The sequence below is a fragment of the Myxocyprinus asiaticus genome, chromosome 16 (genome assembly GCF_019703515.2).
Source record: "Myxocyprinus asiaticus isolate MX2 ecotype Aquarium Trade chromosome 16, UBuf_Myxa_2, whole genome shotgun sequence".
Lineage (NCBI taxonomy): Eukaryota > Metazoa > Chordata > Actinopteri > Cypriniformes > Catostomidae > Myxocyprinus > Myxocyprinus asiaticus.
The window spans coordinates 18,418,475-18,528,948 of record NC_059359.1 but is presented as its reverse complement, the minus strand read 5'-3'; the positions used below and the strand labels follow the sequence as shown (position 1 = coordinate 18,528,948).

The following is a 110,474-nucleotide window of genomic DNA, read 5'->3' as shown; positions in this document are numbered from 1 at the left end:
TTGCTAGGGAGGGTAGAGTCACATGGGGTAACCTCCTCATGGTCACTATAATGTGGTTCGTTCTCGGTGGGGTGCGTGGTGAGTTAAGCGCAGATGCCGCGGTGGATGGCATGAAGCCTCTACATGCGCTATGTCTCCGTGGCAACGCGCTCAACAAGCCACGTGATAAGGTGCGCGGGTTGATGGTCTTAGATGCGGACTGGCAACTGGGATTCGTCCTCCACCACCCGGATTGAGGCAAATCACTACACGACCATGAGGACTTAAAAAGCGCACTGGGAATTGGGTTTTCCAAATTGGGTGAAAAAAAATAAAATAATTTGTTGTTTGGTAGGATACCACATAATGTAAATTACACTTTAATGTAAAGTGTTGCTAATACTGTTTGTGCTTTATAATTGAGCATTTTTCAGCCATTGTCCATTATTCAGTGTTGATACTGAATATCTTACACCTCTCCACATTGTTGCCTCTGAAAAATTTTTAAATAATCAGCCAGATTTTTTCAAAGCGATCCTTCACTTCTAAGTGCGATGTGTAGAATTGGTTGAATCGGATGCTGTTTGAGTCTGATTAAGATCAACAGATTTTCTGATAACACTTTACAAAAGGTTCCATTCATTAATATTAGTTAATGCATTAGATATCATAAACAAACAATGAACAATATAGTTTTTACATAATTTATTAATCTTAGTTAATGTTAGATAACTCCTTAAATGCATTTTCGGGCAGCTGCCCGCAATTTTTCACACTCAAATTTAAAAGCTCACCATTCACACATACTGTGGACTAATTGCTAAAAAACTGTCATTTTTCAGATAATCTCCCCCCTCCATATAATAAAAAAGACTCCAATTATTCATAAATAATATTGTATATATGTATATAATCTTATGATAAACAAAATGATTGTTTGCAAAAAAACAACAACAAAAAAACTTTTTTGTTGTTGTTCTAAATTTATAAAAATGTAATTCTGGTTCTGTTCACTCTACCTCTCCTAGTCTCATTTTATTCCACTAGGTAGGCAGAAAGCACTGGAAAAATATTTTTTTTCTCTATCAAATTCCATCACCATATACAGATCTGAAATATAGGTGGCACTCTAACGCATTTTAGCCCTCACAGATGTGCTCAACCATAGACATTCAGACACATTTTTTAGTTCAAGCACCATCCTCGATGTTTCATAGAAGCTCAATCTAGGTGTCATTAGAAAGCTGAGATCCTCCCCTTTGTGATGATATATAAAATTGTATCATCAATAGTCGAAAACATATTTTATAATGATATTGTTTTATTTATTTTTTTGCATGCTTTTCCTTCTGGGTGGCATATTTTATTCTGGACATCTAAGATATAACATTAGATTATTCAGCCAAGCAAGCTCACTGACAAATAAAAAATGGCTGATTTTTTTAGAATCTCCCTAAGGTAAAAGCAGATATAAAGTTGTTGGCTACTTGGGGCTTATAGCAGCAGTTATTGGAGCGTAAAAGAGATGTTTGTATTTGATGACAGAAATCATATTTTACTTTGTGATTCTTTTGAAAATCTTTCAAACTGTGGTGTTAGGGCAACAAAGTTAACTGTATAATCACATTCCTGAAAGTGAGAGCTTTCATTTGATATATGACTTGTCCATTTAGGTATTTTTATTTTCATATAAATATTTCTACTCCATTACCTGTAGAGGGTGCAAATTTTCAACACAAATGCAAATTTTCAACACGAAAGTTTTGAGGCCATATTTTGTTATTTTAAGTAACATAAATGCAGGTGGTTGTCTCTGAAAGTTCAGATTCCCTTATGACTCAGTACACATGACATTGCATTTATTAACATATATGGGGTGTGCCTTCTTACACGACATAGTTGAAACCACTCTACAATAACGACAATATTCTAATATTGGCTATGGTGTTTGAGCCCCACCTGTTTTGGAGCGAAACTGTCCGCTATAAAAACAGATGCACAAACACCATTTCCTCAGATATTCTTCCTTCAAGACAGCGATCGTCTCTTGTCTAGAAGCCCTCCAGCCTTCGCCGTCGATATACACGTGTCAACGGGCGGAATCTTCATGGCAACGAGAAGACAGTGCTCCGGCGAACATCACTCCGCCTTGCCGCTTGACGCTTTGCTGGTGAACGGGCCTCAGCATCCCGATTCCCCACAGCGCTTCGGCAGGTGTTGCGTATCCTTACAAAGCAATTGTATATTGTGTATTGTTTACTGTGTGGTATAAATATAAATATATTTATTTATATATTTATATATCTAAAAGATTCACTTGCGTGTTCACCTATTTTAAAGATGTCGTTCCATAAGTGTTCCTTGTGCGAGAGGCACATCCCACCGTCAAGCAGCCACGTTCCACAAATCTGCCCCATTCTTCCCCGAAGTTCATAACGAACTGTCTTAAGTCCCAGCGCGTGCCCTTCTCAGCACGCTCGTGCAATGACGCCATCTTCTCTAATGTGGATCATGGGGAAGAAAACAGTTATGCCCAACTACCCACTGTGGAGGAGGTGGTAGTGGCACACCTCTGCTCAGCGAGTAACAGGGTGTGGAAATCATGCCCCATCCATCATTCCAAGCCGTGTCGACAAACGTCCGCACTGGCTGGAAAAGCTTACTCAGTGGCTGGACAAGCTGGATCAGCACTCCACGCAATGGCATTGCTCCAGGTATTTCAAGCCAAGCTCCTCAAGCAAATGGACGAGCAAGGCTTCGATCCAGATCCATTCAAAGAGCTCCGCACTGCTACAGCCTTATCGCTGTGTGCCACGAAAATCACTGCGCAGGCCATCAGCAAGTCCATGGGCAACCTGGCAATTGTGGATTGACATATTGACCCTCACAGAAATGAGTGATAGGGGAAAAGCCACTGTGTTGGATGCTCCAGTGTCTCCAGCCAGCCTCTTTGGTGGCTCTGTGAATAAGTTTGCTAAGCGCTACGTCGCGACTCCGCAGCAGTCACCGGCTATGAGACACTTTATGCCCAAATGGAGTACATCACAGCTAGTTTGCCCTCGCTTCATTTCGAGCCAGCACCCGACTAAAAGCCCTATACCTGCTGCCTCAGCGATGGCACCTGCCACCACCGAGCCACCGGTGAGGCCATGCAAGCCGTGGCCCAAACGGAAGCAGCTGTATCAGCACCCGCCTCGTGCTGGCGGAACAAACAAAAGCACTCCTGACGGGCACAGACCTTTAAAGCGGAAAGCAGAGCCCGCTGTTCCCTCCGGGTCTGCTCCAAAGAAGGCACTGTTCCCCATCTCCCCACTGATGTTTGTTGGGAAAGGAATAGTGTTGTTCACAATATTGTTCAAAATGTTGTTTCTGTGTCTTGCACTCAAATAAATGCAATAAAAATTGCAATGAATGCAAAAAAGAATACAGCACTTGTTGCAAATGCACGAGATGCTCACACATTCTCAATAAAGAGCCCTTTTCCTCTTCAAAGCACACGCATTATGCGCAACTGCTTCCCTGTGGTTTGCGTCGATAGATCTGAAGGATGTGTACTTTCATATCCAAATTGTATGACTTCACAGGATGTTTTTGAGATTCCCGTTTGAGGGAACACTGTTTCAGTTCAAAGTCCTGCCCTTCGGACTGTCTCTGGCTCCTCGTACATTCTCAATGTTCATCGATGCGGTTCTCACCCCTCTGAAAATGAGCGCCGTGTGCATCTTGAACTACCTCGACGATTGGCTGTTACTGGCACAATCATAGGCTCTGTTATGCCAGCACAGAGATTTACTGCTTCAACATCTAAACAGCTTGGGCCTCAATGTGAACTGGGCGAAGAGCACGCTCTCCCCTGGCCAGCAAATCTCCTTTTTGGGAGTCCGCCTCGACTCCACGAGTGGGCGCGCACACCTCATGTGCGAGCACGTTCAGGCCATTCTACAGTGTCTGTCTCAGTTCAAACTGGGGAGAACACTTTCACTGAAGCTGTTTCAAAAAGCATTGGGATTTATGGCGACGGCATCTGCCGTCATTCCATTAGGTCTCTTACACGAGACCTCTTCAGTGCTGGCTCAAGCGCTATGTGCCACGGCATGCTTGGCGCCAAGGCCGCATGTGCATCACTATATCCCGACGCTGTATAGCTGCTTTAGCTCCCTGGACAGCTCCTGCCTTTTACCAGCGAGGTGTCACACTGGGGCAGGTTGTCAGGCAGAAAAGGGTGACTACGGATGCTTCCAACACAGGTTGGGGGGCGGTGTGCGATGGACACCCGAACTTTGGCACCTGGACATGTGCGAAGTAACCGTGGCACACCAACCGCCTAGAGCTATCGGCTGTATTCCTAGCCTTAAAGGCTTTTCGGTAAGAAATAGCAAGCTATCATGTTCTGGTTCGCTCAGACAACATGACAGTTGTGGCATATATAAACCACCAAGGCAGAATTCATTCACCGCCACTGTTGAGACTGATGCATAACCTCCTCCTATGGAGTGAGCATCATCTTCTCTCCCTGAGAGCGACATATGTCCCAGGCCGCCTGAATTACAGCTTAGACTTATTGTTATGCCAAGGTGTGATACAGGGTAAATATTTGCCTCAGTGGGGAATACCCACTGTCCCCTCAGGTACTCGAAGTCCCAAGCCCAGCTGGGAGCAGACGCAATGGCCGCAAATATGCGTTTCCCCCAGAATGCCTGATTCACTCTGTCATATGCAAAGTCCAACAGGACAAGGAAACGATTCTATTGGTTGTGCTGAAATGGCCCAACCAGCCATGGTTTCGGGAAATGATAGAGATGCTGTACAGCTCGCCATGGGAAATACTGAGGGATCTCCTCTGTCAGGCTCAAGGCACAATCTGGTATCCCCAGCCCAAGCTGTGGAACCTGCACGTGTGGCCCCTGAACGGAGCACGCTAAATGCACCAGAACTGACACATTCAGTCATGAACACCATTTTACAGGCCAGAGCGCCGTCCACGAGACGCCTCTACGTGCTAAAATGGAATGTGTTCACTGATTGGTGTTTCTCACATGGCAAAGACCCAGTAAACTGCCCCATACATGAAATTCTCATACTTCTTCAAGAGTGATTAGATGCAGGACTCACTCCGTCAACGCTCAAAATGTATGTGGCGACTATATCTGCATATTATGCACATGAAGCCGGCGCCACTATAGGCAAGCATTATTTAATCATAAAGTTCCTTAAAGGAGCAAGACGATTAAACCCACCTCGGCCGGCTACAGTCCTGACTTGGGACTTAACTTTAGTCCTAAAAGCTCTTGCAAGGCCCCCCTTCGAGCCTTTGGACTCTGTTGATTTGCACATGCTCTCTGTTAAGACCGCACTACTGCTGGCTCTGGCCTCAGTAAAATGGGTCGGTGACCTGCATGCACTATCAATTAACAATTCATGTCTGGAGTTTGGACCTGGTCTTTCAAAAGCCACTGTCAAACTCAGAAAAGGCTATGTGCCTAAGGTCCTAACCAGAGTGCAAGTGGTTCACCTCCAGGCCTCCTTTCCTCCTCCATTTAATTCAGATGAAGAACAATCATTGCATTTGTTATGCCCTGTACGGGCACTAAACGCATACGTTTAGCGTACACGGGAGTTCAGATTGTCTGATCAGCTCTTTATATGCTATGGAGGATGCACAAAAGGAATGTCTATCTCCAAGCAAAGACTTTCTCACTGGATTGTTGATGCAATTTCCCTGGCTTGTGAGTCGCAGGGTAAGACTTGCCCAATTGGTGTTAAAGCACACTCAATTAAAGGCATGGCCTCCTCATGGGCATGGACGAATGGTGTGTCCTTATGAGACATATGTTTTGCAGCAGGATGGTCTTCTCAAAACACATTCACAAGTTTTTACAACCTAGATGTAACGTCTCTCTCTTCACAAGGCCTATCTGTTTAGAGCGCTTGCTATTCATTGGCAAAATATATATATCTATGCTCCTCCCTTTAAGGATGAGCTCCCCTTCTTTTTACACAACTGCCTGCATTCAGGCCATCTTAATTTACCATAAGTCACAAGTACTTACATTATAAATAAACTCCCTTCCCGACTGGGATCGTGAAGGAGTTAATTCATACTATATGACTATAGTTCATATATTTATTCTGAGTTCTACCCACCTGGACCAACACAAGGGTCACTCACTGAGGCATACTCATGTCGGTCTCCGTCCCCTGAGACTGCGGCATCATGCTTCCTTTCTGGGTGGTTATTTTTTGTAGTGTGGCGTGATGGGATTCTGTTCCCCATATGCGTTAATAAACGCAATGTCAAGTATACTGAATCGTAAGGGAACGTCTCGGTTTCTTACATAACCTCGGTTCCCTGAGATGAACGGAATGAGACATTGCGAACGCTAGCCGCACTACAAGACTCAGAGTTCTTGAGGCACGAGCGATGTGCTCCTTGTTCTCAGTCAGAAATTCTGAGGAAATGGTGTTTGTGCACCTGTTTTATAGCAGACAGTTTGGCACCAAAACAGGCGTGGCTCAAACACCATAGCCAATATTATAATAACTGCCGTTATTGTAGAGAGGTTTCAACTAGGTTGTGTAAGAAGGCACTCCCCATTTGCATTAATAAATGCAATGACTCATTCCCTTCGTCTCAGTGAACCGAGGTTACGTACGTAACTGAAATGTTCTAAGCTTTCATAAGATAACTCATATGCCTGACTTATGTATACGGAAACTTTAATGTTTTAAGCATCAACATTTTTCGCGATATAGCGCCCCCCATATTAATAAAAATACAAATGTTCATTGTTAGTTCAAGTTAGTTTATAGTGTATTAACTGATGTCAAAAAATACAACTTTTGATTTTACAAATTTATGAGTTTATTTTTAAACTAACATTAACCAAGATTAACAAATGCTGTAAAAGTATTGTTCATTGTTCATGTTAACTAATGTTAACAAATAAAACCTTATTGTAAACTGTTACCAATTTTCTAAATATTGAAAAGATGTGATTTCTGTTATGCTCTCTACAGAATCAAATTATCATGTAATAACTTCTATTCCAGGAAAGCACGATAGTGTAATTTTGAACTTTTTGTTTTGGAACATTGTATGGTTGTGCTGTTATTAATACTTTATTGAGCAGTTCAGATTGAATCCTGGTTTCAATAAAATGTATCCCTTATGTTTACTTTCTGGAGTATTAAACATGAGATGTGCCTGTCGTATTTTTGAGGCAGCTCTTTCATTTTTGTTTGCAATGTGATTCTCCACGTCCTCTGGGAGGTATAATTTTTTACCCTCATTGAAATCTTCCACCTTATGGAATTATCATTATTGTGTTGTAAATATTTTTTATCACTAGATTTTGTCTGCCATAACGGCCCACACTCTGCCTTGTAACGGTTTCACAGAGTTACCTAGAAAATATACAGCTTATAAATTGTTATTCAAACTACCAGCTCTTATAGCCTTATTTAATCAATATCATTAGTTTGTGAGAGATAAGTTTTTAATATTTCACTCTTGTTTCTTAAAAGTGTGTGAGTGTATCGATAAGATTTGAGAGTCTGTTGTTAAGAGTTGCTTATTATAAACACTTTGGCCCATACAACAAACAGGTCATACCCCCCTCTGCCCCCTTGTCTCCATGACAACCATTGTAATAATCCACAGGCAGACATTACAATGGCCAAAGCTCATGACAAGCAGTACAATCTTTAGATACTTTAAAACTACTGTTCTTATTCAACATTGAAAGTGTTTATTTTGTATTCATAGTAATTAAGAGAAAAGTGTGCTGTGGAAATTTCTCATTTGAAGATTGGGTATTCTACACATGCATAGCATCAGTCTGGGTGTCTTTGTTTTTTAGAAGGATTCAACTGTAAATAGAAGTCTAGTGTGTGAATATGGTGTTCAGTTGTTAAAAGTACAAGGAAGTGTTTTCTAATGTATTTTCCCTAAGATTTAAAATCCATATGACAGATTCTGGAACAGACCTGTATTTTTCTCTGTGAAGGGGAATTTGCCGGAACACAGCTATGCTCTACATGTTCTACTGACTTCTGCAGCTTTTGGACTGTGTAATTTGCCTTGTTTGGTTTTCTGTAATCCATGTTGATAGTACCTGACTTCTGATGGAGCTGAGAGAATTCCACAATCAAGTTCATCCAAAGAGCAGTATGGTATACATTTCAATGTATTTTCAATGTATGGTATACATATAGTATTCAGTGTAACAATGCTAACTATTTGCACTTATTGTAAATAGACTACATTTTATTAATATCCCTCCTGGGGATCAAACCCACAACCTTGCTCTTGCTTGCACCAGCTGAGCTACACAAAATTACATTTACCCAAATTTAGCATCATACTCTTTAATTGAGAAAAACAAAACACTACACAAATGCTGCATGTTCAATTTACTTATTTAAAATGAACTAAAGAAACAGTTCTAGAACATTTTGTCACAACTTGGGAATTTACTTAATCCATTTGAGTTGGGACTACATGAATACCTTTTGTAGTGTTAATGTTGCATTGATGAAACTGGGCAGGGGATTTCCATTTCTCAACATGCTTTTTATGGGACTCGATAGGGGGAGTAAATGTTACAATTGCGTGTTATTTAATGTGTTTTTGTGCAAGAGGAGTATAAAGGTTACTTGTTAGTGTTTAATGTTTTGTTATGTTGAGATTTAGTAGTTTCTGTTATGTTGGAATTTTGGGGGTTACCATTATGGTGAAGAGTGGAGGTTGAGCTAACCATGAGGACAGGTATATGCTTGCTTCATTAAGCAACTGGTATGCTAACCACAGCATAGTTATTCTCTGTTTCCAGCCAGGTCTCCCAAGCAACCAAATTGTCCCGGTTGCTAGGGAGGGTAGAGTCACATGGGATAACCTCCTTGTGGTCGCAATTAGTGATTCTTGCTCTGTTTTTTAGTGTTTTTCTTTGTCCTATCACCATACCTGCCAATAGTTTGGAAATTTAATTCAAACAGCTCATTAGACAAAAGCATCCAGCATTGTATATCATTTTTTCAGTGCTTCTTCTGTTTTGTTTTTTTCCCCAATTTGGAATGCCCAATTCCCAATGCGCTCTCAATCCTCGTGGTGGCGTAGTGACTCGCTTCAAACCGGGTGGCGGAGGATGAATCTCAGTTGCCTCCGCATCTGAGACCGTCAATCCACGCATTTTATCACGTGGCTTGTTGAGCGCGTTACAGTGGAGACGTAGCGCATGTGGAGGCCCACACTATTCTACAACTCACCACGCGCCCCACTGAGAGCGAGAACCACACTTTATAGCGACCACGAGCAGGTTACCCCATGTGACTCTACCCTCCCTAGCAACCGGGCCAATTTGGTTGCTTAGGAGACCTGGCTGGAGTCACATAGCACGCCCTGGATTCGAACTAGCGACTCCAGGGGTGGTAGTCAGCATCAGCACTCGCTGAGCTACCCCTTTTCAAAACTTCTTTCTGTCTCTCTTCTAGGCAGATGCAAAAGATTAGAGTTCCAGTGGTTTCTAGATGGGGTTCTTGGAGGATCAAACAATCAAAGGCATTTCGCCATTTCTGTGAGATTGTCAAAAAGTTCTCAGCTATTTGGTTCTGTGGAAGAAAGGAATCCAAAAGATAGGAGGTAACAAAAATATAAAAAATATAAATTAGATGTTGCCCTCCTTATCATTATATGTTGTTTTGTTTTTTTGTTTTTTTTTTCAAACTGATTGGTTATTTGAAATCAACTAGTCTACTTTCTGTTCCTGAGATTCCTTGTGATTCTCAACTTCCTATCGTTCCTGTTAATCGCTGCATTTGTCCTCATTCCCAGCATTGTGTTTCGCTCCACAAACATGAACTCCACCATCCCTCTCTGGGTCAATCTAACAGTTAGGAAATTACACACCTACCACTACCACCCAACAACTACCACCCCAGTAAAAGCAGCAAGACCAGTCTAACTACATATTTTGCATGGTTACATTCACATTAGATCTTATTCATGAAACACGAGCAGAACAACTTTCTGTCTAAATTGTTTATAAATCTAGTCTAACTTGAATTGTTGGCATAATATTAAAGGTGCAATATGTAAAATTGTGCCTTTTTCTTTTTTTTTTCAATGTGTGAACGGCTTGTAACACAACTTCAAAAATGAGCCCTTCCCGGACTCCCTAGGTTGCCTATTAAAGCCTGTAGACTGATTTTCATGCGAAGGGAGCGGGTCGCTTTTGCCGGGAAAATCCAAAGGATGTGACGTTTATTTGCGCTCCTGAGAGCCTTGCCTCAGACGGTAATAGCTTCTTTCTGCTATTCAACAGTGACAACAAACTGCAACACTAGGTAATGTTATCTTAGAGATGGAATCCAGCAAACGGCCAGCTCCCAGCACAACACCGACTCCTACACAAACTCGGAGTAAGCAAAAAAAAAAAAATCCCATGATGAATCCCATCTGGCTAAGCGGAAACGTGATCATGGTTGAACGAAAACTAGAGTGAACATCGGCAGGGCATTTGATTCCTGGAGGGACATTCGTTCGGGGATCAAAACCAACCCTGAATTGGCATTCTTCTTATTGGACAGGTAAGCTTACATAACTGCAAAGCATGTGAAATATAGTGCCATAAGGACTTAGCTAACTAGATCTTCCCTGCTAACGCTGATGAATTGCAAGCTACCTTGCTTCGTAACTTTCAAATAATTTCAATGATCTTCTCTTTAAATTAAAAGTCAGGTTAATGCAGGGGCGGACTGGGATTTTACATAGAAACTGACCCAAAAGTTGTTGAGCGGGGGAGGGGGGCTTACTAGCATTTTGCAGCCGGCCCACCGGGAAAAGTCCCGGTTCTCCCAATGGCCAGTCCGCACCTGGGTTAATGTCAATGTTAATCTGTAATTATTCAGCAAGGTAAAATACAATAATACATGAAATGAATGCTAGACAATGTTCAAGATAATGCAAAAAGCTCCATTCATTAGTGTAACTTAACTTGGTTATACAGAAAATATATACATTCTATTATTATAAAACAATAGCGCATCGATATCAAAATGACAGCTGTGATGGAATCACATCAATATGAATTGTGTCAACATATTTATAATGTACAGTCTATTTTAGCTACTGTCAACATCCACCAAATTTAGCTAACAGCTATTGATAAAGCTGGCTAGCTAGCTAACGCCGACATAGGCTATTGTATAAATGCAGTCAATGTATCATGCAAAGAAGTGATTACTTCAAACTACAGTCTTGCATAGCAAGACCTATATCCACACTTTGTTTTAGCCCTGTTCCAGCACTGGAGAGTCAAATATAATACGCAGTCTCAAAGTTTGTAGTAAAACTATGGAAGCCCTGAACCGCAAGGTGGAAAAAAAAACATTACGGTGAAAAAAAATAGTGGAAAAAATAAAAAAATTTGTGTCTCAGTTCTTTCCTGAGCCTAAGTCTTAAATTTTTTTCTTTCTTCCTAAAAGTTGTTTTTCTCTCTTCAAAAATGTTTTTTTTCTCTCTTCAAAAAATTTTTTTTTTCTCTTCCAATTTTTTTTTCTCTCTTCAAAATTGTTTTTTTTCTCTCTTCAGAAAAATGCATGCAGTACCAACCTTGGCCACCAGGTGCCACTATCAGTAAACATGTCATCTTATGCTTTTAATGCTTTCTCTGTTGCTATACAGCTGAATAATACATTTATTATTTATTTAAGGGTTTGCAAACCTTTAATCAAGACAAAATCAGGTTACATATGTTTGATATGGCATTCGTTGTCGTGTAACAACTGGAGTTATTTTTTTTGTTTGAAATTGTTGGTCTTTCTAAACCATCTATACCGTTTGCTCAGTGTTACATGGTGGAAGCGAAGGAATGTATTGAGGAAAACGGGAAACATGGGGAAATTATTATTATATCTGTCCTTTTGAAGTGTTAAGTGTAACCATGTAACACTGAGCAAACGGCATAGATGGTTTAGAAAGACCAACAATTACAAACAAAAAAATCACTGTTATTTCTTTTTTCCACCTTGCGGTTCAGGGCTTCCGTATAAAACAATTATAACTGTGTAATTTTAATTATGCTACCTCATCTGTTAGCATGATGCCGGTGAATCACGTTCAGCCTCTTTGTACGTTATGTCATTGTTTTGGACGATGCTCGCATCCCTGTGGAGTGTGTGCGCGATAACGAGCAACAGTTAGCTGGCTGCAGTTCACTTAACGGCCACAGGTGTCATTAATAACAAGGGTTTATGAATCTTACATACTGTATCTTTAACTACCACAAAAAATGTATTTTGACTTGCTCCTTTTTTCTTTTTCTTTTTTTATTAAATCTGGGTTCCAGTGAGACACTTACAGTGGAAGTGAATGGGGCTAATCTGTAAACATTAAAATACTCACTGTTTCAAATGATCAGCCACAAGACTATAATTTTATACATGTTATAGGCCTACTGTTTATACATGTATTATTAATATACATGTTTACAGGATTTTAGTGTGATAAAATTGCTTACTAACCTTTTTTGTGTAGTTATAGCCGATTTTACAACTTGCCATGACGATGTAATGTCAACGAACCCTTAAACGATTGTAAAAATTACGATTTAAACAACTTTACAGCTCAAATTGTCAGAGGTGGGGGCAAATCACACATGTTGAAGTCACAAGCAAGTCTCAAATTTTAACCATCAAGTCCGAGTCAAGTCTCAAGTCGCAGTGCAGACAAATAAAGCAAGTCGAGTCAAGTCACAGTATCTTACAGAAATAAATCAAAGTTACCCCCCGTGCCGCCCCCCGCAAGATGCCGCCCTGGGCAACTGCCCATGTCGGCCATGCCTAAATCCGCCACTGATTATAGATGTTCATAATGCATTTTTACATTCGGAACAAACATAAGATAACCATAATCAACAGTATAGGTACACCGTGACACAGGATCGACGCACTGGCCTTGAGAAAATAAGTATCAAACATGTGATTGCTGGGCAGATTTGTCAAAGTCGTTGATGATTTTGCATCAATGAAAACTTGGAGGGGATGGTTAAATTGGAAATGAGGAATTATGTGTAATAGCACAAGAAGCAGTCTGTAAGTATTCTGCCATTTTCTTTATTTATTGACTCTATAATTTAATTGTAAGCAATTTAAGTTCTGTATATATAATGTACATGTTAATATAATTTGCCAAATATATATATATATATGACCAGTGTGTGTGTGTGTGTATATATATATATATATATATATATGATCAGTATATATATATGTAGTTACTTCATTCAATATTCATTGTCTAGTTATACCCAAAAATAAAAATTCTCTCATCATTTTCTCACCCTCATGCCATTCCAGAAACATGGCTTTCTTTCTTTTGCAGAATGCAAATTAAGTTTTTTTAGAAGAATATTTCAGCTCTGTAGGTCTATACAATGCAAGTGTGTGTTGGCCAGAATCTTGAAGCTCCAAAAAGCACATAAAGGCAGCATAAAAATAATCCTTTAGACTCCTGTGGTTAAATCTATGTCTTTAGAAGTGATATGAGAAGTGTGGGTGAGAAATAGATCGATAATCCCTTTTTACTCTAAATCTCTTTAGAATAGAAGAGAAATAGAAAATTATCTCTATTCATGTACAGTAGTTGGTCATTTTTTATTCTGGATTCTTATATCATGATCTGTCATCATCACATTAATCTCTTCCTCAAGGGTTTTATGGAGTATTCTTATCTGTTTTATAGCTATTATAATAATTCAATGGTTGAGAGTAATGGCTTCTCTTACAACCTTCCTCTGGCCTATCTGTTGACGGCTACCTTCTACTTCATCTTCTGCCTTGTTTATATGATTGTAAGGTGAGTTTTGTTGATTTAGTAGTGCTAATGGTTGTAACTTGTAATTTGTACATAGACTAGAAGGACAATGCTGAAGTATTAACATGACTTTTCTGCCAATAGAATGGGCAGCATGGCTCGTGCTGTTGTAGCGACGGGGGGAGGAACGGTGGGGGGTTACAGCATGCTGGTGTTTACAGCATGGGATCACGGTCTCCAAGGAGATCGCGGCACTAAACTTAAACAGAACAACCTTCATTACCGGTTACAGGTCTGTGCACTAAAAAAAAAAAAAGACTTACTTTTGAAATTAAGCGCCTTTAGATATTTCCTTTGAAATACTGTGTACGAGACACTTTGCAAAGTCAGGTTAAAATTTAAACCATGCTTTGGGAAAAGAAATCATTATATGGAAATAACTAGTGCCAGATTTTGTTTATGATTAGCTTGGTCCAATAGTTCTTGGTCAAGTGCCACATTTCAATAAGACACTTAATCTCTCTCTCTCTGTCTCAGGTGGATCTAGAGGAAGAAAGGCTTAAACAAAAGGCTGCCTCCCTAACTTTGGGTCAAACTGTCTCTCTCTACGGACTCCGTGTTTTCCTTAATCTTGTGGTCTTAGGACTCATTGGTGGAACTTTCTATGGCATTGCTGAGGCAACCCAGTTCAGCCAGGTTAGCTTAAGTAAAAAAAATAAAATAAATAAATAAATAAAAAATAGGGACTAAAACTACTAACTTACAACGAATAGATGTTCAATAATGCCTTGAGTAAATCCTTCTGACACTTTTAACGAATATAGTACATGTTGTGAGAACTGTTAGATATTATCTAACAAAAAATAAAATAAAAATACTGTATCCAATAATTACAATCATAAAACTATGTCATAATTTTGACATAATCTGTTAGTTATTCAACTCATTCTAGTAAAAACTATTTATAATTATTTACCAAAAATTGAATTTTTAAAAAACAATTATTTTATTGTTACACCTTGTTGCCTTGTGACTTCCAGGGTTTATTTATCCCTGTCTGGGTTGAATTTCTGAATTTCTATGCCTTTTCCTGCTTTGTTACAGTCTGATATATCTCTTTCTTTCTTAGAATGAGCAAACCACAGGCTTTCGGGAGTTGCTGTTGCAATACTTACCCTCCATTGTCATAACAACAAGCAATTTTGTGGTGCCCCTCCTGTGCGACAAGATTGCTTTGATGGAAAAGCATTCTCCCAGTACCACGGTCATTCTGGCCTTGCTGATGTTAGATCAACACTCATATCCACACAGAATAAAGATTTCAGAGATGAAGAGAACAAATAGCATTAAGATGAAGAGCACATGTTCTGCTGTTGTTTATAATTGTTTAGCCATGTTTAGAACATTGCTGAGAGCTCTTACTATGCAGTTTCTTTGTGACCCTCATTAAATGGCATCAAAATGAATTATTTCAGATGAAGCACAATTATTTTCTCAAAACATTCACACAATGTCTCTTTTATTTGGTCTTTGTTATTCTTTTGTACAGTATTCTTTTGGAGACTCCTCTTCTGCTTGCTCGATTTTACTCTTTCTCTCTTTCACACTCTATTTCCCATTGCAGAGCAGTATTCCTGCGTTTGGTAAGTTTGGGTGTACTGCTTTACACTCTGTGGGAGCAGATTACCTATGGAGACAAAATTCATAAAAACTGTGTACCCTGCAAGTATAATCATGACACATATAAGGTAAACATTAACACATGCACTTATTCAGAGCACTCTCTTCACTGTCTTTGTTTCTCTGTGGTGAATGGGCTTCTAAACTCCATCTGATCTGCTGAGACCATCACAACCTTCAAGATAAATAAACCTTTTAATAACACTTTTGAATAATTATAATACTTCCTAAAAGAATATTTTATTTAAAATGTATTGTTCTCTCTTTTCTCTGATTTTCTTGCTTAGTCTTGAAACTCTGTATTGTGTAGCTATGAATATTGTTGGCTCTTATATAATAAATTGCTTATGATGCCTCCTAAACGATTAAATGCTAATGCAGCACAATCAAATGAAACTTTGGATTGATGATAAAAAAAAACTATTGAATTGATTTTCACATGATGATGTATATGGCTTTCATGCATAAATAGTCAAGAAAATTAAAGGGATTGTTCACCTAAAAATGATATTATCTCATCATTTACTCATGCTCATGCCATCCCAAATGTATATGACTTTATTTCTTATTCTGAACACAAACAAAGATTTTTAGAAGAATATTTCTGCTCAGAACTTTAAAAATCCAAATATCACATAAAGGCAGCATAAAAGTAATCCATATGACTCCAGCGGTTTAATATATGTCTTCTGAAACGATGCAGTCACTTTGGGTGAGAAACAGTTCAATATTGTAATCATTTTTGACTATAAATCTCCACTTTCACTTTCAGAATGTGAAAGTGAAAGTGGAGATTTACAGGAAAAATGACTTAAATATTGACTTGTTTCTCCCCCACAGCTATTATATTGCTTATGAAGACATAGATTTAACCACTGTCATATGGATTACTTTTATGCTGCCTTTATGTGGTTTTTGGAGCTTGAAAGGTCATACACATCTGGGATAGCATGAGGGTGAGTAGATGAGAATTTTCATTTTTGGTTGAACTATCCCTTTAATGTTGCTTCTTTCTGTTTTACACTTCCATTCCATCTTTCACACACATGTTGGGAGACACGAGTTGGCCAGGAAATGTGTAAACTGACTCTTTTTGACTTCTTGATAACCATCGCCACGCTAATCCTGGTAGAATTCCCACGCAGGTCTGTCTTGTTTTTGTTAAATATTATTATGTATTGTTTCATATATTTGTATATCTAGATTGTAAATCTACAATATCTGAATGTACAGTGGCTGAATCTACAGGATTGTGGTGGATCACCTCTCATGTAAACTGGCACAGTGAGTTGGACGGCAAGTTTCTGGTTCCCCCAAATGTCCTTGCTCTAGTTTATGGTCAAATAGTGGTTCGGACTAGGGCTCTTTTCTGTCCATTGCTACCGGTCATTAACACCGTCAAATTCATCCTGTTTTTTTACTGCAAAAGGTGTGTACAACATGAGCACTGTCCCTCTGTACAACCAGTATTTGTCTCTCTTTCATTCTCTTTTGCATACTCTTTTCCCAACTGTCTCTTACTGTATGTGTACCTTGTGCATTCATGGTCTCCATTCCTCTTTTTTACTTTTCCCATCTGTAGGTAATCAACTCATTTTTGTTATGTTTGCTTGTGTCAGATAACTCTGCTCCAGAACTGTCGACTGGCTCTGAGAAATTTTTGATCCACCAGCTCCAATTTCTTCTTCCTCTTGGTGTTGCTCTTTGGATAGTTGTTGGCCAGCGTGGTTCTCATTTACAGCATGGCTAAGTGAGTGAGATCCTGTTTGTGTCACTCTCTGTGAAATCCATTACAGACTAGAACATGCCTGCCAAGTCCACGTAGCTAATCTACACTAATATGCATGTCTTATCCATATTATAAGACATCAACAGAGGCTCAAGATTCATGTGTAAACAGGCATATGTCTTTCTGTCTATTTTTGACAGGATCCATTTTATATATATATATATATATATATATATATATATATATATATATATATACACTTTTTTTCTTTTTTTTCACATTTTAGAATAATAGTAAAGTCATCACAACTATGAAATAATAAAAATGGGAATTATGTTGAGACAAAAAATTTTTTTTTAAATAAATCTAAACTATGTTATATTTGAGCATCTTCAAAGTGGCCACACTTTGCCTAGATTTTGCAGAAATGTACTCTTGGCATTTTCTCAACCAACTTCTTGAGGTATCACCCTGGGATGCTTTTTAAACAGTATTGAAGGAGTTCCCATCTATGCTGGGCACTTATTGGCTGCTTTTTTTAATTGTTCGGTCCAAGTCATCCATTTCAAAAACATTTTTTTTATTTTTTTAATAACATTTTAGTTTTGTAATTAAATAAATTAACATGTTGGCACAATTATATTTTTGTCTACAAAACTAATTTCAAACATTTAAGCATGCGCATTCAGTTTAAAAGGTTTTTAAGATCATGAGAAACATTTCAGGCAAGTGACCCCAAACTTTTGAACGGTGGTGTACAATTTTTAAATCCTGTGTCTGTACTTGTGTAATTTAAGCATTTATGGACAGGCCCCATTCCCTTTTCTTGTAAGTGCCTTAGTGTAACCATTTTTTAATAAATGAAGGGTAAGTTTAAAATAGTTTTTATGTTAATCAATATTACGCCACAAATGCTGTTAGGAATACTCTGGAAGGAATGCTGAAAGGAATTTTCTGGGCTCAGTACAAGTTAAGCTCAATCGACAGCATTTGTGGCATAATACTGATTACCACAAAAATGTATTTTGACTTGACCCTCCTTGTCTTAAAAAAAAAAAAAAAAGTAAAACCCAAATCTGGGTTACAGTGAGACCCTTACAATGGGGCCAATCGGTAAACATTAAAATACACAGTTCAAAAGTATAGCCACAAGACAAACAATATTTGGGTTTAATATGATTTTAGTGTGATAAAATTACTTACTAACCTATTCTGTGTAAAGATATAGACAATTTTACAGCTTCGTTGCCATGGTGATGTAATGTCAACAAATCCTAAAACGACTGTAAAAATGACGATTTTAACAACTTTACAGCTCAAATAATACATGAGTTTTAACAGAAGAATGAATGTAAGTGCTTTTATAAAATTATAAGCTTCACATTTCTGTCTTTAAATCCTCCAGAAATTGGCCACACTCAAGGGGCGAGTCTAAATAAATTTTTGTGTTAATTAATATGTGTGGGTAAAAATATCGTTTTTCAGATGCATTGCAATATTGGTTTGAACAATCTCAATATATCAATTCTTAAATCCCAACATTGATATTTTACTCTGTGCGCAACCTTCCACTACAATGAGATGAAATCACTTGCATTAGTAACCAAATTTTGTGCAACTAGCTGGTTAATATTTAGATTCCACTTACCAGTAATTGTGTAGTATAGTGGTGGAGTATTCACCAGCGAGATCCTTTCACTGCATGTTGAGAGTAAAAGTTGTTCCGTGTAATATGTGTCCAAAGATGAGATCCACATGACCCATTTGTCATTGAATAATGTCTCTTTTTGTTCTCAACAGTCAGTTGTTGATCAAAAACAACAAAAAAGAAACATTCTAATCTGGTTAACATACACTCATTTACAGATGCTCTTTACAGAAATGCCGTCTTTCTTAAAGAAACAGTACTGGTTTTTAACATGTGTTCAACAAATCAATGTAAATACCTGTAAATAATACAAATTATGTTATTAAACAATAAAAATGTTGCAAAAAAATTAAATATGCAATGTATTATCATATTTATTGGTTTACTACATGGATTTGTTTCTTTTTAAAAGCTAAAATGTGACCAAAATGATGAAAAACTATAAAATACAATTAGTAAATTTAATATTTTTGTAATGTACCTAGTTAGAAGGTCCCATGTATAATTAACAGCATTAGCTGGAAGAGAGTTTCTTCCATATGCAAGTAAAAGGGACATTATAAGTGAAAGCGAATCGAATCGAGAGTGAATCAGAATTGAATTAAATCGGGAAATCTGTATCAATACCCAGCCCTGGTAATCAACATTATGCCACAAATGCTGTCGAATGAGCTTAACTTGTATTGAACCCAGAATATTCCTTTAACTTTTTTGAGTACTGAACTGAAATATTCTATTACTACAGTGACTAGAATGATTATGCCTATTTAAATAATGTCACATGTATTATAATTTACAATATAATGATCTGTTACTTACCATAAACTTACCATACTTACCATTTATCTTTGTATAAAATAAAATATTATAAATTATATTTATAATTATAATATTTACATTTAGCCTACACATAAATGTGTATTTGAAGTCTGAGTGAAGAAAAAAAAATCTTTCAAATTAACAATCACTGGTGTGTCCAACCATGATTACAATCAGTTGCAACCACACTCATTTTTAACCGCTGACTGGAACATATTAATCCTTGCTCTCTCACTTGTACTCATCTGGGTGCAACAGGAACAGCGTGACAAGCAGTTCCTGGTCAGACAAACTGAGGAGCTGAATGCCACAATGCAGAAGGAACAAAGTAAACCTCAGCAGCCCCAGAGAGAAACAGAGCCCAAGCATTACAGCCAGATAAAACTGCAGTGGAATGGACACAACAATTATGCATTTGACCCAGATGAAGACCCAAGGCCATTTTAAGACTAGGACTCAAAGTTCAGCATTACGGACTCTATAGTGCAATAAACGGAAGAGGCTGTATTCAGTGATCTAATATTTCTGTAAGCAGATTTTAAATTATTATTATTAAAGTTTCCTTATTTTTATTATTTAGCTACAATTTATGTATTTAGGCATCCCATTTTCCAGTAAAAATTGCTGTAATGCATTATTTACTTTTTTATTTATACTTTATTTACTGCAATATAATTTACATTAGAAATACTAGTGTCCACTAAGAAATTAAAATAAGGTGAAAAAAATAAAGCTTAAGGTGTTATAATTTATTTCCTTTACTTTAGTCTGCTGCAGTCTGTTGAAAGAGCATCCCATTATTTTTGTCAATGTCAAACCTTGAAAATACTTAATTTGCACACATATATGGATTGGGGTCTAAAAGTCTGAGACCACTAGTCTATTTTGCATTCATTTTTGGTTTATTACAAGTTTAATTACAAAGTATTTTATTAGCATGGGTGAAAAGTTTAAAAGAAACATTTTCAATCATTTCAGAATTTGGTGTGTGCTTTAATGACAGCATGTACTCAAGCTGGCATTGATTCCACAATGTTGTACAAAACCTCATTATCCATCTCAGCATATTTTAAGAATGTTGCAAAGAGGATCTTGTGTGCTTCAATTGAAACAACTGTACAAAGAAGATAACATGGTCAGTGTGACAAATGTGCTTATATTCGATTAGTGACCTAGACATTTTTTACCAGAATTTAAAATATTTTCTTTCAAAATGTTACGTTACAACTTGTATTACATTTTTCAAAAACCTAAAACTTTCTGGTTTAAATGACAATAATACCAGATTTTCCATGTATTCTCAGACCTTTGAACCCCATTGTATCTTATTTAAATTGTACCTATATTGTGAAAATGATAATAAAAACGCAGTGATCTACAGGCCTGTTTAAAGGAATTTTCCAGGTTCAATACAAGTTAAGCTCAGTTGACATCATTTGTGGCATTATGTTAATTACCACAAAAAATTATTCTGACTCCTCCCTCTTTTTCTTTAAATAAAGGCAAAAATCAAGGTTACATTTCACAGAATGAAAGTGAATGGGGCCAATTTTTTTAAGGCGGAAATGTGAAGCGTATAATTTTATAAAAGCATTAATAAATTAATAACATTAATTCTTCTGTTAAAACTTGTGTATTATTTGAGCTGCAAAGTTGTCATTTTAGTGTTATAGGATTTGTTGACATTACATCTTCATGAAATTTTAAAATTGTCTATAACTTTACACAGAAAAGGTTAGTACATGATTTTATCACACTAAAATCATGTAAACACACATATTGTTTATGTCTTGTGGCTATAATGTTAAAATGGTGAGTATTTTAACGTTTATGGATTGGCCCCAGTCACTTCTATATTAAGTGCCTCACTTTAACTTGAATTTTTGCTTTTTTAAAGAAAAGGAGGGGCAAGTCAAAATAAATTTTTGTGGTAATCAATATTATGCCACAAATGTTGTCGATTGAGCTCAACTTGTATTGAACCCGGAATATTGCTTTAAGAGGACTAGAATTTTCGCCTATGAATAAGTGAACGTTATGATGACCAGAGATTCATACACAAGGCTTTGGCTAATGAGATGTTCTAGGTGCGCCCTCATGTGGTACTTTAGTGAACAGGCGCTAATATTTTACGTGTGACGTACTTCACGTTACGCCAATACACTTCCGGTATTTATAAAGCCCTCTTTCTGTACGGATGCGTTGATAAATAATTTTCAATGTAGTTTAGTAGTGCTGTGTTACAATACGTCTGACTAAATACGCAAGAAGCCGATTTAACATACATACGGTGGGGAGTTTGATTTCCGCTGGCTGGTTAGTTCAGGGTGTGAGGTAAACCAGACGAGACCATTTGTTTTGAACCATTAAGTTAGCTGTATCCTAATTTGTTGGACATTGTATGTGCCTTGACAAAGTTGCTACGCGTCGTGAATAATTGTTCTGTTCTACTGCTGTCTCAAGTATCTCATAATGAACATTTTACCAAAGAAGAGCTGGCATGTGCGCAATAAGGACAACATTGCGCGCGTGCGCCGCGACGAAGCTCGTGCTGCAGAGGAAGAACGCGACATTCAACGGCGAGTGGAACGAGCAGAGCAAGAGGTAACCATAGCAACCGCTGTTTCTAGGCCATATGTATGACCTCTGTAGGAATATATATATATATATATATATATATATATATATATATATATATATATATATATATATATATATATATCAACCTTAAAGGCTCACTTTGTCAAACATTAAACCCTCCTTGTTTTGCATTTTTCATAAATATGCTGGATGCTCTAATGGTGTTTGTGTAAAAAAGTATGTACCTACATGTTGTCTAATGGATTGAATTTGGAGCTAATCTGTCCATCTGTCTCATAATCCTTCAGACTCGAACCGAGTATTTGAGAAAGAAGGCTCGAGAAGCCCTCCAGCAGACAGGGGAATGGAGGGAGGATGAAGAGACAGCAGAGACAAGCCGAGGAGCCAGAGAGATAGAACACCTAAATCTTTTTCCTTTAGAAGATTCTGCTGAAAAGAAAGGAAATGTTGAATACCTCAAAGAGAAGAAAGAAGAGAAGGTGTGACAAATAGATTAAAAACATCTTATTTAAAGTCTTACAATACTCAATAATTAAGTTTCTGAGGCAGTTAGTGCACATCAGGGTGTACAGACTGTAACCAGATTTTCATTATTGAGCTTGCATTGGTAACGCATTATGCAATATAATTTCCGTACACATGGTAAATTTAAATTTTTCTCACAGTTTTAAATGTGATTTCTATTTTGCTCTAGGAGAAGCAGGAGCGTGCCATTGGTCTTTTAGTGTCTCTAGGCCCCGCTCCTGGCACAGAGGCCACTCCCTGGTACCTGAAAGACCGACAAGACAGAGAAAGAGAAGAGACGAGGGAAGAGAAAGACAAAAAAGACAAAGGCAAAAACAGGCCAAAAACCATAACTGAAGAGGAGAGAGAAAAGAAAGACAGGAAGCTGAAAGATCTTTTGGATCCTCTGAAAGATATGAAGAAAGCGCTGGCGGTGAAGGACAGGAAGGAGAAAAAGCATAAGAAGAAAGACAGAGGAGAAAAGAGGAGTGGAGATGGGTGCGAAACTGTTTCTTTTTTAGTTCTATTTCTTTATTTAACAATTTAGTCGTATTTCACATTACTCAAGTGATCTGTTTCTTGAATGCAAAAATGTGTGAACGTTAAAACGCCTGTGAGTTTTTGTGGCCAGCAAGAATTTGCAATGTATATATGCATTTACAGAATATGTATTTAGAGTGTGAATGTTTTTGCATCCAATTATTGTCCTGTTGTAAGATTAAGATAATTTATAAGAAGAGTTCACCCCAAAAAATTAAAATGTACTCACCCACATGCCGTCCCAGATGTTAATAATTTTTTTACACAAATTGATAATAATGAATATTAACACAAATTAATATATTTAGAGGAATATCTCAGCTCTGTAGGTCCATACAGTGCAAGTGAATGGTGATCAAAAATGTGAAGTACCAAAAAGCACATAAATGCAGCACAAAAGTAATCCACACAACTCCAATTGTTTAATCCATGTATTCTGAAGCAATACAATCAATTTTGGGTGAGAACTGACCAAAATTTTACTTTTTTCACTGTACATTTTGCCATTGCAGTCTCTAGGCACGAATATGATTTCAAACTCGATTACACTTCCTAATGCTTGATGCATTTGCGGCGCTAGATGGCGCTGTAGGAAGTGTAATCGTGCTTGAAATCATGATCACCAAGGACACTGCAGATGTCAAGATTTATAGTGTAAATGGAGTTACATTTGGGTCTGTTCTCACCCAAAACTGATTGGATCGCTTCAGAAAACATGAATTAAACCACTGGAGTTGTATGGATTACTTTTATGCTGCCTTTATATGCTTTTTGGAGCTTCATAATTTTGGTCACCTTGCACTTGCATTGAATGGACCTACAGAATTGAAATATTCTTCTGCAAATCTTAGTTTGTGTTCTGCAGAAGAAAGAAAGTCATACATCTGGGATGAGATGAGGGTGAGTAAATGAGAAAATTTACATTTTTGGGTGAATTATTCCTTTAAAGAATGAGGTTCAAAGCTTTTTATGATGTTGCAGTCTTGAATTGCTGGATTACATCCTGTTGGAGCTCATGAGATTTTGTTCCCTGTAATCAAGTCCACATATGTAAGAACAGCTGTCTGCTGCAGTTTTAAAATATTGAGTCCTTTCGTCTACCTTTTCACCCTGACAGCTCTCATGACAGCTCCATCGAAAGGTTACGGGCCGAACGACTACAGAGAGAAGCAGAGGAGAGGAAAAGGACACAGGCTTTACTGAAAGAGAAAAGTGGTGGCGGCAACAGAGAAAAAGATCAAGAACGAGAGCCGGGTGATAGAGACAGACCATACAACAGTGCCTACTTTCCTGAATTGGCACGGAAAAGGCAAAGAAGAGACAGGGATCAGTATGGCTTATATTAGCTTTCAGAGGCTTTGATTCATTAAGTCTTGAATTTGCAGAAACAAGACCCTGTTTTGTGATTGGACAAGAAATTACCCGTGTGTGAAGAGCTTTTAAAATGACAGATCACAACATAAAAGCCATCGATCTGGCCTCTCCAACACATTTGTTGGCATCAGATGGCTTGGTAAAATAGGAAAACTGCCTGTCTTTGTGCTGACAGTACAGCAGCAATTTAGACATCATCTTTTGATTTAGAGGATCATAATGGATGTTGACCGGCATACTGCATCAGTATAGTTTTCATGTAAAACTCTGCAGCATCAGCATTTAAAACAAAGATAAGCCAATGTGTTAGACTGAGAACCCTTTGCTGCTGATGTCAGAGTCCATAAAATATGATGTTCATGTGTGAATACTTTGTCATACCCAAACCAGAAATACATACTAAAATAAGGTTGTTTGTTTCAATTATTTGTGCTTTGTGAATTTAAAATACAAGGTGCAATAATGAATTGAATTTCATTGGTCCATAAGCACTGTTTTTCTTTATCAGCTGATGTTAAGTTATGGGGACACAAAGAAACAAAAAATGACAGAAATGGATGGCTTGATAATATTAGAAATGAGCTTTTAAAAGGGATAGTCCCAAAAATGTAAAATATCTCATAATTTACTCACCCTCATGCCATCCCAGATGTGTATGTCTTTCTTCTGCAGAACACAAAGATTTTTAGAGGAATATTTTCGCTTTGTAGGTCCATACAATGTAAGTGAATGGGTACCAAAATTTTGAAGCTCCAAAAACACATGAATGCAGCATAAAAGTAATCCAGTGGTTAATGTTGGCTTCATATGCTATTGGAATTATTGTAAATACGTGTTTCCCACTCAGAAGGTGCACATGAAAGACCCCTCAAGTCGTAATTACAACTGGGAAACTCAGAGATAATTTTGATACCCAAGTTCCAGAGATGGGAGGAGTTGTAAACTTTCAACATGGCGGAGGAGAGTACGGTTTCTGTACAGAATGACAGGTTTTATTCATTTTTCTAAATACAGATAATTGTTAACGCTTGCAGTTTTGGTCATATTCACTTATGTATATCAGCAACCATTTGATGCATTTTGTACATTTTTACACCTTGAAAACAGCTTGTATTTGACCAAAATTCCATTATCGCCAGAAGGCTAACTAAGTAATGTATTATGCTGTCAAAATAAAAGTTCCACAAAAAATATGTATGAATGAACCTGGCATCATCCATTTTTCCTGTTCTTTCTGACAACAAAGGACTTGAATGCAACTAACTGGTAATTACCACTTAGTAGGATAATTCCAATAGCACATGAAGGCAGCATAAATCTATATCTTCAGAAGTGATATAGGTGTGTGTAAGAAATGGATCAATATTTAAGTCCCTTTTATACTATCAATCTCCACTTTCTTCTTCTTTTGTTTTTGGCGATTGGTATTCTTCGTGCATATCACCACCTACTGGACAGGGAGGAGAATTTATAGTAAAAATTGACTTAAATAATGATCTGTTTCTCAACCACACCTAACATATCGCTTCTGAAGACATAGATTTAACCACTGGAGTCTTGTCTGTGGATTACTTTTATGAAGTCTTTGTGCTTTTTGGAGCTTCATAATGTTGGTACCCATTCATTTGCATTGTATGGACCTACAGAGCTGAGATATTCTTCGTTTATGTTCAGCAGAAGGATATGGGATGGCATGAGGGTGAGTAAATGAGAAGATAATGTTCATTTTTGAGTGAACTATCCCTTTAAGTGGTATTTAGAGGCATATTGTCGATCTGGTGAAAATATTTGGCCTTTTTTTCACCAGACACAGACAGAGATTTGCATGTAATTAACTTGAAGGCTATAGAGAATTTCAATACCACGGTCTGTGCACCTGTCCTCCCAAACGGATCATGTCACCGCACCGTGGAGGTGGTCCTATTTAGGGGGATTTTGATGCAATAATACCCAAGGCCACGACACGGGGGCGTTAACGCTGCACAACAGCTCTCCAATCTCATAAACAAACGCTTTTGTTGGACACCAGGTACCTGAGCGAAGGGCACCGCGTAATCATTGGGAGAATAACGTCAACCTAAAACAAAAATCGCCGTGTGGCACGTACAGCTCCGAAAAGATTATAAGGGGCCGTTATCACCGAACGCGTTTTTGCGTCCGTCTGTGCACGTTTAATTGTTTTCCTATGTAAACGCGCTAAACGGACGTCTTTGACCATTGCGCCGCGTCTCGCTGTTTTTATAGCGTCACGTTTTTTAGACGCCGTGTCAGGTTAAAACGAACTGTTAAATGCGTTGCGCTGCGTCTAGATTTTTTTTATTTTTTTATTGCTGTTACGCGTTCGGTCTGAACGGCCCTTAATAGCGCAAGCTCGGTCGCGTCTGACGTAGAAGGGCTTCTTGGAAGAAAACATAGCTGCTCCACACACATGCGACTTACACAAGATATTGGATAGGATATCAACTAGGATAACGCCAATAGAATGCGTTCACCTGTTATTTTCGGAGCATTTTCTACAGTTAATGAAAATGGGATAGTGATGAAGACGGAATGGTAAAAGCATGCTGGTGATGCTGCTGATCGCAGGATTAGGCTGACACAAAAGAGCGTTCACACCGTGTTTAATTGCGGATTAAAGGAGCATCAGACGGAGGAGGAGAGCGGGCTTGCACAATAAGGAGACGTTTCTTTATTAGCTGGGTACGAACTGGGAGCTAGTCGCGCGGCGCGCAACGTTGACAGCATCGCTCGGATGGTGGTGCCGTGGACCCCGCGACTATGTCACTACAGTCCTGGGTGATTGTTCTGGTGGGGGTGATGTCGTACTTCAACCCGGAGAGAGCACTGGGAGCCCCGCAGAAGGAAGGTGGGAGAGTCGTTCAGAAGGAATGATGTTATTGATGCGCTGGAGAGGGGAGGGGGAGGAGGCGATGATGAGACGCTATGAATAAGGGAAATTTGACGGTCTGATGTGAGATTTCTTGACAGAGTATTTTAAACCTTTAGCTGTGGGTGACACGATGCATTGCAACGCTGTCATTATCTTGTTTCTCCCCAATGTCATATGATTTCATAATTTATGTGTACCATCCTAAGACAGGCTGTATCTATAATTATATCCAGCACATCTATGTAGGCTGCATGAGTCGCATCCTGCACTGTAATGAAAATAAAGGGCTCTTGCTGTTCTTCTGTTTACGCATGTATGGTTTTCCATTGTAGGCCTGCAAAACAGCTCTCCTTACGATGTACATAATTTAGCCTACACACCTGAACTAAATCATATTTTATAGCGTGATTTTCCCTGAAATGTATCCAGAACTGCATCATTTGTGCCGAGTTATTTGGTGCGATTGTTTGCGATATTATTTTAATAGGAACAATAACATATATAGTGCCAATAGGCCCTCGTGTTTATTTGTGTGCTCTCCTATGCAATACGTGTATAACCATATGGCCAAAGAGCTGCGCGTCTGGGCACCGTGTCCTCGAACAATAAAAGGTTATCAGATTAAGAATAATAACATGGGTCATGTATTCATATACCAGCTCATTAGCAAAAAAAAAAAGATCGATTTCATGTTACCGAAAATCGCAATTATTATTATTATTATTGTTAATGTGTTGTAACAATTATGAGGTTTTTTAAATATGTTTAAGTGATGCTTTATTGTCATGAGTCATTAACTAGCCAAATGCGCTGATCTTTATTAAAACACAAGGTTCTTTATCATTATTAAATAATAAAGCTATAGGATATAGGCTCCATGACACCAGCCACGCTCTTGACGCGTTAGAGTAGGCCTATCTGAAGAAAATAAGTTATTAATTCAATTAATGTTAATAATTATACATTCATATTCAGTTGTAATATTTAAAACATTTCATTTTGAAGTTGCCAACACTGTAATAGTTGATATTAGTAGCCTAATAATAATTGCTAATGATATTCATAAATATTATAACAATATCTACTATTTCAGTATTCAGTGGGGCTAAAGGCACACCTTGTGGAAAATGTGCTTTTTTTTTCAGGTCACAAAGTATCAAGATTGATAAAATACATGTATTTTAATTGAATATTGATGGAGCGTAATAAAGGAAGGTTGTTTTGATTAAAATTCAAACTGGATTAAAATGGCAAGGGAGCCTTTTACCCCACACTTGGGGTAAAAGGGATATCATGAAAAAATAATGACAATAGTTATAAGGCAACATTTTTTTTTTAACTTAGGCAAATGCTTTTGAGACAGCAAGATGCTTTTTTGAGTAACAAATTAAGATAATGCTTATTCAAAGTAACTGCTTCAGAAAAGTGTGCACAGTTTCCTGTTAATTACAATCACATTTGGAATTTCAGAACACCTCAAGTATTCTAATAAACAAATTAATCTCCATTGTAATTGGATCCATCATGCAATGTGAGCCCACTTTGAACATTTTTCAGAACAAATCTGTTCACCTCACCCCACTTGAGAAAAACAAAGTATTTTATGTGGTATTTAGCCCCTGCAATGGGGGCTTTTTACCCCAAATGTCATTTAACTTATTGGACAGTTATTAAAAAAACGTTTGTTTTAATCACCTGACAAATCATTGAAAACTGACAATGATAAGTCTTTTTTTCTTAAAATAAAAGTGTTAATTTCAGGGATTCTCATTAGCTACTTAAATTTGCAGCATTTTGAAAATTATTAAATATAAGATCAAATGACCTCAAAATCAAACTTTGGACATTGCACGCAATGATCTCATGGATCATAAACATTTTGCAGTGCATAGTGAAAAACAGATGTGCAGGAAAGTACTTTGGTATTTATTTATTTATTTATTTTTATTTGTTTTGCTATTTAGTGTTTTGGGATAAAATAAAATAAAATGTGCCTTTTACCCCGGGGGCCTTTAGCCCCATTGTACCTATACAGTCTTTCAGAAAAAATGAGGAAAAAGGGGATTTAATGAGTTTAATGAGGTTTCTGTTCTTTTCTTGATAAATAGCATCTAATTAGCACACCGAAAAAAGACACAAGTGTTCAAAATGAGTACATCCTTAAATGACCTGCACAGTTCAAACAGTAGACTTTTTAATGACTGCTTAGTACACTGTTGTTCTTATAAAACAGCCTATCCCCCAGTCAGTCTTATCCGAGACCTGGCTGTCAGTCCTAATGCGTCTAAAAAAAGTCTGTGTGGTGCCTTTGCTATTTTAGGAAAAACATGGCCCCAAAAGTTACATTAGCCATTGATTTTATTGCATTTGATTAAGAAATGAAAAGCTACATCTATTTTTTACAGATTCATATTCATGTTATTGGCTTCCATAATATATTCAATGACATCCTTAATTCACACTTAGTGATATTTTATTATATTTGAATTTATTTATTTATTTATTTATTTTTGTCATATTAGTTTATGATGAGCTAGTATAGTGAAGGGTATATTCTCCAACAATTGCATTTCTGTCTAACACTGATGAACGAATGGTAAATGATGAAGTTGCAAGTCAATTCAATACATGAAACCAGTTATTCTATTTTAGTTATCTGGTTAATCACAATGCGAGTTCTACAAAGGATCTTTTAACATCCTTGCCCTCCTCCCCACCTTCTCTTCTTCACAGATGGCTCTTCTAAAACAAACTACAAAATTGAGGTACAAAATCAAGTATGGCACCTTTCCCTCTGACCCAGTAATCCTGCAGATACAAGAATCTTTTTCAATGATCCAGCCCCTTTCCTTAAAAAAAGGCCCCTCCCTCAAACAAAACTCCAAATACCTTCCCTTCTTCTTCATTAGTAACAAGTGCAAGAATGCCTTGTATTATAATTCTCTAGTTTCTGGTTTCTCTCCTTTGCTTTCCTTAAACCTTAGCTCTCAGACCTCTTCCTTAACCCAATCTTAAGGTGATCTATTCTGATTTCCTCTGCTTTTCTCTGTACTTTCACCCTTTGTGCAATGAAAATTCTTCATTGGATTCCTGTGCTATGTTCTGAATGTAACGCTGCCCTTTTCAAATTTTGCCTGTTAGGAATTTATACAAGTTCCATTTCTCTCTATCTCTATCTCTCTGTCTCTATCACTTTTTCTTTCGATCCAGTCAATCTTTTGATTTGTCAGGATCGATATGTGATTGAAACTCTATCCACCATCTTTTCTTCTTTGTTTTTGTCTCAGTCTCTCTATCCCGGGATGGCTTTCTCTCTCCTCCCCCTTATGTGATTATTCTCATCTCCTGCTCTGGACTGGTCTCTTTTGTTCTGTTGCTTCTCACCTGCCTTTGCTGCAAAAGAGGAGGAGTGGGATTCAATGTAAGTCTCCGTAGTGTGTGTGTGTGTGTGTTTGTGTGTGTGTGTGTGTGTGTGTGTGTGTGTGCGTACGTGTGTGCGTGCGTGTGTGCGTGTGTGTGTAAGTATTCCAAAACCTGTCTAATCAGAGTTTCACTGAAGCTCTGTTAAGCATGTGGTTTGAGTGTTACTGATATGAATCAGCATAATTTTATGATCCTGCTTTCCCACCTCCCTCACTCTCCTTCAGGAGTTAGATAATGCCGAAGGGGAAGAATGCTCCAGGGCTTCCAGCCCTGTTCCTGAGGACAGTTTGTCCTCATGTCCATCACTACCGGAGGTCTACACTCTTCCTCTGCGGGATAAGACCTGCCCCACCCTACCTAATGGCACAGGTAAACCCAACAGCCACAGGCAAGATGTACATCTTGCTATACCTCTTCCTTGGTCACAGGTAAACTCTTAATGTACAGACATATGTACACATTTGCACAGAGGTGTCAGGAAACATCTAATGTCAAATCTTTTTCTCTCCCACAGACAGCTTCCAATATTTCCGAAGGCACACTCTCAACTACCTGCAGGAGATCGGAAATGGCTGGTTTGGGAAGGTAGACATATTTAAATGATCAGATTTCTATCTCCTTAACAGCCTGAAATGAACAGAGACCCATGGTGGATGGTAAACACATAGCTAAGGGTATTGGAAAGTGGAGTGTTATGATTACGTGCAATCAAACCACAACCAAAATGAAATCAAATCACTTTATTGTCACTACACCATACATGAATGTAACAGTGAGTTCAGTGCATGGTACACCAACATTGCAATCATTTAGTGGATAAGACAATATTCAAGATAGACAGAATATACAATATACTCACTATTCACAATATACACATAATACAGATATATTACACAATGTACAAGATGTACAAGTACTTGAACAGTAATAATGTGTTGAGCTGTTTTAGGTGAACATCAAACTGGTATAAAAATAGTGGTGTGAAATATTTCAGTGTCTCTCTCTTTAAATCAACTATTGCTATGCAATTAAAGGGATAGTTCACCCAAAAATGAAAATTCGCTCATCATTTACTCACCCTTATTGCATCCCAAATGTGTATGACTTTCTTTCTTCTGCTGAATACAAACGAAGATTTTTAGAAGAATATCTCAGCTTTGTAGGTCCTCACAATGCAAGTGAATGATGGCCAGAACTTTGATGCTCCAAAAAGCACATAAAGGTAGCATAAAAGTAATCTATATGACTCCAGTGGTTAAATCCATGTCTTCAAAAGTGATACGATAGGTGTGGGTGAGAAACAGATTAATATTTAAGACCTTTGTTACTAAAAATCTCCACGTTCACTTTCTTCTTTTGTTTTTTGCGATTTGCATTCTTTATACATGTCATTACCTATTGGGCAGGGAGGAGAATTTAAAATAAAAAAGGACTTAAATATTGAACTATTTCTCATCCACACCTATCGTCTCGCTTCTGGAGACATGGAGTTAACCACTGGAGTCTTGAATGGATTACTTTTATACTGCCCTATGCTTTTTAGAGCTTCAAAGTTCTGGCCACCATTCACTTGCATTGTATGGACCTACAGAACTGAGATATTCTTCTAAAAATCTTTGTGATCAGCAGAAGAAAAAAGTCATGCACATCTGTGATGGCATGAGGGTGAGTAAATGATGAGAGAATTTTTATTTTTGGGTGAACTGTTCCTTTAAAACATTGAGGTTGCTAAAGCAGTTAGTTATATTCTTTAAGTATCGGTGAAATCTGTGAAATACCCATGAAATTATGGGCTATGACCTTGTTTTCACCATCTTGAAAACCTCTCTATTTCTTACTCGTTGACTGTCTAAAATTACACTGACCTGAATTTGTACTCTGTTTGGCGTGTGTAGGTCATCTACTGTATGTCCTCAGTGAACACTTATTTAAGGATGTAGGATTATCTCTTTAGTTGTCACACTCTGCACATTTTCTCTCTCTTTTCCTCTCTTTCATTTCAGAGCACTTTTAGAGTGTAGGAACTGTTAGATCTCACACTTCTCTCTCACTCTCTGTTAGGTAATCCTGGCGGAGGTGCTTTGTGACTGCAGTTCCTATCAGGCTGTGGTGAAGGAGTTGAGGGTCAGTGCCAGTCCTTTGGAAAAGCGCAAGTTCTTGGCAGAATCAGAGCCATACAGGTCAGAAAAACTAGGAGCTCTAGCTGCCATTTTGCCATTCCCCACTTACCTAGCACTAAAATTTAAATTGCTCAATAAGGTAATGTATTTACTTATTTTTATATTAGTTTATTTGTATTAAAATGACTTGTGATTACACCGCCTGCGTCACAGTGTAAAGAGAACATGGTGGGATCTTTAAACTTGCTGGCCCTAAACAAGTTGAAAACGGGCCCTGGAATGCTACAAAAGATAACAGATCTATTTATTGGCTGAAGATTTTAGTTTAATTCCTTTTGCCATCTCTCTCTCTTCCTCACCTTTCCCTCTTCTTCAAGTTTACAACAACATTGACAAAACAACTATCCTTTATTGATTACTTTCTTACCTCACAGAAGCCTCCAGCATCCAAATATACTCCAGTGTTTAGGCCAGTGCAATGAGAGCGTCCCTTTCCTCCTGGTTATGGAGTTCTGTCAACTGGTGAGAACTCCAATCTAGGACAATAACTCAAATTCTGATCTGATGCTTTGATATAATTTTTTTTTTTTTTTTTTTTTTAATAAAGCACACTTACTTTGATAATGTGTTTGTCTCTTATCAGTAGCTCAGGGAAATACATTCAATGTGAAATAACTTTAAGTGTTCATTTACCCAAATATGAAAATCCTCTCATGATTTACTCACCTTTAAGCCATCCCAGATGTGTATGACTTTCCTTCTTTAGCAGAACCGATAAGCACATTTCAGCTCAGTTTGTCCATACAATGCAAGTATATAGGTACCATTAGGCTGCTGGTTTAAAAGTCATATTTAGGTAGTACAAAAAAATCCAGACTCCAGTCGATCAATTAATGTCTTGTGAAGTAAATCAAAAAGTTTGTGTAAAAAATAAATAGATAATTAAAACTTTATTAACTTTAAAAAATCACTTCCTGCCTGAAGTCGACGCATCAGTGACATAAGCGCAATGGCACATTCACGCGAGAAGTTGGAAGCACGCGCTTTGTTTACAACAGAAGAACGAACGTCACATGAGAGTTAGGTCATTTCCTTTTTCTTTTTTTTTCTTTTTTTTTTCTCTCCGCATTTCTCTCTAATTCCCAATGCACTCTAAGTCCTTGTAGTGGCGTAGTGACACTCCTCAATCTGGGTGGTGGAGGACGAATCTCAGTTGCCTCCACGTCTGAGATTTTCAATCTGCACATTTTATCACGTGGCTTGTTGAGCGCGTTACCGCGGAGACATAGCGCGTGTGGAGGCTTCACGCTATTCTCCACGGCATCCACACACAACTCACCACGCACCCCACCAAGAGCAAGAACCACATTATAGCGACCACGAGGAGGTTACCCCATGTGACTCTACCCTCCCTAGCAACCGGCCAATTTGGTTGCTTAGGAGACCTGGCTGGAGTCACTCAGTAGGCCCTGGATTCGAGCTTGCGACTCCAGGTGTGGTAGTCAGCGTCAATACACGCTGAGCTACCCGGGCCCTCGAGTTAGGTCATTTCAAAACAGCAACCGGAAGCAATGATTTAAAGTTAAAGCGTTTTAATTATCGATTTGTTTCTTACACCAACCTATCGATTTGCTTCAGAAGACATTAATTGATCAGCTGGAGTCATGTGGATTACTTTTATGCTGGCTAAATATGACTTTTGGACCATCAAATAGCCAGGAGACTGATGGCATCTGTATACTTCCATTGTATGGACAAAAAGAGCTGAAATGTGCTTATAAAAATCTTCACTTTGGTTCTGCTGAAGAAGGAAAGTCATGCACATCTGGGATGGCATAAAGGTAAGTAAATCATGAAAGGATTTTCATTTTTGGGTGAACTAACCCTTTAAGGCAATACCTTCAAGAGAAAGAAATATCTCTACCCGTGAATTATGTGGTCATGAATTGTGTTAAATTTTAAGGACAAAGCATTTAATCCTATTTTGTGGATCTCCTAATTTCTGTTTTTATTTTTTTGTTAATAATCTACAGGGCGACCTTAAGAGGTATTTAAGAGCTCAAAGGAAGTCTGATGGGATGACCCCTGACCTTTTAAACCGAGACCTTTTGACCTTACAGCGAATGGCATATGAGATCACCTCAGGTCTCCTGCATCTCCATGAGAACAATTACATCCACAGGTCAGTTTGATGAAATCTCCTTTCAGGATGATATTACTGTAGTAATCTGTTGTTTGCACAAAATCAAACTTTCAAACCTATCAGGGCCATCTGACTGACTTAGACATACAAGCGTTATTGAAAATGGATGATTTATGATAAACAGAAAAATGAAGGTTCAGTCTTATGCCTGTTTTTCTGCAGTGATTTGGCACTGAGGAACTGCCTCCTAACCTCCGATCTTACCATTCGGATCGGAGACTATGGACTCTCACACAACCAATATAAGGTACTTAAACAATTAGCAAATTGAGACCACTGAAACTTCATAGAGTAGGCCTATGGATCTCGTTCAATCAGTGAAAAATACTTTTTGTTTACTGTTCACCATATAAGATTAAAAAATATAGTAATTGTATTTATATTGCTTAATCAGCATTTAGCTGATAGAGAAGCTTAGCCTCCCAAGGAAACACTTTATGTAATGTGATTTTCCATATATCACACAAACAGGAGGATTACTATCTAACCCCAGACAAACTGTGGATCCCTCTCCGCTGGGTCGCTCCTGAACTTCTGGAGGAGTTTCGTGGGAATCTGATTGTTACTGATCAGACCAAAACCAGCAATGTGTGGTATGGACAAATAATGGACAATAGTAACACATAAAAAACAAATATTGGCATTCACTTAAATAAATAGCACTATTTTGCCACTATAGGCTATTGTGGCGGAACGACCCGCCCCTCCTTCTCGTCATCATCGCCCCGCCTCTTAGGGCCGTCCTTCCGGGGTGACAATGACGAGAGGGAGGGGCGGGTCGTTCCACCACACTATATAAAAAATAATCCATCTGAGGAGTGAACATTCATCCATATTTACATTTTTTTTTTTACATTTCCTTTTAGTATTTGCACATGGATTTTATGTTGCAGGCTGATATAATGGTTCCATTTTAAAGATGCTATATCTAGAGATGAGATTAAAAATCTTTATGACTATAAAGCCGAATGTATGTAACATTTTTAGTGTTAAAATACTTTCTTCTATCCCATCTTAATATACAGAGACAACTACAATTAAGCCGTTCCAGAAACTGTAAATACTGTGTCTCTGTGGTGCTATAAAATTTGTTTTGAGCGACCCGCTTAGACCCGCCGCAAAAACGGTACTCAGCCACTTCCATGAGTTGGGAGTGGGATTATCTGACTGTTTGAACAACTGCAGATGAGAGGCTTATTCAGAAAGCTGTTTTGAAAACATTGTTTATTTTTGCAATTCTGTTCGGTAGTGCTAGTGTCCCAGAAATTACATACTTCAGCTTTAATAACACTGGGTAAAAATACAGTTATATTATATTTGAACATTTTGAGGTGTCATCTTATTTAAATGGATGAATTGGTTTTTCTTAAAGCTAAAACACGTTGTGTTTTCCTGAATTTGATTTACAGGTCTCTGGGTGTGGTGATATGGGAGCTGTTTGAATTTGGAGCCCAGCCGCACAGACACCTAAGTGATGAAGAGGTTCTCACTTTTGTCATCAGGGAACGACAGATCACTCTGGCTCAACCTCGCCTCAAACTCACTCATGCAGACTATTGGTAGGTTTTTCTATCTTAGGTGCACTAAGTATTTTTTTTTTTTTACTTAAAAAAGTCTTTACACTTAAAGAAATTAATAGTACTTTTGACAATTCAGTTTAAATTTATGTACAGTGGTCTAGAAAAAGTTATTTTATTCTACAGAAGAAAATATTCTCACTTGGGCTGTAATGAAGAGTGACATTGTAAAGCATATTTATCTGATGTTTTTTCTAAAAGGCTAAAAGGAATTGTTAAATTATTAATTTGATTGAAAACTGTGGAGACTGTGAATCAGAATTAAGGCAAACTATTATCACAGTCACTTGAAAAGAGAAAAGCGTCACTTGATATTTATTACACACCTGAAAGCATTAGTGTAAGTGAACAGAACTGCTCATAATGACTCAATTCATCATTATGATGCTGTGAACTCTTTATTTACTATTGCCTTTACTATTACATGAATCAATACATAAATTAATTAATGTTAAGTTATTAGCTTTAATTTACCTTGGAGCAAATGTAGGTGTCCTTGCTGATGTGATACATGTTCATTTGGGAATGAGGGCGGACACAATTTAATCCATAGCATGATCTGCTCGAGATTTATTTCAAGATTTAAAAAGAAAAGAAAGAAAAAACACTGCCTGTATAGGACAAGAGTGTAGGCTATTTCTGCGATGGCATCAGTAACCAAACACTTTTGCTTTAGTGTGATGCTTCATCCACACTGATAGTTCTCTGTTAAGTCCAAGACCACTGTTGTAACGGTTGTTTAGGGAATAAGAGCCGGCTCAACATAAACAAAAAAATTACTGCTGCACCTTTAAGGGGTAATTCCTTTTGTTTTTCATAACTAGTGCACAAGTGAGGACTGTATAGTAATAAAGTGAAATAGAACTGTCATTTTAGTAAAGTAGATGACGCTTTTAATAATAAAGTGTGTCGTTCTTTTAAAAAATCTGTGACAGAATACACATCTCATTACAATAAGAGAACTAAATTTTTGCATATTTTCTTAGGTATGAGGTCATGCAGTCATGCTGGTTACCTCAATCCCAGCGGCCGACGGTCGGTGAAATCTTCCTCCTCCTCTCCTCTCTCCTTGCCGCAGAACAAGGAAGTCGAAAGAGTGCTAGAAGGGATGAAGATGATGAGGATTATGAAGAAGACGATGGTCAAGGAAGGAGAGGAGAGAGTGAAGAGTCATTTGAAAGGCGATGGGATGCACTTCGGCCCCCTGCTTTCCTGTCAGCCACAAACAAACTACTGAGAGAGAGAGAGTATGGAAGGGAAGATGGCTGCCTCAGGGGCAATGGCAGCTCCTTCCCTCTTTTGGATCCTGTGGACAATATGATCACTCCTACATCTGAACTCGATGACATCCTTACGGTAACAGAGACAAGCAAAGGGTTAAACTTTGAATACTTCTGGGAAAAGGCCCATGGCAGGAGGGGTTACAAACAACTTCCTCCACCTCAACCAATACCAGCACCCAATTCTGCCCACAGGCAAACTTTGGACACACCCACTGTTGTCCCTGTGATCAGCGCCCGCAGCCCTTCATTGGCCAGTGAGTATTACATTCGCCTAGAAGAGCATACTCCCCAGGATAAGTCTCCTATTTTCCAAAGCAAAGGGCACTCATTAAGAACAAATTCAATGTGCCCTGGAGACCTGGAACTGGTCGAACTTCAGACTGGGAGTACTGGAAAAGACAGACCAACTTTCAGTCAGCACGATGGCTTTGCAAGAGGCACCTCTCAGACTGTCAGATCCAGCGAGGTACAGGTTCTGGTTCCAAACACTGGTTTGGTTGAGTTCAGTAAGGAGAGCTGTAACCGAGTAACAGATTACGCTGTAATAGACATTGGAGATTTTAAAGGAGAACCAAACAAAAAGTGCTCTGTATCCCTTGGTTCCCAAACACCCATCCTCCCACCTAAACCACATTCAATGTCCACATCTTCTGGCAGCCATCTACACTCACACCCCCTGCCTGCTCCTCCATTAGGATACCCAAGAGCATATGGGCTAGGTGTCTACCCTGGATCCTCATATCAAATGGGCAAAGTTGAGACCTCTGATTCTTTGTTAATGAGTAGCTCCTCACTGTCAAAAGCCAATTTTGACCATTTGGGCTTTAATCGCACTCACACAAAACTGCCTCCATCTCCTTCTCTCTCTCCTTCCATTCCACCTTCCTCTGGGGGTCATTCTCTATTACCCCCACCCCAAACCTGCCCTCCACCTCTCCCACCCCAATATAGACTCCAAAAGGGTCCAAATTATTCATCAGAGACATACTCCAGATACAATGTGATGCACTTGCAAAGAGACACACAAAGCTGTGACCACACTGATAAGCTAAATGCTGACAGAGGCATTACACAATCTCAGTCTTTGTACAATTCAGGAGATGGTCCAGATACATACACTCAAGACAATGAGTTGTCAACTGACCTTCATTCTTCCTGTTCCAAAATGACCCGTTCCCAATCCACAATTCCAAAAATTGAAAGAACATCATCCTCTAGCCCAGAGTATTTAAGGGATGATGATTATGATTTAGTTGATGACTCACCGTTCCTGTCACCAGACAGATCCACCAGTGGCACAACCATTCAGCACATCAGCCTGGCTGATGAGCCAGACCCTGCTACAGCTGAGCTATTTACAAGGGGGATGAAGCGAACCCAGTCTCGCCTTGCCACCATCCTCCCGGCCATTTGGAGAGAAGATGCAGCCATGCAAAGGGAGCGTGTGGCCGCAGCTAGGAAATACCCAATACACCTGTTTCTGACTGAGATCTCTAATGACTCAATGGACTTGAAAGAGGGCGAAAGCTCAAGGGAAAGAGAACATGATGGACGAAAAGACAAAGAAAGTGGATTCAAAGGAATGCGTCGATCCCAGTCTCTTGTTACAGAACTTGACTCATCCTCACAGTCTTGGGACCCAGACAAAGACTTACTGACTGGATATGAAGGTAGTGCCAAAAAGAGAGATTTGTTCCTCACAGAGATCATGACATCGGTGTCAGATTGTGAGGATGCATATGATGGTGAAGGTGGGACCCCAGTTTCCAGATTTGGAACCACACCTCATCCTTATGCACATCCTCCAGACCTGCCAACGTATGCAGAGGCTGAAGAGGCTTTCTCACAGGGGATAAAGAAGTCTCATTCCCTGCTTACTGAAATATCCAATGAGGTTGTAGAACCTAAGCCTAAGAAAGGGGAAATGACTAGAGAGGAATTCTTAAAGGAGATCCAATCTGCTGAAACATTTCTAACTGAAATCATTACAAGGGAACGTAAAAAGGAAGAGAGTGTGTCACCTATTCCATTGTCTCCTGAGTATGAGACAATATGCATTGACCCAGAATCGGCTCAGACGATACGGTTTGAATCAGACAGAGCAAGAACGGAAAAGTCACAGAGTGACACAAAAGAAGCAATTTATGCTCAAGTCACCAAGCGGGCTAAAAGGTGTGAAATAAAAGTTGCCATGCATCCAGATATTCCAGTACTTCAAATAGCATCAGAGTTACAAAATCTTGAGTCAGGCCAGCAAATAACCCAGTCTTTAGATTCAGTCAGTCACTTTACACCTGAAATACAGCCTGAGTCAATCTCGAAGAATTTACCAAATTACTTTGCCCCCTCAGAGGTAATGCCTAAAAATGGACTTTTCCTAGACCAGATATCTCCTGTTATGAAAGAGGCACAAGATACTGAAACAAAACACAATGCTGATGTGCCACTCTGTGATCTAAAATCTAAACAGATAGAAGAGCTAAACATGCAGTCTCAGGATCAGTGTTTGTCAGATGAGTATGTAAGTGAAACTCCAACAGAAAGCAGGAATTTGTACAATGTTAATGGTTTCCACAAAGACGACAAAACTCAAATCACTGGAGATACCCAGAGCAGAAGTGTAGATGAAACTGATTTGATTGGAATACTTGCTCAGGTAAAACAGCAGACACACAGCAAACATCACAGTGTTTTACCTGGTGTAGAGATGATGACATCAAATGCAACATTTAAAGAAGGATCTGAACATCTAAACCAGAGCCCAAATGAATCATACCTTCTAGATATGTCAAAAAACAGAAATTCACCAAGTGAAACAACATCTACAAAGAAGAGGGAATACAGTTCAAACAAGTCCCCTTCAGTTACTCAAAACAGCATGAGTCAAGACTCTTCCACCATCAATGGACAGATCTCACAAATGAAGACGTCCTCTAAATTCCTTGAGCAAACCACTCTAACTGACATGGCGACCCATGGGACCATCTGCCATGAAAAAGACACAAAAACTACACAGGAGAAAATACTTCAGAGCGACTCATTACTATCTTTAAGTGAAATGAGCACAGATGTATTCCCATTACCAATGGTAAATGAACCAAACTCAGATCAGTCAATCTCCACCATGACCCCCACAGATTCTGTCTTGTCCCCTTTAACCTCTAGTTCATTAGACTGCCTCACACCTGAAAACTCCTGGGCGGGTGGAGAAAGCAGTGGATGGAGGGCCCTGGGAAGTGAAATGCTACACCGGGACTCTGCCTACTTCTCTGACAGTGACTTGGATGGTGGAGAAGGTTTAGGCAGAAGAAGTACCGATGGACTCGGCTCTTCCCGTCCAGGTGCCGTTCGAATGGGAGAGCGAGGAATATTGATGGGAATTGAGGAAAAAATGGAGATTGAGGATGATGGAGCACTGGAGCATGAAGATTTCAAAAAGGAGGGGAAAATGAAAGAGGACATCCAGGAATTTTGGGTTTCGAATAAATCAGATAATGTTGGAACAGATGATAAAAGAAATTTGGAGAGTACTATGGTAGAGAAGGGTCTCAAAAATGTTGTTAAAACAATTGTCTCGGGAGACTCTCAGAATGAAGGCAATGCTGAGTATATTGCCAGGTTATTCTCCAATGGAAAGGACGAGCCAATTAAAGGATTTTCATTTAGTGACAGCTCTCTTAACTTCCAAAACTCATCTCTTGTTAAGAATAATGAGCTGGTCATTTCCCAAACATTTTCAAAAGAGACAACGTTTCATGATTCAGGTTGTACAGACATTGGCCTGCTTTCCCATTCAGTCTCAAAGTCTCAAAAAAAGGAAGAAATCATTGAACATTGTGCATATTTGCAAACTGCTAACTATAAAGGAGCAGGTTGTACATCACCTGAATTCCCTAATGCTGGAAGTGGCCATGAACAGCCATCAGACAAAAGTAAATCCAGGTTATCACGGTTTTATAGCTTACAGTCTGATTATTCTAAATGCATCATCAGCACTGATATAAACACTGACCTCAGCAATGATGACACAAAATGCACCCTGACCAATTTTGTCTGGTCTGAGACAAAAGCTGAACGACCCTCAGGAGAGGTGAGGAACAAGCTTGATAAACAAGACTCTGATGCAAATGAACTTGGCTTGAGAAACCTCTCTTATTTAGAGGAGAACGAGGATGAGCAGACAAAAGAGAGGTCTGAAAGTCAGTTAGCTGTAGGTGAACTCTGCTTCACTGTCAAGGAAGCCTCACAAAATGCTGCAGATGAGCAAGTCAGCTGTGTGGAGCCTTCAAAAGTTGAAAGTTCTGATGAGTTCAGCAGGAGTGCCTCTATGGGACTTGAACTTAAGGAAAAAGAGTTGTGGAGCGCCCTCGAGGAAGATTATTGTACAGAGGAGACTGTGAGTGGTGAAATCAACTGCCACAGATTTCAGCAGGGTGAGCTGCACCTTTGGCCTGTGGAAAATGATCAATGGGCTGCAGCCGAAACCCGGACACAGGAAGCAGGGCTTGGATCAGAGCTCTTCCCAAGTTTTGAGAAAAAAGCCTGGACAGAGGAAGAACACTTAGTGGTGAGCCATGAATTCTGGGAATCTGAAGCAAATGATGAACTAGCAGATAGTGAGTCTCATCCATCTGCTCAGAGAATATGTGAAGATACCTTTAATGATGAGAGCATTGGACAGGTTGGTTATCCACCATCTGAAAAACATGAATTGATCCTTTCTGGTGGGGTAAAAGAAACTTGTATATCTCAGCAGACACCTGTAGAAGGGTTAGACTTCCAGCAAGAGGAGAACATGGAAAATCCAGACATGGAAAATAGAGAACCAGAGCTGTATACTAGCAATATTAAGATACAAGTTGAAAATTTGGAGAACCCAGAGCAGGAGGCACCAGTACATCACAGACCTGCTGAGATGATGATTCATGATACCGAGAATTCTGAGGCATGTTTACAAAATGATGTCGGAGATGAATTCTATGTGGATGAAGATGATAAAGAATTCTGCAGGCTTGAGGATAGCAAAAACACGGTAGGTGTTAGAGGTTGCATGACTCACTCTCCCTCACTTTCCACTACAAACCATGCTCAAACTGTTGAGTTGGAATCTCTACAATACCAGAAAGAACCTCTTTCTAGTCACAGCAACAGTTTGCCAAGGGATCAAATTGAAGCCGAATGGGCACCTAAAACTGAAGCAAGCAAAGTGCTGGCCGGAGGCCTTGAGGAATATCAAGCCTGCACAGTAGATATGTCAAACTCAACCACTGCAACTAACCTGGATGATAGTTCTCACCTCATGTCAGTGTATCCAGAGCTTCACAATACTGAAACAAGTAGACAGGATGCTGAAAGTAATAACTGCCCTGCCATGAACAGGAAAGGACAAGATGATGTATTTTTGGAAAAAGAAAGATCAGAATCTCCATCGTTCCCAAGTGTATCCATTAGTACAGACCCAGAGCCATGTAAAATCCACAGCAGCGATGTTCAGTGTTCAGCACCATCACTGATTTCAATGAAGCTATCAGAATGTGTTGCCTCCCCACATGCAGAAGTGGAGAAGTGCCAAAATCCAAGTAGTTTCCCAAATACAGTTCACCACATAGAAATAAAGACCAGTACAAATCTGTTCTGTGGCACAGATCAAGCTTCTACTAAAGGACTTGAAGAGCGTTCAGGCTGTTTTGATGATACTAATTGTCTAAATCAGTATCTTGAAGAATTTGCTGCCAGTACCATTACCCACAACAAAGGTATCACTGCAAATTTGGGACAAAAAATGCACACATCTCTCATAAAGGAAAACCACATTCACCCAGAATCAAACAGTGTACGAGTGGATGACAGAAATAGCCTGTCCCAGAAAGCGGCCCTTCCACCTCTATCACAGTGTTCTCTGAACTCCATCCCGGAGTTGTTAATCTCTGAGTGGAAGGATTTGGATGAGGAGCCTCTGGAGGATTTTGAAAAACTGGAGCAGCTGTGCTGCATTTCTGGGGATGAAGATACTCTTGGAGATCTGTTTTTAGGAAACTTGGATCTGCTTGAATCTTTGAAGAAACATCCAGAGCAGAGAACGAGTGGTGCTTGTGGCATAAAAAGCCAAGATGAATCAGCAGTTTCAGAGGGGAAGACAAGAGTAGAGTTAAAAGAGGAAGTCGATGGGATATTGAAAAGTTCCACTGCTGTCTTGCAGAACTCGGAGCAATGTGAAAACATTTCTCCAAATTTCCCAGGTGAAGCTGAGCTGTTGCTGGAGAACAGAACAGGGCAACATGGGCCAACAGCTCTCTCACCGTGCCATTCTACAGATGGTTCCAAAGGGCAGAGGTCACTCTCAAAAATGCAGACAAAGAATGGACTGATGATGCAGGTGAGTAAAAACTTCAATGATTTTGTAAGAAAAACATTTTAGGTTGAATGATCTGCAATTTCTGAAACTTTTTGCATCTTTATCCAAACATTTGTTTAGGTTTGTAAGGAGAAGCTTCAGTACTCTCTCAGTGAAAATGTTAAAACCAATGTTCTGTGGGGATCTACGGTTAGTGACAGTGTAATTCTACACCCTTGGGGAGCCACTACCACTTCATCCCCTGAAGGAAGTGTTTCAAACAAAGAAGAAAAGGAGAGGTATTGTTATGAATACAAAAAAAATATTTAAAATGGTGGAAAAAAACAGTATATAATAGCATTAATGGTCTGAATATTAAAGGAATAGTTCACTCAAAAATGAAAATTCTGTCACCATCACGCTATTCCAAATCCCTATGGCTTACTTTCTCCCATGAAATACAAAACGTCTTTTGGCCATAAAATGCAAGCGAATAGTGACTCTGGGCTCTGAAGCTCCATAAACGAAAAAAATAAATAAAATCATGAAACCACAGTAAAAGTAGTCAATGTGACTCGAGCCCTGTTTTCCTAAGTCTGAAGCCATATGATCAATTGGCTTTGTGTGATGAACACACCAAATTCATTATTCCCTCTCAAATCAGATGAAATCAAATCATTGATCAATTCCTGTACACCACGCAATATGACACTTCAATAACATCTTACCTCATTACAAGGTTAAAGCGAGTAAGTAATGACAGAATTTTATTTTTCCTTTAAACTACTAGTCCTTTAAATTTTAAATCTACAGTTAATGTGATGTACTACCAACAATTTCCATGTAATCAACCCTTTACTAAATGATCCCCCATGGATCAATAAAATATGCCAGTTTATCTAAAGATGACTCCACATCGCTCTTAAGAGATCACAAATAAATTAGAGAGAACTTTAAATGAAATGGAATTCAAATGTATGCCGTTTTCACTGTCTAGAAATGATGGAAAACCCCTAGTCAGATCTTTTTTTGGTCTGATGGTGATTTAGATGAATATGAACTGCAGAGAATGTAATCTTAGCTCTACAGTTTTAATATGACATCCAATACAGTTACAGTCTCTGGTTTCAACTGATTGCATTTCTTGATAAAGGGAGGTAAAAACCTGACTTCATCTCAGTGGTAATGGTTTATATTAACAGTGAAACGGAGACCCCACCCATGTCTCCCTCTGTATCTGTGAGTGAACCTGCTGAAACACAGACAGAAGCACTGACTGTGCTTGAACAGCCTGAGGTTACTCCCTCTCTGTCAGCTGCAAACCAAGCTATGAAAGGTACTGTGAACCAAAAGCACTTAAACCCATTTAACAAACACTGTCAGTGTCAGTTGGATTTGTGTTGATTTAATGTCAGTTGAGCATGTTTTTGTGCTCTTTTGAAATGTTTTACATTTAAAAATATTAAGTCATTGTACAATATATGCTGAATGAATCAAACAGTTTGACAGCTGAAAAATCTTAAAATGTGAGTTAATTGAGTTGAAATCTTTAGAAAGGGACAAAATCATTCAAAGTCACTAAACCACTTGGCAGAGGCTTCCACTTGGTGCTAGAGCTATTGTTTTACATGACTGCCCACACTTAAAATGTATGGATTATTTCCCAAAAAGTTATATTTGTTGCTACGCCCCTGCAAAAACTCCCGAGAGCTTAACTAGGAGAGCTTAAGAGAGTTGCATTTGTACTAGAATGACACATCTGAATTAGACAGAGTCATAATAAGGTGTAAATATTATTAGGTAAATCTTATGTGGTTACTGATGCTCACAGTCATGTTTTAAAATTATATTCATCTCTCCCTCTCCACCTCTACTTTCAGCTAAGCTGGCCCGTCTCTCCCTATCCCTCCCTCCACTCTCTCTCTCTCTTCCTCTCTCACCGAACCCCAAAGGAGGATTCTGGGAAGGGCGAGAGCACAGAGCTGGGAAGAGGAGGGGGGCATCAACAGGAAGTGATCCAGATGAAGATGAAGAAGAGGAACAGGAGGATGAGTCTCCCAGGCGCATTATTGTTGTCACAGAAACAGATGTTGACAAGAGAGTAGGCTTGCGTAGCTTGTTGAAATCACCAAAGGAGCCAGTGGATAAAGAGAACCGTGACTGTGGGAGAAATGTGTCATTTTTTGATGACGTTACAGTCTATCTTTTCGATCAGGTATGCCAGAGGAAAGGGCAATAAGTAATCAAAGGGATAGTTCACCCTAAAATAAAAATGCTGTCAATATTTTCTTACCTTCATGTTGTTCCAAACTGCTATGATGTTCTTTCTTTGGTGAAGCACAAAAGGAGATGCAAGGCAGAATGACAAACTATGAAAAAATAAAATGTATGTAAAAAGATGCAATGAAAGTGAATGGAGACTTATACTAACATTCTGCCCAGCAACTCCTTTTGTGTTCCACGGAAGAAAGATGGAACAACATAAGGGTGAACAATCCCTTTAAGTTCAGAGGTTTCACATTGTTAAACACTGTTTAATGAAAACATAGACACTTCAAAAAGAACAATGGAAATAATAACACCAGTTTTCTAATGCATTTTCTGTTATGTTACTTTTTCTGTATCCTGAAACTCTTTGTGGCAGGAAACTCCAACCAATGAACTGAGTTCTGGATCTGGTAGTTCATCTCCCCACGGAAAGCCCCCCGACGCTGATGGTTTTGGTAAGTGTGTTGTTAATCAGAAGATGTCATAATATGGGTCTGATTTGCAAATCTCTTAATAAATGCAAAACTCTGATGATGTCACTGTCAAAAAAATAGTATTTTTAGAAAAACAAAAAAACTAAATTTAAACCAGGAATGCAAAATCTTTTTCTTGTTCCTTTTACTCATCTGTCTGCATTTCCTGCTGTTTTAGGCTAAATTAGCTTTTGAAGTTGTAGATTGTTAAACTACACAATGCAATGTTTTTACAACATAACACCGGTTTCGCTGCGGTTAATACTGCATAAGTACAAAAATCAGACACTTTCAGAGTACAAATATTACAGTTTTAAGATTCCTCAAAATGTTTTTAATTTATTTTTCAAATCATGCCATAGTATGCCATACATTCTGTTGTGATTGATCTTCTTTTTTTTTTTCTCCTCAGGAGTGGGCAGCCACAGGGCAGCAAAGAGTAAAGAACATGTAGTGAAGCCAAGATCTCCAACTGGAGTCACTTCTGGCTCATCATCAAGGTTTACAGTGAGCCCTGCCGATGACCCACATTTAGTGTGACGCAGGGCCATAGCAAGGAATCCTGGGCCCCCTGACTGTATAGTGATCTGGGCCAATTTCATAATTAAAAAATACAGTTTAAAATTTGTTGTGGTCCCCCCTGGGCCCCTAGAATTGTTATCAACTTTCACCCCGTTTTCTATGGCTCTGGTGTGATGTACTACTTTTCCCCAAACACCTGGACAAAATTTTCCCCCTTGGAGTGAATGAGTGGCCCCCATTGTCATCGGTAACTATGACGACTCCTGGAGGTTATTTTTTTTAATGACAAGAAAAGGAAGGACTCCCGTTTCAAAAGGCTGGAGACAGTCCAGGTTTTACTCACTGCAGCAGCTGGAGTGGTGAATCAATGCCACACATAGAAAGTACCTTCCAAACAGGCAAAAACCTTGGAGTTATGTAAAATCTGACATGTACTTTTCAGCTATGCAATGGGAGTCTTATTATGTACCAGCTTAACTGTTCTATTTTCATGGCTTCTTAAAGTACATTTGTATTTTATTCCCCTAAATTATAGGGTTGCACTTTCTCTGACCAGTACCTGTCTATTTGTGAGCTTAGAAATATTGACATTACTTTTCTTCTCATTGCAGTCAGACATATTTGTAGTTTGTGGTTGAGGGGGAAATTAGCTCTCAAAATCACAACAGTGCAGTTTTCATTTGTACAAACTAAACATGGAATTGCATCAGAATAAAAACTCATTTTAAAACTATTTAATTTAAATGTATTCTTTAGAATGCACGAAAACTGTTTATATACAGATTTTTTTTATTGCAAGATGTTAGTTATTTCTGTATCTAATTTGTTTACTTAATTGTTTATTTATTCAGCATTTGTTTTTTCTTTAAATATTTGTTTGTTTGTTGGCCTAATTCACTTCATACGTTAAAGAAAACTGCATATTTACTTTTTAAATTATTTTGGATTTATGGCATTTGCCAATTAATCCTATTAACAAGAGCCTCAAACATTTATCCTTGCATATGTACAAACACTTGAAATGTTTTCTCTTATTTAGCTATTTAGATGTCAGTCTGTATCTAGTTGTCCAATAATGTGTCTCTCTGCAGGTGTTATTTTCTAATAATGTATCTGACATTAGCTTTTCTTTTATTCATTTTTGAAGCAGTCATTGTTGCTTTGCATGAAAAAAGAGTGAAATCAGCATACATGACTATTAGTTGACTTAACTATTAATACATTTCCATTTGTCGATCTTATCATTCATGCAAATGTCTGAGGTAATCCAGATTATTTGTTACGTCACGTTCAGCATCTGTTTCATTTAGAGGTTTCTTATTCTGTAAAAGGGAGTGAAAATAACATGGAAACTGTGAAACATTTATTGAACTGTTTGATGACAATAAATTGTTCTGTCTTATTATATTTTTTACTGTGATCTTTACATTTTTATGCAATATTAATTTATGCAATTTATTAGATGAGTAGCGCGTATTTCTATAATAGTAACTGGAGATTTGATTTGCATGCCATTAGAACGCATAGCGTTCATAAAGACTACCTTTCCCAGAAGCCTTTGCTGCGAAAGAAGTGACGCCCTCAATCTGCGACTTTAACGTTATAAGTGCGTTGTTTGGTGGGCGCACATTAAAATATCGTTGGTTCTTTTTTATTTATTGACATTATCTTGTGAGGTGTGAAGACAAAGAACTCTCTGAAAATGTAAGTTTAAAGAATTGAATCTTATATTTAAATGTATATAATGAGCATGACTAACTTTTGAGCACATAGCTACATTTTCTTTAAATAATCTCGTACTTTGTGTTTGTTGGTTTCAGGCGGCTCACGTTGCGTTGCTGTTGCTCGGTCGTTCATAAACTTGAGTTTTTGTTAACCGTCGTGAGTTCCTCTTGGTTCTGAGAGTATCTTTCTCTCTGTATTCTCAGATGTCTTTAGCAGACGAGCTGCTAGCGGATTTGGAGGAGGCAGGAGATGAAGAAGACGGGCTGTATGCCGGTGGGGAAGGCGGTGATAGTGATGGGGAGCCCGGGGAGAGTCAAACCGATGGGGGTCTGGAGGACATACCGGAGGAGATGGAGGTGGATTACAGTGGGACGGAGAGTGTCACATCCATAGCTAAACTAAGACACAGCAAACCAGTGAGCTTATTGTTTTTCTCCTAATGATTTCTCATTGTAACTGGTTGCTTGTAAGGCTTCCTGGAGTGTTATACTAACTTTTTGAATTCTTCTTGACTTTCCACAGTTTGCTGAAATCATGGATAAAGTTAGTCAGTATGTTGGAAATCAACGCAAGAATTCAGAAGGTAAGTGACAGCCTGATTTGTTTTAAATGTTTTTTATTTTTATTTTATACATGTTGATGAATAATCATTTAACTAATTGCCTTCATGTTTTTCCACTTTCTTAAGTGTCTGGACCTGTTGAGGCAGACCCAGAGTACAGACTCATTGTCGCCGCCAACAATCTGACAGTGGAAATAGATAATGAACTTAGTGAGTTTTTTTTGTATATTTTTGTATTAAAGTCTTGCATTAAAGGGATTGTTCACCTAAAAGTGAAAATTCTATCATTTACCCACCCTCATGTTGTTTCAAATCTGTATGACTTGCCATTCTTCCATGTGACACAAAAGAGATGTTAGGCAGTGTAATTCTCAGTCACTGCTTACTTTCACTGCGTCTTTTCTCCATAAAATGAAAGTGAATGGTGACTGAGGCTAACATGCTGCCTGACATCATCTTTTGTGTTCCATGGAGAAAGTTAGGCGTACAGGTTTAAAGCAACATGAGGATGATTAAATTTCATGGATTCGTTATCAAGCACTGGAACATCACTTTTTTACATTTTTTATTTCCTCCTCAGATATCATTCACAAATTTGTTCGTGACAAGTACTCCAAAAGGTTTCCAGAACTGGAGTCTCTGGTGCCAAATGCATTAGACTATATCAGAACCGTTAAGGTACGTAGAAACCCATCAAAGTCTTTAGGAGCATACATGTACATCTCTGGAGGAACAAAACCTTTTAGGGGCTGAGCCTTTGCGAACAGTTTTTTTTTCCTGTAGTGTTGAATAGTGTCGTAATGAGTTACATCCTTATGTCAGTAATTTTTCATCAGTTTGGTTTAACAATATTTGTGTGTTTTGGTCTTTTGTGGGTCTTCAGGAGCTGGGCAACAATCTTGAAAAGTGCAAAAATAATGAGACCCTCCAGCAGATCCTGACCAATGCCACCATCATGGTGGTCAGTGTCACAGCCTCAACCACACAAGGGTGAGTGTACAGTTGTACTTACTGCTTGGGTGCTAAAATATAAATTTACTGGACTGCTGATGGACTGTAGGATTCATTTTTGTCTTACATATTTTAACGAGTGATTATATGGAGTTTTTATGTATATGTGCTTCTGCAATTTTGTTGCTCTTATAAAGAACCTGGGCTTTTCATTTAACCATGACCATGACTTTTCATTTACAAATGTTTTCCACATTTGCCTTAAAGGAATCATTCACACAAAAATGAAAATTATCATTATTTAGTCACCCTCATGCCATCCCAGATCAAAAAGATTTTTAGAAGAATATCTCAGCTATGTCGGTCCTTACAATGCAAGTGAATGGTGACCAGACCTTTTGAAGCCCCAAAAGGCCACATAAAAATTATCTATACAACTCCAGTGGTTAAATCCAAATCTTCAGAAGCGATATGATAGGTGTGGGTGAGAAATAGATCAATATTGAAGTCCTTTTTTTTTTTTTTTTTTAACTATAAATCTCCACTTTCAGTTTCAAAATGTGAATGTGAGTGTAGATTTATAAAAAATAAAAGTGGAGATTTATGGTTAAAAAAAAAAAAATGACATAAACGTGTATCTGTTTCTCACCCACACCCATCATATCGCTTAAAAAGACATAGAATTAACCACTGGAGTCATATGGATTACTGTTATGCTGCCTTTATGTGATTTCTGGAGCTTCAAAGTTCTGGCCACCATTCTCTTGCATTGTAAGGACCAACAAAGCTGAGATATTCTTCTAAAAAATTTTGTGTTCAGCAGAAGGAAAGTCAAACACATCTGGGATGGCATGAGGGTGAGTAAATGATGATTGAGTTTTCATTTTTGGGTGAAGTATCCCTTTAGTCTGTCCTGACTGGCATGAGTTTAAAAGAGAAATTTTTTTTTAGGAATATTAGTTTATTAGGGATATTATTTTCCTGCCGTTCTGATTGGTTGATTGGATGTTGGCAGGACGATGCTTGGGGAAGACGAACTCCAACGATTGGAGGAGGCGTGTGACATAGCCCTTGAGCTCAACCAATCGAAGCACAGGATCTATGAATATGTGGAATCCAGGATGTCGTTCATTGCTCCTAATCTTTCAATAATAGTTGGAGCATCAACTGCTGCTAAGATTATGGGTGAGAACAGGAAAGCAAATAGTGCAGATTTAAAAAGGCTCGATCAAAAGTACTTTATTTCAGTACAGCCGTTCACTTCATCTCTCTCAGTAAAAGTATAGTCAGATTTTTTGCAACCACATGTAAACTTAATCTCTCTGTCATCTCAGGTATTGCTGGTGGGCTGACTAACCTGTCCAAGATGCCTGCGTGTAATCTGATGTTGCTGGGAGCTCAGCGGAGGACTCTGTCTGGATTCAGCAGCACTTCCCTGCTGCCCCACACTGGCTACATCTACCACTGTGACGTAGTACAGTCTCTGCCTCCAGTGAGCATCAGCCTTTTTGCTTTTTTTGTGATTGAGTTGTGATTCAGAATAACATAATTCTTTGATTTTTCCAGGATCTGAGGAGAAAAGCTGCTCGTCTGGTTTCAGCTAAATGCACTCTGGCAGCTCGTGTGGACAGTTTCCATGAGAGTGCAGATGGCAAGGTGAACACATCATTACTCTAAACATTACTCTACAATCTACTCCTTTCAGATGATAATTATAAAGATAGTCTTTTACACTTCAAAAGTTTGCTTGAATTATCCCGATTGCGTTTGTGTTCAGGTCGGCTATGACCTGAAAGAGGAGATTGAGCGAAAGTTTGATAAATGGCAGGAGCCCCCACCAGTCAAGCAGGTAAAGCCTCTTCCAGCACCCCTAGATGGACAGAGGAAGAAGAGAGGAGGAAGGAGGTGAGGGTCATAAGGAGTGCGAGTAATGGGTGAATGAGTGAACCTCATGAAGCCTGACAAGCACGTGTCTGGGTGATATTTCACCCTAAAATCAAACGAAACAAGAAAAAAATATATATTTTACGTGAAGAAATCGGAAAGCCTATTTTTAGTACCGTTGAAGGAATGGTTCACCCAAAAATGAAAATTCTCTCATCATTTACTCACTCTCATGCCATCCCAGATGTGTACGATTTTCTCTCTTCTGCTAAACACAAATTAAGATTTTTAGAAGAATATCTCGACTCTATTGGTCCATACAATACAAGTGAATGGTGACCAAAACTTTGAAGCTCCAAAAAGCACATTAAGGCAGCATAAAAGTAACCCATAAAACTCCAGTTGTTTAATCCATGTCTTCTGAAGTGATCCAATCGATTTTGGTTGAGAACAGACCAAAATGTATCTCCTTTTTAACTGTACATCTTGCCATTGCAGTCTCTAGGCAAGATCATGATTTTAAGCTTGATTACATTTCCTAGCGCTTGACGCATGGCAAAGCGCTACATGGCGTAAGGAGGAGTAACTGAGCTCGAAATCATGATCCCCAAGGAGGCTGCAGCTTTATAGTGAAAAAGGAGTAACATTTTGGTCTGTTCTCACCCAAAACCAATTGGATTTTTTCAGAACACATGGATTTCCCCACTGGAGTCTTATGGATTACTTTTATGCTGCCTTAATCTGCTTTTTAGAGCTTCAAGTTTTCGTCACCATTCACTTGGATTAAATGGACCTACAGAGCCGAGATATTTTTCTAAAAATCTTTGTGTTTAGCAGAAGAAAGTAAGTCATACACATCTGGGATGGCATGAGGATGAGTAAATGATGAGAGAATCTTCATTTTTGGGCGAACCATCCCTTTAATGAATATGATTATGTGGAGTTTTTAACTTTTTTTTTTTTTTTTCTTTGTGATATTATTTTCATGATAATTAAGTGGGGAAAAATATTCTCATGATAAAAATATTGTTTAAATAGTCCAGTACATATTCTGTATATTGTAGTATCCTATTTCGGATGGCAGTTGTTTCTTAGGGTGACGTCTGTAAAAGTACATTTTTATGGCTTCTGTGATAATTCATGTGTTCGGATGTCAATTATATCACGGGGGACGAGCGAGACTTTTTGTCAATCACATGATTGCAGTTGCGCTTGTTATCTGGAAAATTCATCAATCTATTAACTGTGTCCTCTGTATTTGCGTTTAAATATTTGCAATTATACTAAAGTGAAAATTAAATTTTTAAAGCATGAGGGAACCGTGCCGCAAAGCGCTGCAGACATTAACAGTGTACATTTTCACATACGGAATGAGCCAAAATTCTTGCGAAGAGCAATTAAACGAATCAAGAAACTGTAGGGACGAGACTTTATCAACGCAGCCAAATAAATCTGTCAATTGGGGTACCCTTTTTTCATCACCTGTATCACCACAGTTGCACCACTTGCGCACGCTCTCCTAAGCACACGCAAGGAGAGATAGAAGCCGCACATATCAAGGACAGATAGTTAAAATGAAATTTGAGGAGCTATGGTAAAAATGGTTTTCTTATGTTTTATCTATCAAAATGACGGATATCATGAATTATCTGTCAGTTTTTAAAAAGTGGAGGTGGAAATTAAACCTTTTAAATAAGACATTAACCCGGCAACTTTTCTGGGACTACTCGACCCGTATAAACGAGTAGTCATGCAAGCCCTATGTATAAATGTATTTAGACGTTTCTACATTAAAATGTGATATATTACAATTTTATTACATTGCTGCCATAATAATGGACCATTTCAAAAGTTTACGTGATCTGGCTCTCATTTTTCTTTCCCTTTTACTTAAGAGTTCCCACTCACTGTGGTGGAGCAGCGACGTAATTTTATTATTGTGAATTATTTAAAAAATATCTGTTACACAATCCTGCAACGTTCACAACTGTCCTTTACCGCCAGAGCTGTTACCATGTGCAGCGCAAACATACGGCATTTAGTAGTAGTCAAAAAGGATTTCCAAAACGGTTTTTGGAATATAAACTCAGAGATGTGGATTCGGACAGTAATTAAATTACCACACGACCTTGGTGTTTGTCAAACAGCAGTAGATAATTTAGCCGGGAATTTTCTCATGGGAGGTGGGAGAAAAACACTGACATTTCGGATTCGGATGGCAATAGAATCACTGACTACCCCCTGTAAATGCTGGAATTAACTCACGTCCCCATGTAAAATACCTTCCATTGTTGTAAAATGTTTTATTTATGCTGATTTGAATAAAAATGTTAGATTTTAATTAAAATCATTGTGACTGGACAGGATGATTTTCATTACATTACTAATAAGAATATATATAGAGAATAATCAGAATTGCAAACAATTGTAAAAGTAAAAGATTCAGACACCATAAAGAGAATTGGTGGAGGTGCTTAATTGTCATTAATGTTACTTAAACTAGTCCTAAATTTCTTTGTGCACAATATAATGTTTTTTTTTTAATCAATGTGGTGTTTGTGAGATTCAACAGTACATGTGTTTGTGAGCTGTTTTGATTAAGTCTTGCATTGATTTTCCTCAGGTATCGTAAGATGAAGGAGAGACTGGGTCTGACAGAAATTAGGAAACATGCCAACAGAATGACATTCGCCGAGGTTAGTTGTCATCAGTCGGTATATTTGGATTTGTGTGCTTTGTCTTGAAACTCCAATACTTTGTTCAACAACTTAATTAGAAATTGCCTGTCTCCCTGTAAGATCGAGGATGATGCTTATCAGGAGGATCTGGGCTTCAGTCTCGGTCAGCTGGGAAAATCAGGCAGCGGCAGGGTGAGACAAGCTCAGGTCAATGACTCCACCAAGGCCAGAATATCCAAGTCTCTACAGGTATGGCGGATTACTGTTGTGTGAATTTATATTGCATCGGGGAGTAGTAAGAGTAATGTTTGGAGTAGTGAGAACAGAATTTTGCTGAAACCAATCCATTTCTACAATATGAATGCTAAATTTGTTTTTTATAGAATTTAATGATTTTCCAGTGTTCTTTAATAAACATTTCCATGCATGAGGATTTATGAATGTTTTGTTACTGCAGCGGACATTGCAGAAGCAGAGTATGACTTATGGTGGGAAGTCCACTGTCAGAGACAGGTCATCTGGAACCAGTTCCAGTGTGGCGTTTACTCCATTACAGGTACACAAAAAAAGCTCCTCAAATGAGTCACATACACAAATACATATAAATTGTAAAAGTGTGATTTCTGCATCACCAGATTGCATTATTTATTTATTGCAAACAGTCTTGGAAATATCATGGAATTTTAGGCCTGAAAAAGTCATGGAAATTATTAAAATGTATGAAGCCATGAAAAAAAAAATCTATAGTGAATATACATTTTCTAAAATGTTTCATAAACTAGCTGTTGCTCTTGTGTAGTGTAAAACTTGCTCGTAAGCCATAGTTATCTTTCATTTGTGAGTGAATTGTTCTTTTGAATGGTTTCCTTTTTTATATATTTATAAATCTTTTGAACAATTCTGTCTGAATAAAAATGATTTTTAAAAATCGTTATCCAGGAGTCTGAAAAAAAAATTGGAAGAATCATGAGAACATCATGGAAATTCATTGTTCAAAAAGTGTAGGAAGTCTGTGCAGTTCTGTTTGGTGCCACTAATGGAGCAGAAGTTACAAACTTTAAATTGTTCTCGCATTCATGTACAATCACTTTCTATGTTATTTCATTGCTGAACTCCTTCACAAGCTCTGAAAAACAGCTGTGGGTTAGTTGATTTGAAGATTTAATGGTCTACATTGTTTGCTCTCTGTCAGGGGCTGGAGATTGTGAACCCACAAGCTGCAGAGAAGAAGGTGGCGGAAGCCAATCAGAAATATTTCTCCAACATGGCTGAGTTCCTCAAGGTGAAGCGAGAGAAAGACGACAAGGTGTGAGGTGGTGTGTTAGACAGCCTGGAGCAGATTCACACTTTAACTGCTAATTTATACTCTTGTCACACACCCACTCTGTGGGACATCAGTGGGAATGGTGAAATTATGAGGATAGCACAAGGATATATGATGAGAGATCCTTTGTGTGCAGAGAAACAAAATATGGAGACCAACATGTTCCTGAGTAAATCTATTTTTTTCATTGTTTTTCAGATATTTTAAGAAATGTATACAAAGAAATTGTGCACATTAAGTGCAGGTTGTTTTCATCATTGTACACAATTCTTTTTTTTATTTTTAACAATTTTGGACCGCTAAGTAAAATGCTGTAAATTATGCATTGATTAAAGTTGATCATCTAGTTCAGTACCAGAATTCTCCTGTCCTTTTTCATTCTTAGTTCCAAGAGTTGTTCTCTGCATGCATTTTCTTTTCTTTAGGAAACTAATTTCATATCAGAAACTAAAAATTAAATATTTTCCATTTTGATGCATTCAGAGCAGAGACAGGTTTTCTTTTCTTTTTTTTTTTTTTTTTTTTTCATGACAGCACTCTGTGTTAAGGGTGGGTAATATACCAGTTACAATGTTACCAAAACTCCAAAAAACTAAGGGACCTGGTCTGGAAAAACAGGCAAAATAAGGGACTTGCCTCAACCAAAAAAATGTTTTTCCCAAGTAGGGGAATTATCAGCTTAACTAGCAAAGTATACAGTAGCCTATACAAAATAACATCTTTTCAATAGATGTACTTTTTTTTAATATTAAATACATCCCTGAAAATATTTAAAAAAATACATTTGGCCATCTAAAATAAATCAATAGCCAAAAAGCCAAATTTGTTGGGCAATTCCAAAGTAGTGTAATTCCAAAAATGTACTGAAATCAACCATTAAGACTTTGGTTCCGTGAAAAAAAATTTATCGGAACTAAATTAAATGTTTATTAACTGGATACACTATGTAACACAATTTTTGTTTCTGGGTAGTAAGTGTTATTTCTTAATTGCTTACGCCTCAAAAGTATAGAAAATGGCTATTATTCCCCACAAACATTTGCTTTTGTAACCAGGACAATGCTATTTTGAAATTTTACCTATTTCCAAAGAGAAAATGGTTGAATTTGTGTCTTCATTCACATAAAGTCAGAAAAAAACAACATGAATCCAAAATCCTTCTTTATCTGTGGTCCGACGAAGACACCGGCTTTTATCTTTGCCTCAGACATCTTAGGGAAGAAGTCTTGAAGGTACTTGAAGGCTGCCGACTCCTTATCTAGAGCTCTGACAAATTGTTTCATAATGCCCAATTTGATGTGCAGTGGTAGCATCTGCACCTTCCGGGGGTCCACCAGTGGCTCCCACTTGACTTTGTTCCAACCCACAGAAAACTTGGTCCGCTGTGGTCAGTCCCGCCTGTGTTAATGCGCCTTGGAGTCCCTGCTGTCCCAAAGGTAAAGATAGCAGGGAAACTTGGTAAAACTGCCTTGGAGACCCATCAGGAATGCCACCATTTTGAAGTCTCCTATGATCTCCCAGCCGTACTCATCATACTTCAAGGCATCCAGCAAAGTCTTGATGCTGTTGTAATCCTCTTTGAGGTGCACCGAGTGAGCCAGGGGAAGAGACGGGTACTTGTAACCATTATGGACCAGCACAGCTTTGAATATTACTTTACTATAAATACATGTTAATTTGGATTCATGTGTTGTTTTTTTCTGACTTTAAGTGAACGTAAAGACACAAATTTCAAAATATCATTGTCCTGGTCACAAAAGCAAAGTTTGTGGGGAATAATAGCCATTTTCTATACTTTTGAGGCATAAGCAATTAGGAAATAACACTTACTACCCAGGAACAAAAAAATTATAATTGTTACACACTGTTATCAATATTTAAAAATAATGTTTTCACTCCGGAATTTTGAAAGGGACATAGTTCCTGTTTTCGGTTATGTTCTGCAAAAAATGTCATTTTTGGTTTTCGTTCCTTGGAACGTTTTCAGTCCCTGCTACATATTGCATTTAAAATATGAATAAAAAAACTAAATCCTAAGGGGATTTATACAATATTCTATATACTCCTAAGGGGTATATTTACAATATAATGCAAATATTTGGTGCCATTTGTCATGCTACTTTTTGAAATGCTGTTATCTAAAAATGTATTTTGAAATTTGAACTCTTGCTAAAGATCTAATGTATTCTCTTTTGTTTAGAGTTTTCCTCAAGTAATATATTTTCTGCCCATCTCCAATATTACTTTACCCTTTCTATAACAGGATGGAATAAGAAAGGTATAGTAAAAAGCAGTTCTAAACTAAATAGCTGTAAATAATATATTAAAAAAGATATTCTGGTGTCACTTTGCCTGCCAATCCTGTTATGCCACATTTCATCATTATATAATTCATGCCACATAATTTTAACAAAAAAAAAAAAAAAAAAAGCATTAAACCAAATGACAACACCTTGCCTTTTGAAAAATACATTTTGATGTTACATAAAATCATGTGCATGTCCTTAACAGGGTGGAAATACCTGTTCATTTGATGCATAGTTGATGAAGACACATTTTTACAAGATGAAAAGGCACTGCATACAAAGAATGACTTAGCTATGTTTCTGTTAAGCTGTTGGTTAAATAGAGCTGATTGACACTATTCCTTTTAAAGTGATTGAAGTGTACGCTTCGATTTAGGCTGAAAGTAATAGATCAGGTTTCCCTTACAATTTAAAATGTTCCCAGTACTAAAACTGATGCAAATCTTTGGGGTGAGCAGCAGGACACAAAGGTAACAGCTGACTGGCACAACAGGTGATCCATCTGCTCTTTTATCAATGACCAATCTGCCAGTCAGCATCTGCTCATCCCAAAAAGACTCTTATAGTTGCCCAAAGATCTAAGGTCTATTTGAAAGGACTCTCCAAGCTGAATTCTTTACATTTGATTGGAATTGAGGCTCCACTCATTTTTGGATTCTGAATCCGCACCTTTAAGATGCATAATTTTTGTCAGGATGTGATCATTTGATAATTATATTTATGTGCACACTGTTTATGGAGACAACGAGCACGCTGACATTGCATCACAAAAGTACTTTATTGAAATTTTACAACTGTTTTTTGTTTCCTCTCAACCTACTAAGCGACATATCACAATCGCTTGCTGTCCTGTCCATGTCAAAAGGCAAGGATGATGTTTTATTTTTTGGGGAGAAATGCAATCAGCTGCCCTTCTGTGCAAAAAAAAAAAAATATCCTGGTTTTCCACCTCTTCATAATTATGACACTTTGTGTGTTGTTTGAGCACACTGTTCTCCCCAAACAATAGAGGAAACTGAAATGAATGGAAACTCAAATGTGATTGTGTCACAATATGGGGGGTTGCCAATGACTTGGTCCAAAAAAATGGAGTAAGAGAACAATGATTCTTTAGTAAGGGAAACTGTCCAGCAGAATATGTGAGGAAGGTTTTTGAGATGTAGCTTCAAAAAAATATTGAGCAAAGTTTGGGGAAGGTTTTTTTTTTTTTTTTTTTTAACATGCAAACTTCCACACAACAAAAATATTCAGCCATGAACAACCTAAAGGACACAAAGAGAAAGAAAAGATAATGTTTTTAAATTGTACTTGTTTTAATCTTTGTCTTTTTATTAGATATTTTTGAAGTGGTCACTCATGCCATGTTTAACAGACAAATAATCACACGCCACTTTGCTCGCTGACAACTTCAACCCACCTTGCTTGTGAACATATGTAATATAGATGCTACACAACATTACCCTATTAACGGCAACTTCTTTGTGGTCTAGTAAAACCACATTTAGGTAATAATAAAAGTTAGGGAGGTCGAGAGGAATTCAATTGCATAGCAATTTAATGGTCGACACGTTATCTCACAAGGCAAAGTCACAGTGCCTAAACACTCCCAGAGGGGCTCAATGAACTAAGAACAACCAATCAAATGCATCAGAATCAGGATCTCGCATAGTGCCAATACATCATAGTCATTATAATACGTCATCTAAAAAGATAAGACTTGCTAATGCAGCACTCCACCAAACACAAACTACCAGCAAAATATTTTGTCTGTGGCATCCTAAACCAAATCGTTCCTTTTATTTATGCTGCTTGGCAAGGTGGGGGTTTAAGTTAGAACAGAAATTAAGGGGGTAAAGACTCAACGTTAAAGGAGGTTCAAATGTTTGCATGTAAACAGGCACTCAACCCCCCCCCCCCCTCCCCTTTTTTTTTTCTCTCTCTCTCTCTCTTTTAAAGAAAAAGGCCAACTTCACATCCAACTTTAACCACGACATGGAGTTCATCTCGGAATGTCAACAGCAGCATTTTCTCTGTCGTAGCAATCACTCTCTCTGTCTCTTCCTTCCTTTGTCAGTCACTGTAGGTCTCTGTCCTCCAGGTATCTGTACTCAAACGTAAATCCTTCCTTTTTTCTCTGGCCCCACTTTTCATAGTCAAAGTAAATGTACGTGCCCTGCAGGCAGGTACACATTAAAACATGTTAATGTTCATCTTTACGTTCATCTTCAGTGGTGAGAATGAGAAGAGTGATGTGTTCTTACCTGTTCAAACTCATCAGTGATGGTCTTGGGTTCCTCGTGCCGTTGGAACCACATCATGTACTTGGTGTGAAACCTCCAGGATTGCTTTTTCAGTGCTTTTGCTGACAGATACTGCGCCTTTGTGCCCTGAGAGAAAAAGACAAACAGAAAGAGTTGGAGGACTGAGACTGCTGAAATATTTAACAGAAGTGCTTTCTGTTAAAAGTAACACACCTCCAGGTAGTAGAATATGAAGAAGAGAGTTTCAGTAGACAATCTCTGGTAGAATTCAATAGAGTCCGAATGATGTGGGGGCACTTGGTGGTGGAATGGTGGTGTAGGACAGGGGTTTCTCATCAGGTATTGCCTACAACAGATGGACGGATTTATGTCATACATCGAAGGCTCGAGGAGAGTATAACAGGATATATGCAGGAGCTGCTCCTTGACTTTCTATGTCTTGATGTGGATACAAAATTCTTAATTGCCATATGCCAACCGTTTTTCACTCCTTTTATTCAATGTACTAGGGTCTGAAATGCCCCCAGTTAAAGCTGCACTATGTACGATTTTTTGGTTAAAAATGTACAAATTGCCATTATTAAGTACATAAACGATCAGTGTTCAAAACAATGTCCTTATCTTACCCCGATTCATTTTGGAAACCTAAAAAAAATAATTTGTATTTTGAGCTGTCGGGTCGGATTTGGCGCAAAATCGCTGGCTTATTTCATTCCTCTTTGTGTCATGATGTCATGTCCGTAAACACAGGAAAGAAGTGCCAGCTGTCACAATCACACAGTTCAGGATGGCATCGCTGCAGTCTGGATGGATGTTTATCTGTTATCCGTTTGGCGAAGTTGTTTACCTGCTATAACGCTTGGAATTGGATACAGTATGTTGTCTGGTCGGGGTAATGCTTTTATGAATCGAATATTACTCGTGTGTTCACCGATCACGATCCATTGTCAGGGGAAGTTACTGTGTATGTTTACTAATATGTATGACTTCTGAAATTGACTTCTTGTATATTTTATCCCCATTATTGCTTGTTTTATGTTTTTAGTTTACAGTGTTATTAGGCCTACAGTTTCACTTGCTTTATCAAATGCCGTGTTAATTTTTTCAGTTTTTCGTTTTAATCACAGCCTTAGTCTTCTGACAAAAATGTCCTTTAAAAATGGCCAATATTTCGTTGTTATATTCATTCTAGTCAGTTTAGCAAAAATGACAATTTTAGTCAACGGATATAACATATTTTACTTGATGTGCAAAATGGACAAAAGTGTCAACAGACCACACTTGTTTAACTTTAAAATCGCGCTTCTGCCAGCTCTCTGCAGCTGTCTGAATTGACCTAAACCTCGCATGAAGTATGTTCCTCTATGTAAACAGAGCGGAACTTCTGAATTCTCGCATGAATGCGCCAGCGTCACACGACAGAGACATGAGGCATTTGTTTACAGGAAGCAATTTTTTTTAAAGTTAATAAAAGTTTTAATTAGCAATTTGTTTTTCACACAAACATATCAATTCACTTCAGACAACATTACTTTATTGGCGGGAGTCGTGTGGATTACTTTGATGCTGACTAAATGTGCTTTTTGGACCATAAAATATTGGTGTCCATTCACATGCACTGGATGAAGATAAAAATCCTGGGATACTTTCCTAAAAATCTTAAATCCTGTTCTGATGAAGAAGGTCATATACATCTTGGATGGCCTGAAGGTGAGTAAATTTATCAGCAAATTTTCATTTTTGGGTGAACTATTCCTTTAAATGAATCCACATCTAATATCTTCTATTTACAGATTATCCAGATGTTTCTTCTTCTGTTTATATCTTACACTGTTAATATCTTGCAGTATAATTTTTATCATCATATTTTCATCAACAGTATGCTTTAATAATTTAATAATCTTCATGAAGCACCTTTTTCATCTCGTCTTCGTTATCGTTGACAAAATCATAAAACCTTGTCAACAAACGTTTTCATCGATTTCGTTGACGAGATTAATAATGTAAAAATAATGAAGTCTTACATTGAACTCGAATCAGCAGTATCACGAGTTTCACCTCTTAAATTGCTAAATATAATACAATACAAACTTTAATAGTCGATAAAACGCTTGAATAATCATATTAACATATACTTGTATTTACAGTTACCAGTTGGTGGTGATTCAGAAGAGTCCCCTGTTCTCTATGTAAAAGCGCTTTAAGTGAAGTGTCAGAAAAGTGTACAGTTCATTCATTCAAAATATGTAAATAAGAGTGTTGTTTATCTTCATCAAAGCAAGTGATATTTCAGTTTTAAATGTTTAATCGTTTAACATAATTATATCAACATGAAAACAGCACGTTATAACTCTGGCTCCAAATATCTTCCAGTCATGATCACACACAGGCGATGTCCAGGTAACCGCAAATCATGAGATTAATCTGCCAAAGGATCAGTGTCGAATAGGGCTGCCCCCGACCAAAGATTTTCCTAGTCGACTAGTAGGAGTTAATTTAAGCCATTAGTCGACAAGTCGCACATTTATGATATTAATTTAATTACTTAAATATATATATTTTGGGGGGCATCAGAAAATGGTTTGAGTTCCAGGACTGAGAAAGAATGTTATAAGTAACATTGCTAACACTGTTCTACATTACAGAGAAATACTAAACTGTAATAATGAGCCTTTAAAATATAAATTTTACAAGCACACGCACGAAGCAAGCCGCAGCGACACCGGCAAAAGCTGTAATGATCTTGAATGTGTTGGAAAAACCAGCAAGGAGACTGTCTGAACATTTTGTTAATTTATAGAGAGAAATGCACATTAGGGTTGTACCAACAGACGATGATCTCGGGGATCGACGATGGTCAGAGTGATCGCCAACAACTGATGCCTTTGACAATGTCAAGATGATATTTGGCTCGTTTTCCCATTAATGTATTTCATTATTATTAGGCTATTATTATCAAATTAATATTACAAATAATTTGTCCGTGGAGACACAGACACACGCTTGAAGAAACACTTTATTATATTATTAAGAACAGACGACAGAAAAGCAGCCTATGCCCATGTATGTTTGTTCGAAGGCATGCAGTCTAGTGGAACACGTGCATATAAAAGGTTCTTACCCTTTGTTTGTGTCTTCCGACTTTTAAAAAATTTTTTTTTGCAAGAACAGTAACAGCTCAGGAGGTGCTTTGAGTTCAGTTCACTTTATTTCCAAAGAGCAGTTTGTGACCACAACTCTGCAGCCTGTAAAATCAACTCGAACCATGATTTATATTTCAGTGATTATCATCATCATTATAATAATTTTTATGTCTTCATTTGTGTAAGTAATTTTCCGCCATGATGTTAAGACAGATTCTTGCCTGACGGTAAATGGAAAGGGGTGTGTGTGTAATATATATATATTATTCTTTTATCAATTCATTATTTGAATTGCTTTTTCATTTGGAGTGCAATTTGAATTTAGAAATGTATTTGATTTAAGTTTTTCGTTTTTAAATAAATTACATTTTCAATGCAAAATCACCAAAGCAAGAATATTCACAGATCCCTCAGCCCAGGGGTTGCCGAAGTAATTGGATATTGCAGTATATATATATATATATATATCGTGAAGGAGGGAACAAAACAAATTTATTCACACACATGATGTATTTTCCCGGATAACGAAATGCCAGACCGGTAAAGAACGCACAGATGAAGTAGGTTCTTTACCAGAGAGACGCTGACCACTGTTGTAAAACCACCTTTCATCAAAAAGTTGAACAACACACATTTTAATTGCACTTATTTTTTTTCCCCAGTTTCATTTGAATTTTTTGTTAAAATAAACAAAGTTCTAAGTTTGAAATCAAGGTGTCTTGCTTTATTGTGTAGACGTAACCCTAACCCTGCTTAATGAAAATTACCCCATAGTACCACCTAGCGTCCAACCAGCGCTAATACCAGTGTTCGTTGGTTTTATGTGGAGTTTTTTCTGTGACCAACCGACTAATCAAAACTTGGTCGACTAAGACTCTTCTCATCAACTAACCTTTGGTAAACTATCGGGGGCAGCCCTAGTGTCAAAACACAATGGCCGTAAAGTGTTCTTCCGCAAATTGCTTGCAATTTTAAATTTCAACCACAGATGTCGCTAGAGAGCAAAGTTATGTAGTGCAGCTTTAAAGGAATATTCTGTGTTCAATATAGGTTAAGGTAAATTGACAGCATTTGTGGCATAATGTTGCTTAAAGAAATTGACCCATCCCTCAAAAAAAAAAAAAAAAATCTAAGTGTGGCCAATCGGTAAACGTTAAAATACTCAATGTTTCAAAAGTATAATCACAAGTAGTAAACAATGTGTGTTAACATGATTTTAGTTTGATAAAATCACTTGCTAACCTCTTCTGTGTAGAGTTTTATGCAATTTTACAACTTCGTTGCCATGACGATGTAATGTCAACAAATACTTAAACCCTAAAATGATGATTTAAACAACTTTAACGCTCAAATAATACATGAGGGACAAGTCAAAATTAATTTTTGTGGTAATCATCAATGCTGTTGACTGAGCTTTACTTTTATTGAACACAGAATATTCCTTTAATTTATGCAGTTGGTTTGCACACCACACATACTATGTTTACCTGATTCTTTCTGAATCAGAAGGGTGGGGCATATGTGTCCATGCTGCCTCTTGCATGGCCTGCTGGTAGAGCTGCTCTTTCGTGAGGGGAGTGGGGCCTAATGGACATGCCCCTAAAGATGGTGGGAGGTTGACCTCTGAAACAGCAGGCTGGGGGACCGTTGTGGGACCAGGTGGGGCAGAGGACCCCGAGAACAGATCTACAGGAAAGACATTTTTATTGTTTGTGATGATTATACTAGAGCTGTATTTTAAAATGTAAAGAATGAGAGGTGTGAACAGCCTAACAGGTCTAATGTCACACCTAAACTGGCACAGTAATCTGTTGTATGTGGTTACACTGTCGGACAGGGTTTGCTGTGTGTGGTTGAGTTATTGCGCTGAGGTTTGACACTGAACTATACTACACAAAACACCACATCTCAGTCAAACAGGTGCTAAAATGAGAGTTGCTTGAACTACAGGGCAAAGTTTAGAGTATTGGTTGTCAACTGGGGGTTTGCAACTCAAAAATGGGTCTCAGGTTGTCAGGGAACAAACCATGGTAAATGCAAATAATACTATAACATGCAACTAATCATATAATAGTGCATAGTTAGAATAGCAAAATAAATGTGAAAGAAAATATCTAAAATACCTATTAAAAAAATATCTGAAATATCTATGGTGTATAAATTATATTACTGGGCCTAAGCCATTTTGTTTCTGTGTTGGGTTGATCTGATGTCTAATTAAATAAATATATCTGTATGTGCGGTGCACTTCAAAGCACTCTGCTCTCTGTCATCTACTACACTACGATCATGATGATGGTGTTTTCAGGGTATGAGCGGCAGGCTTCACACATTAATTTTAAAGCATGCAGCACATGCAGTTATATATTTATTCAATTAAATCGCAGAATTTTTTAATAACTATACTAGGACATATCACGATTATTATTTGATTGTGAATTCAAACATTAATTTTTGTTCCAAATATGTCAAATTTCTTGAAATTCTGCATTTTACAGCTAATGCCATTTTTATGACTGGATTTAGTGATTCTGTCCCTCTTTTCCGCATCGAGCATGGTATAAGTGGACTCCGATCGTTGAATTATTAAAAATGAATTCACATCCCAAGGTGTAAGAGCAATGTTGGAACAAACAAATCATATTTTGCTCTGTATCAATACTCAAAACTATTTCGTCAGAGCAAGATGAGATGACAGCAGATGAGCACAGAATGTACGGTACAGGGCTTCGATCATGACAGTCAACCGCTGATGCTGTTTCCCAAGCACAGCCGCTGGCAGTGACGAAACAATACGAATGTGTATTTGACACCTATCCCGAGTCCCTATCATAACCATGTTTTTGTACATGTAAGAAAATCATTGTTGATGACACAGTCAAACAGTCTTATTATATTAAAATATTTCCAGGACAAAGAATAATTTTTCAGGACATTTAGGTATATTTTCCGTGACTGGAATACTGCATTGCAAAATGCAAGTTTTTTTTTTTTAAGACACGTGGGAACCCTGTGGGTCCTGAAGCAAAACCATTTGAGTACTACTGGTTTAGAGCAGTGTTTCCCAACCTTTTTTCTGCCACGGCACACTTTTTACGACAAAATTCTACGGCACACCACTATCCCACATAGGCTAACCATCGTCAGTATTTTTCCTTTTCAAGAACTTGTCCATCTTAGTAGCATGTTTACTTGTAATGTTTGAAATTCGGCTATGCAAAAAAAAAAACAAGTCACATAGGTAGGCTACGCTGTGAGGTCACAGGTGGTAAATGGGTAATGAAAAAAAAAATGTGCTTCTTTTCTAATTTGTAGATTTGTTCTTGCCATGCCACAACAAATTACAGGGATGCAAACTCATGAGGGGCGAAAAAGGTAAGACAATCACTGTTCCACGAACATTTTTTCTGGGTATATTTTATTTTAAAGAATAAGATAAAAGCACCAGTTCTAGCTATTTTAGTGATTCAAGTTTATTCAAGTTTACAATTGTGCAGAATTAGCTGCAAAATAAAGAGTATTTTGGTGAGGCTTGCTTCTGTTTCACAAATTTGTTCAATTTTATTAACTGATTAGTTCAGTGACCCCTTCTGGAAATGTCACTAGGTGGCGACAAATGAGCGTCTTATGTGCTATGAGTGAGTCAGTGAATCATTTTGAGTCATTCATGACCGAAATCTACCAAGAGACTTTATATTGTTTAAGCATTAAAAGAACAAAGCAGATCTATAGTCTTCCTTCAGTCTGAGCATTATTTTTCATCCAAAAAGACAACAATAATAGACTAATAATAGTGAGTTTCAATAACATCCTTACCTTCTCCTTTATTAAAACTTGCATGGCTACAAATCTACTGATTTCAGTATAAGAATTATAAACAAATCAGATCTACAGTATTACTTACCTACAGTAGCCTATTTAAACTGCTGAGCATGGCTTTTATCAGAATAGACCACAATATTAGACAAATAATAATAATTTTGAGTTTCAATAATGTTCTTTCTTCATTGTAAAGCGCATTTCACATGAGTTGAGTCGAGGCGTCAACACACTGTTCAACGCCAGTGTCAAACGCCGCATTTCCCTCCACATGACAAGAGTTGCAGAAAGCATCACAGAGGGGCGATTTTACGAGTTTGCCATGTAAAAAAGCGGGAGGTGTGCACAATAAACATTGAAAACGTATTTGGAAGAGAGAAAAAAAGCTTGCAGTTGCTTTGATAGCAGAAAGTAATAAAAGGACTCGTTTATGTTTAGGTCTAAGCGTTTTCTTGGTGAATTTAAATTAGTTCAGTAACTGGGGTCTCTGATATTCGTAAATGATAAGGTAATATTTAATTAAAAGAAATTGAGACATTCAATGTCTTTTCACAAATTTGGACAGTTTTTAAATATTTCTTGTTTCTTAGTACTCTCAAAGACATTATTGCTGAAGCAAAAACGTGTGTGTGAAAAACACTTTGGTGTAAATTGCCGTCACTTCATAGACTTCAATGTATTCTGCAGCGCTGACGCGAGTCATGTGAAAGACCCTTAACGCGTATAAATATTAGTCACTTTTGCACATTAATCATTGCTCTTCACAATCACAAAAGTGACCGATTATGGTTTAAAAATGGCGAATTTCTCCAAAAGGTGAGGAGTTTGGATCCCTTTTGGATTTTTTTTTCATGCATTTATTTATTTTGTGGAATCTGATAATTTTCCATGGAACACCTGACAATCTTTCATGGCACACTAGTGTACAGTGGTTGGGAAACACTGGTTTAGAGTGCAGTGTACAGTTGTTCCTGATAGTTAGTTAGGTGCAGCTCTGTATTGAAATGGCCAATGTGAAAGGTACCTCGATCTGTGAGGTGCAGTGATGGGATTTCTCCATCTAGTGCCAATCCCAGTGCAGCTCTCTCTGCCATTGCTTTCAGAGAGCTCGGTGGCTCAGGAGCCTGCAAGAGACCAACATGAAATTGCACAGAAGAAACCACATTTTAACAAATATATAAAAATGATTTAACTGAATTTTAGGGGGGTGACTTTTAAGAAACTTGCTGATCTAAAGTAATATAAGGTTAACAACTCAATATAGCCCAAACAGGATATATATTAAAAAAAACAAACAAAAAAAAACACAACACACACCTTGATGGCGTCTGTGTTTGGTGTATAGGAGTGTGGGCCGTTTAGCAGACTCCCACCACCAGGTGTGCTGTCAGTGAAAGCAGGTGATGGAGAGGAGGGGGGTAGAGTGATAGAACTCAATAAACTGAGACCATTATCCAGACTATTACACATAGGAAGTTGGAGAAAGGCAGAGACATCAGTCAATCATAATACTCTTATTAATTACACGATATTCAAGGTCAAGGGTGTGTGAATGCACACTCACGTTTGATTTGTTGATGAGCTTGAGGAAGAGGAATGGCTGTTTTGTGATTGGCTGGCACTGCTGAGGGAGGAGTCTGGTGTGTTGTCTGCAACCACAGCACTGTAACCTGGAGAAATATAAAAATTCCAGCTAGCATAAATTTTACTGGCTATTCTTTGACAGTTAAAAGAGAAATCTGAAATGTGGTCAAAGAATCAGCTAGAAAATACAGCCATAATCTTTAGCATTTGACCCTAGTCATAAAATCTATTAAAATCTGTAAAAAATAAAAACAACCCCTGAAATTGGGAAATATGTTGCAAAGGCTAAATGCAGTAAATATTTGACATTCAATTGTGTTATAACCGAAATTGGTTTCTCAGACTATGATTTGTCCTGTGAGAAATGGGTTTGGCTCAACTATGATTAGATCCAGAGAAAACGGAGTGAGACTAATTTATAATCCACAACTGACTGACAACTTAAAAACTTTGAAACCATTTTTACCAGTTTCAGTGTTTGAGTAGTTACTGAATTTTGGCTTTGTAAGGCAAAAATAGATACTGGATGGACAGACTCAAAATCACTCACTGGTTGCTCCATTTTGTTTGAGGCAGCTGGGGGGTCTCGCAGGTGCTACACTTGTCCCTACACCTCCACTTCCCACTGCACTGCTCCCATTGCCCCCCAATCCACTCTCGCCGGTTCCTCCACCAGGTGCTGTGCCAACAGGACTCACAGGTGTAGACCCCTGAAGAGCTGTCTGCCCGGGTACCAGGTTCAGAATACCTCCGCTTAAAGCTCCATGACCCGGACTGGACCCTAATAGACCCATACCTGCCCCTGTACCCGTACCGTTACTGGTTGCAACTATGCTCACTACCCCGGCAACTCCACTTGGTGCAGATATGCCAGAACTACTGCTGCTGCTACTCCCCACCGGACCACTAGAGGCATTACTTGCTGTTCCACCAGCAGCCGCCTGAGCATAAGGGGCAGGGGTAGAGCCTGAGAGAAGCCCTGCCATGGTGTTGAGAGAACCAGATATTCCTGTCAGACCCAGACCTGGTATCTGACCCACACTACTGCTGCTGGACACCGTCACACCTCCTTTCCCCAGGCCCAAACCTAGTCCATGGCTGGAGCCCCCAGCCCCAGACCCTGTTGAAGCCTGGGACTGGGAATTGGAAGTAACTTGGCCAGGTGTGCTGGAACTGGGCAGAGAGGAAGAAGTGGAGGCAGGTAGCGTGGAGTGGCTAGGTGGGCTCGGCGTGTTGTTGGAAGGTGCAGATGTGGAGGAAAGTTTGACCTGTGTTTGCTGTTGAGACTGAGGAGGATGCTGCTGCACTGCACTGCTAAAGCTTCCCAGCAGGCTGCTGCCCCCGGAGACCGCCGTGCAGCCTCCGACAACAGTAGCCATGGAGACCAGAGAAGAAGAGGAGGAGGAGCCAGAGGAGGTGGATGAGGAGAAGGACGAAAGAGACAGGTTGCCGTTTTTCACTGGAGACTGAGAGGAGCAAGGGTGTTAGTTCATGAAGAAACCAAAATATAATTTTCATATGTCAAGCCATACATGTAGTTTAAGTGAGACAGAGGTCTCACCTGACTGACTTCACTGTCTGTGGATCGACCTCGTTTATCATCTGAATTCTCCTGAGCAACACACATTAAAACACAATATATAGTGAGAGATACCGTAAAAAAATACTGGGGGATGAGAAAGATGATCAGAAAGACGATCTGCAGAATAGAAAGAGAGGAACACAAGTTTGAAAGAACTAGGGATGTCAGTTTTCAGACATTTTCATAATCGATCATCGTGGAAATTAACAATCGATTAATCGTTAACGTTAATATCGCAAAACGCATGTGGAGGTCTCCCAAGTAATATGTGCATATAGCCTATTGTTTAGATATCATTTAAATATACTTATGAAATGCGATTATTGGCATTTTCCTCTTAAAATATTCTTAGTTCAGTGTATTTAAACGCATTTAGGCTGTTTAGTTCGAATTTGGTAATTGTTTAATTACTGTTAATGAAATACTGTTAGTAATAACTTCTATCTTAAGATACTTAAGATATATAATTTGTATACATATTTGAGTTCATTAAAACTTCACGTAGTGGATTGTGGGATATTTCAGACCTTTGGGCTAATTTTATTTATTAGAAATTAAGTCAAATTATAACATCCTGCATAAACAGTACATAACACAGGCTACCGCTTCTCTAGTGATAGTGTGATGTCAACTGAATGTACCTTCATGCTTTCCCGGCAATCGCTGACCTAATTGTAGGTTGGGATGAAAAAGGAGATCAACAGTGCTTGTTGTCATGTTGTACTTTAACACACCATCACGGTGTGTGCAGAAAACATTAATGTTCATTTAAAGAGAAATGCTCCAACACGGTTTACATTGAGCCCGCGTCATCTCGCATCTGTGCATCTTCTTCTGTGAACCGGATAATGACATACAGAGCGCAAGCGCCCTCTAGCGGCGGGTGACTGTATAGACAGCCTTATCAACATCTGCTGTCATGATTACTGAATGCATTTGTCCTGAAATTAATTAATCAATTTTCGATTAATCATTAACATCCCTAGAAAGAACCAAGAAATGAAAGACAGTAGCTTACCATAGTGCCTGTGGCAGGAGATGGTGGGATGGGGGAAGAGGAAGTGGTGGAGTTCGGGGTGCTGCTGGACTGAAGAAACATCTCATCTTCCATATGGCTCTGAGGGGATGTCGCCATTAAGGTTGCCGCTAGAGAGTGAAAACGACAAGGAAGTTGTTTAGTATGTCAACATATTTCATCGGGCAAATTCAAAATGGGATTTTAACACCACTGAAGGGCACGCTACTTATAGGGTCATTCCAAACGAAAGTGAGCAACTGAATCTCTTCATTAAGGACCATTACACAAGGCTGTAAGCAAAGTGTACATTGCTCACTTCAAGGAAGTAACTTTGGAGTTTATAATCACAAGATCCTCGGTGGCCATGCGATTAAGGGCTGCACGATAACGGATAAAATGATAATCAAGATTATTTTGCATAAAATTTTTATCACGATTATTCTGCCTTTTTAAGTTTTATTTATTTATATTGCAGGGCTGCACGATTTGGACAAATAAATAAATACTGCTGCCACAGCTTTTATATTTTTTCTTTAAATAAATAAAAATAAATTACATTAAACAGCAACTCATGTTGAACAAGGTGTTAAAACTACAAACATGTAAATGATTATTTTTGACCAAAATTAAGTCATGTTTTGCCCATGGTTTACTTCCAATTTAAGGGTTTTCACACTTAAGTTCTCTTTAAAAAATGATTTTTATTATTACTATTGCAATAAACAATAGTAATATATTTCTGTAATAATTTAGCAGGTGGCAATGCTAAATGGTCTCAAGCCTTTGATGTAAAAATAAAATAAAAAATTAAGGAAGTGTGTGTGTGTGTGTGTGTGTGTTGTTTCTGTTGATAAAAGTTTTGGCAGGCTCTGGTGCTCCATCCAAACATGGTTAAATGCTCTTATCTCCTCCTCGGCCCACAAAATCATGGTGCCATGGGCTTACTTTAGATTTTTAGACACTTGTAATGGCCAAACATACCTGAAATTACGCAAATGTGCAATGAGGTAAATCTTGAGCGCTTCAACACACGTTATCGACGCGCACAAACCGAACCAAATTCCAAGCACAGCTGCCGGTGTTTAATGAGAGCACGAGATGGAATTCATGGCTATTGAGCACAGAACCGCTCTAAAACTGCTGTAACACCGCGCTGCAACCACAGTTTATTCAGCTGACTTGCTGCGTAATCAGTTAATGGCTGAACAGAAAGAGTTGTTGAATGACTGATCTCAGAATAGTTTGAAAGGCACCAGATTTTCATCCTACCTCCGCACAGTCTCCGAAGGCAGCATACTCCAGCTTTCTGATGCGAGCCTTGTATCAAAGCGATATATGAAACATGCTCGTAGACATCTGCGACTCCGTATGTCAGTGCGTGCTCGAAACTGAAAAGTGATTGGCCAGTGGTGAAATTCTGAAGAGAGCTCGATTGGTCAGGTGAGGTGAAAATAGACTCAAAAGCGCTTGTGATTTGACCTATCATCTTAAAGGAATAGTTCACCCAAAAATGAAAATTTGCTGATAATTAGGCCATTTAAGATGTATCTGAGTTTCTTTCTTCGTCAAAACAGAATTTAAGATTTTTAGGATTTCATTTCAGGCCTCCTCCTTTAAACAATGCAAGTGAATGTACTCTTTTGACGGTCCAAAATGCATATTTTGAGTGCATCAAAATAATCCACATGACTCCAGTTGACAAATAAAGTTCTTCTGAACCCAAACGATTGATTATTTTTTAGAAACAAAACAATACTTATATACTTTTTAACTACAAATGTTTGCTTCCATACATCTCTGTGACATGTGCTCATGAGAGGGATGAGGTAAAATGTTCACTGCACACCCTCCAATATTTGAGAGAATGTAGGGGTGTACTGATATCCAGGTTCAGTGCGATAAGCCAGAGCTTCAATCGCTCATGATCATGTATAGGCAATCGATGAAAAGTTAATATTTTTTCCGGCGTGCATTTTCTTTGGGGTTTCTGAAGGTTGAAGCATCCAGGATCCACACATCAAATGAACATTTTGAACAATACACTTGTACAAATCTACAGCAAAGACAATTCAACATTTGTACAGCGCTCCTTCTCTTATAAACAATGACACAATGACCCTCCTCCACGCGTGACCTTACCAACAAGCTTATGTCACCCCTCTCATAAGTGCGCGTCACAGAGATATACGGAAGTGAACATTTGTAGTTAAAAAGTATATAAGTATTGTTTTGTTTCTAAAAATAATCAATCATTTGGGTTCAGAAGAACTTTATTTGTCGACTGGAGTCGTGTGGATTATTTCGATGCACCCTAAATATGCATTTTGGACCATCAAAAAATGGAGTACATTCACTTGCATTGTATAAAGGAGGAGGCCTGAAATGAAATCCTAAAAATCTTACATTTTGTTTGGATGAAGAAAGAAACTCAGATACATCTTGGATGGCCTGAGGGTGAGTAAATTATCAGCAAATTTTCATTTTTGGGTGAATTATTCCTTTAAGACACAGCCCATTATAAAAATGAGCAACAATTTGCAACTTTAGCTGGCTGATAATTTCTGTTTGCTAGCTCACTAACGTCGCAGACGATTATGCTTAATTAACCGTGAGAGGCAGAAATCGTTATCGTAATTAAAGTACGATTAATTGTGCAACCCTAATACGATTCATTTTGAACCCGGAGGTAATTTATGTAAGAGACTACATGAGATTTTAAAACCCTCCATTGCTCTCACGCCCAAGAAAAATACCAGTAGAAAATATTCCTGCTCCCTTGAGGGGCCGTTCAGACCGAATGCCTTCTCACTCTATATATAAAAAAAAGCTAGACACAGCGCAACAAACAGAACAGAACGCAGGGTTTTAAAAACGCATTTTTGGGGGCCTGGGTAGCTCAGCGAGTATTGACGCCGACTACCACCCCTGGAGTCGCGAGTTCGAATCCAGGGTGTGCTGAGAGAATCCAGCCAGGTCTCCTAAGCAACCAAATTGACCCAGCTGCTAGGTAGAGTCACCTGGGGTAACCTCCTTGTGGTCGCGATTAGTGGTTCTCACTCTCAATGCCACCCGGATTGAGGTGAGTAACCACGCCACCACGAGGACCTACTAAGTAGTGGGAATTGGGCATTCCAAATTGGGTGAAAAGGGGATAAAAATAAATAAAAAAACACAACGCATTTTAAACTTGACACAGCATCTAAAGTTGCGACACTCCAACTCGTGCCACAACGGTCATTGGCATCCACCTAGCACATGTTTACATGTAAAAACTATTTAAATACAGCACTAGTGGGTGCAAGACCATGCTTGGTGTGAACAGCCCCTAACAGTACACTCTTCAAGTTCTCTGCACATTGCAGTTATTAGGGCATAGTGATACTCACTTTCAAATGGAATTTCCCCAATATCATAGTTATTATACAGCATGTACTGTCTCATGGTGAGAAGCTTTGACCTGAAATGTATACATTTCTATGACAGTCCATGACAAATGCATCTCATGTGGTCTTTATTCTCACCTCTGTATATCAGAATACGCCAAGCCATTTATTTGACAAAATACATCACTTGCGTTTCACAAAAAACTAGTTCTGTCGGGCAATTAAAATGTTTAATCGCATACTTTTTCGTAGTTTTTGAAAGTGCTGAAATTTGACTCTAAATATACTACTTTTCCTGTCAAAATGCATTTATTTCCTTTTTAGGAAAGAAAACAAAACAACATGTAACATTATAATGCTTTGTTAACATTTTCCAAATGTTAACATTTTCCAAACAAAGCCTTCCACAGTATAAAGATAGAAATGCACTAAAATAGCACCAATTCAAGTAACATTAGACGTTTCCCAAAGTCTAAAGCCCTGTTCACACTGTCAGTGATTTTGTCGCTAGATGTCGCTATTCTCTGTACTTGGTGTCGCTAGTGGGTGTTCCTACTGCTGTCACTCTAACATAATTGGTTGGCTTCACAAATGGCCATAGCTTTAGAAAATATGATCAAAGTTGAGATTTGCTGCTGGTATAACTAAGATATAATTCTTATTTGACTAGGAATCATTTGTTTTTTGTTTTTTTGGGGGATTTTTCCCCTTTTTCTCCCAATTTGGAATGCCCAATTCCCAATGCGCTCTAAGTCCTCATGGTCACATAGTGATTCGCCTCAGTCCGGGTGGCGGAGGATGAATCCCAGTTGCCTCCGCGTCTGAGACAGTCAACCCACGCATCTTATCACGTGGCTTGTTGAGCGCGTTGCCACGGAGACATAGCGCGTGTGGAGGCTTCACGCCATCCACCGCGGCAACCACGCTCAATTCACCACGCGCCCCACCGAGAACAAACCACATTATCACGACCACGAGGAGGTTACCCCATGTGACTCTACCCTCCCTAGCAACCGGGCCAATTTGGTTGCTTACGAGACCTGGCTGGAGTCACTCAGCACACCCTGGGATTCGAACTAGCGAACTCCAGGTGTGGTAGCCAGCGTATTTTACCACTGAGCTACCCAGGCCTCAGGAATCATTTGTTTTGACTCTAATAATAAATAATCTGTAGGAAAGAGCAGTTTATATATAAACTGCAGCTGTGCTCACTGCATCATATCATGAATAAGACGAATCTATTAATGTATGAATCAACAATCCGACAATTTCTGTTACATGATCCAATTTGATATGAAATCAGTTTACTTGCTTCTAAAAATGAGCATTCTGGAGGGGAAAGTGTTGTAAACTGCAGCAATGCTCAATCATATCAATGAACGATCTTTCAATGTATCAATCAAACTCACTCAGAATGCGTCAGTTTCTGATACGATTTTCCACAGATCATAGTTATTATATCCATGTATGTGGATACAGAAAATTGATATAGAACAGTGAAATCAATGATAACAACCCCTCCCGTCTTTCCTGAACTAGGCTCCATTATCTTACCGGAGACAAATGACATGGGCTCCATTGTCTTCTTTCACTGGTAGTCACTGCGTGATATCACTCTTCATTTGCATAAAGTTAAACTTTTCTCAACTTTGTCATGTCTCTTGACACGCACACATCCTGTCGCCAAAGGTCGCTGTCGCTCGTGTCGCTGGAAGTCGCCAGCTCTCATTGAAAATGAATGGTCTCCTGTCGCATCCAGCTATAAAATCGTTGACAGTGTGAACGGGGCATAAGTGGGAGTTTGTCTAATTGAAAGAATTAGGCCCCACATAGGTTGCATATTCATTGCAATGGGCATTAAATCCCTTAAACTCTCATCTTCCACAATATTAATCAGCTGGCAGACTGTGATTTGCGTCAGTGCCAGCATCAAGCGTCGCTTTGAACTCCACATGAAATGCGCTTGCAGACAAAAACATCTCATTCTGCATTTTGGTGATAGTTAAGACTTGACGTGCTTCTATGGTAATTAAAATGCACCTTTACATAGGCTGAAAAATACTTGATTTCTGTCACAAGTTCCATCTAGGCTTGTTTTGTACAACAAATAGCATTAAGAGCTCACTTTATCACTGAATCACTGCTGTGTATGTTTGTGGTGTGTGAGTCAATGTAATGACTCTGGGTGGGCACATCGCAAAGGTTCTGCCCTACCAACCAGTGTTTATACTGGTTTATGCTGTATTACTGGTTAATGCGTTAATCGTTATTAAGAAAAATTAACACGTTAAACTTTTTTTAATTAATCACGTACATTAACATGTTCATTTTGACAGCACCACAAAAAACACATGCAGACTTACGTATTTCCTCCAAGTCCAGGTCATCGTATAGAAACTCATTCTCCTCAAAGTCTGGATCTTGCGATGAGTCAATATAGTACTCCACATCATCTTTGATCTTATGAATAGCGTCCACCTGGATTGAATCATTGTCCAGCATCCTCAAGATAGTCTCTAGCATACGAATGTGGTACCGGTGCCTCTCTATTAACCTCTTGAGCTCCTCAATCCGATCTTGCTTCTGGTGACCGAGGCAGCATTTTATAGGTGAGAATAGTAAGAGAGACAGTGACTTCAGAAACAGGAACAGCAGGACAGTAACGCAATTCTTCCTGTTTTTTAATACTGACACAAGAAAAATATAGTGAAATCGTGCCTATGTCAGTGAAGGTTTGCTTATCAATACAATATGAGTGAAAGCACAAAAAAGGAAGGCTATAAAAAGACTCAAGCATTAATAAAACAAAATCTGAAATGCCAACCTCCTTGTCTCCTTTTTTCTTTCGAGTTTGAACAGAGAGGGACTCAACTTCACTTTCAAACTGGTCCACCTGCATGTTCAAAGTATCTATTGTATTCTGCAAGAGAGAAAAATCATCTCATTACTGCACTGCTTAAATCCTGTTAAAAGCTTTCACCTCATCCCAATGTTATCTGTAAACCCTCTGGTACCGTGAGCCACTGTTCTGTTTCCTCCTTCTCCTTCTGTGCTGGGTCCACTTTCTGAGCCAAGCCCAGCCCCTCTTTAGAATAGGCCTTTGTTTTGGTTTCTCTTTCAACAACCTTAAAGCGTTCCATTTGCTAAGGGAAAGAGACAGAGAGACAGGCAGGTTTGAGGGCTGCAAACTCTATGGATCTAAAGACTCAACTCTTCCATGAGCATTTGACTCTCAACTATTAAAGCACCAATTCCTAAAACATTTAAGGAATAGTTCAACCAAAAAATGAAAATTCTCTCATCATTTACTCACCCTACTGCCATCCTAGATGTGTATGACTTTCTTCTTCTGAACAATTTTTCTGAAGAAAATCTCAGCTCTTTAGGTCCTTTAGGACTTAAATATTGACCTGTTTCTTACACCAATCACATCACTTCTGAAAGTATGAATTTAACCACTGGAGTCATATGGATTACTTTTATGCTGCATTTATATGCTTTTTGGACCTTTAAAGTTCTGGCCACCATTCACTTGCATTGTATGGACCTACAGAGCTGACATATGTGATATATATGTGTTCAGCAGAAGAAAGTAAGTTCACATCTGAGGATGGCATGAGGGTGAGTAAATCACAAGAGAATTTAAATTTTTGGGTGAACTATCCCTTTAAATAAAACCTGAACTATCCTTTCAGTCTTGCTACACTGTCTCACTTTTCGGAGCTTTGGAACTTTGTATTTCATCACTTCTCATGTTACTGTCTCCTTAGGATAAATTGCTTATATTGTTAAAATCCTCATTTGTAAGTCACTTTGCATAAAATCATCTGCTAAATGAATAAATAAAAAATTTAGACCTGGGTGAGACTTGTAAGAATTTATCAGGTAACAAAGTATGATGATACATTTTGGGAACCGTGACGCGTGTTTTCAAATAAGAGAGCCATGAGAAATATGGGAACACGCATTTACCGTTTCAATAAGCTTGCGGTTCTCTACTAGCTGCCGTTTGTCTTTGATCTCATTGGATGCCACCCATGTCTTAATCTGGTCTCGTAGCCGCTAAGGATAAAAACAAAAAGATAGAACAATTAGTCTGATATGAGGACATGGCTATTCTTCCTTAAATCCTATAGAAAGTGTTAAAAAGTTATTGTGTGTTTGTTTTGCTTTCATGCTAGAAACACTCCCTACTTTAGTTTTTAACAGCAATTAATGACAAATAGTTAGATGCAACATTAAAGCAATCAATTAGCCTGGATAACGATGATATCTTGTCTACTTGTAAAACAGGATTGTGTAAAATGTATAATCCCACCTGGAGCTTTTTAATCTCTTTCTTAAGATCTGCCTCATATTTCTCCTTCTGATTGGCATTTGCAGCATTGTGAAGCTGGGCATTAAATTAAATAGACAATTAAAATAAGTTTCCATTCAGTCATATTTGCTTAAATGTTTTGGTTGTTCAGATGTGAAAATCTCACCTTTTTCCAAATGTCTTCAAACTGTTCCACGCCTTCAGCAACTTTTTTCAAACATCGATCTATTTCACCTGGTTGAGTACAAGCACAAGATTATGCATTAGTTAAGAGATCATATTGATTGAGAGATTGAGAGAAACATCTGAACAAAAACTACTCTGTACAAGCAGTTGTGGCAGTCAAGATATCCATGAACTGCCAGTGAGAGGGAAAGGAAACTCAGGAAGAAATAATTATATTAGTTCCTCCAACATAATGCAGTCTTACCTTGAAGTTTTCTCTTATCAGCCATGGCTTCGCTATGATACTGTCTTCATACCTTCTGTCACTGCTGCAAGGGTTAGAAAAATAACATATCATAGACTGATAAAGTTATCATCATAATGCATTGCATTCTGTGTGAGACACACTGTAGGTCTTTCTACTGCCCCTGACAGGTAGAGCTCATCTCAATGCAAAAGGCTGAAATCAACAAATCCAAATACCTGCATGACTGACGTTACACTTCTGCCGTATTAATGTTAATGAATCCAGATACCGATTAACACTTTCCAAGTTCTGTTTTACTAACTGAATAATACAAAATGTATAGAATTTGTATGACAGTATGCAATGAACTACCCCTATAGTTCAAACCACGTATAGCGTAACGCCAACACAACCTCACTGTTTACGCAGATTTACGCAGCCTCTGATCACTGTGCACTAGCCACTGAGCTGCTAACGTTTTAGATCAGCAGCATTTTAACTCCATCTCTCCGCTGCACGGATAAGATGTTATCATGGCAGTGCGTATAGACTTTATACTGTATATTTCTGTAGTTTACATTAAGCTGCTGTTGTGATGTCGAGCAGCGCTGACGGCTAATGCTCTGCTAGCAGACACATATAGTTTTTTCCAACAGACGGTGTGGGGGATTTAAACTGTTAAATGTAATGCACATTCGTCGTATACCTTTTTCAAACGTGTGCAATATTCGTCAGTATCTCTGTATGACAGCCACGAGAAAAATCTCCGACAATTCCTTAATTCAAATTTGGTAATGTTTTCAGATCGTCAACCCCCCTTCTGTCCAGTACATTAAAGATGGACGGCAGACTCCGCCCACTGCTTGCTCGTGAAGTTCCCGCCCCTGATCTTTTCTCGGTTTTACGATTCATTAAAAATGCCTGTCAATCATTTCTTGCGTCGTGACGGCTTCCGCTGGACCCTTCATCCCATTGGCTGAAATACTGAGTGAAAGGTTATATTTACGGAAATACACCTTTCTCTTCACAAAACTACTGTCTCGCACCAAACATTAAATAGAAAGATTTATATAGTAAACAAGCTCTTTAGCACTGCAGAGAATATTCAGAAGTATCGCACAAATGTGTTTCTTTTAATGCTATTCCAAAGAAATGGGCTGGCCAAACGACCATTCTATTTAATGATTGGAGTTTTATCATGTCAATTATTCATTTGCCTCCGCCTGCCGCGTCAACAGACTTCCTGAAAATGCTCGTGCCTCCCGTTCAGCTCAGGAAAGCTGAAAAACTCGGCATGCAGGGGGGACAAAATTCAGGTAAGTCCATCGGTATTAGTGTCGCTTTGTCGTCATTTGTTATTCGTTTTGTCATTACACCCCACGAGCCACGCAGAAGTTACTGGTTTGCCCCGCTTAATGAAGAATTTAAATAGTAACAGGTCTGTTTGTCAGGTTGTTGGTCTCTCTGAGCTCGCGCCAGGTTTGCTATTTAAAATGATATTGACATGTTGGCTAGAAACATTAATTTGTTCATGGATAAAAAAAACAAAAAACACTTGTTTTTTTCTTAGCTCCAAGATTGTAACTGCCAGCGTTAACTAGTAAACGAACGAGTTCACTCATACCCACATACTAGTTTCTAGTGTTGGCCTGTCATCATCGGCTAGCTGTGTTTATCTCTTGAGTTGCTAAGGAGCTGAAGTTGTGCATATTCATTTATTTGTCGTTCGTTTTTCTGACGTTTTAAAGTCACGTTTTGCTGTTGTTAGTTTTAACGGTTCCTTTGGTAGATATTCACGATTGCAATTTAGACACATTTTGGTTGACAGTGTTTACCTCACTAAGTCCTGATCATGCAACAGACTTCCCCAGTATCACTATATTTAAGCAGTGGGTTTGTACCAACCTAAAACCTTGTAAATGGAAAAAATAAATTGATATTTATCACTTTATCGATTTCATATCACTTGAGCGAGGTCTATCAGATCATCGAAACTGCCACATCATTGATGCAATAAAAAGTGTTGGCGATAAATGGGACAAAGTGTGCACCTGTGCGAGAATCCCAGACAGTCAGCAGTGCTCCTTTTTTTTTTTTTTTTTGGCCCCACAAAGGTATCGCTTGCTACAGGTTTTTAGAGCCAATTTCGGAGAGGAATGCACTCTTGGGCTTCTGTGGGTGTTGTGAAAGAGTTGCATTCTTGACTTCGTCCCCGCCCAGCCTTTCAGAGACTCATAGGGGAGAAGTGGACACCACAGGGTTTTCTTCTAACAGTTATGGAAATCTGCCAGGCATTGATTTCGCTTGAGTCTTAACAAGTGGCTTCGAAGAAAATTAACACGCGAGAAAAGTTGCATATTTGTGCGTTCTTACCGGCTGCCACAACCAAGTCCATCTCAGATTTTTCTAGACTGTTACATTATCGTAAGTAAAGCATCTTAATGTGCAGTCTTTACCTGATAAACTTGTTCTAAGAGAATCTTATTGTTTTAAATCCTTCATAGCTGTACACTTCAAAGTTTAACTTTCTTAAGTCAAATCCTCACACATAGTAGACCATTGAGTCAAAATTGTTAAAGGGATGCCCAAAAATGAAAAGGCTCATCATTTACACACCGTCATGCCATTCAAGATATGTATGACTTTCTTCTGCTGAACATAAACAAAGATTTTTAGAAGAATATTTCAGCTCTGTAGGTCCTTACAATGCAAGTGAATGGTGACCAGAACTTTGAATGTCCAAAAATCACATAAAGGAAACATAAAAGTAATACATATGACTAAAGGGGTTAAATCTATACCTTCAGAAGTGATATGATAGGTGTGGGTGAGAAACCGATCAATATTTAAGTTCTTTTTTTTTTTTTTTTTTTACCCTAAATCTCCACTTTCACTTTCATATCTGAAAGTCACATGTGGTGCCTGTTTATGAAGTGAAAGTGGAGACTTAAATATTGATCTGTTTCTCACCCAGACCTATCATATCACTTCTGAAGATATAGATTTAACCACTGGTATCGTATGGATTACCTTTATATGATTTTTGGAGCTTCAAATGTCTGGCCACCATTCACTTGCATTGTGTGGACCTAGAGAGCTGAAATCTTCATTTGTGTTCCGCAGAATAAAGAAAGACATACACAACTGGGAAGGCATGAGCGTAAATGATGAGAGAATTTTCGCTTTTAGGTGAACTATTCCTTTAAAGAGATTACTTCTCAAGTTTAGTTTCAATCGCATTACTGGTTTTGAGTGTCAAACATAATGGCAGAATTTAAAAAATGTGGTGTCCTCCGAGATTGATGTCAGACAGGTGTGATTCAGCCATTCCAAACAACATTTCCTGCTTTGTTTTCATTAAAATACCAAAGCTTTTGCGTCATATTTGCGTTGGCTAATGCTGTCAAACCACAAGCACTTGGAAATTTTGAGCAATGAACTTTGTATTTAGACTGTAAATCCATCCATTCACATTTCCCCCAACTAATGGTTGGCACACTCCCTTAGTTGAGAAACAGAGTATAATTGTTCAGAATGTTCCTCTGTTTTGCTGATGTCAGACCTTTGAAGATATTGCATCTGTAACTTATCTGATAAACAAAGTCTTTTTAAGGTTAGGTGCAGATCAAGGATCATTTTAACTAGGGAGGGACCGATTTTAGCGAAACACTATAAGCCGATACTGATACCTAGGACTGCACAATTAATTGAAAAAATAATCAAAATGACAATTACAGCTGTTGCAGTTATAGAATCGTGAAAAGTGTCAGTTACAGCATTCCATTTAGGTGTACTCCTATTGCACCAAAATGTTCTATTTACAACATATTTTTTGGGCATGTGGTACCAAATCTGGCATCATATAATGCCATATGCAAAGGCAAATCTGACGCATTTGAATAAGTCTAAAGGCATATTAGTAATATACTGATACTGTGTATGATTTATTCAAAATGTGAATAACACTTTTTGTTGTCATGCAATTAAAATATTAAAGAAATTCAGGAACACAGTTCTTTAAGTTGTTTTGATGCATAGCCTACCTTAAGGATATGGCATGCAACTGCCTGACACAAAATAAGTATTTTAATGTCAATTCTGTTAATCATAATGAATAATCGCAATTACAATATCAAAGAAAATAATCGGCAATTATGATTATTATCATAATTACGCAGCCCTACTGATACTGTCCACCTCCCCCCCCCCCACACACACACACACACACTTACTTTTTGTCATCAGATTTTACTTTGGAGTTATGAGTGTTACAAAAGCTTCTTTACTGTTCTAACAATAAATAATTTCCATTAAACAAGGATTGGATCTGTTGAACACTTGACAAGCAAACATTTTAAAGAGAGCCACATTGAAAGATAAATAGAAGATAAAAAGCTAAAGCAAAAATAACTTGGTCATTAGAGAGTAAGATAGAAAGTGCAGCTTGTTCACACAGTGCTGACTGATGCGCTGAATGCAGACTATATTTTAAAACGCTGGCTTTTAGGGTTTAGTAATTGCACAAGGCCATATTGTAAATTCAATCAATCATGCACAATTAATGGATATCATACCCATATCTCAAAAGTCAAAGTCTTCTACATAGTGTGGAAATTATTTCTGTGCATTTTGTGCATTTGAATTCACAGAGTTTTTACATCGTGTTACTAATTAATTACAAGTAAACCATCGTTTTTTTTCACATCTGCATTTTTATGCTTATAACCGATATGCTGATTGTTTTAATTTGATCAAAATTTGGACGATAAATATCAGCAGCCAATACATCTGTGCATCCATAAGTTCACATTGCAATGTGTTAGATAGGGAGTAAAGATAATTATTTTTATTATAATTTATTTATGAATAAAACATAAATAACAATAATAAATGCAATATCTTTTATGATGGGAGGTTTTGAACTACTCAGAATAAAATCTTATTTTCTGGTGCTTTCCAGGATGTCGAACATTGTGTTTATTGTTCAAAAGGTGATATCGGTCTCTCTTTGTCTCTCTCCAACTCTTTTCTCTATGTAGCAGGTTACCTATAACAGCATGAATACAAGAGAGCTCAAAAGAGGATAACCATGCCGTGACACCCTGCTCCAGCCGTCCTCCTCCTGTGATCTGTGGTGTTTTATTTATTTTCCATTTTGGAAACTATCCTGCAAGGATTAAAGAATAGGATTCAAGGTTCATGGATATCAAACACTGCATTTTCTGGCATTTTTTTATTGGACGAGTACATGTGTTCCCATCACCACTACAATCTCTGACACTGTTTTGGAGCAAGACCAGAAGGGACATCCCTTTTTTTTTTCATGTTCCTCAACCTTGTTTTTGGCGAGATGTGTTGTTTTAGTTGTCCGCCTTGACAGAGTTTCCTTTTAATTTTTTTAGCTGGACCATTACCTCTGCTTTTTGTGCTTGTTTGTACCTGAATTTTTTGGGGGGTTTGTTATAACCACACTATGTTTATTTTGATTAAGTTGTTCATTTTGTGGTCTCTGACCTGAATGCAGTGCAGTTTGTTATTTGAAATTGTGCTTACTATTTTTATTTATCTGAAAACAGGAAAATTGTTGATGATTTCTTTATATGAATATTTATGTATGATGCACACAGAATTCAGTTTTGTTTGACCTTGACAGTTTTGTTTGTTCTCATTGTGATGATTTCCCAGCCATTGCAGTCAGGCAAAGGCACAGTTGAGAAAAAAAGCAAATAATCTAGTTAAATCCACATATTTGTGTTTAAGCAAAATATGATAATTTTGGGATATTAGCAATGATTAACAGGAAGTCTGTCTCATAGATTGTAGAATCACAAGTTAATGTGGTTTCTGTATATTGTGCTTTGATCATATGTTAGTAACAGTTAGTAACATGATTGGGCATTGTTTCATACAAAAAGCACTGATGTGAGAGATTTAACTCTATCAGGGATACAAAAGCCTGCTGAAGTTTTTCTTTTTGATTTGAATAGACACCTGCTGACAAACTTACTGAAAAGCCCATGATGTGGGTTTAAAAAAGATGACACATTATTACTCCCAGTGACCATCTTCATAAACTCCTCGAAACATCCAGTGCTTCCGTCCAGAACAAAAAGTAATCTCACTAGAGTGTAAAAGAGACCAAGAACAGGACTCTGCATGAGGTGCTCAAGCTGTCCACTCCAAACATACCCATACCCGCACTGAACATGCGCTCACCAGGCCCTGAGAGCCCATCCATGACTGAGGAGGCCCTCCTGCATGGACAGTTTGGCGGTTGGAGCAGCGGAGGGGGAAGTGGAAGTAACAGTAGCAGCTGCCCCAACAGCCCTGGAGGTGTTTCTTTACCTTCCAGCCCTGCTTCCAACAGCTATGCCCTGACCCTCACTCCCACACACATCCATGTCCAGCGGCTGTCTTCTCGCACTGGGAAGCAGTCCAGGTTATTGCTGCCCCTGGCTGAGCTGACTGGCTGCAGCTGTCCGCGGTCACCAGCACCTCCTTTGCTGGTGCTTTACTGGTACCCTCCGGGTAAACGCCGGAAGGGTGTCTCCAGACACAGGCAGGTGAGGGCGTACTTGTCGGAGAGTAGAGCTGAGGTGGAGAAATGGAATGCTGCTATACATTGCCTGCTGAGGGGGATGGATGTCAGCTCCACTACAGGTGAGAGTGTGTGTGTATGTTGGATTTCTCTGTTGCAGTTAGTGATTTAAAAAAAAAAAATATATATATATATATTTTTTTTTGTTAATGTGAAGGAGAATGTGCAGTCAATTTTGCAATAATGACTGGCTAAATATATTATACAGCTTATTAAACTGTTACAGAGTTGAACTGGTATTGTGTAAGAAAGAGACCGCTTCAGGGTGAAAAGAAAAAGTGGGCTTGGATCTCTCATATTGCAATTTATATGGGAAATGAGTTACCTGGGGCAGTGGTCAGTTATAAAATGTAACGTCAAATTAACCACAGAATGCTGCAGTTGTCCAATAAGAAAAATTAAAAAGATAGTGCAACCAAAAAAATCAAAATTCTCATCATTTACTCAGCCTCATGCCATCCCAGATGTGTATGACTTTCTTCTGCTGAAGGGCAATTCCACGAAAATGTCAACCATACCATGGTCTATTCATCATGCTGCCTTGATGGGTATTATAACATAATATAATATATCTCAGAGGTCGAAGTCTGCAGATTTCGAAGCGTTTTGAATGGTTTCCCCTTATAATGTAAGTGATGCTTTCACAACTGTCACACCCGTAACGAAGAGATGTCACGTTCGTAATGCTGGTTTTTCCCCATTTATGTGAAAATGACAATTAATAAAAAATTAATAGATGTTCTTAGGAGTGCCAACCCTTCTAAATTCTGTGGCTATTATTATTTCTGGATTGTGCATTTCAATTCACAGAGATTTTATGAAGTGTGTGGTCTCCCAAAAACTTGTGTCCATTTTTGTCACATCTGTAATGCAAGCACTTTTCTGTTGTTTGGACTGTCTTCAGGAGTCTATGATAATATATAAAAATGGTTTAATATACTGGTAATGAGTAATTTATATATGATGTTAAATTTCACATTTTCACTGAAAATGTCACATCCATAACGCTGGAATTGCCCTGAACACAAAGATTTTTAGAAGAATATCTCAGCTCTAGGTCCACACAAAGCAAGTGAATGGTGGCCAGAACTTTGAGGGTCCAAAAAGCATATAAAGGCAGCATAAAAGTAATCCATATGACTCCAGTGTTTAAATACATAAATCGATATGATGGGTGTGGTTGAGAAACAGATCAATATTTAAGTCCTTTTTTACTATATATGTCTACTTTTACTTCCACATTTTTCTTCTTTTGTTTTTGGCGATTCGCATTCTTAGTGCATATTGCCACCTACTGCGTAGAGAGGAGAATTTATTGTAAAAAATGACCTAAATGTTGATCTGTTTCTCACCCACACCTATCATTATCGCTTCTGAAGATATGGATTTTACCACTGGAGTCTTATGGATTTCTTTTATGCTGCCTTTATGTGCTTTTTGGACCTTCAAATTTCTGGCCACCATTCACTTGCATTGTATGGACCTACAGAGCTGAAATATTCTTCTAAAAATCTTTGTTTGTGTTCAGCAAAATAAAGAAAGTCATAAACATCTGGGATGGGATGAGGGTGAGTAAATGATGAGAGAATTTTTGGCTGAACTATCCCTTTAAGTTTAAGTATTGAATGTTTGATAAGTTGTAACGTTGTCTTATTGTGACTATAACATCATAGATGCTGCTTTGTCTTCAAGTAAGCTAGATGTATGCCTGTTTTTTGTGGATAAGCAATTAAAGTAGCCTCTTGAAGCTTTTATTGGAAAGTGCTTTCAATAAATCCTCCAGAATAAATTCAAGAAAACATTAGTATGTGTCTTATAAATTGAACTCATATAATGCCACTATCATTTATTTTATTGTGATCTAAGTTTATGTGTGATTGTGTTTGCATATATTTGTAAAATAATTTGTTTAAATTTGCCTTTCTGTCTCTCTGCTCCATTTGACTTCTGTTTTTTCTGGTTTGCACACATAATGGGTACCACATGCTGTCATTCACAGTCAGAGAATGGGTGGGTCTGCATCAGGAAAAACACAGCTTGTTTTGAGTAGTGCAAATCATTCAGTAGTAATACACCAGGCTTTATTTAACAGATGTTGTATGCTGTTGCTCTGCCCCTGTTTTTTAACCACCGACTGTAGTTATTTACAGTTTTCTTAGTGATAGCCAATGCAGCTCCTAATGTATGATTAAAATGCCACCCTGAACCTTCAGATTATTCTAATACTGTGTGATATAGATGTTGTTGTTTTTTTTTTTTTTTTTGGCCTTTCTTTATTAAGCATCTTGTGTTAGGAGTTCACCTGTTAGGTCTGCTCTCACAGACTGGTGGTGTGAAAGTATGTACTCGCCATTTAAAGCTATGATGTTTATTTATTAAAAATTTTTGGATCAAGGGATATTTGATCATCATTTCAATAATACTTAAAGGTAAAAGTTGTTTATAGTAAAAAAAAAAAAAAAAAAATTCATGACTGAAGTTTTCCAGACAGCATCTAGGTCTGGATGTATAAAACCATTATTTGACCTCAAGGGCAAAAAAAAAAAAAAAAAAAAGTCTTTGACCAAAATTCTGTCATACCAACTACAAAATATGCTTGATGCCTTATCCTTTTTGTTGTTTTTAGACTGATTTCCTTTTCTTGCTCTCTTATTGATCAGAATTTAGCAAAAGCATGCTGCCTCGTCCCCGTCGACTGTTGCTGCTGGTAAATCCATTTAGTGGACGGGGTCAAGCAATGCAGTGGTGTCAAACACACATACTTCCAATGATCAGAGAAGCTAACATCAACTACAACCTTATACAGACAGGTACCGATCAACACAAACACATGGCCTCAGTTATAAACTTTGACAGTACTGATTCAGGCTAAATCATAGTAAAGTTATAAATCAGTTTTAAAACACCCACACAAAAACTAAATTTCCCAGGGACCTGGGTAGCTCAGCGAGTTAAGACGCTAACTACCACCCCTGGAGCCGCGAGTTAGAATCCAGGGTGCTGAGTGACTCCAGCCAGGTCTCCTAAGCAACCAAATTGGCCCAGTTGCTAGGGAAGGTAGAGTCACATGGGGTAACCTCCTTGTGGTCGCAATAATATGGTTCGCGCTCGGTGGGGCGCGTGGTGAGTTGTGCGTGGATGCCGTAGAGAATAGCGCGAAGCCTTCACATGCGCTATGTCTCCGCGGTAACGCGCTCAACAAGCCACGTGATAAGATGCGCGGATTGACATCTCAGATGCGGAGGCAACTGAGATTCATCCTCTGCCACCCGGATTGAGGCGAGTCACTACGCCACCACAAGGACTTAGAGCGCACTGGGAATTGGACATTCCAAATTGAGGAGAAAAAAAAACTAAAGAAAAAACTAAATTTCCCATTGAACGAATGTGTTATATTGTTTTTTTGTGCAGAGCGTCAGAATCATGCTCGTGAGCTGATTAGAGAAATCTCGCTACCAGAATGGGATGGAATCATTATTGTATCTGGAGATGGACTCTTGCATGAGGTGAATCTCATAACAATCTTGAATTCACATTAATTTATTACTTAACTTATTACTGTGTTAATGTATTTGTATTACTACATGATATTTTTAACTGTAGATTTCTGGCAATTTTTATGGCAATTGTTGAATGAGTGAAGCCACAGTGACAGTTTGCTTATGGTATTACTGTATAAGAGTACTTTATTAGCATGTTTTAATTGTCAGCATAAAATATTTGCAGGTTTATTTGAACAAAATAGACACTACCTGACCACCTCAAGAATTGCATGTACAGTCAAAAATATAAGATTGAAAGGAATTATTTATATATATTATTTGCATATATAAACAAAATCCATGTGTCCTGACTCTGCAGGTGATAAATGGCCTTATGGAAAGGCCAGACTGGGAACAAGCAATAAAAACTCCTGTGGGAATTCTGCCGTGTGGCTCTGGGAATGCACTTGCTGGTTCTATCAACCACTATGCAGGGTGAGAAAGGCACATTAGCTCATCTGGGACACACTTACCTGAAGCTCTAGTTCTTGAGAGGCTCCCTTGTTTTTTTTAAATATTAATCCTCATGCATGCTAACAAACCCTGATGTAAACAGCCTTTAAAAAGGTCCTTTATGTACTGTTCTCTTTAAAGAACTAAAATATATTATATTAATTATATGATTATGTTTTATTGATAATATAGTGTAATGTGATATAATGTAGTATAATAAAAATATATATAAAAAAATATTAATTCACACAATGTTTTCTCATGGTTGGTGTTTCGTTTTTTCAATGTATTTCTTTCTGTCTTTCAGATATGACATGTGCCTTCGGGAACCTCTCCTCCTAAACTGCTGTTTTCTGCTTTGCCGGGGTGGGGTCAAACCAATGGACCTTGTCTCTGTTACAACCAGCCCCATTGCTTCATCATCCACATCCAATCAGAACGGGCACTCACCTGCACCCAGGAGGCTTTTTTCTTTCCTTTCTGTGGCATGGGGTTTTGTGTCTGATGTGGACATTGAGAGTGAGCGCTACAGAGGGCTGGGCTCTGCGCGGTTTACACTGGGAACACTGGTTAGATTGGCTTCTCTACGATCCTATAAGGGACGTCTTTCCTACTTGCCACCTTCTATTTTCAATCCATCCCCAGATGCCACACCTCAGCCTCCCCGCAGGCCTCTTTCACGCAGCATTACGGAGGGTCTAGAGGGATTTTGTCGCACACCCATCCACCGGACCTGCTCCGACATGGGCCTGAGTGAACAAAGAAGCCTCCGAAAAGGAGATGGGGAGAGAGAGAGGGAGCGAGAGAGGGAGAGGGAGAGGCAAGAGAGAGAGAGGGAGAGGGAAAGGAGGAGAGAGAGGGCAAGGGGCATAGGAGTAGTGAGAGCTAGCAGTCTAGCAGAGGACAGAGAGAGGGAGATAGAAGCAGAAGAGAAAATGGAGGAGACATCAGGGACCAGCTCAGAATATAATGGAAAGGAGGAGTGTGAAAACATAGCCAGTAATGATGTAGCGAATAAAGGGGAAATAAGAGAACTTGAAGGGAATGAGTTGAGTGAGAAAGATGGCGTTGATGAAGAAAAGGAGGTAAATGAGTGTGTAGGGAGTTATCAGACCACGCCACCTGACCTGCAACATGCACCACAGAAAAATTCTGCACCCTCGAGCCAGATCATTAATGCCTTCTTCAGCCAGCCAATCGGTGTTGACACTGACCAAGACTTGGAGCTGGCAGCCTATGGGAAGGAGGATGAAGATCAAAATGGCACCTACTTTCAGAGAGAGGCGTATCCACTGGACAAGTCTCGCGAGCGAGCCCTCACCATCTCTTCGTCTCCATTCCGTCAGTCTCCTTTTAAATCTTTCAAAACTAAAACTTTGGACCACAACCAGAACCCCTCACGGCCACGCCCCCTCTCCCTCCTGCACCAATCTCATTCAAACTCTCTCCCACCCAAATTCCCATCCCTTTCTCTGTCCCTCTCACCAACCCCTCCTTCATCTCCATCTTGCGCTTCTCCCCATTCTTCTTATCTCACCCCACGTCCGAACACCCCCAGCTCCTCTTCCTCATCACCCTCCTTTCACTCACCAACCCCGTCCTTCAACTTTGATCTCGCTGAGCCTGCAGGGCCCCTGAAGAACTGCCCTCACATGTCATCCTCCATTAACCTGCCAGAGGATGACCTGCTACCTCCTCTGGACCAGCCTCTACCTACACGAGACTGGGTCACGATTGAGGGTGACTTTGTCCTGGTTCTTGCCATCTACCAGTCCCACCTGGGAGCTGATCTTTTTGCTGCTCCTCAGGCCCGATTTGATGATGGGTTGATCCATCTGACGTTTGTGCGGGCTGGGATCTCCCGGGCAACCCTGTTGAGACTGTTCCTAGCAATGGAGAGAGGAGCCCATTTGTCTGTTACCTCTCCCTATGTTAGTCATGTTTCTGCTCGGGCTTTCCGTCTTCAGCCACTTTCACCTCGAGGAACCCTCACTGTAGATGGGGAGCTGGTGCCATATGGTCCTCTGCAGGCACAGGTAAGATAAAAAGATACTGGAAAAAATTTGTAAACCAAAGATTTACAAGTCTGATAATTATGCAACTTATGATCCGACAGCATCACAATAGTACGACACTAGGGCTGTATCAATACAATCAAATATCTATATATCGCAATACTTTAGGTCCATGTATCAATGTTTATATTGAACTATTTGTGCTTTCATATCATGACCAACTTTTCAATAAAGAAGAAGCAGATTGTCTAAATGCAAACTCTGAAAGTGTTGTTCCTCAGTGCATTCAGAGACGCTTCTATGAGACGCAAGAGAGATTGGGCCGGGCAAAAATAACGATTTTTCACTTAATCACGATGAATGTATGACTGTTGATTCTTAAAATCCTAAGATCCCTCTTTATATCTTATGTGCATGCAGCGTTACACTCTACATCATGGGTATCAAACATGCGGTCCGTGGGCCGGATTCGGCCCACCAAGGAGTCATCTCCGGCAGCGGGATGATTTGCGGAAAAAATAAATAAGTAATGTTTGAAAACATTTACGTTGATTTAGCCTGTAACTTGGGTAAGATGTATTCATACTATTATTTTATTAGCAACAGCAGGACAGATAAACATTAACATTTGTGGTGTTGCATGTAGCTAAGTTATAGCTTGTATGATCAGTGGAATTTCTTTTAATTACGTAGGACATTCAGCGCTCACAGAGTCACCCCTATCAATGAATGCCACACATGTCTAAGGGTGACAAGTTCCATGGCCACACGTTCCCACAGTGAAGTTTCTCTCACAGAAATAATGACAATATGGACAGGTCCAAGGATAAATATTAGATGTAATAACTGTTGCATTGTTTACGTTCCAGTGAACTATTAATAATTTTAAGCAGGTTTCAGTTCAGTTCATAAACGGTTTGGCATTTATGTTCGGTTTCTGTTGGTTTGAGGCTAAAGCTCCAGCCAAAGAGCGAGCGGTTATCTCTTTTTCTTGTAAATATTATTGCTTGATTCCCTTCAACTAATTGTGTGTGTATTTGTGATGGAACCTCTGGTTAATGACATTAGTAAATTCTGTGTTTTTCCTTTTGTTCAGAGTAAAATTAGCACCCACCAACAGGGCTGTAGCAAGGAATTCTGAGCCCCCGGAGTGTATATTGATCTGGGCCACTTTCATATTAAAAATACAGTTAAAATTTTGTTGTAGGGCCCCCCTGACCAGTGGGACCCTAGAATTGTTTCCACCTTTCACCCCATTAGCTACGGCCCTGCCCACCAACTCCCCAAATGTAGATATTTTATGCGCAGTGGCAGGTTATTTCTGTGGCGGGCGACTTGTAAAAATCTTGTAGTAACATGACAAGAAATGCTGTCAGACACAAAGATGCGCATATAAAGAAACACGCTTGATTATATTTTGAAGAACAGATGAAAGAATAAAGCCGTTGATGTGCGTATCTGATTTGCTGTGCATTCAGAGGCGTTCTCTGCCGCAAATAAGCGCAGCACTTCTCATGGAACATGCGCATGCAGAGTGCTCACTGTTTCTGCTGTTTTAGTCATCTGAAAATAGTTTGCAATTGCAAGAACAGTGTCATCCATGAGAACGCTGCAAATTAATTCAGACCATCTCAGGAGGTCCTCTAAGTTTAATTTGCTTGATTTCCACGGAGCAGTTCGCGTTTACACGCATTGTGAACGCAACATTGCTTAATTCCAAACATTTGTGGCTGAATACATAACCATACAAATTAAATTGCATGCAGTGACATTAATGAATTGTCATGTGTTTCATCATAATTCACTACAGCTTCAGAAATGGTGTTTTATATACCTTTATGAATAACCAAAGGAGCTGGTAAAAAAAAATCAAAGTGGCTGGTGAAATTGGGCATTCACAGCCACTGTGGCTGGTGAGCAAAAACAAAATCATATATTTTTACCACAGTGTTAACTATGAAAACAGCATCTTTCAATTTTCCTGCTCCAATTTTCTTTTGCTCCACCGCTGAACTACCAGCATCACTAAAGAAATTATATTTTACCCAAGTTATGAGTTTGCAGTCTGAATTGAATGTGGTGACATAACCTGAAAGGCTGCTCAGCAAGGAAGAAGCCACTGCTCCAAAACTGCCATAAAAAGCCAGACTACAGTTTGCAAGTGCACATGGGGACAAAGATCTATCTTTTTGGAGAAATGTCCTCTGGTCTGATGAAACAGAAATGGAACCTTTTGGCCATAATGACCATCGTTATGTTTGGAGGGAAAAGGGTGATGCTTGCAAGCTGAAGAACACCATCCCAACCGTGAAGCATGGGGGTGGCAGCATCATGTTGTGGGGGTGCTTTGCTATAGGAGGTACTGGTGTACTTCACAAAATAGATGGCATCATGAGGAAGGAAATTTATGTGGATATATTGAAGGAACATCTCAAGATATCAGCCATGAAGTTAAAGCTTGGTCGCAAATGGGTCTTCCAAATGGACAATGACCCCAAGCATACCTCCAAAGTTGTGGCAAAATGGCTTAAGGACAACAAAGTCAAGGTATTGGAGTGGCCATCACAAAGCCCTGACCTCAATCCGATAGAAAATTTGTGGGCAGAACCGAAAAAGCATGTGCGAGCAAGGAGTCCTACAAACCTGACTCCGTTACACCAGTTCTGTCAGGAGAAATGGGCCAAAATTCCAGCAACTTATTGTGAGAAGCTTGTGGAAGGCTACTCAAAATGTTTGACCCAAGTTAAACAATTTAAAGACAATGCTACCAAATACTAACAAAGTGTATGTAAACTTCTGACCCACTGGGAATGTGATGAAAGAAATAAAAGCTGAAATAAATAATTCTCACTACTATTATTCTGACATTTCACATTCTTAAAATAAAGTAGTGATCCTAACTGACCTAAGACAGGGAATGTTTTCTATGATTAAATGACAGGAATTGTGAAAAACTGAGTTTAAATGTATTTGGCTAAGGCATATTTAAACATCTGACTTCAACTGTGTGTGTGTGTGTGTGTGTGTGTGTGTGTGTGTGTGTGTGTGTGTGTGTGTGTGTGTGTGTGTGTGAGACAGACAGGCCTCTTGTTCATCGGAAAGGAGGAAGCGGGAACCGGGTTATCAACCAAAAAGACTTAATTAAACAACACAACATAAAACTGCTTTTCAGCATAACAAAACACATGTCGACACACACAGCTCCGTGTGTCTCTCCCTCTCTGGCTTCTCCAGCTCCTCCTTATCTCTCTCTCCCGCTGATTGGGGCAACTCAGCGCCAGACATGCATCCTTACGGCCCGACCACACACTCCTCTTCATCACTATATATATATATATATATATATATATATATATATACACACACACACACACACACACGCACACTGGCAGCCAAAAGTTTGGAATAATGTACAGATTTTGCTGTTTCGGAAGGAAATGGGTACCTTAATTCACCAAAGTGGCATTCAACTGATCACAAAGTATAGTCAGGACATTACTGATGTAAAAAACAGCACCATCACTATTTGAAAAATGTCATTTTTGATCAAATCTAGACAGGCCCTATTTCCAGCAGCCATCACTCCAACACCTTATCCTTGAGTAATCATGATAAACTGCTAATTTGGTACTAGAACATCACTTGCCATTATATCAAACACAGTTGAAAGCTATTTGGTTCGTTAAATGAAGCTTAACATTGTCTTTGTGTTTGTTTTTGAGTTGCCACAGTATGCAATAGACTGGCATGTCTTAAGGTCAATATTAGGTCAAAAATGGCAAAAAAGAAACAGCTTTCTCTAGAAACTCGTCAGTCAATCATTGTTTTGAGGAATGAAGGCTATACAATGCTTGAAATTGCCAAAACACTGAAGATTTCATACAAAGGTGTACACTACAGTCTTCAAAGACAAAGAACAACTGGTTCTAACAAGGACAGAAAGAGATGTGGAAGGCCAGATGTACAACTAAACAAGAGGATAAGTACATCAGAGTCTCTAGTTTGAGAAATATATGCCTCACAAGTCCTCAGCTGACAGCTTCATTGAATTCTACCTGCTCAACACCAGTTTCATGTACAACAGTAAAGAGAAGACTCAGGGGTGCTGGCCTTATGGGAAGAATTGCAAAGAAAAAGCCACTTTTGAAACAGAAAAACAAAAAGAAAGGTTAGAGTGGGCAAAGAAACACAGACATTGGACACAGATAATTGGAAAAGTGTTATGGATTTTAATCCCATTGAGCTTTTGTGGGATCAGCTAGACTGTAAGGTGCGTGAGAAGTGCCCGACAAGTGCTACAGGAAGCGTGGGGTGAAATGCCACCTGAGTATCTGGGCAAACTGACAGCTAGAATGCCAAGGATCAGCAAAGCTTTCATTGCTGCACATGGAGGATTTTTTGATGAGAACTCTTTGAAGTAGTTTAAGAAGTTCTGAATATTTTTTTCAAATTGTAATAGTAATTTTTCACATTATTAATGTCCTGACTATACATTGTGATCAGTTGAATGCCACTTTGGTGAATAAAAGTATAAATGTCTTTCCATAAGAGCAAAATCTGTACATTATTCCAAACTTTTGACCACCAGTGTATATATACAGCTCTGGAAAAAAATTAAGAGATCACTGGAAAATTATCAGTTTCTCTGGATTTACTATTTATAGGTATGTGTTTGAGTAAAATGAACATTTTTGTTTTATTCTATAAAGCACTGACAACACTTCTCCCAAATTGCAAATAAAAATATTATCATTTAAAGCATTTACTTGCAGAAAATGACAACTGGTAAAAATAACAAAAAAGATGCAGTGTTTTCAGACTTCAAATAATGCAAAGAAAACAAGTTTATATTCATTTTTAAAAAACACAATAATGTTTTAACTTAGGAAGAGTTCAGAAATCAATATTTGGCAGAATAGCCTGGATTTTCCTTCACAGCTTTCATGTGTCTTGGCATGCTCTCTACCAGTCTTTCACGTTGCTGTAGGGTGACGTTATGCCGCTCCTGGCACAAAAATTCAAGCAGCTCGGATTTGTTTGATGGCTTGTGGCCATCCATCTTCATCTTGATCACATTCCAGAGGTTTTCATTGGGGTTCAGGTCTGGAGATTGGGCTGGCCATGACAGGGTCTTGATCTGGTGGTCCTCCATCCACACCTTGATTGACCTGGCTGGGTGGCATTGAGCATTGTCCTGCTGAAAAAACCAATCCTCAGAGTTGGGGAACATTGTCAGAGCAGAAGGAAGCAAGTTTTCTTCCAGGGTAACCTTGTACGTGGCTTGATTCATGCATCCTTCACAAAGACGAATCTGCCCGTTTCCAACCTTGCTGAAGCACCCCCAGATCATCACCAGTCCTCTACCAAATTTCACAGTGGGTGTGAGACACTGTGGCTTGAAGGCCTCTCTAGGTCTCCGTCTAACCATTAGACGGCCAGAGGGAGGACTGGTGATGATCTGGGTGTGCTTCAGCAAACTTTAGTATTGTGTTGTTTAAAAATTTTCTTTGCATTATTCGAGGTCTGAAAACACTGCATCTTTTTTGTTATTTTGATCAGTTGTCATTTTCTGTAAATAAATGCTCTAAATGACAATATTTTTTTTGGGCAAAATTATGTCAGTACTTTATAGAATAAAACAAAAATGTTAATTTTACTCAAACACATACCTATTAATAATAAATCCAGAGAAACTGATAATTTTGCAGTGGTATCTTAATTTTTTCCAGGGGGGGCGTGTGTGTGTGTGTGTGTGTGTGTGTGTGTGTGTGTGTGTGTGTGTGTGTGTGTGTGTGTGTGTGTGTATATATACCGATCAGCCACAACATTAAAACCACCTGCTTAATATTGTGTAGGTCCCCATCGTGCCGCCAAAAGTGCGCCAACCCACATCTCAGAATAGCATTCTGAGATTATATTATTCTCACCACAATTGTACAGAGTGGTTATCTGAGTTACCATAGACTTTGTCAGTTCGAACCAGAACCAAGCCATTCTCTGTTGACCTCTCTCATCAACAAGGCATTTCCATCCACAGAACTGCCGCTCGCTGGATGTTTTTTGTTTTTGGCACCATTCTGAGTAAATTCTAGAGACTGTTTTGTGTGAAAATCCCAGGAGATCAGCAGTTACAGAAATACTCAAACCAGCCCATCTGGCACCAACAATCATGCAGTATATATCATTTATAAAAATAAACTTGGTCCCCAAGCAATGTCATTTGGTCCAGTCAGGCCTGTGACCCAAAATGAGTTTGACACCTCTGCTCTACATTATCCATATAATGTTCTCCACTGGCTGGTAAGTGTTCAGATTTAACTCAGCAGTGTTTGAGTAGAATAGTGGTGAAGAAGTTAAGCAGCAAGATCTTTTCACTGCGTGCTGAGAGTAAACGTTTTGTTTGACTTATTCTGTGTAATGTGTGTCCAAAGATGAGATCCAAGCAATCCATTTGTCTTTGAATAATGTCTCTTTTAATATCCTTTCTGTTCTCTACAGTCAGCTAAGTCCCTGCTGCTGGTCTTAAAGAGACAGTCCTGCTTCAGCACTTGTTCTACAAATCAGTGTAAATACTTGTAAATAGTACAAATTAGGCATGTAAACAACAAACATGTTACAAAATATGTATACATGCAGTATAATATAAATATCATATTTATTGATGGAATACATGGACTTTGTATATTTTTAAAAAGCTAAAATGTTAAACTAATGATAAAATAAAATTAATATTTCTGTTATTTACCAAGTTAGAACTTCCCCTGTATACTCACCACAATAGCTGAAATAGAATTTCGTTTATTCTGTATGGAAGCAAAATGGGCATTATTATTTCTGAAATATGAAATGAAAGCCTGTGACTCTGAACTGAATCATGATATCATGAAATATCAAATCATAACATGTGTATTCAAAAATGTACCATATCTTGAGGTGGCTGGCGATACTCTGCCCTGTTAGACTCGTGGGCAAATTCACTAAACAGTTGCAGCACTTTTGCCAGAAGCATCATGCCTGTTCAGACTTTTTCTTTCAGATTTTTGAGCCAAGAGGATTTTGAATGGATTTTAAATTCCATTATTGCAAAATTCCATATTGTGCCTTTGATTATTAATTTATATGATTATTGCATGTAAAAAAAGAATGTCTGTGGCAGAAATCTTATTCACATCTCAAAATTTTCTCAGTCCAAACAAGTCACATGTTCCACTATAGGTGGAGTCATGTGGCTGCTTCAGAGATCACCATCACGGTGAAGGTTGAGCACCCAGTGGAAAGCGTAATGTTAAGCTAATTAATTGAATCAACTTATGTTCAGTTAACATTTGCCAACTATGTCTGATCTTTGTGGAACAGACAAACCTTTTTATCATAGTCTAAAATATATTATGTTAGTGTTTTGGTTGCTATTCATTTCCTTTTTTTTTCTGTGTTTAAACAAAGCAGCAGCTTATCTTTTTTAGTGTGAATCCTCTCAGTCCAGTCATTATAAAAACTTTAAGAAACAAATGGCGATTTAATATGGTTTCTCGGTAGCCGCAGGTTCTGTATTTTCAATGGGAGAAATGTGGTGGGAGACTAAATGAGACATCAGCTCCTTTGTCTTGCATGATGTCTTACAGCACACACTGACCTTGTTGCACCCTTAAAAAAAATATAAGCGCATGACCCTGACTTTTGCGCATGGTTTTCTTTGCAATAAACCTGCATCTTATTCATTAACCATCAGCAATCTAGTTTAAGCAGGCGCAATCTGTGCTAAAATAGTGCTGCGTCTTTAGTATTTATAAGTAATTGTAATTTCTTTCTCCGCAAACACAACTCGTTTCTATGTAAATTGGCCTCATTATAGATTAAGCTTTATTCACAAAACTCTGCTATTTGCCCGGCACCATAAATAGTGTACTATTACGGCCTGAGAAAAGCAGGTGATAAACAGAATTTTCTTTTAAAGAGATGCTTGTGTACTTAAATATTATTGGCCCCCAAAATGCATGAATTTGAGAGCTCTCTTGTTTTCTTTTTTCACATTTCAGATTTCTGTACCTTTCTTTTTTTTTTTTCAGGTTCATCCCTCCATAGCCCGTTTGATTGTCGGGGACTCGGGAGTAAAGATTACAAGATTCTGACCTGTTTGGATTTGCCCAGGCAGGGATTAACATCATGATCTGGGTTACATAACATTTTGCCATCCACATACTGGGGGAGAGACAAACAGCTAGCCAGTAGTTGCAATCACTGCTTTTACTAGGATTAACCAAGGGGTTGCTTATTCAAGCTGCATATGCAAGGAGTATTGCGGAATTCAACAAAGGGATGAAAATTTGCGGCCTATTGCATGACTGTAGGATTACCACTTGGATTACCGTCACTTTAGCCTGAGAGAGAGAAAACAGCAATGTCTGGATAAATGTGGAAACAGCGAAACTGAATGTTTCAAACTGGTGTATACATTTTAGTATGCATTTGTGCATAGATTCTCAACAGTACTGCTGCCTTATTTCAGAGAATGAGAAAAAAGTCACAGACAGAACACTAAAAACAATGCAGGCTTTTAGGTTTGCTACACGTACGTCCAAATATGGCTTCACCCATGTCACATAATAGGTACCCCTGGAATGCCTTATTTGTCTCTGAACACCCCCACCCCATTAGTATCACACTTAATCCAAAGACCTCATTTAGCAAAGATGTATCTACATTCTCCATCCAGCTCTTTGGAAAACTTCCATTGTTTCATGGGACTAATCAGAAACGTAATCAGTTTTCTCTTGTGTCCTCGCAAACTTTCATGCTTTGAGCAGAATTATGTCAACAATGGTATTTTTGGCGGGTATTTTTAGGACACAATCATTGTGTTGATTGAGTAGAACAGTTAAATGTGGACTGTTATGCTATATATTGCATTGCTAGATTGTGTATGAAAGCATGCAATGGCCATTATATTATTAGGTAACTAGCTATATGCATTGCAAAGAACACTGAAAGCAAACTTTCATTTTGGGGTTGTTTTTTTATGATTTGCATTAAATTTGCTCTCAGCTCTCACAGGTGTTTTGGTGTTGCTTTGATAAATCAGCAGCAGGGCTGCCAAATCTGTCAATCTCTAATTGCTTGACAGTCAGTCATGGTTTGGCAAAAGGCAGGAAGGCCTGGTAGTGGTTTTCTGTCTCCTGGTAATGTTGAAGTCATGCTAATTTGCATAGGAACATTTGCATAAAGTTTACTAACTTTCAGGCAAATTTAAATAAAACACTTTCATGTTTGAGGACTGGTGATTGTGTCTTTTTTTTCCCCCCTCAAACTATATAATGCTGAGTTTTCATGCAGTGAGGAACTGGAAGATCTCAATCAACTGATAAAGCACCTTTTAACCCAGTCCTCTAACAAAATTATATTAAATATTAGGTAAGGACTATTTAATAGTACTGTAATACGTAACTGAACATTTTTAGCCTATTTCTTTTTTCAGACCATAGCTTAAGAGTCACTAGAGACATATTGTTCAGTTCTGTGGAAAGCCCAGCTGTGGAGCTGACTATGATTGTAAAGGAGCGCTAGCTTGGTGGCTTTTCAAGTGCTCTTGAATTTTACCTAAATATTCAAAAGTAATTTTCATTTTCCTGAGGACCATAATTTGTCAGTTGCAGACTTTTGCTTTCATTTCTGAATGTCAAATGATTAGTAAATTACTCCAATATCTGGCTGGAATTTCCGAACAGCTGTTTAGTTCTGTCTTCTGTCTGCAATCATTTCTACTTCTGTTAATCCCTGCTTTCCTCAGTTTTTAATGGAATAGTTCACTCAAAACATTAATTGTCATCATTTACTCTCCGTGATGTTGTTCCAATCCCATATGACGTTTTGTCTTCCATGGAACGTAAAAAGAGATGTTAAGACATTTTCAGTTGCCATTTACTTTCATTATATGGAAAGAAAAGTGTAACTTCTCCTAACAACGGCCCAACATCTCCTGTGTTCAGTGGAAGAAAGTCATACTGGTTTGGAATGGCATGAGGGTGAGTAAATGATGACAAAACTTTCATTTTGGGGTGACTAAGCACCAGTGTATATGTATTGTTAGTTGTTTTGTTGCTGATTTGAGTGGCAATCAGATGGCCAGTTATTTGTTTTTGGTTTAAAAAACATTTTCCCCCTATGTTTCCTTCCTCCTTTTGTTGTACCTTGCTGTAGAGTGATCTAATAATTTTGGTATCAAGCTGCTGTCCACCTTGAAAATGCCAGTTTAAGATGTCTCCTCATTCAATGATGCTTGTAATAAGACTGTAATTACTATTAAAAGAATATTATATTAAACATATACTTGTTATTTACAGTTTGAAGTTCTGTACATTTTAAAATGTTTGAGATCAGTTTTAACTATGAAACTTTCCATTTTGTGTTTTCCAGTCTTTCACTTTTATAGGAGTGCCAAAGGGAGAAAAACAATTGCATGAGGTGTTGCAGCCAATAAGGCTCAGGATTGTTGATAAATGTCTGCTTCCGGTTGAATTCAGTAAATGTCAGCTCAGGAATGTTTTTCCTGTTCAATTAGCACATTCTCAAGGGTAGACAAGAAAATAAGTTAGCTATTGAACAAAGAAAAACATGTAACAATTACCGAAGCGATTGTGTGCAAATAATTCAAGACTGATTCATAGGTGGAAAACAAAGCTTGTTCTCTTTAGGCAAGATGAGTAAGGCACCAGTGGTCAGTTGCACAGTATGTTTCACTTCTCTCTGTCTTCTGCTGGTTATCAGGTTTACACAAACTGGTAAACAAGGAAGCTGCCGTCTCAGACTCTCTTCCTCTCTTTCTTTCAGCTCTTCATCTCTCTTCCCTCCACTAATCTCTTTCTACCACTGCACTTTTCACTATCTTGCTTTCTTGGAGTTTCTCCATCTTCCTATTAGCTATCACCTTCCTTATTTTCCCCCTTTTTTCCCCACTTGTATCTCAGTGTTCACTCGATTACAACATACTACATTGCTCTTTTGCTCTTTTAGATTACAGCTTTCTGTTGCCCTCTCCCTCCCTCCCTTCGTCTCCCCTCCTTTTCCCCTAGAATCAAGACATTGTTTTCATCACCTTTTGTCCTTAGCTGTTTCTCAATTGCTGTGCACCTCAGGCTTTTGTTAAACAAACTCTCAGGTGGTGGCAGTGATTAAACAGTGTACCTCATTGTTGCTTACTCGGGGAGAGAGAAAGACAGCAGTTGCATCAGAAATTAAATATTTACAGATTTTAGTGTTTATGTGCAATTGAGAAGCAAGTCAAACTGTCTGTCCTCTGAAGTTTTCTGAAGATGCCTTGTAATTGTTGAATTGCATTTCATAAGATGCATATTTTAACTTGATGTTATAATATAATTATTTTATTGATAAATTACATAACATGAAATTTTAGTGTCCCACTACATAGATTCTATCTGCAAGGGCACTCTAATATCCACAGTATCCATCCACAATTTCCATTTCAAAAACAAACCTTAAGAAGCCTTATATTGTTATGGAGGATCCAGCGCCATCAAGTAAAATGCTTGTAACCTCTGCCTGACAAGTCTAAGCTGATTACAGTCTAAGCTACAGCTCATAAAATAGATCAGTCAGCCAGAAGATCTGCTATCTTGCCAGTTCTGAGCATTCCTATCAATAGGATCTTTATTCAACCCCTTACGCCTTTTCCATCTGACTGTCCTGTTGGTTCTGTATTGATGACAGGAATGAATGAATTTAATAAACATGACACCAAGGAAAGTGAAGCTATTAACCTGTAATGCCTTCAGATCCAACAGCTTGTTGTGTTGTCTGGTTGTTTTGACTCTTGATAGTATTTGAATGATCAAAACAGAGCCTAACACGTGCTCTCGCCACAAGAGGGCGTACACAAGCCACTTTTAAAATTATAACTTCTGTAGCTTTGAAAACTGTGATTTGCTTGGAATACATTGGAATGTAGAGAAATAGCACAAAGGTCATAATCCACCTGCGGTGCTTGTATTGACAGACATTAAACATTGATAAAATAGTACTAAATGAGTATGAGCCTAACAAAAACACAGCAATTACAAATATTTGACATTAACTATTCACTGGCAAATAACTAGTTGCATATAAAGATTAATGTAATTTATAAAACATTTTACCAGTCAAATAACTTATGCTGACCATCTACATTTGCATAAAGTGGCCAAAACGAATAACATTGGGAGTTATAAATTTCAACATGCTCATTTTAACTTAAATGATTTCATAATATGCATATTTGTTGGTGTACTTGTGTATAAACATCCCCTGACTACCTTAAACTAGCCCCTTAAACTCTATGGCTCCATAGGGGTGCGCTATTTCGTGAAATAAGTTTACGCTTAAAATGTTTAAAGTCCCCGGATACATAAGTCAGGCACATGGGGAATCATTTGAAAGCTTAGAATCTGAACTTTTAATAGAATACCATCAATTTTTAATTTATGTTACATAAAATAACAAAATAATGGCTGAAAACATCCGTGTCAAAAAAATGCACCAGCTAGAGGTAATGTGGTAGACATATTAATGTGAATATAAAAGTCTTTCACATAGCACTTAAATGGATAAGTCATATATCAAATGAAAGCTACAGTTCTTACAAAGTACAGTTTATTTTGTTGCTCTAATACCACAGTTCAAAAGATTTTCAAAAGAATCACAAAATGTTTGGGGGACGACAACAGAGAAGGCTCGATCTCCCTTAGACTTGCAATGACAGCGGGGAACTGATAAAAGAAGTTGATTACAAGATCTAAGCATTCTAGGAGGCAAATATGGGTGCAGAAGGTCAATAATATATTGAGATATATATAATATATATCATCATACAGTATGCCGCATTCATCAAAAAATCCAAAGCACGAGAACTTGTGGAGTTAGAAGGGAATATTAAAAATGGTGTCTGATGGCCTCAGAGAATTGACCAGACTGAAATACAGATATAATACTATTTTGTCGCAGAAAGTGGAGTTTTGGCTATTCAGGGCAAGACAGTCATATTTTGAGTCGGGGGACAAAGCAGGGAAGCTTTTGGCTAGATATATAAAGCAGAGAGAGTCTTTTTCTACCATTCCCTCAGTGAAATCTGCTAGTGGTGAAATATGTACCTGAGCCATTGATATTAATAATGCTTTTAAAGAATTCTATCTTGATCTTTATAGTTCCACATCTTCATCTAATGATGAAGATATTAGAAACTTTGTGGAACCATTAGATCTCCCTAAACTGACGACTGAGCAAAAAAATTCTCTTGATTCTGAGATAACCTTGGAGGAGCTTGGCGAGGTAATTAGGGCCTTGCCTACAGGCAAATCTCCCTGGCCAGACTGATTTGCTGCCTGAATTTTTTAGATCTTATGCTACAGAATTGGCTTCACTTTTATTAGAAGTTTATATGGATCATTAAAGAATGGAAAGCTTCCTGGACCAGTCTGTTTCTTAAAAAGGACAAAGATCCAAGCGAGTGTAAGAGTTACCGTCCAATTTCCCTGATCCAGTTAGACATTAAAATATTGTCAAAAATTTTAGTTAACTGATTAAGTTATGACAACTCTTATACATATAGATCAGGTGGGGTTTATTCAGGGTCATAGCTCTTCTGATAACATTAGGCGTTTCATCAATATCATGTGGTCAGTGGCGAATGATCAGAATCCGGTTGCTGCCATCTCACTTGACGCCAAAAAGGCATTTGATATGGTAGAATGGGATTCTTTTTTTAAGATTTTGGAAATGTATGGGTTTGGGAGTACGTTTATTGGATGCATTAAGTTGCTTTATAGACACCCGGTAGTGGCGGTACAAACAAATGGATTAATTTCAGACTATTTTACTCTGGATAGGGGCACCTGGCAGGGCTGTCCTCATTCCCCATTATTGTTCTATCTTGTCCTGGAACCATTAGCAGCCACGATAAGAAAGGAAGATGATTTTCCAGGGGTGGTGGCGGGAGGGATGACACATAAGCTTTTGCTTTTCGCAGATGATATTTTATTATTCGTCTCTGACCCCACTAGATCTATGCCTTGCCTCCACAGAATCATTCATTTGTTTTCTAAGTTCTCAGGATACAGATTTAATTGGTCTAAATCCGAAGCTTTGGCTCTGACAGTGTACTGCCCAGTACCGGCTTTTCAGCCATGCGCCTTCCAGTGGCCCAAACAAGGTATTAAGTATTTGGGTATTTTTATTCCCAGCAAATTTGTGTGATTTAGTTAGAGTTAATTTTGACCCCTTAATAAAATGGTTTCGAGTGATGTGGACAGGTGGCTTCATTACATTTATCTATGATTGGGAAGGTTAATGTTATTAAAACTACCTTCTACAGTCTCTCCCTGTAGATGTCCCCCTTTCTTATTTCAAGCAATTTGATAGCATAGCGAAGTCTTTCATTTGGAATGGTAAGCGTCCTAGATTGCATTTTAATAAGTTACATAGGCCGATTGACAAAGGTGGGCTAGGCCTACCCAAGATTTTGTTTTATTATTATGCATTCAGTCTCAGACATTTGGCTCATTGGTCGCTTCCACCTGAGAGAGCCCCTCCCTGGTTTTGTATTGAACAGGAAGTTCTTTGCCCCTATTTTGCCATTGCAAAGCCTTTCTATTAAACTAACCGGAGTAGTTAAGTCACACCCCGTTATCTCGCATTTGCACGCGGTATGGACAAAAGTGTCCAGAGTGTTTAATTCAGACGTTTATTTAAATGTTGCTTCGAGCATATGGATGAACCCAAAATTATGTATTAATAAGTCCCCCTTCTGTTGGTCAAAGTGAATTGTGAGGGAGATTAATACGCTCAGTGACCTATAAGAGAGTGGAGTGTTGAGATCTTTTGAAAATTTGGGATCTCAGTTCTTTAGGTATTTACAGCTGCACCGCTCTGTACTTTTTTTTGAGTAGCATGCACCCCCCTAAAGTGGCAGATACTCTGCAAGTGGTGATTACTGCCTTTGGAAAAGGTCATGAGGCATCAGTGTATTATTCCCTGCTAATTCAGAGTCTGGGGACAGAGCTTGATATTGGAGGAGGGAGTGTGGGCTAGGATTCTAAAAAAACATCAAGTCTACATCTAGAGATGCAAGGGTGCATCTGATGCAATTTAAGATTTTACATCGATTCTACTGGACCCCCTCTAGATTGTATAGACTTGGTATCAAAGACACACCCACCTGCTGGTGATGCCAATCAGAAGATGGGGACACAACTCATGTTTATTGGGAGTGTGTAAAGAATTTTGGTTGAGGGTTCCTTCAGAGGGAAGTGTTTTGGTTCATGTTATGTGATTCTGTGTTTCCTGTTATGTTTGTTTGATTTGTCAATGAATCAGTAAAAATTGTTAATAACTAAAAAAATCATATATTGAGGAGCAGGACCAGACAGGGCCTTGTACATAAAATAAGAATTTTAAAATCAATTCTAGCCTTGACAGGAAGCCAATGAAGATCAGCCAATACAGGGGAAATGTGATCCCTTTTTTTAGTCCCAGTTAAAAATCTAGCTGCGGCATTTTGAACCATCTGTAAACGAGATAAAGCAGACTGTGGCAGGCTTGTATACAGAGAGTTACAATAATCCAGCCATGAAATAATAAGAGCATGGATCACAGTTTCAAGGTATTTTACCAGAGAGAAAATGCCGTAATTTAGCAATATACCTCATTTGAAAGAAACTTCCCTTAGTAACTGCACTAATTTGTTTGTCAAACATTAATGATTTGTCAAAAATAACCCCCAGACTGACATGCATATGTGTATTGGAGGAGAGCAGACCTAGCTGGGCTTCAATGGCAGAAGTAGTCCTGGAAGAACCTAAAATCAATACTTCAGTTTTGCCTTCATTTCATTGCAAAAAATTATTCGACATCCATCCTTTAATTTCTTCAAAACACACAAAAAGAGAATCAACAGAGCAGCTGCTATCAGGTCTTACTGGTCAAATAAAATTATGAGTCGTCTGCATAACAGTGATAGGAGACATTAAATTTTTGAAAAATGGAGTGCAGGGGAAGCATAAAGAGAGTGAACAATAATGGTCCCAGAATCTAACACTGGAGCACACCGCAAGATGTGTTGTTGTAGAGGAAAAATTACCTATATTTATGGAGAAAGTCCTCTCTCTCAGTTAGGAGGCAAACCACTGCAGAGCCAGACCCTGAATACCAACCATACACTCCAACCGGTTTAAAAGTATTTTGTGATTGTATCAAATGCTGCCCTCAGATCCTATAAAATCAAAACAGCACTTGATCCTGAGTCAAGTTTGATCAAAATGTCATTAGTGACCTTCAGAAGAGCAGATTCAGTACTATGTAAGGTTCTGAAGCCAGACTGGTACTTATCAAAGATTTTAAAATAATTCAAGTATGAAAATGCGAATAAACAAATTTCTCCAAATGCTTTGAGATAAATGGCAACTTGGAGATAGGCCTGCAATTGGTATATACAGTATTGGGATCGAGGTGCATTTTTTTTTTAAGCAGAGGCTGCATTATTGCATGTTTAAAACTAGCTGGGACTATCCCATTTGCTAGAGAGCTGTTAATAACTGCAGTCACATCAGAGCTCATCGTTTCAAAGACATCTTTGAAAAGACGAGCAGGCAGTACATCCATTTTACAACTTGAACACTTCATCTTAGAAACTAAAGGTGGGTTGAAGAGACTGGTTGAAAGCAAGTTTGAGAGCTGAGTGGCTGGAATACCAGCGGTGTATAGAATTTTGCAGGCTGAATAGAGGCCTTAATTTCTTGGAATTTCTGAGTGAAAAATTAAAGAAACTTCTCACAGGTTTCAGTGGACACATCAGGACAGGCAACAGAATCAGGGTGAGTCAATGGTCTTAAACAGCACTTTGGGCCTATTTGCTTTCTCAGAGATTAATTTAGAGAGGAAATTTGATTTGGCCATTTTCACTGATTTTTGATAGTTCTTTAAGCAAGTCCTTAAAATGTCATATGAAACCTGGAGTTTGTCTTTCTTCCACTTCTGCTCAGCCTTTCTGCACTCTTGTCTGAGAGTGTAGGTGTAGTCATTTAACCAAGGCTGGACGGCACCCTTGACCTTAACTCTCCTGGCCTTTACAGGAGCAACAAAATCTAATGCAGAAGAACA

General features: G+C 38.4%; 6 protein-coding genes and 1 long non-coding RNA gene across 12 annotated transcripts; 6 read left to right on the top strand and 1 right to left on the bottom strand.

Moving 5' to 3' along the window:
* The first annotated feature begins 9,896 nt into the window (after nt 1-9,896).
* tmc4 (transmembrane channel-like 4) lies at nt 9,897-16,136 on the top strand. 3 transcript variants are annotated; one of them, XM_051721042.1, is made up of 5 exons: nt 9,897-10,563; nt 13,718-13,831; nt 13,934-14,081; nt 14,327-14,485; nt 14,919-16,136. In XM_051721042.1, the coding sequence occupies exons 2-5, from the start codon at nt 13,734-13,736 to the stop codon at nt 15,237-15,239; spliced, it is 726 nt and encodes a 241-aa protein (XP_051577002.1). In that variant the 5' UTR covers nt 9,897-10,563; nt 13,718-13,733; the 3' UTR covers nt 15,240-16,136. The 3 variants fall into 3 exon arrangements, with proteins under 3 accessions (XP_051577002.1, XP_051577003.1, XP_051577001.1); XM_051721043.1 differs by having other exon boundaries at nt 9,899-10,563; nt 13,718-13,826; XM_051721041.1 differs by lacking the exon at nt 9,897-10,563 and having other exon boundaries at nt 13,243-13,831.
* Nucleotides 16,137-16,313: 177 nt separating this feature from the next.
* LOC127454089 (uncharacterized) lies at nt 16,314-21,498 on the top strand. Its single transcript, XR_007899493.1, has 4 exons — nt 16,314-16,614; nt 16,703-16,898; nt 17,089-17,219; nt 19,924-21,498. It is a non-coding gene; the product is annotated as an uncharacterized LOC127454089 (long non-coding RNA).
* A 228-nt stretch (nt 21,499-21,726) lies between these two features.
* On the top strand, nt 21,727-25,093 carry leng1 (leukocyte receptor cluster (LRC) member 1). Its single transcript, XM_051720967.1, has 4 exons — nt 21,727-22,269; nt 22,554-22,745; nt 22,961-23,268; nt 24,428-25,093. The coding sequence occupies exons 1-4, from the start codon at nt 22,138-22,140 to the stop codon at nt 24,654-24,656; spliced, it is 861 nt and encodes a 286-aa protein (XP_051576927.1). The 5' UTR covers nt 21,727-22,137; the 3' UTR covers nt 24,657-25,093.
* A 1,800-nt stretch (nt 25,094-26,893) lies between these two features.
* On the top strand, nt 26,894-49,171 carry lmtk3 (lemur tyrosine kinase 3). Its single transcript, XM_051721848.1, has 16 exons — nt 26,894-27,550; nt 30,862-30,995; nt 31,222-31,366; nt 31,512-31,582; nt 33,059-33,177; nt 33,552-33,639; nt 35,151-35,299; nt 35,483-35,567; nt 35,792-35,913; nt 36,730-36,879; nt 37,884-44,556; nt 44,656-44,813; nt 45,717-45,850; nt 46,395-46,729; nt 47,159-47,237; nt 47,668-49,171. The coding sequence occupies exons 1-16, from the start codon at nt 27,463-27,465 to the stop codon at nt 47,793-47,795; spliced, it is 8,658 nt and encodes a 2,885-aa protein (XP_051577808.1). The 5' UTR covers nt 26,894-27,462; the 3' UTR covers nt 47,796-49,171.
* A 173-nt stretch (nt 49,172-49,344) lies between these two features.
* prpf31 (PRP31 pre-mRNA processing factor 31 homolog (yeast)) lies at nt 49,345-57,255 on the top strand. Its single transcript, XM_051721501.1, has 14 exons — nt 49,345-49,481; nt 49,706-49,918; nt 50,025-50,085; nt 50,191-50,274; nt 50,645-50,742; nt 50,948-51,054; nt 52,031-52,200; nt 52,350-52,507; nt 52,582-52,671; nt 52,793-52,920; nt 55,523-55,595; nt 55,698-55,826; nt 56,035-56,133; nt 56,770-57,255. Exons 2-14 carry the CDS (start codon nt 49,706-49,708, stop codon nt 56,887-56,889), a joined length of 1,530 nt encoding a protein of 509 aa, XP_051577461.1. The 5' UTR covers nt 49,345-49,481; the 3' UTR covers nt 56,890-57,255.
* Nucleotides 57,256-60,350: 3,095 nt separating this feature from the next.
* On the bottom strand, nt 60,351-81,593 carry cnot3a (CCR4-NOT transcription complex, subunit 3a). Of its 3 annotated transcripts, none has more exons than XM_051721311.1 (18): nt 81,434-81,593; nt 80,746-80,809; nt 80,482-80,549; nt 80,316-80,390; nt 79,970-80,059; nt 79,012-79,140; nt 78,822-78,917; nt 78,361-78,580; nt 72,615-72,742; nt 71,576-71,626; nt 70,565-71,480; nt 69,995-70,100; nt 69,748-69,889; nt 69,455-69,554; nt 66,099-66,297; nt 61,682-61,814; nt 61,469-61,594; nt 60,351-61,380 (listed from the first exon to the last, which is right to left on the bottom strand). In XM_051721311.1, exons 2-18 carry the CDS (start codon nt 80,768-80,770, stop codon nt 61,282-61,284), a joined length of 2,703 nt encoding a protein of 900 aa, XP_051577271.1. In that variant the 5' UTR covers nt 80,771-80,809; nt 81,434-81,593; the 3' UTR covers nt 60,351-61,281. The 3 variants fall into 3 exon arrangements, with proteins under 3 accessions (XP_051577271.1, XP_051577273.1, XP_051577272.1); XM_051721313.1 differs by having other exon boundaries at nt 60,351-61,350; XM_051721312.1 differs by having other exon boundaries at nt 71,585-71,626.
* Nucleotides 81,594-81,849: 256 nt separating this feature from the next.
* Nucleotides 81,850-102,383, top strand: sphk2 (sphingosine kinase 2). Of its 2 annotated transcripts, none has more exons than XM_051720149.1 (7): nt 81,850-82,043; nt 85,770-87,387; nt 89,986-90,135; nt 90,737-90,831; nt 91,187-91,302; nt 91,628-93,356; nt 101,402-102,383. In XM_051720149.1, exons 2-7 carry the CDS (start codon nt 86,934-86,936, stop codon nt 101,462-101,464), a joined length of 2,607 nt encoding a protein of 868 aa, XP_051576109.1. In that variant the 5' UTR covers nt 81,850-82,043; nt 85,770-86,933; the 3' UTR covers nt 101,465-102,383. The 2 variants fall into 2 exon arrangements, with proteins under 2 accessions (XP_051576109.1, XP_051576108.1); XM_051720148.1 differs by having other exon boundaries at nt 85,767-87,387.
* Nucleotides 102,384-110,474: the final 8,091 nt, after the last annotated feature.

Bases quoted from the DNA above. Each gene is read 5' to 3' on its own strand.
- lmtk3 (XM_051721848.1), top strand. From the start codon at position 27,463: ATGTCACTACAGTCCTGGGTGATTGTTCTGGTGGGGGTGATGTCGTAC. The intron at 35,568-35,791 runs GTACTTAAACAA...TCACACAAACAG, and splicing joins TCTCACACAACCAATATAAG to GAGGATTACTATCTAACCCC. The intron at 36,880-37,883 runs GTAGGTTTTTCT...ATATTTTCTTAG, and splicing joins CTCACTCATGCAGACTATTG to GTATGAGGTCATGCAGTCAT.
- leng1 (XM_051720967.1), top strand. From the start codon at position 22,138: ATGAACATTTTACCAAAGAAGAGCTGGCATGTGCGCAATAAGGACAAC. The intron at 22,746-22,960 runs GTGTGACAAATA...ATTTTGCTCTAG, and splicing joins AAGAGAAGAAAGAAGAGAAG to GAGAAGCAGGAGCGTGCCAT. The intron at 23,269-24,427 runs GTGCGAAACTGT...TCACCCTGACAG, and splicing joins GAAAAGAGGAGTGGAGATGG to CTCTCATGACAGCTCCATCG.
- prpf31 (XM_051721501.1), top strand. From the start codon at position 49,706: ATGTCTTTAGCAGACGAGCTGCTAGCGGATTTGGAGGAGGCAGGAGAT. The intron at 51,055-52,030 runs GTGAGTGTACAG...GGATGTTGGCAG, and splicing joins ACAGCCTCAACCACACAAGG to GACGATGCTTGGGGAAGACG. The intron at 52,921-55,522 runs GTGAGGGTCATA...GATTTTCCTCAG, and splicing joins AAGAAGAGAGGAGGAAGGAG to GTATCGTAAGATGAAGGAGA.
- cnot3a (XM_051721311.1), bottom strand. From the start codon at position 80,770: ATGGCTGATAAGAGAAAACTTCAAG. The intron at 78,581-78,821 runs GTTGGCATTTCA...CTCGGTCACCAG, and splicing joins AGAAAAAAGGAGACAAGGAG to AAGCAAGATCGGATTGAGGA. The intron at 72,743-78,360 runs GTAAGTCTGCAT...TTCACTCTCTAG, and splicing joins CCTGGACTTGGAGGAAATAC to CGGCAACCTTAATGGCGACA.
- tmc4 (XM_051721041.1), top strand. From the start codon at position 13,608: ATGTACAGTAGTTGGTCATTTTTTATTCTGGATTCTTATATCATGATC. The intron at 13,832-13,933 runs GTGAGTTTTGTT...TTCTGCCAATAG, and splicing joins CTTGTTTATATGATTGTAAG to AATGGGCAGCATGGCTCGTG. The intron at 14,082-14,326 runs GTCTGTGCACTA...TCTCTGTCTCAG, and splicing joins ACCTTCATTACCGGTTACAG to GTGGATCTAGAGGAAGAAAG.
- sphk2 (XM_051720149.1), top strand. From the start codon at position 86,934: ATGCGCTCACCAGGCCCTGAGAGCCCATCCATGACTGAGGAGGCCCTC. The intron at 87,388-89,985 runs GTGAGAGTGTGT...CTTATTGATCAG, and splicing joins GGATGTCAGCTCCACTACAG to AATTTAGCAAAAGCATGCTG. The intron at 91,303-91,627 runs GTGAGAAAGGCA...TCTGTCTTTCAG, and splicing joins TCTATCAACCACTATGCAGG to ATATGACATGTGCCTTCGGG.